The 136694-nt window shown below is 49.9% G+C and overlaps 10 protein-coding genes across 11 annotated transcripts; 2 read left to right on the forward strand and 8 right to left on the reverse strand.

Moving 5' to 3' along the window:
* The first annotated feature begins 7506 nt into the window (after window positions 1-7506).
* Spsb2 (splA/ryanodine receptor domain and SOCS box containing 2) lies at window positions 7507-8997 on the forward strand. The gene is made up of 2 exons (XM_051173280.1): window positions 7507-8365; window positions 8651-8997. Exons 1-2 carry the CDS (start codon window positions 7522-7524, stop codon window positions 8779-8781), a joined length of 975 nt encoding a protein of 324 aa, XP_051029237.1. The 5' UTR covers window positions 7507-7521; the 3' UTR covers window positions 8782-8997.
* A 336-nt stretch (window positions 8998-9333) lies between these two features.
* On the reverse strand, window positions 9334-12475 carry Tpi1 (triosephosphate isomerase 1). Its single transcript, XM_051173284.1, has 7 exons — window positions 12217-12475; window positions 10987-11110; window positions 10820-10904; window positions 10610-10742; window positions 10076-10161; window positions 9780-9867; window positions 9334-9655 (listed from the first exon to the last, which is right to left on the reverse strand). The coding sequence occupies exons 1-7, from the start codon at window positions 12440-12442 to the stop codon at window positions 9537-9539; spliced, it is 861 nt and encodes a 286-aa protein (XP_051029241.1). The 5' UTR covers window positions 12443-12475; the 3' UTR covers window positions 9334-9536.
* A 658-nt stretch (window positions 12476-13133) lies between these two features.
* Usp5 (ubiquitin specific peptidase 5) lies at window positions 13134-27290 on the reverse strand. Of its 2 annotated transcripts, none has more exons than XM_051173287.1 (20): window positions 27121-27290; window positions 24366-24491; window positions 23148-23214; window positions 22888-23021; window positions 22593-22738; window positions 22147-22331; window positions 21415-21509; window positions 20575-20768; window positions 19968-20039; window positions 19581-19668; window positions 19356-19481; window positions 18682-18835; window positions 18269-18443; window positions 17616-17704; window positions 16748-16870; window positions 16078-16221; window positions 15856-16001; window positions 15527-15680; window positions 15193-15277; window positions 13134-13777 (listed from the first exon to the last, which is right to left on the reverse strand). In XM_051173287.1, exons 1-20 carry the CDS (start codon window positions 27229-27231, stop codon window positions 13684-13686), a joined length of 2508 nt encoding a protein of 835 aa, XP_051029244.1. In that variant the 5' UTR covers window positions 27232-27290; the 3' UTR covers window positions 13134-13683. The 2 variants fall into 2 exon arrangements, with proteins under 2 accessions (XP_051029244.1, XP_051029242.1); XM_051173285.1 differs by having other exon boundaries at window positions 16679-16870.
* Window positions 27291-28361: 1071 nt separating this feature from the next.
* Window positions 28362-31630, forward strand: Cdca3 (cell division cycle associated 3). The gene is made up of 5 exons (XM_051173168.1): window positions 28362-28519; window positions 29415-29541; window positions 30393-30686; window positions 30807-30916; window positions 31029-31630. Exons 1-5 carry the CDS (start codon window positions 28400-28402, stop codon window positions 31185-31187), a joined length of 810 nt encoding a protein of 269 aa, XP_051029125.1. The 5' UTR covers window positions 28362-28399; the 3' UTR covers window positions 31188-31630.
* Window positions 31631-32568: 938 nt separating this feature from the next.
* Window positions 32569-38684, reverse strand: Gnb3 (G protein subunit beta 3). The gene is made up of 9 exons (XM_051173169.1): window positions 38615-38684; window positions 38311-38349; window positions 36762-36868; window positions 36621-36684; window positions 36333-36495; window positions 36169-36235; window positions 35870-36071; window positions 33543-33759; window positions 32569-32859 (listed from the first exon to the last, which is right to left on the reverse strand). Exons 1-9 carry the CDS (start codon window positions 38669-38671, stop codon window positions 32753-32755), a joined length of 1023 nt encoding a protein of 340 aa, XP_051029126.1. The 5' UTR covers window positions 38672-38684; the 3' UTR covers window positions 32569-32752.
* A 1381-nt stretch (window positions 38685-40065) lies between these two features.
* Window positions 40066-56165, reverse strand: P3h3 (prolyl 3-hydroxylase 3). The gene is made up of 15 exons (XM_051173036.1): window positions 55622-56165; window positions 54510-54662; window positions 53702-53900; window positions 53486-53617; window positions 52933-53069; window positions 51832-51921; window positions 50509-50561; window positions 50346-50413; window positions 50059-50183; window positions 44461-44562; window positions 44024-44174; window positions 43715-43832; window positions 43549-43624; window positions 40742-40882; window positions 40066-40585 (listed from the first exon to the last, which is right to left on the reverse strand). The coding sequence occupies exons 1-15, from the start codon at window positions 56111-56113 to the stop codon at window positions 40421-40423; spliced, it is 2202 nt and encodes a 733-aa protein (XP_051028993.1). The 5' UTR covers window positions 56114-56165; the 3' UTR covers window positions 40066-40420.
* A 774-nt stretch (window positions 56166-56939) lies between these two features.
* Gpr162 (G protein-coupled receptor 162) lies at window positions 56940-60352 on the reverse strand. Its single transcript, XM_051173156.1, has 4 exons — window positions 59315-60352; window positions 58496-58685; window positions 57825-57982; window positions 56940-57561 (listed from the first exon to the last, which is right to left on the reverse strand). Exons 1-4 carry the CDS (start codon window positions 60179-60181, stop codon window positions 57010-57012), a joined length of 1767 nt encoding a protein of 588 aa, XP_051029113.1. The 5' UTR covers window positions 60182-60352; the 3' UTR covers window positions 56940-57009.
* A 2842-nt stretch (window positions 60353-63194) lies between these two features.
* Window positions 63195-94403, reverse strand: Cd4 (CD4 molecule). The gene is made up of 10 exons (XM_051173237.1): window positions 94356-94403; window positions 84451-84564; window positions 84171-84335; window positions 70524-70682; window positions 70021-70257; window positions 67778-68113; window positions 66124-66324; window positions 65538-65662; window positions 65166-65233; window positions 63195-64822 (listed from the first exon to the last, which is right to left on the reverse strand). The coding sequence occupies exons 2-10, from the start codon at window positions 84497-84499 to the stop codon at window positions 64792-64794; spliced, it is 1371 nt and encodes a 456-aa protein (XP_051029194.1). The 5' UTR covers window positions 84500-84564; window positions 94356-94403; the 3' UTR covers window positions 63195-64791.
* A 17945-nt stretch (window positions 94404-112348) lies between these two features.
* Window positions 112349-119309, reverse strand: Lag3 (lymphocyte activating 3). Its single transcript, XM_051173239.1, has 8 exons — window positions 119078-119309; window positions 118705-118852; window positions 118052-118344; window positions 117191-117454; window positions 116498-116773; window positions 113218-113454; window positions 112823-112953; window positions 112349-112584 (listed from the first exon to the last, which is right to left on the reverse strand). The coding sequence occupies exons 1-8, from the start codon at window positions 119133-119135 to the stop codon at window positions 112402-112404; spliced, it is 1590 nt and encodes a 529-aa protein (XP_051029196.1). The 5' UTR covers window positions 119136-119309; the 3' UTR covers window positions 112349-112401.
* A 1821-nt stretch (window positions 119310-121130) lies between these two features.
* On the reverse strand, window positions 121131-125881 carry Ptms (parathymosin). The gene is made up of 5 exons (XM_051173067.1): window positions 124904-125881; window positions 122298-122369; window positions 122032-122110; window positions 121825-121886; window positions 121131-121673 (listed from the first exon to the last, which is right to left on the reverse strand). The coding sequence occupies exons 1-5, from the start codon at window positions 125879-125881 to the stop codon at window positions 121623-121625; spliced, it is 1242 nt and encodes a 413-aa protein (XP_051029024.1). The 3' UTR covers window positions 121131-121622.
* Between the last annotated feature and the right edge of the window lie 10813 nt (window positions 125882-136694).

Raw genomic sequence — 136694 nt, forward strand, 5'->3', positions numbered from 1 at the left:
TGACCACATGATGGCTCACAACCATCTGTAATGAGATCTGGTGCCCTCTTCTGGCCTGCATGCAGACAGAACACTGTATATAGTAAGCTTTTAAAAAAGTAATCATTGAAAAGCGCCCCCCCCCCGCCCCGCGCCCCAATTTGGATGTGCTCTTGCTAACAAACCACTCCTGCCTCTTCTTGGAGAAACACTGATGAGCAGTGATGAAATGGCAAGTCTGGAAGAAGAAAATGTGAGCATTTCACTCATCGCTGTTTTGAGACAGGCTACCCCAGGCTCGACCTTGGTTCCCTTGCCTATGACTCTTCAGTGCTGAGATTACAAAGCATCTTATTGGATAAATTAAGGTTTTTGGTGACTAATCTTGGTAGAGTTGGCAGAGCTTAAGTGGGTGTGGCTATTGTAATGGGCAATGTTTCTTCATGCTTCACAATGCTTTTCCTTAGGGTCACATATAGGAGTATGTGTGACGGATTCTTAAAGGGTCATTGGCAATTTACCAAGGTCTACACCACACCACAGAAGAACCCTTTCTCCCTTTCCCAGCATTAACTGCCCATAAATTCTCAAGGAAGGTGGGGGTCTCCTGCGACCTTCCCCTGGGGAATCCCCCCCCCCCAGTTCTGGGAATCAAATCCAGAGTCTAGTATATGCTAGGCAAGCCCCCTCCCACTGTTCTACCCCATCCTGCCCCACCCCCCACCCCGCTATACTGAGATTTCTAACACAAACTAAGCTGTTTCCTACTAAAGACCCGTGGACAAAAAAGATGAGTGTCTTCAGAGAGTCCTTACAGCAGGAAGGTCAGCAGATGAAGAGCAAGGAAAACATTTTTATCAAGGCTGCCACAACAGAGTCTTCAAAACAAACTTGGGGAAAAGCAAGCCTCAGTTAAGGCCTTCTCCTAAATCTCCCTCCCTTTTACCACCCTGGGTCCAGGTTTAACTCTCCCTACATCCAACCTTTCGCCAGCTTGCAGGTATAATTCTTCTGTATGATTCTGTTTGTACTTATTTTTGTTTTTTCGAGATAGGGTTTCTCTGTGCAGCCCTGGCTGTCCTGGAACTTGCTCTGTCCTGGAACTCACAGAAATCCACCCGCCTCTCCAGTGCTAGGACTAAAGGTGTGTGCCACCTTGCGCATCTCTGTTTAGTTTTTAGCTAAGATCTTGGTATATATCTCAGGCTGGCTTCAAGCTCTCCATCATCCTTCTGGCCATCCAAATAGCGAAGATTACAGGCGTGTGTCACTACACCAGCTTTATTCTTACCCTTGCTCACCTTTCTGGCTTCCTTTGGTCAGCTTTCCTCCATAATGCCTTCCCTAGCTTTTAATCCCTCCCCACCCAGGTTTCCTCTGGTGGAACATTCCAGACCTGAGTGTTAACGCCCTAAGCATGAGCAGCAGTGCAAGGGAGGGAGCTGGCTCAGACCTCCCGAGACCCCCAAGCCGCCAGAGCGCACACTCAGCGCCCGCGCACATGACCGTCAGCCTGAGTGAGTCAGCTTTCCCACCCCCATCCTGCCCGTGCGTTGCCTTGGTTACCAGACTAGCACGGGTAGGGGGCGGGGCCAGAGCCGGAGGCGGAGCCTGCGGGGGGCCAGTAATCTAGGTCTCTCAGCCTCAGCCCAGTTGCTACTTCATTCTCATTGGTGAATTTGGAAGATAGGCTTCCCTTTCAGGTTTGATCCTTTCTGTTTTGTTTTACATGTTATATAATACTATTTGTTTTTAATTGTTGATACATATAAACATAAAAATACAACCTGCTGAGTTCATTTAGTGTTACTTGTATGTATATTTTTGGAACTGACCACTTGGTGTTGGATAACCCAAGTAGAGATCTCATTCCTGGGGAAGATTCATTCTCTTTCAGCAGCCATTGATTGCCTTTAGCTCTTCATCCAGGGGTGGGGCCCTGGAAGATTTTTTTCCCTTCCTCCTCGGCATGGCAAGTAGTGCTGTCATTGTTCAGGCCTTGCTTAGGCAACCATAGTGTTGAAATTTCATTGGTGCCGATTCCCTGTTCTATATAGAAGACACAGTCTCAGCAGATGTCCTGGTTCCCAAGTTAAACGCATCTAAACCTTCTATATGAGTCTGTGAAAACTGGAATCATTTGTTGTGAGAATAAAAGAAGGTCCAGTTTTATAACAGACATATTGTACGCGAACTCAACAACGGTCTGATTAAATAGAGCAGAACCTGGCCAGCTTGTAAGATGGTGTGTCTTGCTTTGGGTTTTTTGTTTGTTTGGATTTTTCATTTAGGTTAGAGTAATTTAAGGTACCTTGTTTCCATACAACAGGACCCATCTGAAGGCGGTCCATCCATTTCATTTGTCACCAAGCAAAGAAAGTCTTTCCAGCCTGGGAGAAAAGCTGGCATGCTAAACAAGGGCCAGTAGCTCCCACTTCATATGTATATGCATACACATGTGTACACAGGCACATATTTATGTGGGACTTAAATATATCTCATACATATGGTATCTAAATATGACTTCAAGACACCAGCACATGTGCAATCAAGATTCAAGAAGTTTGTAAAAGTGGGTCAGCAAGGTGACTCACCAGGTAAAGGGCTCCTGTGGCTGAGTCTAAATGTCATGAGTATGAATCTTGGTGCCCAGAGGGTTGCCCGTTGGCCTTCACAAGTGTTACCCTAGCCCCAAACAAGAATAAATGCAATTTTAAAAATTTACGGTTCTTTTTTTTTTTTTTTTTTTTTTTTTTTTTGTCTCTAGGTTTTTATTACTTATGCTGCAAAACAGAATCTTTTCAGCCTAATTAGGCCCAAAATTTACGGTTCTAAAGTCACGACAGTTCCACCGCAGTGACTCATAAGGGTTGGCAGCACAGCATGGCGGTGCATGCTCGTAATCCCAGCACTTGGAGGAAGATCAGAGTTAAGTGGCTACATGCTAGCTGGAGCTGGGCTACCTGTGATGCTGTCTCAGATAACCAAACCAAACCAATCAAACAAACAAAAATCCAAGGGCTGAAAAGAGAGCTCAGCGATTAAAAATCCTAGCTGCAGCTGGGTGGTGGTGGCGCAAGCCTTTAGTCCCAGCACTCGGGAGGCAGAGGCAGGCAGATTTCTGTGAGTTCGAGGCTAGCCTGGTCTACAAAGTTACACAAAGAAACCCTGTCTCAAAAAAAAAAAAAAAAAAAAAAAAAGAATCCTAGCTGCTCTTCCTGCAGACCCTTTTTTCAGTTCTATCTACATGGTGGCTCACAACCATCAGCAACCCCAGTCCCAGACAACCAAACACCTCCTTCAGGTCTCCATAGGCACTGTACACACATATGGGGCACAGACATGCATGCAGGCAAAACACCCATATATATTAAAACAACACACACACACACACACACACACACACACACACACACGGGCTGCAGGAGGGCTCACTTGGTAAAGGAACCTGCTGCCAAGCCTGACCACCTGGGTTCACCTTTGGCCTCACATGTGGAAGCAGAGGCGATGCCTGAGAGCCACCCTGTGACCTCCACCACACTGCAAACTGTGTCACACACAGCCATATCCACACAAAAATAAATGCGATTTTAAAAAAAATCAAAAAGTAAATAAAAACAATGAAACTCAAACCAACCAAAATCCAAAGTCAAGTCGTCTAGATTAATGGCATCTATTGGTGGAAGACATGAACCAGAAATGTTCAGTAATGGCAACGCAAGGCTGCATAAAAGGTAAGAACACACTCCGATTCAGGGAGCGTGTAGCTCAGTAATAGAGTATGGGCATGAGGCTCTGGACACATTCCCCAGGACCAACAGAATGAAACAGGCTGGAGAGATGGCTCAAAGGTTAAACCATCTGCAAGAGCCCTTGGCACTTGCAGAGGGCAAGTGTTGGGTTCTAGCACCCACACAGTAGTTCACAACAGTCTGTAACTCCAGTTCCAGAGGCTCATGTGTCCTCCTATGATTTCCTTGAGCAAGGAAGGACACCAAGAAAGTATATGGTACATATACATACATGCATGCATGCACTCAGAAAACGAATTTTTTTTTCCCTCTTAAGGTTCTGTCTTAAGTCATAGTTCAAACCTCCTGCTAGAGGAGATAGTGTAAGGAGTATGGTTTTTCCTCCCGCCGCTGCGCCACCAGCCCCAAATAACACACAGAGACTCTGTATTTGATACAATGCTGTTGGCCAGTTACTTGTTTCTTATAGGCTAGCTCTGTCTTAATTATTAACCCATTTCTATGTATTTCCACGTGGTCTTACCAGCGAGAGACAGCTGGCAGTTCTATTCTCTCCAGATTCTCCATCTTGGCTCCTCCTATCTACTTCCTATTTCTTCCTTGTCTCCTAGTCCCTCCTATCTTCCTTTCCTATTGGCCAACAGTGCTTTATTCATTAACCAGTATGAGAAACATACAGAATGACATCTCCCATCATCTCCTCTTTTCTGTCTAAATAAAAAGAAGGGTTTTAACCTTAACATAGCAAAATATATCACATAACAGTTATCAAATAAGAATCATAGTTAACAATATTTAGTTCATTAACATTTATCAAGATTAAAAAACTGTTCTATCATCTATTCTATATTTGTGAGTCTAAAGTCCTATATGTAACTTATCTTTAAGCCTATCTAAGGAAAACTATAACCATAACTATCTGTCTTCAACTCCTTCAAAGACTACAGAAGGATAATATATAAACTCTAGAAATGACAGACAACTCACTGCCTGGCAAGTCACTGGAAGTTCTGTAATCTTCCATCTTCAGCCCACAGGCTGGCAGACTCTTCAGCAAAGCAGGAAACTTTAAACTGTCTTCTTGTATTGGTAGTTTGTCAGTCACTTTTCTCTGTGTCCTGTATACTGTCTCACAGACTCTTCTATGAAGCAGGATCTCTGTAGCAATGTTCATCTTGAATCAGCAGTCACCTTTCTGTAGGTTCTGCATGGCCAGTTTATACAGCATAAAGTCAAACAGTCCAGACAAGAGCAGTATCTTGTCCAAATGGCTAGTCTTGCCATATTGGAAGTAAACTTCATAACGAGTTTGTTTTTTCAATGTTCATCTTTCTTTCTGATGCAGGTGGTGTTGCCAGGAGCATTTATGTCTCACTGTCAAGAAAAACCCTAAACCATTTTATATGCCATATTCTGTAGGTCTTTGAAAGGTTTGAAGAATTCCTATTTATCTCAAATACATGTCTGTGTATCTTGAAAACCTACCGAACTTAACTCTAAGCTTTGACTATCATAGGTAATTATCTATAATCTGTACTACATTATACATTACGTTTTTAAATGAGCTATATAAACACAATACCTAAACAAAAGGAGAAATATACATATCACAAAATTGACCTTAAATTGTATCAATAAATGAAAATCCATTCCAAAACAAAGTATTCATATCTATACCATAAGATAGCCTTTGGATAGAAGGAGTTCAAAGCTAGCCAAGGATGGACTCACGGTTTTAGAACCTGCAAAACTTCAACCTGCAAAACATGGAGACTATGAGTAAGGCTGTGTCTGGGGGAATAGGCAACAAATGCACCTAGCGTTATTAGAGTCACTGTAAAAGCACTGAGGTATCTGCTAGAGGAAAATGCCCAACTGTGTCTGTTTCCCAACCTTGGTTGAAAAGCAACTAATGACCTTTCATCTTCTTCCAAGCCCATTGGCAGTGTGTTCTACAATTCCCCTTCAGAAAAAGATTAAAAAATTATGTTTATGGGTGTCATATCCTTATGAGTATCATGGAAAGAGTAAAAACAAGCCTTCTGGAATGACAGCAAAGTTTTTGGTGGTAGTCAAGCAAGTGTGTGCACACACATAAAATTCACCAAGTAACACTGTGTGGGGGTATATCTCAACGGTAAAGCAATGTTTGCTTAGTATATGGGACTTCAATTTAATTTCCAGCATCCAAAAGGAAACAGTCACATATAATAGGACAACTTAGGGTAGCATAGATTACATCTAAACTTTAAAGATTATTTTGTTTTGCCCTGGGCACCTTTTAATCCCAGCACTTGGGAAGCAGAGGCAGGCAAATCTCTGAGTTCCAGGCCAGCCTGGTCTACAGAGTAAGTTCCAGGCTACAGAGAAAGCCTTTCTTGAAAAGGAAATATTTTATTTTACATATATATTTGTTTTTCGTGTATGTTTCTGTGCCACATTTGTGTAGAAGTCAGAAGAAAGCATTAACTCCCCTGGAACTGGAATTTATGGATGGCTGTGAGCTGTCATGTGGGTGCCGGATCCTGAACTGGGTCTCGAGCAGCCAGTGCTCTTAACTGCTGAGCCATCTAGGCAGGCCCACATCTGAATTTTAAAAAGTTAAAATTAGCCGTATGTGACTCATACCCCAATAATCCTAGCGCTTGAAGAGGAGCAGGAATTCAAGGCCAGCTCTTGGCTACATAGCCAGTTTTGTCCTAGAATGGACAACAAGACAGCATTTCAAACCCAAACAAACAAACACAAAATGTTAAAAACAGGACGGACACGGTGGTATACACCTTTAATTCCAACATTTAGGAGGTAGAGGCAGGCCAATCGAAGCCTAGGTAGTTCTAGGCCAGTCAAGAGTGAGCCTCTGTCCCGGGTAGGGGTGAGGGTGGGGTAGCGGGGGGGGGGTGGGGAGTTAAAATTACCTGTAGTATTATGGGATATTTGAAGTGTTATCAACAGACATTTGAGGAGGTCAACCTCCCCTATGATAATGCAGCTAGTGATCTAGTTTCACTCAAAACTAACCCTTGAAGCACATTCACTAAGTTGTCTTCGTTACTCAGGAAGCTGAGGCAAAAGGATGAATGGCTACCACTTCAGTAACATAGGAAACTCAAGGAACAAACAGCCGCTACGTCCTACGGAAAGGGAGCAGTAGGAGTTCAGGAAGGGTGCCTCTCCTCCAGGGGAGAACACGCTCCCCAGAGAACCCTGGGCGATGATGTCATCAAAGGGTTAATTCCAGCCGGGGACGCGGGGGAGGATGGGGGCGGGGCACACAGCTGTCAGGTGGCGTCGGAAAGGTTAGCTGCGGTGAGGAGCCTCGCGACGGGGAACAATCGAGTCTTGGGAGGGGACAAGAGGTTACCCGCCCACAGTGGGCTCCGCAAAACATGCGCGCCTGTCCACGACTGGCATCCCCACAGATTCTCCGCCTCGATTTCTTGCAGCCAGTGAGGTTCCCACGGGGCGAGGGGGCGTGGCGTGGCGGGCGTGGTCTGGGCGGTGACGAGAGGGTTAACCACCTACAGAGCCTGGGGTGGGCGGGGCGGGGGCGGGGCGGGGCGGGGCGCGGGCCGGCGTCCTGCGTCCTGTCTGGAGCCGGAAGCTGTCGCGGGTCAGGGGCGCGCCGAGCCTGCCCCTGTTCACCCGCGCTTTTGGCCCAGGTCCCTGCGGACTAGGGAGCCCAGCGAGGTGCGGGGGAGAGGGCGGGCGCCAGGCGCCGTCCGCCGTGGAGTCTAAGGGGCGAACTCGTGAGAAACTTAGGGGGCGCAGACCGGGTGAAAGCGGAGTGATGGCTCGGAAGGGTTGGGGGACCCGGGTGAAGGAAGGGCTGACGGGAGCGCTAGGGAAAGATGCTGCGCCTCACAGGCCTTTCTCCCCTCACCGCTCCAGGGGACGACCCGAAGTTCAGCTTTCAGAAGAGAGACTCCCCAGCAAGCCTGCTTCGAGGATCCCTTCAGCTGCTCACCTCATGGGCCAGACGGCCCTGGCAAGGGGCAGCAGCAGCACCCCCACCTCACAGGCTCTGTACTCTGACTTCTCCCCTCCCGAGGGCTTGGAGGAGCTCCTGTCTGCTCCCCCTCCTGACCTAGGGGCTCAACGGCGCCACGGCTGGAACCCCAAGGATTGCTCCGAGAACATCGACGTCAAGGAAGGGGGGCTGTGCTTTGAGCGGCGCCCTGTGGCCCAAAGCACTGATGGGGTCCGGGGAAAGAGGGGTTACTCGAGGGGCCTGCATGCCTGGGAGATCAGCTGGCCCCTGGAGCAGAGGGGCACACACGCCGTGGTGGGCGTGGCCACCGCCCTAGCCCCGCTCCAGGTTGACCACTATGCGGCGCTTTTGGGCAGCAACAGCGAGTCCTGGGGCTGGGATATTGGGCGGGGAAAATTGTATCATCAGAGTAAGGGCCTTGAGGCCCCCCAGTACCCAGCTGGACCTCAGGGTGAGCAGCTAGTGGTGCCAGAGAGACTGTTGGTGGTTCTCGACATGGAGGAGGGGACTCTGGGCTACTCTATTGGGGGCACCTACCTGGGACCAGCCTTCCGTGGACTGAAGGGCAGGACTCTCTATCCCTGTGTAAGCGCAGTTTGGGGCCAGTGCCAGGTCCGCATCCGCTACATGGGGCAAAGAAGAGGTGAGACCTGAACTAGGTGTGGGGAGAGAATTACTACTCTGGGCAATGGTTTGGGATGGAAACTCATGGTTGGACCACACGAAGGGGGCTTCATATAACTTTAGCTTGTCTCTTAGATGGCTTTGCTCCCAGGCCCTAACTGAATGTGTGATGCAGAAATTCAGAGCCTTAGATGTCCCTGAGCTGTGAGGCAGATAGAGGGATGACTAAGGGGCCCTGAACAGGAGTTTGAGGATGTCTGGCTGGAGTTGCGCCTCTACTGACCTTGCCTTCCTTCTCTCTCAGCCGAGGAGCCACAATCCCTTCTGCACCTGAGCCGCCTGTGTGTGCGCCATGCACTGGGAGATGCCCGGCTTGGCCAAATATCCACTCTGCCTTTGCCTCCTGCCATGAAGCGCTACCTGCTCTACAAATGACCCTATAGCACCAGCTCGTGTTGGCACCTGGCCATCATCAGTGCCGTGGGGACAGGTGGAGAGGCACCATTGGCCTAGACAAACAAAACCAGTGACGCTGAGTGGACAAGAGGCTGTGCCCCTTCACTAACCCGTATAGAGGGGTGAGACATGGGAGTGAAACTGAAGGCTGGCAGCCTGGCACAAAAGATGTTTTTCAAGTAAAAAATGAGTTGTACTGTCACAGCCTGTTTTGTGTCTGTTACACCTCCCCCTCCCCATAGAAGCGTATCACTATCTTAATGAAAGCGTGTAATGAAGATGACAAACTACAAAGTTTAGGGCCAGGTGTTTATTTCCCTTCCATGTAAGATGGTTCACAGACACAGTACTAGGGCTTGGGCACTGTGGGAGTGGGGCGCAGCCCTGGCCTCTTGGAGCAAGAGGGTGTTGGCCTTAACGTACACCGAGAAGGAGAAGGAAGGTGATTTTACTCTCCTGCCCTTGCTGGGTTGGGCCTGAAGGGACAGTCAGTTCCAGTCCTTCCACTCCCCCAGCCAGGAAGCCACTTGGTGAAATAGGTGACATTATTTCATTCATTGTAAGTGGTAAAGGGATCGGCCTGGGCCCAGCCACTATAAGGAGGAAGGTACAGTGTGGATTAGGACACAAGTTGGGGCAGATGGTATCGGAAGCATGTGACTGGTGGGAGCAGTTCTTAAGCTCCTGGGCAACCTAGTCCTGGTCTAGCGGAGGTTAGGGGAGTTGGCTGGTGCTCATTGTTTGGCATTGATGATGTCTACAAACTCAGGCTTGAGGGAGGCACCTCCCACGAGGAAGCCGTCCACATCAGGCTGGCTTGCCAGCTCTTTGCAGGTTGCTCCAGTCACAGAACCTGGAACAGAAACAGGAAGATGGTTTGGTCAGGGATAGGATTCGTCCACTTAAACCCAACCTCTCTGTGGGGCCTCAGTCCATCTTAGCCTACTTCCACCTTGGCCGGAGCCAAACCCACTCACCTCCGTAAATGATTCTGGTGCTTTGAGCCACCGCATCAGAGACATTGGTTTTCAGCCAACCCCGCAGCTTCTCATGTACTTCCTGGGCCTAGGAAGAGGAGGTATGAGGAGGCACACTAAGTAAGCCCTTTCCTGTTCATTTAAAGAGAAAAAACAACCCACTGGTGTTTGTATGGAGAGTTAAGTTTCTGGAAAAGTCCTGGGATCAGCATAGCAAGGTTCCAACCCCAGAAAGGCCTAAAATAAACATTCTTGGTGAGTGTGGGGCGGCACTGGGCTTCTGGGCAGTTAGTTACCTGCTGAGGTGTTGCAGTCTTGCCTGTACCTATGGCCCACACAGGTTCATAGGCCAGGACAACTTTGTCCCAGTCCTTCACATTATCTGCAGGATGGAGAGCAGGAAGAGAAGTGTGAAGAGGAAGAACGGCCCAGCCAAGATCTCCAGGGTGGGGCAGCAATGGCCTGCAGCCCCTGGGGGGCTTTTCCCCCACTCAGTTTTAAAAACAACTGTGAGTGTGTGTGTACACACGCCAAGCCACACATGGAGGCTAGAGAACAACTTCAGGAGTTGGTTCTCTCCTACCATGTGGGTTTGGGGGAATCAAACAGGCCCTCAGGCTTGGCAATACGCACCCTTACACACACACACACAGCCATGTCACTGACCCCTAGTGGCTTTTCCACCTTCTGCAGGAACAGAAGTGATAGACCATGCAAGTGGCCCTTTCTTTTCCTGGCTCAAGGTATCAGGCAGGCTGCAGGGTTTTTGACCTCCCTACCCTACCTCTGAGGCCCTCCCTAGGCTCAAAGGTCCCTTCCTCCTGAGATACCTGCGATGACCTTGGTTTGATCGAAAACAACCTTCTCGGTGATACCAGCTTCCCTTTCGTCCAGCTTCTCCCCAATGCAGGCGATCACTCCGAGGCCCTCGGCTAGGGCATGGGCCACTTTCTGTCCAATCAACTGGTGAAGAACAGATACAGTGAGCCATCCCTCTCGGATGAAAGCATCTCCTAACTCCCCTTCTGCCGCTTACTGACCTCATCCGACTCCCCGAAGACATGCCTTCTCTCGGAATGCCCGAGCACTACCCATTCGGCTCCCAAGTCTTTGATCATGCCAGGGCTAAAACAAACGGAAAAACACCAAGGTTCAGCAAGGGTCGGCAAGGAAGGTTCCCTCTGCACCCTCTCTGCCTCAGCCTCACCTGATCTCCCCAGTGAAGGCCCCATTGGTCACTTTGTAGCAGTTCTGCGCAGCCACGGCAATCTTGGGATCTAGCTTCTGCCTGGCAAAATCGATGTAGGCAGTGGGGGGTGCACAAACCACTTCTGAGAATGAGATCAAAGACAGCCTTCACTCTCCAGGCTTGCTGTCATGCCTTCACTTTCTCGGTTCTATTTTCCTCCGTTTTTCACTCCAGAAAGATGACCTTTGTGCAGTGCACAGCCCAGGCTGGGCCTGTACCAATCCCATCGCCTTCCTAAGGCTCATGACAGGCCATGGCCCTTACCCTGCCCTCTGCTCTTTTTAACAGCCGTGGCTCTAATTTCCTCAGGCTATTCTGGGAATAGGCCCCTCCTAGGCTCAGCATTCTCCGAGGGCCAACCCTTTCTAAAATAGCCCATCCCCACTTCTCCAACCCGGCAAGGATTTTTAGCTTCTGGAGAATGGGCCAGCTACTGGAGTTTGTATTGGGCTCTTTAGGAAAATAAACGACGATACCCTTTGGTTATCCTCCAGGTTCTCTGATTTAGGTGGGTAGGAGCAGGGAGGATGGAGGAGATATTATGGGTGAGCAGCAGGGGGAGTTGTCTAGCTCGCAGAGACCTCATGTTTTCCTATTTCCAGACGGAGGAGAGCAGTTGAATAGCTTTTTATTCCCAAACGGCTCAGCAGGTTTGGCACCTGCTTAGTCTCTAGGGTGGAAGGTAGGAGTGGCCCAGGCTGTGGAGGGGTAGGGATGTAGGAGCCCCCATCTCAGAGGCCGAAGCTAGCTACGGCGCGGGGAGGAGTTTCGGCCTACGTGCAGAGAGGCACGGATCTAGAGACCGAGGGGGCAGGTAATTCTGAGCCCGCGCAAGCTCAGCTCCCTCCCCCACACTCTGAGGGACACGTGCCACTTTTTTTTTCTTGATTATCCACCCGGACACTGGTTCCGCTTCTTAACCGTGGCTCCTGGTGATGCAGCTCGGATCCACTCCTAGGGGCGACCTTCCACCCAGCCCCCACCCCATGAAGCCCTTCCCTGCTCCACAGGCCCAGGGCACCATTTAAATGCCTTTCCATCTTAGCACATCTCTATGCTGCCCGGACACCAAATGGCCCTTGTCCCCAGGCCAGCATCCAGGTCCACTCGGAAAGAGAGTAGGTGCTGCCACGCCCGACCTCCCTCCCCCTGCCTCCGCCGCGGCCGCCGCTCCCAAATGGAGCTCACCGGTGTCTGCCGGCACCTTGGCCGCGTTCAGGATGCAAATGAGTTCTCCCAGGCACTTCTTCCTCCCGTTCATCTTCCAGTTGCCCCCTACGAAGAACTTCCTGGAAGGCGCCATTGCGGTGCGATTGACTGGCTGAAGGTCAGTGTGAGCGCACGGCCCCGGCCACTGGCCACTTATATAAAGTGCTGTGAAACAGAACTCCTCCTCTTCCCCGCCCTCCGCCATGGTTAGCCCGGCCCCTTACTGCTAGGCCTTCCCCCTCAGCCTATTCTGACGTTTCTCCTTTCTAGTAGCAACGTTCTAGTGGGTTCCGGGGGCTCTAACGTCCTGCCTTGTGGCTCAACAGTTGAGATGTTGAGTTCAGAAGATCAAAGGGCATTCCCCATGGTGCTGGCAGTAACTCGGCCCTAAACCAGTCTCATTGGGACTGAGAGCACCTTTCCAATTCTGAAGAGAGTCCCCTTTCCCCACAGCACAAGGCAAAGCAAAGCCATGGCTGAGTCCTTCCAGCAATCACAAGGGAAGGGGCCCAAGTGTTTCACAAACGTCGCTGGTCTCGGCCAAATGGAGCAAAGAGTGGGATACTGGTGTGCAGGAAGGGCAGGGGGACAGTTTGGTTGCTGTCTTGTAAAGCCGGTCATCTAGTTCCACACTGCCCACAGCCTGCTCTGGACCTCTCTATTATCTGCAACACTAGGGATAGACCATGTACATGGTCAGTAGAGGGGGAAGCAGCCACTTCCCCATCTCAGTTTTCTTAACACTTCTAGAACTAAAGACAGAATTGCAGGGGGGGGGGGAGTGGGCAGGGCAAAGGACCCCAAATGGGCCTCTGTGAACCTGTAGTGCCTCCCCCACCGCCACAGTAATTTTCCCCATGGAAAGTAAGTTTGCCCTAAAGAACTAAACAAAACCAGCCAGTCATTGTACTTTTATTCACATCGTGTATTTTGGCATTTTTCCAGAGGACCAAAGACACAGAATGGGAGGCTGAGGCAGAAGAACAAAGGGTGAGGGGTGTCCCTATTTCCCTCATATCCTCCTTCACCCAACCACAAGGGAGCAAACACATAAGGGGAGGGGAGGTACAGTGGCTTCCTCCCCTAGAAGGATGCTTAAAGCCACACCCACACACACAGATAAGACCCCACCCCATTCCAGGGGCTGGGTCATCACAGAGAAGCAGAGCACTGTGGATCCCAGGGGCAGGGAGAGGAGGCAACAAGGTCCCACTGTGGATAGGCAGTCGGCCCCTTCCTGTCCCATCCCTGCGCTATCCCCAAAGTCTACTGAGTACCCCTTCTTTTGCTTGGCCATTCTCCTATGGCCTCCAGCTCCTTCCAGCTGCTAGGGACAAAAAAAACGAAAAAGGGTACAGAGCAGGGGGCTAAGTCCATCCCTCAACCCGTCCCTCATGCCAGATGGTCTGTCCCCTGCCCACAAGTGGTAAGGTTGAGGGCAGGCTCTTAGCTGACCACTCTCTGGTAGAAGTAGATGTAGCCCAGGTCCTTGGGTGGCTTTTCGGAGGCACACACTTTCTGGTCATTGTAGATCACCCATCTGGGAAATGGGGAGGGGACAGAGAAGGATGACAACGTAGGCATTCCAAGTTGTACCATGTTCATCTCTCAGGTGCCCACCTGAGATCCCTGAGGTGTTTCTGGGGGAAGGGTGCCAACTTTCATTCTGTGCTGAGAACCTCAAATCTACAGTCCAGCTAGCAGTCTGCAAGGAACTCCAAAATCCCATAAGGGTCATTTCCCATTGATTGTTATTTAGAGACAGGATCCCAATAGCTCTGGCTGTCCTGCAATACTACGTAGACCAGGCTGGCCACAAACTTAAGGATCTACCTACTTCTGCCTCCATAATGCTGGGATTAAATATATGTACAACTATATCCAGCCAGCTCCCCCCCCACCCCCCAGACAGGGTCTCTGTGTGTAACAGCTCTCGACTGTCCTGGAACTCACTCTGTAGACCAGGCTGGCCTCGAACTCTAGAGATTGAACTGCCTCTGCCTCCTGGGTGGCGGAATTAAAGGTGTGCACCACCATGCACAGCCAGATTGTATTTTCAGTAATGACAATCATTTATTTTGCACTAACATGCACTTGAACCATGGTATACACAGAGGTCAGAGGGCAGTTTTCTGGTTCTCGGAATCTAACTCAGGCTGTCAGGATTGAGGTAGTGTCTTTATTCATTTAAGATCTTGTCAGCCTAAATTATATTTTTTTATAATCATCTTCTGCCCATTCCTGTGAAGTTGGAGGAACCAGAGAGACTGATGTTTTCTATCCTTTCCTTTTTCTTTTTTTAAAAAAGGATTTTTAAAGTGTGTGTGTGTGTGTGTGTGTGTGTGTGTGTGTGTGTGTGTGTCTCTCTCTTTGGGGTATATGCACATGAGTGAAGGTGCTCATGAAGGCCAGAAGAAGGTACCAGATCCCTGGAAGTAGAGTTACAGATATCTGGGTGCGGGGACTGAACCCAGGTCTCCTGCATGAGTAGCAACAGGCTATATATACCAACAGGCATCTGTGTAGCCCAGCCCCACCCACTTTGGGGAGAGTCTCATGTAACCCGGACTCACTTTAAAATCATTCACCATGTAGGTAAGGGCAAGCTTCAACTTCTAGTTCACCTGCCTCCACCTCCAATGCTAGCACTGCGGCCATGAGCCACCATACACAGCTACTGACCAGCATTTTCACTCAATAATTACAGTCTTTGCCACAATTATTTAACTGTACTGCTGCCACGGGTAATCCATAAACAAAGGAGATGACTCTAGACTAGTAGAACTTCATTTACAAAAGCAGACAGCCACATTCAGCCCTGGGATGTGGTGTGTTTATTCCTGCCAGAAGGCATTTTCTCCTGTCTTCTCCCAAAACATTCTAGGGACTTCCTGGTTGCCTTTCCTCATTCCCACCAGCACCCTTCACCCACAGTGCCTATCACTAGCCACTCACCTGCCTTCCTTCTTGATGTGGCAGACATAGTGACCGCACATAGTAGAAGTCCCCATGTGACTAATGAAGGCAAAGAGCTGATACTCTGGGGAGAAGAAAGATAAAGCAGAGAAACATGAGGTTCCCGTGTGAGAGTATTTAACAGCTCAAACTCAGGACAAGACTTTCAGGGAACATGGGGCAAAGGGTTTTTCAGCCCCTAGAATTCTACCCTCACAAGCCCCACCCGGGAGGCAAAGCTTCTGACCCCTCAGACAGGAGGGCACAATGCTAGAAGGAGGGGCCTAGTGCAGCAGATAGCCTCAGGTTTGCCCTGATGTTTGGGGACACTCACTTCCAGGACCATCCCGGACTTTAGGTCCCACCGGCACAGACTCAGAGATGGAGTCAGCAGCTGAGCGTCCCTCTGAGATGTCCATAGCAGCTTCTGCATCTAGGTCATCAATGTGACTGAAGATCCAGTCTACAGCCCGCTCTAAACTATTGTTCTGGGAGAGGAGGGGAGTGTTACTTTTTCTAACAAGGCAGGTAGGCACACCAACACCGTGGCTATCTCAACCACACAAGGGGCAGCCAGCTTCAGCCACACTACACTAAGCTTTGGTACCACTAACCAGCCCTTTTCCCCATGAACTCCAAGTCCTTAGCAGGGGCAGCCCATACCGTGGCCCGCAGAGCTTTCAGGGCCTGGTCCCTTGAGAAGCCCATGGAAACAATGGTGGTCACACAGTCCTCTGGGGGGGGATCAGCTGCTGCACTGGTAGAGCCAGGCCCACTGGAGCCAGGCAGGATGAGAGGATTTGCAAAATCTGTGGATGGGGAAGGAGTGAGTGTTTGGGGACGGAGGTGGAGGCCCTGCCCACCCTGCTACCCACCTCTGCCTACCTGGATCATCCATGTGCGACATGACCCAGTTCATGGCTGCTTCGGCCCCACTGTTCCCTGTATAGTAGACAGCTTTCCGGCAGGCATCCATAGGGAAGCCCATTTCCACCAACTGTATGATAACGGATTCATCCAACATGGGTGCTGTGGTAGAATGGTAGGCACTATGACATACTGCCACTGCTTCTATTTGTTTCTCTGTTCTCCCACGTGGCAAGCCTCTAGCCTTTTCTCAATTACCGATTACATGTTCTCCTCCATAGACAGGTATTTCATACCAGAACTAAAAATAACCATAAGCAAAATGTGGCTCTGGTATCCCAAAGGTGATCAATTTTCTGCCATTTATGGAGCAGGAATGATACCCCTTTCCCTCCCCAACCCAAACTAAGGAAGTAACAAAGACAGAGGTGATTAGTCAAGGCTACTGACATCCATATAAAGAATGCAGCTGGGAGTATTGTAGCCAGTGTTCACATCCAGGAAGGGCACAGAGGAAATCGGAAAGGCAGGACAGGAGAAACAAAGGATGGAGAGGGCCATGCAGAAAAGCCCTCCCCCATTAGTAAGGGAGAGACAGGCAGGAAGAAGAATCACTAACATGTCGGAGAGGAGAAGTGAGGGGAGCAGAAGGAGTCTTCGTCTTCGTTGCCATAGAAACCAAGGCTACCTTTGGGCTCATCCGGAGTGACCAGGGGTGGGGCAATGTCAGGCAGTTCCTCCTCTCCTGGCTGTAACCCTGCGCCCCTCAACTGGGAGATGTCTAGCTCCTCTGGCATCTCAATGGACACATCTGCAATGGGAAGGGTAGGAAAAGGGTCACTTCAGCAGCTCCTAATGCCCTCCTGCACAAGCACAGCAGACCTCAAGCTCCTGCCCCATGTTTTGGGACTGCTCTTACTAGTTCCAACCTTGGGACATATGTGGAAGTCCAGTAGTCAAGGGACCTATACTCTAGTCCTAAATCTACTACCATCTAAGCTACAGACAGGCCAGGGGCCTCTCACAGTCAGAGTGCCTTACACATCTGTAGATCTCAATTTCCTTATCTAGAAAACCAAGGTAAATCAGTAGTGTCAAGTGAGAGCCAAGGACCTGAAAGACCTACTTTAAGATGATCACAATAAAAAGTTATCAATTAGGAAAAAATTGACAATAAAATCAGTTGTAAATCATGACTATCAAAATGGTTTTAGTCAGACATCATGGCACATGCCTTTAACCCCAGCCCTTGAGAGGTGGAGGCAGGCAGATCTTTTATGAGTGTGGGACCAACCTAAATTACATAGCAAATTCCAGGCCAGCCAGAGCTACACAGTGAGACCCTGTCTCAAAAACAATAACAAAAAAAAAAAAAAAAAAAAAAACAAAACTCAAAAGTTTTCATCAGTCTTTTCAAACTAGATACATTTTGAAACATACACAAAATGTTTCCTCTTTTAGAGAATAGTCTGAGGAATGCTAGTTGATATTATGTTAAGACTATCTTTTTCTAGGGCTTTCTAAGTCAGTCACCACCCTCACCCCGACCAGCATACCCAGTTTCTTGGGCACCCAGTCTAAGCCAAAGGTGAACTTCTTGATCTGGATGACCAGGTAGTCAGGGAAGGAGGCAAACCGTGTAGTCCTGGAGAGAGAAAATGTGCTGGTACCCCAGGACGCTCCTTTCTCTACCTGGATTTGGACTCTCTTAGACGCTTCTCTCTTTTCTTGCCTGGGTAGAGGTCAGGGGTCTTCACAGGGGGCTGCAAGAGCCAGGAAGAGGACTATTTTATTGGCTGAAGCAGCAATGGGCTGGGGACTTGGTCCCTAAAAGTGAAGCACCTCTTCAGATCTCAAGGCCACCCCAGTGGCCAACAGCAAGCTATTTGCTAAAAGTCAGACTAAGCCTTCGGCTGACACTAAGTGCCTGTGCTCTGGCGTAATGGAGAGGCGTGCAGAGGCCATTCTGGAAAAAGCCTGCACTATAAAAGAGGAAGTGTCAGGAAAGGAAAAGGGTACAGATGCAGTCATCACCCATGTCTACTCCTGCTGGGGCCTCCTGGTCCCTTCAGCAACAAAACCCCAGGCCCAGAAGATTTAACCTTGTGATCTCAACCAAAAAGGATGAGTGAACAGCCAACAGGCAGGTATGTCTTTGCTGATTACCCCACCAATGGCCTGCTGCTCAAACCCAGGCCAAAGGACATACTTGACAGCTACTGATTTCGCCTGTAGGGCAGTGCTCCAGAAGTCGTCCACCTGCTCAGGGGCCCCATAGGCTTCCAGGCAGGAGCTGAAGGGCACCTGGGCCCGAACCAGTTCTGGCAGTGGTAATTTCTCCTCTTCAGCTTGCCGCTTCTTCTCTTCATACTCTAGAAGCTCCTCTGGTGAAAAGAAGTGGGGGGTGTACTCTTAGAGGATGTCCCTTGTTCTCTGTTCAGCTTTGCCCTTGATTCCTGTTTCTCTGCAGCCAAAGCCCACTGGACACATGTCCCATGTACCTTGCCTCTTATTTCAACAGTGCTAACAAGCTGCATGAAAGATTAACCCCATTCCCGCTGTAGCCCAGCTTCAGACCTCAGCCTCTTTTCACACCAAGGCCTTGATGAGCAAGCAAGCTACCTTTGTTAAGGGCTGCATCCATGGGCACAGGCAACTGCATGATGTAGTCAACTCGCTGAGTGTACTTAACCTTCTCTGTGGCCAGGCATTTGATCTTTTCTTCCACCAAGAAGCGGAACACCTCATTCGGATTTTCAGAGCTCCGGCAATTCCTCTATGGGAAACAGGCAGGATAGGAAGGTCTGGGTAGCCAGAGAACAAACTGAGGCTCAAAAAATTTATTAGGGAGCCAGTAGGGAACAGCAGTGGATGAGGAGATAGCCACTCAGGAGTACAGGGATGCAAAACAGAGTAAAAGCCATGCCTAACTAACCACCCTCAAACCCCACTTCCGGCCCCGGAATACTGTCTGCATTTTTCTTCATCAGTAGTAAGTACTGTTGGGTTGGGGATGAACTCAGCAAGCGCTGAGTCTGTGCCCACCTCCCAGCCCTCATGCTTTTTGTTGTTGTTGCTGTTCTAAGCTCAATTAGGCTTAGCACAAGAAGGACCACAGGTGAAGATACCACTTGTCTTGATTATCATCCTCAGGTGCTACTACTAGTACAGGGCAGGTTAAACAAATAGACTGAACTATAGAACTGGGTTTGAGGAGAGGAAGTGAGAAGGTACGAACTGAAGGCAAACAGGAGAACCAATTCTAGCCTCCCTGCCATCTTCCTTCCCATCTTTACCTCCACCATGTTGATAAGGTGAAGGAAGAATTCCTGGGCATCCTGCTGCCGATTTGTGGAGAACTCCGGATGGCCCTTGCCAATGAGGGCCTTGAACATTCGAGGGGCAATGCCATCTTGAACTTCCTAGGCAGAACCAGGGCAAAGACTCAGTAGCTACCCACTGACCTAATTTGGACACCTCCCACATTCGAAAGTCTGAAAAGGATAAAATCCTAAACTCACCTTTTGTTCTGACACCTGCTCTCCATCACCTGACTCCAATGCTGGCTTGGAATATTCTCCAGAGAGAAGGCCATGGCCTAACTTGGCCCTGTAGTAATAGCCAAGAAAACTATTTAGCTTCAGTCAACTAATGATCCCTGCAGCTGTCTGTATCTTTTCCTCAATCTTGCTCATGACCCAACTTAAACAATTCTTACAAATGTGTGTGTGTGGTGTTGTGGGGACAGAGACACCATAGGCTGCACAGGAACTCGGCTCAAGAGGCAGCCCACAGCTTCCACCTGTTCAGGGGGCTCTACTAATGCCCACCCCAGGTGGTCATGGTGCAGAAAAGTAGAAACTTGTGAAGCTCTCAACAACCTTTGTACAAATGACCTGGCTACGTACACCTGGGTGCTGAAGTCTTGGGTGGGGTCTGTTGGGGCATTCTGGAAGATCTTCTCCAATTTATCCACATACCTAGAGGGAAATAGCAGGAAAAAGGAAGGGACAAATCATCTACTGATCCCGGAGACATGCTCTGCTAGTTACAGTCTGTTCTCTGCAGCAGCCTGTCCATCCTCCCCTCTCAACTAAAGGCAGTGTGCAGGGTGCTCAAGGCAACTAACTCTCCCTGGCTGCTTTCCAAGGCAGAGCCAAGAAAATGAGAAGGCAGCCTGGGGTTAGAACAAACAGAAGTCATGTTCCTTTGTTCCTTTCTGCTCTACTACTGGAGAATGTGTGCCACAGCAGCTTTGTAACGCTCCCTTCACAGCACCCCTGCCGCAGTAGAACAGGGCCTATTCTAAGAATGAGAGCAGGCACACAGACACGAGGGGGACAGCTCAAGGCCAGGCTGAAAAATGGCAACCATGAGAGGTGTTTGGTTTCAGTCAACTAATAATTTTCTCAGCTTCATGGTCCTCCTTAAGCAATTCAACAACGGAAAAACACTAAACTCTACTCAGGTTGCGTGGATACACAGTCACAGATCAGCAGTAAAGAAGATACTCACTTCTTCTGGAAATCAGGGATGCTGAAGAGCACCTGGACCACAGAGTTGAGGTAGCAGCTGTTCCCCAGGTTCCGGATGCCGGTGTAACCAGGCCCAAACAGAGGCTTGAGAGGCACACCTGACTCCTGGATCAGCTCCCACTCACCAATCCGCTGGTTCATATCTATCTCCAGCTCAGTCATTGTCTTGTCCGTCTGCAGGGAAGGGGACTTTAGACTGGGCAAGAAACTCAGCCCTGAAGTCTCCCAGATTCTAGGGCACCAAGACATAGTCCAGGATTTATGGAATTAGGGCCCTGGGCATATTAAACATCATGTCATCTCTAAGCTCCAGTCTGGAAATTATCCTAGATCCATTAGTCATCTGGCCTCTGCTTCAATGAGAGTGAGATGACCAAGATTCCCCCTACCCAAAATATTTTTTCCCATCTGAAGTCATTCCTACTCACTTTCAGATTATCACTCGAAGAGTACTTCCTAAGAGAAATGTCCCTGATCCCCTAGGCAAGCTAGGGCCTCTGCTGTAAACTATGGTAGTCTCAGTATCAACATCTCTCAAAACGCTGGTCAGTAGTTCACAATTACTCATTATTTCATGAATATGACTGAGACCCACCATGCTCCTAGAATACATCTATGAAACCAAGGAGCATTGCTATTTTATTCACAGAGTGACCAGTATGTAACCTGTGTTGGGTAATATTCAGTATATGACCGAATGACTACAGACTTCTCTTAGGGAGAAATCCATACCTCTTGGCGATTGGGCGACCTCAGCTTCAGGCACAGAAGAGCCACAGAGGCGGGGATGAGAATCTGACACTAATATTGAGGGGCCTACCTTCTGCATCTTCAGCATGTCGATGCCGAAGTGGGACAAGTGCTCTGCCAGGCTAGGGTCCAGAACCATGTCATCCTCATCGTATGAATACACGTCTACAGCAAAAGGCAGACACAATGTGGGCAGGGGACATAGTTTGGCACTGGCCTATCCACCAGTTCTACCTCCTGCCCAGAAACATAAAGACAGCCGGTAAGAATCACCCTCTTCTTATGGGCGTTAGTGAGGCACAAGCCCACCTGGGATTGGTTGTCAGAAGGACCAGGGTGAAACAGGACAAGGGGTGGAATTGTGATTTTCTTTTTAAATGCATGTGCGTACATGTCTGTATTTTGTTTTTTTCCCTTTGGTTCTGGATATAGGCCTTATGTAGCCCAGGCTAACCTCAAGTTCATTATTTAGTTGAGGATGACCTTCAACTTTTGACACTCCTGCCTCCACCTCCCAAGCACTGGGAAATCAGCTGTGGACTAGTGTACTACCATATCCAGTTTTAATTCTGATTCTGAGTCTATCTTTACACCATAAACTACTACAGTAAGACAGGTTTGGAAAGACGGTTACTGAACAGACAGTGATGATTGTCTCTAGGAAGGAGAGTAGGCTTGTGAGAGGTAGTAGTGAAATTTCAAGTCTTTTCATTTTTGTATCAAGGGGATTCATTTATGTACTATTCGAGTCATATGAAATGAGTAACTGGAACACATTAAGTGGGGAGGGGCAGGTGAGTACCAGCTCCATCGGGTGTGATGGTGCCCAGCTTAACAGCTAAGGGGTAGCCAGTCTCCCTGTAGTGTTCCACAGCATGGTTGTTGCCCCCACTGCCATCAAAGTAGCGTCGGCCACAGAGGATGGAGCCATCTGTCAGGTTGAGCCACAGGTTCTCTCTCATGTCACACTTGGAGCACTTCCAGCCACTAGCCCAGGGAGAAGAAAATTAGCTGAATTCTGGGTTGAGGACTATGGGAGTGGCAGTGAGGGGGGGCTCTGCAGGCCCCAGCCAGTCCAAGAACCCATACTTCTCTCCTCTGGCTGTCCCGTGCATTGTTCATCTTCCCCCACATCTTCTTTCTGGTCTTGCTCCCTACCCTCTCTTACCAGCTCCAGTACAAGGGTGGCTGCCCACTTTGTCCTTGCTTTAGGGATTGTGCCCAGAGATGGGAGGAGCCAAGCCTCACCAGGGAGGGATCCGCGCAGGGTTGTCCAACTGCTTGAGGTTGAAGGCATGCTTAGACACCTGACGGACTTCCCCATCCCAAGCTTGTACCTCCTGCTTCCGGGAAGCTGAGTCAGCTGAGAGCAGGGCTTCCACCGCGCTGGTCACCTAGAAGGAGCAGAGTCAGCCAGGACCTAACCCCTGCCCCACACATCCTTTCCACCCTGGGTCTCCAGTTTTGTTAGTGCTGTCCAAGACATACCCACAGCAGCCCCTCCTGCCCTAGGATCTCTAGATAGGGTGGTAAGATTTCATACCCGATCTCTGACAATGTCAGGAAGCCCCCCCAACCCATCCCGGGCGATCTCCAGGTAATCTGGCAAAATGACAATCTTCACATCCTCGTCATATTCAAACTTCTCCTCGGTGAGGTCAAACCCACCTTCAACACCTGGGTAGGACAGGGAAGAAGGAAGAAAGGGCAACTACCATTTGTCATCATCTCTCCTCCAATTTGTCCTCTCCAGAGGTCTAAGGCCATTGCTCAGGCTCAGGGTTCTCCCAGCAGGTAGCTCACCAATTGCCAGCCTGGTGGGCTTCTTACGAGGTGGGTCCCCAGTGCCTGCGCTAGTGTCCTCTTCTTTCTGCAATGAAAAGAGGTTCAGAGGGCCGGGTGTGACAGCACATGACTTTGGCCTAGCATCCAGGAGGCAAAGAAAGGATCTCTATGAGTTCCAGGCAAACCAAGGCTACACAGTAAGACCCTGTCTCAAAAAGACAAAACAAAAACAAAACAAAGAAAAAAGGAGGGGCAGGAGCAGCAATGAGCCCCAGGGACAGAACAAATGAGGAAGATGGAGGAAAAAGAACGGTTAATTGTACAACGTAATGAAAACAGGAAAAGACTATGGAGTTTTAGCCCCCAGTGAGAGCAGGGGAAAGGAAAGTGAAGGGCAACGGGGAGTCAGGTGTGCTGGCTGGCTTTACGTCAATTTGACACACGCTAGAGCTATCAAAAGGAGGAGGAGTCTCAGTTGGGAAAATGCCTCCATAAGATCAGGCTGTATGCTGGGCAGTGGTGGTTGGCGCACACCTTTAATCTCAGCACTCAGTACGCAGAGTCAGGCAGATCTCTGTGAGTTCGAGGCCAGCCTGATCTACGAAGAGAGTTCCAGGACAGGCTCCAAAGCTACTGAAAAACCCTGTCTTGAAAAACCAAAATAAAAGATTGGGCTGTAGGCTTTGGTGATGGTGGGGGTCAAATGACCTTTTCACAGCGGTCACATATCAAATAGCCTTCACATCAGATATTTACAATTCATAACTTAGCAACAATACAGTTATGAAGCAGCAATGAAAATAATTTTATGTTTTGGGGTCACCACAGCAGGAGGAACTGTATGAAAGGGTTGCAGTGTTAGGAAGGTTGAGAGCCACTACTGTAGGGTGTTTTGTTAATGGTTGGTATGGCCCCTTGTGGGTGCCACCGCTGGGCTGGTAGTCCTGGATTCTATAAGAAAGCAGATTGAACCAGCTGGTAAGCAGCACCCTCCCTCCATGGCCTCCGCATCAGTTCCTGCCCTGCTTGAGAGCCTGTCCTGACTTCCTTCAATGACAGATTACGGTGTGGAAGAGTATGCCAAATAAAGTGCAAGTCTTTCTTCCCCAATTTGCTTTTGGTCATGGTGTCTCATCATAGCAATAACCCTAACTTAGAAGGGAACAGAGATACAAAACAGGCACCTTGTGGAATGTGCTGGATGTTTCCAGCCCATACCCTAGCCACTGTGCCTACCAGTCGCCGGGTCCTCCGGAGATGAAGGTAGACACGCTGGCCTGTCTTGCTGAAATGTCTCTCCACATACTGCTTCCCAAAGCCCAGGAATGTGTTCATGCAGATGTAGAGGCCACCCTCAGACTCCTGCAAGGCACAAGTGAGGAGATATAAGGAGGACGACGCCTGGACATGGGGGAAACTGCTGGTTCCCCAGCTCCGTGTGGCTCTTGGCAGCTTCCCCAGCCTTCTGGGACAGGGTACATGGCTGAAGTTCTCCCCATATCCTCTCTGAATCTGAAAACAGCCAACAAGCTCATGAGGCAGCTGAACAACAGCCCCCCAGTCCCCAACCCCCTGCTTGCTCATTCTTTCAGTGGGCTTTGATGCTCACCGACCAAGCAGAGGGTCCCTTTGCCTCTTCTTGGCTCAGGAGATCCAGAAAGTAAATAGGGCTGGCAGTGCCAGGGATTACATTTAGAAGAAAAAGAGATCCTTCCTGGGAAAAAGGTCTGCACATTCAGACCGACCACCAACCAGACAGACCTCCCAGACCAGAGGGGTATAGAACACAACACCAAGCAGCACACCTAACCCTGCGTGTGACAAGTCACACTTTTCCTTTGCCACACTCTCTACTAAACCCTGGCTTTAGAGGAAAATACCTTGCTTAGGTCTCACAGCTAACCCTGAATGTAGACTCGTAAGGTCATGAAGTCTCTAGCTACCCCTACCTCATCTCTCTCCCCTGTAAAACCCCACTGAAGCTCCATCAATCTGCAACCTCAAAGCTAGACCTTTTTATTTACTTTTATTTGTTTTTGAAACATGGTCTCCTGTGTAATGCCGGCTGGCCTGGAACTCACCACACAGCCTAGGATGACCCAAACCTTTGTTCTGCTTCAGCCTCCCAGGGTTGCCACCACACTCAGCTAGACTACACAAAACTGAGAGCAGGTAGATAAACGCCCATCCTGAATCCCAGGTAGGGAAACATAGGCTCAGCTAAGCCAGACTTCCAGTGCCTTCGTAAGTGTGGGTGCCTTTGTAAGAGTGATAGAGAGAGTGGGAGAGAAAACTGAAGAATAAAGAGTCTTGTCTCAGATCCAAGGCTTTGAGCAATAGGCATCCTTTTCTTGGAGTAAAAGTCTCAGTGGCCTTGACAAATTCCCACTGTGACAGTAAAATTAGGACACTATCTAAGACAACTGGTGGACCAATACATTGCACTGTACCACTCCTTAGAATAGTGTAGGCTGCAATGTTCATGAATAAAGTATTTCTCACCACAAAGGTCAGCCACATTCTCTTTGTTCCAGAAAAAGAACCAGAAGATGATCTGATGTACTTGAATTTATTACTAAATCAAGTAGGCTACACTGGACATTTCTTGCCTTAGAATGAAAAAAGGGAAGACGTTGGAAAAATTAAAAAACAAACACCCCCCCCCATTTCTGGGTCATTTAAAGTAGTTACTAAGGAGAGACAAGAATACTTTTAAGTTGCTGTAAGTGTAAAGACAGGCCTCCTGGGAAGAAGGTGGGCATTCTCAAGTAACTCCTCAGAGGAAAATAAAATGGTGCTGGTTTCATTCAGCATGGACTGAAAACCCTGGCAATCCAAGCTAGCAGTCTACCAAGGCCAACTTGAGAGAAGCAGAGCATTATCTGGGGCTTAGATCAAAGCCCAGCAAAGCAAGCAAACCACAGATCACAGAACTGGTCCTGAAGTGGGCATCACACCATGTTGCTACACTCAGCACTGGGGATGCATTACTGAAGCCTTTCCACTCTGACTTGCAGTTTTTCAGGCCATGAGCTGGTCTGGCTGAACGCTCTGGGCAGGGCCCAACAGCGGCTTGAGGGAGGGATGATGAGGGGGGCGGATCCCAACCAAACTGCAGCCCTTTTCAGTTAGGGCCAGTTGTCTCCAGCTGAGGATGACACAGGAAGGCAGAACTGCAGGAAGGGAGGTATGAGGTGAAAGCCTGCGAGACGTGAAGCGCGGTGTGGGTGGCGGCTTTGTCTAACTAGACAAGAGTGGGAGCAAGATGGTAAAGGGGCCTTAGCATCCTCCAAAGAAAGAAACACACTCTAGGAATACTTGAAAAGGGGTTGTCTCGGCAACCCGTGAAGGACGGAGGAAAAGGGGGGGCGCGGCCATAATTCACTTAAAAGAAGAAACGACTGGATCTTTGCACTGGGTTTTTCCTCCTCCCTACCAGTGACCCACCTCCCCATCCCCTATCCAAATTAATCACGCGTGGAGGGTGTTTAACTCAGTTTTTCACCAAACTGGACTTCGTCATAGCCCTCTTCCAGACTAGAAGCTGCAGGCCATACCTTCCCAACCTCAACCCCTGCCCAGAACAGTGGGGAATCGCCCCTAGTCCCCCCACACGAAACTACAAAACCCGTAGAGCCCTGCGCAACGTGCAAGGCCACCTCCAGGCTTTTTTCTGGGCGTTGCCTGGGGGATGTAGTCCGCCGATCAGGTTCCAACTCTATCATGGAATGGGAAGAAGGGACGGGTGCAACTACAATGCCCATAATGCTTCACGAGACCAGGAATGGGCAAAACGAGAGCGGCGGCTTCCGGGAGTGGTAGTCACACTACAGCTCCAGATAATGAAAAGCAAAAGCAGAGTGTCGCGGAGAAAACTACAAGTCCCAGGGTGCATCGCAAGGAGGCGGTAGCCCGAGGCTTGCAGGCCCGGCCGAATGACCAGGGCGATGGAAGGAAGTCGTGGTGTCCACGGCATGGGGAATGGGCTTACCGGCGTGTCGAAGGAGAAAGCACACTCGTCTTTGTGGACCCGGTCTCCCGCCTTGGGGACACGGATCGTCGGTAACACTGACAGCAGCGCCTCCTCACTCAGCTCCGCCATGACACCGGCAGCAGCTCCTCCTCACACAGCAGCTCCCACTGTCCCTAGTACCACCCCACTCCTGCTCTGGCAGCCAATGAGAGCGACTCGCTCGGCGCATGCGCTAAAGGCAAGACCCGCGAGAATGGCAGTTAGGCTCAGCCTGCAGCCTGGTGCTCCGCCCTCTGCCCCACTCTCAGCGAACGCCAATGAGAAGCACTCCTGGCATAATTGGTGGTCGAATGGACCAATCCCGCTCCTCCAGGGCGGGCGCGCATGTGGAGGCGCCGGGCGGGCGCGCAGTTGCGGCTCCTCTGACTCAAGGACTCGCGAAGAGTGCTTTGCGTGAAGAGCAGAAACTGTGGGTTGTTTAAACGCACGAATTACTGAAACTTTGTCAGGGACGCGTCCAATCGGAAAGCAGGCGGACACTTGTCTTCTTGGCATTTGAAAAGCAGTAGCCAATGAGGCAGACTTTGAGAGATGTGAGTGATAACTTCGTCAACCAATAAGGATTGCTGTCTCGCCCTAGCAAGCCATTCTAACTCTGTCTCCAGCCATTTTTGTGCATGCAGCGTAGTAACTTGTCCTTTTTTGTTTAATAAAACCGAAACGCTGAGTAGCACTCCAGGGCTCACGCCTACTGCTCACAGGCCGATACTGAACAAAAGTCCTCGGCCCACAGGGCACCACCCTAGGGCAAGTGAATCCTCAGCCTATTGGCCAAGCCCTCATGATTGACATCCTCCAGACCAATGGCTTTCTGGTCTGGAGAGCGCGTTTCCCACAACTGGCCTATGAGAGTCTGTTTCGACCCAGCCAATAGGGTCAGGGCAGGGGGCGTGGCGGGAAGTTTGAAACTCCAGGCTTTGGGAGTTGTTTCTCGAGCTGGAGGCGTCCGCCCTGAGGTCGCACTGGGGCCCGGTAAGTGATGCGAATAAATTAGGGTAAATCCGAGGTTCCCGCAGACCTGAATGCGCCATTAGAAAGCGACACTCACCGTACTCTGAGAGGTCTCTGGGCCAGCGACCCTGAGGTTCCTCTGCTGGAAACTGGGTGGATCGGGTGGGTCTGGGGTCAGAGGTCCCACACACGGTGGCGGTAAGCTCTGAGACCCGACTCGCTCCTAACGGGCGTCCCTTCCTCTCTGCATCTGCACAGTCGGGCCTCGTTCCCACCCCTAGTGGAGATGGGTTCTACTCAGAGCATCTCAGGCACTCCAGTGCCGCCTCTGCCACACAACAAGCATCTGGCTCGAGTGGCAGACCCCCGTTCACCTAGTGCTGGCATCCAGCGCACTCCTATTCAGGTACGCTGGGCTGGTGTGGGGAATGCCTGGGTTTGGGGGGGGGGGCTCTTCCTAGCTTGTTTGTGCGAGTCCTCATCCCCCTGCACTTGAACCTCACTTTCTGCACCTCCCCCCTTTTTTATTTACTTTATGAGGTTCTAATAATATAAGTTCTGTCTTCCCTTTCCTCCTTCCAAACCCTTCCATGTACCCCTTCTTGCTGTCTTTCAAATTCATGGTCTCTTTTTCAGTAACTGACTTTCTGCTTTTTTCTTTTTTGGAGACAGTCTCACTGTGAAGCTCTGGCTAGCCTGGAACTCAACCATGTCGACCAAGCTGGCCTCAAACTCACAGAGACCCATATGCATCTGCCTCCCAAGTACTGGGATAAAAGGCATGGGCCAACACCATGCCTGGCAACTTTCTGCTTTTTGTTTATTTTGTTTTGTTTTTTTGAGACAGGGTCTCTCTGTGTAACAGCTTACTGGCACTCACTCTGTAGACCAGACTGGCCTTGAACTCACAGAGATCTGCCTGCCTCTGCCTTCCAAGTGCTGGGATTAAAAGTGTATGTCACCACCACTGGGCAACTTTTTGCATTTTTTTTTTTTAAGATTTTTATTTTACTTAATATAAATGCAGTGTTCTGTATGTATGTATGCCTGCATGCCAGAAGAGGGCGCCAGATCTCACTACAGATGGTTGTGAACCACCATGTGGGTGCTGTGATTGAACTTGGGACCTCTGGAAGAGTTGCCAATGCTCTTAAATTCCAAGCCATGTGTCCAGCCCCTTTCTTCATTCCTAATCTGCATGTGGCAGACTGCATAGCATGGGCATTAGCAGCTCTGGCTGGGAACATGGGGAGGCGATAAACGTCAGGGCCCAGACTTGTTCTAACTCATGCTACCAACAGGTGGAGAGCTCTCCACAGCCACGCCTGTCAACAGGACAGTGGAATGGTCCTAAACAAGCTGAAGACCCAGATCCCCGCTCTCCTACTCTTGGCATTGCACGGACACCCATGAAGATCAGTGGTACAGGTAAGTGATGGGCTCGGGATGCTGAGGAAGCCAACGCCTATCTAGGGTGGCGTCAAGACCATTTTTGTTTTACTGGTTTTTGTTATTTGCTTCTTTTTGTAACTCTGGGGTTTGAACCAAAGGTCTTGAGCATGCCAGGGGCTCCAGCCTCCTGTTTTGGACCTCTTTCAATTTTACATTTTATGTGACACAGTTCATGTGTGAAGGGCACAGGGCACTTGAGGGAGTCAGGGCTCTTCTACCATGTAGCTTCTGGAGATCCAGTTCAGGTCATCAGACTTGGCAACAGTTCTTTTATCAACTAAGCTGGCCACTGCACGCACGCATGCACACACACCCGCAGGATTTTCTCTGTATAACAGCCCCTGTTGTCCTGGAACTCACTTTGTACACTAAACTAGCCTCAAACCCAGAGATCCATCTGCCTCTGCCTCCCTTACTGGGACCAAAGGTGTGTACAGGTGTGTACCCAGCTTTTTGTTTGCTTGTTTGTTTGGTTGGTTGGTTGGTTGGTTGGTTGGTTGGTTTTACGGCAAGGTCTGACAAGCCCAGGCTAGTCTGGAATTTGAGGCAGTCCTACCTTAGCATTGTAAGTGATAGAATTGCAGGCGTGAACTACCATACTCGGATAGCCCTAGCTCAATTGGGACAAAACCTAGCCCTCCTTGTGTTCACACTCCTCCTTGTGTTCACACTCTACTGTTGAAGCCCAGCCCATAGTTGGTTTCTCCCACCTTGGTTTCGCTCTTCCCACTCCCTTCCCCATCTGAGCATGAGTCTCCATGCTTCTCTATCTTTTCCTCCTTGGTTTCTCTCAGAAGGCCACAGCTTGTTTCCCTTCTTTCCTCTAGACCCTCCCAGTCCTCTGGTGAAAGAGCTGAGTGAAGAATTTGAGACGGAAGCCTCCAAAGCCATTTCCCCCCCAGAGCTCGCTCTGCCCCAGCAAGCACCTTTATCTTCTGAACCGGACCTGCCTTTGGGTACTCAGTTATCCCTTGAGGACCAGTTGCTGCCATGGAGCCAGGCTGAACTCCCCCCCAAACAGGTGTTTACCAAGGAGGAAGCTAAACAATCCACAGAAACCATAATTGCCAGCCAGAATTCAGACAAGCCCTCAAGAGATCCCGAGACTCCCCAGTCTTCAGGTACAAAATTGAAGATTAAGATGGAGGGCAGAGAAGCTGGAAACATGTGGGATAATGTAGGAAGAATAAACTAAGCTCCCAATTCTGATCCTTACTTTCACAAAACCTTTCTTCCCCTAGGTTCTAAGTGCAATAGACGGAAAACAAACAGCAAGGTTCTGGGAAGATCTCCTCTTACCATCCTGCAGGATGACAACTCCCCTGGAGCCTTGACATTACGACAAGAGAGGGTAAAAATTGTCACTAAGAGTACCCATCATTATAGTGGGAGGTTCTTTTCCCCAGCTCTTACCTCTCCCTGATGTCCTTCTGGCCCCTCAGCTCATACGCCACCTTTTGCAGGGTAAGCGGCCTTCTCCTCTTAGTGAAAATGTTAAGGACCTAAAGGAAGGAATCATTCTTGGAACTGGAAGACTTCTGAAAACTGGAGGAGGAGGAGCATGGGAGCAAAGCCAGGACCATGACAAGGAAAATCAGCATTTTGCTTTGATGGAGAGCTAGGTCCATTCTGGATTCACCCACAGCCTGGGGACAGTCTGTGTCCTTCACCTCTTCCCCAAGGCACCATGGGAAAAGGTCCTCTTTTCTGGTTCTTTCCAGGCTGCCAACTCTGGGATTTGGGCATTTTTATTATTGTTTTATTTTGTGTGTTTTTTGTGTATTAAAGGAGATGGTTTTAAATGATGCTGTAGGAAATTAGACAGAGCTGTACTGGGTTCTCTGTAGAATGGCAGCCTGGGGGTCTCTCTCTGCCGCCTCCTCTGAGCCTCTTCTCTATGCCTTAAGTCTTGATGCTCTCCCCAAGGCTCTGCCCTTGGCCCCTCTCTCCTTTCCCCCTTAGCTATTACCTGCTTCTGGTAGTTTTCAGGGCCCACTCACCCCAACTTTTATTCAGCTGCCGCATAAGCACTCAATGTTAGTTCCCTTAAATAAAAGGTATGGTCTTTCCCTAAAGCTCATCCTCGTTGCCTATCCCCTATGCTTGTGGGTAGGGAGGATCATCACCCCCATCTGCCTGAACATTAGTCTTGGCCTTGGTCGTTGTATTGAATTCTTTTGTTTAGAATGACCTGTCTGTGAGTATGGTCACTAGATCTTGGTGAGTCTATGTTTTTAATCTCTTCTGTCTTGTCAGTGTGTGTGTGTGTGTGTGTGTGTGTGTGTGTGTGTATGTATGTGTGCGTATGTGTGTGTCTATCTGTCTGTGTCCCTGGAGATTGACCCAGAGCTTTGTTCATGTGAGGCAAATATTCTATTACTGACTTTCACACTCAGCCCCAATCCTGTCATCCTTCACCTACCTCTTGTGGTGTCTCTAGAGGGCCAGTTTCTCTTCCCACCCCACCACCCTAAACTGTTGGTAGAGCAATTTTCCTGACAAGCTCAATAATCATGGTAATACCCCACTTGAAACTCTTTAATGGCTTCCAAGGCCCTTTGTCATCCAACTCCTATGCAGGCATGCACACATTATTGTAATCTGTAGCAAGCTGTTGTGGGCCTCCTGGCCACATAGCCTCTGACTTGATGCTTCTTCCTGTGCACAGCCTCACCAGTACTTAGCCCTTATCCTTCCACCTGCAGTATCCTACTGCCCTTAACGGGGCCTAGGTCTTCTTGTAGCACAAAGGGGTGGAGGCTAGCAATCCAGGATGCTACGTTTTATTAGGTCATAATAGAGGGGGAAGGGTAGAAAAGGAGAAAGTATGAAGGGGCCAGGAGACCGGTAGTGCCGTCCATAACCACGAGCTAGCACCCTGGCCATCCCAGGTCTGGACAGAGGCTACTGGTGGCTCAAGAGAACTTTAGGGGCTGAGAAGAGTCTGTTCTTGTTTATTAAGGGAGAAGTGTGAGGACAATGGAAAGGGGAGGCCGCGGGAGGAAACGGGACAGCTCTTTGCCCTTGTGTCCCTGATGCTTCCAAAGGCACACTCCCATATCCTACTGCTCTCAAACGGGAGTTTACTGGGAATGGCCCTGGGATATGAAGACTGATCCTAAAGAGATGGGGCACCGGAGGAAGCAGCTGAGACTTCATGGCTCCCGCCTCTCTTTCTCCCGCCTCCTTAGTTCCAGATTTTGAGGAAGCTGTCCCAGGAACCGGTGGCCACAGCCATGCCATCAGCTGTGACCCCAAGACAGCTGACTCTGTTGTCATGGCCAGAGAGTATGCCTGAGAAAGAGAGGAAAAAGTCAGCCTACTTTCCCAGGTGTGTGAGGGCCCCTGATGGGCAGAAGTCCCAGCTTGGGGAGGCTAAACTCTGCCCTGATGGAGACTAAGGAATTGAAGGAGGATGTGGCCTGAGGAGAAGGCCAGGGTCACTTTGATGGGCCTGAGGAAGGGGCCCTTTGTTTCCAGGTAAAAAAAGAAAAGAAAGAAAAGGAAAAGTGACCAACTGAATAGGATTTGGAGCCTGATTCTGGGGCATGTATTATTCTCATTCAGCTCTTGTTCTCTCCTGATAGAAGCCAGACTATCTTTGCACTCTATGCCAATCCCAAACAAGGCCCGAGGCTAGTCAAACAAGCCCCTAGGCTAGTCCCAGAACTATTCTCATTCACGCTGAGGCCGTCCCTTAAGTGTGTGACACTGAAACCTCAGGTACTCAGAGGATTGGGTACTTAAGACACACTCTGCTGGTTTGGGGTGACCAGAAGTAGGCATGGCACTGGGCAGAGGAAGGGCTGCGTAGAATACTTTCTGTTTGGGGAGTACGATCTTAGTTTCAGAAGCAAAGGGTGTTGGTTTCCAAGGCTTGCGTTAGACAACAATTAGGACACAACAGTTAAGAGGGTCCCCATAAAGAAACTGGGAGAGAACGAGGGAGGGCTGGAAAGTCTGGGGCAAGCCCTTACCCACACGCTCACACTTCATAGAGTCCCAGACATTGCAGTTGAAGTCATCGTAGCCTGCGAAGAGCAGGCGACCACTGAGCGAGAAGGCTACCGATGTGATGCCACAGATGATGCTCTCGTGGGAATAGGCAGTCAGTTCCTGATCTGCCCTCAGGTCAAACAGGCGGCAGGAGGCATCGTCTGAGCCAGTGCAGATGGCCTCTCCATTAGGAAAGAACTGAGAATAGAGAGGGCACAGACCTGAGGTGTGAGGTAGCCTTCCTGCCTGCTTCCTGGTTCCCACAGAGAGTGCGAGCCACTCCTCTGGGCCTCCCTGCCTGTCTGTTTCTTGGTAGAGCGGGGCTGTGGCATAGCTGCTGACGGCTGTGTTCTCTCTCGTGGCTCCCTCTGCCCCTGACTCCAGCACTGCAGGCAGGCAGGCATCTGTGCCGCGTGGCAGGCAAGAGTACGGACTTCCCAGGAACACACTAGATCGGGGTGTACGAGGGCAGCACGAGGCCCAAGCATGGAACATGAAGAATAACAGGTGTACTTGGAGGGAAATGACAGAAAACTGCTGTGTCCTTAGCAAAATGATGTAAAATTATAGATCCCAGAAAGGTGGAAAAATGGTTCTAGTTAGAGACAGGGTATGGCAAGGATGCACATGATTCTGGATTGGAGTTATGAGATAACTGGTTAAATTTGAGTATGAGCTGCAGTATTCTGTAAATGTTGTATTTCCTGGTTTTACAAATTATACTAGGGCTGGAAAAAATGGCTCAGGATTTAAGAGCACTGGCTGCTCTTGCGCAGGACCCAGGTTCAGTTCCCAGCATCCACATGATGGCTCACAACCATTTGTAACTCCAGTTCCAGGGGACCCTGACGCCTTAACCTCCACCCGTGTCAGGCATGTATGTGGTGTACAGATATATGTGTAGACAAAACATTCATACACATAAAGTAAAACTTATACTGTAGCTGGGAATGGCCACTTAACACCTGTAATCTTAGTGTTTCAGAGGCTGAGGCAGGAGAATTGCCTCAAGTTCAAGGCTAGCCTGTGTTCCAGGGTAAGACTGTCCAAAAAAAAAGAAAGAAAAAGAAAAAGAAAAAAAAAACCCTTGAGTCCCTAGCACTAGAAGGCTGAGGCAGGAGATTGCAGGCCCGAGGCCTGCCTGAGTTATAAAGTGGGCTCTGGTCAAGCCCAGTCAACTCAGATTTTCTCAAAAGCTGAAAGAAGGGAGGGGAGATGCAGCTCATTAGGCTCAACCCGGCTTATTTAGCATGACAAAAATGAAATGTATGAGCTGGGCGGTGGTGGCGCACACCTTCAATCCCGGGATTCAGGAAAGCAGAGGCAGGAGGATCTCTGTGAGTTCGAGGCCAGTCTGGTCTACAGAGTGAGTTCCAGGACAGCCAGAGCTACACAGGGAAACCTATCTTCAAAAACAAAGCAGAGGAAGTATAGAAAACAAAGTAATAGAGTTATTTGTAACAATTGGGGATGGGCAGATGACTCTGGGTAAGAGGACTTGGGACACAAGCCTGGTGACCTGAGGTTGATCCCCAGAACCCACAGTAGAGAGAGAACAGACTAACCCAGCACATGCATCACATACACTGAAAATTTTTAAAAATACTAAAAATTGGACATGGCATGGTGGCACACACCTTTAATCCCAGCACTTGGGAGGTTGAGGCTGACAGATCTCTTAAGTGTGAGGCCAGCCTGATCTACATAGCAAATTCCAATCCAACTAGAGCTATATAGTGAGACCTTGTTGTAGGTGTTTTTTTTTCCCCCCTGATTTAGGGCTGGAAAGAGGGTTTAGCAGCTAAGAGCATTTGTTGTTGCAGAGGACCCAAGTTCAGTTAGGTCCCAGCACTCAAATCTATGACAGCTCATAACTGTGACTCCAACAGTTCCAGGGAATCCAACTCCCTCTTGTGCCCTCCAAACAGTATTTAAGGGGCACAGAGCCATGATATATATAATCTACTCTCAGGATCCAGGAGTGAGAATCTAGGATGTAGCTTACTGGTAGGGCACTTGTCTTGCATGTGAAAAGCTCTGAGTTGAACCTCCACCAGACACAGAGAACAGAGGTGAGGATCCAAGTGTGAGTGAGTGTGTTCAGTGTGTCTAGACAGTAAACCAAATGTGGCAAAACGTTAACAGTGATGTGTGTGAAGCAGACATGGCATTTCTTGTCATTGGCTTTGAAATTATCCTTTACAGGTAAGATTATTTTTTGAAAATCGTAAGGAAAGGGCTTAGGGGTGGTATGGAAGTGAGACAGAGGTGTATTGGGGTTTAAGGTAGTTCCTGAAGGGACACTCACACAGATAGCATTGATGTCTGATTCATGGCCAGTGAAGGTCTGGCGGCAGGTTCCTTCCCTCACATCCCAGAGCTTTGCGCTGGCATCACAAGCCCCCGAAATGAAGAGTTTGTAGTCTGGAGACACAGCCAGGCTCATGCAGTCACCAGTGTGTCCCACAAACACTGTCTTCTGCTGCCCCGTCTCAATGTCCCACAAGGCACTGCAAGGAGAAAAGGAGCCCATCACAGAGAAATGTCACAGTTGCACAGGACAGAATGACCTTCCAATCCTCAGCACCCATGACATTGAACCCTTACCACGTGGTGTCCCCAGAGCTGGTCACAATGTTGTTGTCATCCAGGAAACGGCAACAGGAGAGATAACCTGAAGGTGGTTAGAAGGACAGTGTCCTGGCTCAGGGTCACGACTGGCCAGGGGCCTGGACTTCATGACCCTTACATAGGAAAGGAGGGCTTCTCACCTGTATGAGCAGAGAGTTCCCGGCTGACCTTAACATTGCCCTCACGGGATTTGAGGCTGTAGATGGAGCACATGTTGTCCAGCCCCCCACATGCCACAAAATTCCCTGATGGTGCATAGGCACAGGTCATGACCCAAGAGGAACGCAGCGGAATAGCATGCACCTGCAGAGAGGGTGGATTTGGGGTGGGACCCGAGCTTCATTTGAACAGGAGAGAGATTCAGCATGACAACCCTAGGAAGGATGAAGGGTCCTTCCTGGAGGATGGTCAGTAGAAAGGGCTGGTACCTTGTTAGTGGTGTAAGTGTCCCAGACGATCAGCTTCCCATCCTGTGAGGCACTTACCAGCAGCCTAGAGAAAGGGCACCTGTGACATCTATACCTCTTTCCCCTGCCTCCCCTCCCTTTGAGACCCCTCTGGATCCTCACTTAGAGTCAGTGGCCCAGTGCATGGCATAGATCTTGGCCAGGTGTCCCCTTAATGTCCTCCGCGTCCGCATCTGGACTCGTCCCACTACCTCTAGGCCAGACACAAGCTGCAGAGAAAAGAGTATTGGGTTTCACATGTCTGCCACAGCTGTTACTCTGCAAGCTCCTGCTGGGGACCAGACATTTGAGCAGGTTCCCCAACACTCGAGAAAGAGTCCCCAGCCTAGAGGGACTGGGCCTCCTGTAATAGACAGGTGCTAGGATAGCTTGTGGCAGGCTGCTAAACAGTAAAGATAAGGGTGTAGCCCAGTGTCTCCAGACTGAGGAGGAGTCGCTACCATGGAGATATTTCTATCTTGGTGGATCTCAAGTTGCTGGTTTGAGGTCACTGAACATTAACTTGGGGAGAAACACACAGGTGGTATCAGACTGGCAGATGCTTGTCCTCACAAACCAGTAGCACACAACTGACCCGTGGGTTCCAAGGCGTTGCCATCACCTAGGACTGCCCCTGCTGAAATCCAGTCCTCCACTCCTTTAGCCACAACCAGCCTCCCAGCTGCTAGGCCTCCAGAGTCCATAGACTTGGTCTGTCATACTTCAGGAAATCACACCTTTCCCTGAGCCTATTACCTTACAGAGTTGTCATGGGAATCATATAGATTTATGTATTTAAGCCTCTAGCTCCATGTCTTTTTCATGCTCTTATGAATGAACATATTTAATACAATCGATTCTATATTATTTTTCCCCTTAGTATGGAGATTGAACCTAGGGCCTCAGGAAGTCTACACTGAAAAATATCCCTGGCCCTTCTAACTTTTTAAATATAAATTTTCTATTAACTATTTTCTAATTTCATAATGCATGCAATGCATTTTGATCATATTCACCCCTACTTCTAGCTCCTCTCAGATCCACCCTTCACTTTCTACCCCCACCCAACTTCATGTCTTCTTTTTAAAATTTTTTCCTAGTTCAACTTTTTACTTTTTATTTTGAGACCGGCTAATCTTAAAACCACTCTGCAGCCCAGGCATGTCTTGTATTTTCAAACCTGCTTAGCCTTCCATGTAGCTGGAGTCCAAGCCTGTGCCACCTGATATGACTTGGTCTATATTGTCAGTTCCAAGAAACAATATTTTGTGTATTGCCAAGAAAGAAACAATAGGCTAACAAGGTATTATGTATTGTCAGATGCATCTTGATTTTAGAGAAATCTGTGAAAAAGCAAGCATTTTAGAATCGATGAAATGCAGCCTTAGACTGTCAACTCACGTCTATGAGAAATCATGCACATTCCCCCCCATCCTTACTGCTAAGGATGAAGGAGACAGGACCAGTGTCTACATTCTCAGCATCCAATATAATGCCTGCTCCAGAGCAGATCTTAATAGATGTTTGTTGAATTAATTCACGAATGTCTTTCCTCGCTTCAAGGACAGGATGTGCTAAAAGCTCAGGCAGCAGTATGTTACTGGTCATGAAATGCCCATTCAGTCCCCTCCCTTCCCCTCATGTCCTGCCTCAGAGGGGTAGAAAGTCTCACCTCAGCCAGGGTGATGTCCGCACAGGCTTTCCTGGCATCCTGCAGGGAAAGCAGGCATCAGGAGGGCTGTGGTAGGGTAGAGGGCACGCACATGCATCTCACACATGGGTGGGTATGGGGTTCTGCAGCTGAGTGGGTGGTCTCAAATGTGAGGTCCAAGTTTAAAGTCTCTGAATCTGTCTAGATCAGAGGTCTAAAGTTGTCACCCAAGAGTGAACCCAATCCCCCAGTCCCTCCCAGGCCATGCTCCCACAGGTCTTGAGTTCTGCTTCCCAGGGTCCCCAGGGTGAGGGCTCTGGGTTACAGCGATCTGCTTCTTGAGCTGCTCCGCTTCCTGCCTCAGCTGCTCCATCTCCCCCATGGTGCACAAGTCAGGGATAGCGGTGGCTCTCCTGCCAGGAACATGGAGTAGGTGTTGGGGAGTCCCCATCAGACCATGCTTCTGTCCTTTACATCCTACCCTATTCCTGAGAAGTGATGGGGGGCTCCCCCTCCTCCTGGTCTAGGTCCTGTGCATCAATCCCTGGACTGCCTGAGCCTTCCCTGTGGGCCCCCAATCCCAGAGGGTAGAGCCGGCCAGCTCCCTCTTACTTGGGCTCTGGCTGGATTTCTCCCAGGTTTCCGCTTCCCAGGCGCCTCTTGACTCTCTCAGCTGCGATGCCTGCCTGTCACCTGCCCCCCTCTGCTGCCAGAGGAGCTGGCCTGGCCTGGCCCCGACTGGGAGGGGGGGAACTGACAGGGAAGGGTAAGGCCAGAGACAACCACGTCAGGCAAATGAAATCAGCTGGCAGGGGTTGGGGAGAGGCCAGGGAGAGGTGTGTGGCTTCCAGAGACTTGGGCCAGCCTAAGGGGTGGGGAGCAGGTCTGTGAGCCAGAGAAGAGCAGAACCCCCCCAACATCCAGCCACAAGAAGGGGGAATAAAGGGGTGCCTCCATGGTCAGTCTGCTGGCAGAGATAAGAGCATCAGGCCCACGGATCAGAGAAAAGCTGTGAGGATTAGTGGTTGGGTTTGGGACGCAGCACAGAGCAAGAGACAAGAGCAGCCACAGTGCCTGTGGCCCCCAGCCCTAGCCCTAACTTGTGCTCATGATCTTGGCAGTGCAGGTCTGTTCAGCAAACAGGCCAGGAGCCCAGACAGATGGGTGATAGATGACCCTGTTGTCAACACCCCAAACTGTGTTCCCTCATGGAGGTCTGTGGGGGAAGAGGGGACAGGCAGACGCTGAGATTAGAAGGGGCTGATCTGGATAATCCTTTTTCTCGACAAGCCCCAACCAGCTGCCCCTGGGCTTGATCCTAGCTGGGGGAGTCAACAGGGGATCCAGGGGAGGCTGGGCGGATGTCCCCCTGCAGCCCTGTGGGCAAAGAAAGGACTACAGAGAGAATGGAGCCCTGTATCCTGCTCCTAGGCTGGGGGTCTGCTTTCACGACTGCTCACATACCCACATGACTCCTGGGGTCTTACTGGACTGTGAAGGTAGGAGCCAGAGGGATCGGGCTACCCTCTCACCCACACTCAGGGAGAGATGACAGGGCTTAGGAGGAGGCCCAAGGGGCAGCTGTGGTGGTGGTGATGGGGCACAAGGGTCTATTTGCATGAGGCAGCAGGTGGCTGAGATTTCCCTGACAAATCACAGGCTCTCATGGCTCCGCCTCTGGGAGGCCCAAAGACACCACCTGTCCCCTCACACACCAGCCCTAGCCACCCCCACCTCCAGCGGTCAGAGAAGCTAGGATATACCAGACCAGGCCCCGGCTGGGGATCTTCATGTTCTTTATTACAAAGGTTAGGAGAGGATGGGATGGTCTCCACTGTGTCTTCCTTATTAGAAGCAATTAGCCTTCAATCCTTGCCATGCCTTTCAGGGAGGCATAATGACCTTTGTCTGTCCTAGGGACCCTGCAGGCCCCTCAGCTGGGGCCAGACCTAGCTTTCAGGCCTGGTGGGCCCTAGGCTAAATCTGTGTAGTAAGCTTGAGTCTAGGGCTTGGTAGCCCTTGTAGGTCCCCAAAATGGGCATGCCATTCTGGTTCTGCTGTCACACAGGGCCTTCTCATTGATTCCTTCACAAGATGAGTGGCCATATCCCTAAGAAGCTGGCTCAGCCAGTCACAGTTCCTCTCGGACCCGGAGTAGCCTCCCAGCTTTGTCTTGGACCCGCTGAAGCTTGTGACTTGGGGGTTCTGGGGAAGGATCTCTGCTGAGGACCTCTTCCTCCTCTTCCTCTTCCTCCTCCTCTTCCTCCTGCAGCAACTCTTTGGCTTCTGCCCACTCCTGGAAGGGGATACAACTATAGTTCAGTCCTTTGCATCTACCTTTCCTGAGCATCTCAGCCACCCAGCTACATCACAGCTACACTGTGAGTCTCACCCCTGCACAAGCTCCCACCCACCCACCCCTTCACATCTTCCTACCCCTACACCTCCTTACCAGCTCCCTGTGCTCAGGTGCCCATGTGTGCCACAGCGCTAAGGCACAGCGCCGTCCCCGCGTCACAGCCCATACGCCATGGGGATTCTCACCACCAGAGCTGAAGGCCACGAGGCGCCCACAGCGAGGACGCACCTGAGCCTGAGGGGTGGGGGACAACGCGGCATCAGACTTCTTGTGTATTACCCCTCTCCCTCATTCAGGGGCTAGCTTGGGGCAATGAGAGACTGGCCTTGACTTAGGAAGGGAGAGTGCAAAACTGAGGCTGGAGGAGATGGAAGCCAAAGAGGGCAGGTGCCTCCTGGGAGTTCCCTGTCCTGCAGCCTGACCTTTTGTGCCTGACCCCAGGAGCTTGGAATGAAGTAATCCGAGGGCCTTAGAGCAGCACCGGATGGGATGGAAGGTGGCAAGGACCTTAGATGCATTTCTACCCTAAGGGAATCCCAGACTGGACATGAGTACATAGAAGGCAATTGCTCCTCTGTTGATGCCTTTAGGGTGAAGAGTAAGGCAGAGTGCCTCTGTGAAACACAGGCCGGCCTGGAACCCCTGCCTCAACTTCCCCAATGGTAGGATTACAGGTGTATATTACCATGCCTGCTCCTCTTCCTGCCCATTTCTAGGCCCAGGTATAGAAGGCTACATGATCAAGGAATAGAAGAATAACAACACCTAACATTCATTCATTGTTTATTAACACGAGGCACTGAACTTTTCTTTCTTTCTTTCTTTCTTTTTAGTTTTTCAAGAGAGGGTTTCTCTGTGTAGCAGCCCTGACTGTCTTGGAACTCATTTCACAGACCAAGCTGGCCTTAAACTCGCTGAGATCCACCTGCCTCTGCTTCCTGAGTGCTGAGATTAAAGTGTATGCCACCACTGCCCGGCTTTCTGTTTTTGTTTGTTTCGGTTTTTTGTTTGCTTTTCGAGACAGGGTTTCTCTGTGTAGCTTTGTAGACCAGGCTGGCCGCAAACTCACAGAGATCCACCTGCCTCTGCCTCCCAAGTGCTGGGTTAAAAGCATGCACCACCACTGCCCATTCTTTTAAGCATATTATATAAATGACTTTTTATAGGGTCAGAGAGATGGCTCAGGGGGTAAAGGTGCTTGCCACCAAGCCCAACAACCTAAATTCAATCCCAGGAGCACATGGTGGAGGGGGAGAAGCAACTCCTACAAGTTGTCCTGTGCTCGCTACATGCAGCTGTGTGCAGCATGCCCCCTCCCCTACCCCCACCCCTTGCACATGCACACACAGATGCATACATGAATAAATATTGTTTTAGAAATGACTTATTGTAGTGCTGGGAACATGGATTAGTGGGTAAAATGCTTGCTATGCAAGTATAACCGAGTTCAGATCCCCCACATCCACATAAAAGCTATATGAAATCGCTTGGGTGTGTCATCCCAACACTCCCATGCCCAGATGTGAGAGACAAGAGGCGAGGATGACACTTGTAGCTGTGCTCTGATCTACACATGTGCAGCACACACAGTATGTGTGTGCAAAGCCAGGCAAGGTGGTACACACCTTTAATCCCAGGACTTGAGAGGTTGAAACAGGCAGATCTCTGTGGTTCAAGACCAGCCTGGTCTACATGTGAGTTCTAGGTCAGCCAGGGCTACATAATGAGACCTTATCTCCAAAAACCAAAGTCAGCCACTTGGGGTAGTGCATGTCTATAATCTCAGCACCCAGAAGGTCACGGCAGGATTGCTGTGTGTTCAAGAACAGCCAGGGATAGCTACATAGTCAATTCAAGGCTAATCTGGGCTATGTAGCAAGACCCTGTCTATAATAATAATACCAAAATAATAGTTACTATTGCTATCACCCTTAGTTAGGAAAGAGTTTCAAAAGTGTTAAGAACCCCATTTGAACTCTAGTCCAGTAGTGTTGTCTGTGCCCATGTTAGCCTGTGCTAACACCATTGCTGCCCAGCCATGGAGGACCCTCAGACCCCTAGAATAGGGACACAGGGCTCTGTGGGACCCCTACAGGCTGTTCTTCACTCATATCCTTGTTTTATTTTTAAATGTATTACTGTACTTTATGTGCATGTTTTGTCTCCATGCATGTCTGTACCACATATGTTCCCGGTGCCTATGGAGACCAGAGAGGGTGTTAGATCCCTAAAACTGGAATCAGAGGTGGTGGTGAGCCACCATGTGGTTGCTGGGAACTGAACTCAGGACCTCTGGAAGAGCAGCCCGGTGCTCTTAACCATTGAGCCAGCTCTGCATCCCCTCTGTTTTTCTTCTAAGTTTCTATTACTTTTATTGGAGGTAGGTGCATGGTGCAGCATGGGGGCGGGGTCAGAGGGCAACTTGTGGAAACTGGTTCTCTCCTTCCACCGTGTCAGTTCCGGAGACCAGACTCAAGTCGTCAGGCTTAGGGGTAAGTACCTTTACCCACTATGAGACCTCACTGGTCCATGTTTTCTTTCAGAAGGTATCTTGATACATTGTCCAGGTTGAGCTTGAACTCCTGGGTTTAAGTGATCATGTTAACTTCCTCAACAGCTGAGGCGACAAGTGTCTATCGTGGACCTAGCTATGTTCAGCCACCCTTAGGAGGTAAGGCAGGCAAACCATGAAGGCAGGGTGGGGACCACTTAGAGATCTCCTATGAGGCCCAATCAACCTCGGCAGAGAGCCTTGAATGCGGTCCAGTGGCCAGCAGGACTAGAGAGGCGGGAGGGGCAGGGTCAAGGCGGCCCCAGCCATTTCCCTGCATTTGACTCTGGAGAGCTTCTGTTTTGAATGAACCTGACCCCACAGCTGGGCCCTATGCCCAGCCCCCTACCGTGACAGTGAGGGCGTTGGGCTGTGTGAAGAACAGGTCACCTCCCTTGAAGTCATCATTGAGGTAGAGGAGCCCACTGGAAAGCAGAGAAGACACAGGGCAGTGAGACCTCCGCCACCTTTGGGCCTTGTGTGCCTGCCTGCCAGTCCCCAGAGAGGCTGCCCACCTGTAGTCTCGATAGGTGTAGGCTGGGGGCTCCCGCCAGCATTCACCAGTGTCAGGGTCCAGGACACAGTTGTCTGCATGTACTGGGTGACTCAGGTCCATGCGTTGCTCTTGCTCACCTAGGACGTAAATGGATCTCGTGAATAAATTGGACATAAATCAGGGTCCCCACCAAGGGCCCCCTGGTGGGCCCATGCCCAGCTCCTGGGGTGACAAATAAGCCGAGAAACTCCCTGTCTCCAGTTAGGGCAGCAGGGGACTTTTTGCAGTGAAGATGGAACCCATAGAGATGGGGTTCCCTCATGGTTACCTTCTATGGCACTTCGACACACCAGGTGGGTGAAGGAAAGATGCAGCGGCCGTTCCGGGGAGAAGTAAGCCTGGGTCAAGGTCCGTACTCGCTCACTCACCTCCAGAAGCAATTTAGCACCTGGCCTGCCCACAGTCCCAGCCCGAGCCAGCTGCAGGCAGGGAGAGCGGCGTGGAAGGTTGGTCTGGCATTAGCCTGTGTCTCTGGCACTGCCCTCCTATGTGGGTCTACCATCTGTCCAGCAGCCTAAATGCCTCCTGGCATCTCCATGACAACAGCAGGGCCCCAGGTCTCAGAATACACCCTTTGTCAATGATGGACCAAGAATGCAGTGATCTAGGTCCTCCACTGAGCCCAGGCCCTGGTACGCAGCCTCCTGACACAGCCCCTCTTCTCAAGTCTTGGGCATCAGACCAGGCCATGGTGCCTCCTCTTACCTGGGCAGCCTTGAGTACTGTGAGGCCCTCAAAGCGTTCATGAGGGCTATGAGGGGATCGGCGACCACGGTAGCCAGACCTGGCTCCAGCCTCAGCTGCATCCTAAATGAGAAGAGCAAACCTCACTGCCACACAGCTACCAGGCTCTCCTTCCGGCCTTCTCAGTCCCTGGGGCTGCCTAGGAACTCCCAGAATTCCCTTGAAAAATCCTTTTTCTCCTGAGCTATGTATGGCCTTTTCCAAGAGGGGGAGAAGGGACCTTAAGATGGTCTGGTGAGAGCTGTTGAAGAAGAGCCAGAGCCAGGGTCTGGGGTGGGAAGTATTGGGTCACCCTTCAACACGGAGACAGGAGTCTTTCTGTAAGCAGGACCCTAACAGGAAGTCTGACATGCCAGTCTGGCGGGAAGTTTGAGGTGTCAACACAACACCGATCTCCTCCCACTGATGTTTTTGGAGAAGCTATGGGCTCCATGATTCTACTGCCTCTGATGGTGGATCCCATTACCCAACTGCCTCCCATGACTCCATGTTTGGATGTCTGTATATGGGATTTTTTTTTTTCTTTTGAGACAGGGTATCATTCTATAGCCAAGCTTGGCCTGGAAAGCAATATGTAGCCTAGTATGCTCTCAAGTTTGCAAGAGTCTTCCTGCCTCAACTTCCCAAGTGCTGGGATCATAGGAGTGAATGGAACACCATGCCCTGTAGACTTTCATTTTCGAGCCAGCTTGTTGAATCTGTGTAAGTGCCATTCCCTAGCGACCCCTACATTTAAACCTCACCCCTGAGAATCCACCTGGTCACACAAGCCATCAGCATCAGCTCCTCCTCCTTGGTGTCCTTTTACAGTGCTGGGATCAAACCTAGGGGGGCTAACCTGTGCTAGGCAGTCTCCACCACAGAGTTGGTTATACACCAACTATCTGTTTATATACACTGACTGTTAGCTTTTTGAGATGTGTCTAGCGTAGCCCAGGTTGGCCTTAAACTTGATATGTACCTGAGGATTAATTTAAATTCCTGATCCTCCTGCCTCAGCCTCCTAAGTGCTGATTACAGACCTGTGCCACCACACCTGGTTCATGAGGTGCTAGAGATCAAACCCAGGGCAGCTACCTCCCCAGCCCCAAGGATTTATGTTTTTTATCATTTATTTTTATCTCATGTGCATTCATGTTTCTGCCTGCATATATGTCTGTATGAAGGTGTTGGATCTCCTGGAATTTGAATTACAGACAGTTGTGAGCTGCCATGTGGGTGCTGAGAATTGAACCCAGGTCCTCTGGAAGAGCAATCAGTGCTCTTAACCACTGAGTCATCTCCCCAGCCCCAGGATTTATGTTTTAAGATAAAAAAGAAATAGAAAAGCCAATTCAGATGGTGATTAAGTGATATGAAGAAAATTAAAACAGGCGGTAGTGGCGCTTGCTTTTAATCCCAGTACTCAGGAGGCAGAGGCAGGAGGATCTCTATGAGTTCAAGGCCAGCCTGGTCTACAGAGCAAGTGCCAGGATAGGCTCCAAAGCCACACAGAGAAACCCTGTTACAAAAAAACCAAAACCAACCAAACAAACAAAACAAAAACGAACAAACAAAAAAGCAGGGTTGTAATTTTATGAATGTTCATCCACAGTTGCTTAAAGGGGTGACATCTAAATTGAAACCAAATGCTGTAGAGATGCCACTTGAATATATGAAATGGAAATCAATGCAAAGACCCTGAGGCCAGACTGAGTGAAGAAACGGAAAGATGTCTTGAGATCATTCTTGGTGTTGTCCTCTCATTATCCTCTGAAGACTTAGTCCTTAGCTTTCCTAACTGTTATTCCTTAGTGTACCTTGTCTCTTTCATCTGTTCCCCTCTTTTCATCCCCTCATCCCCTCAAATACAACCAGAACCTAAGGCCTTAATGCTAATACTCCACAAGCTTCTCTACGATTGTCTTCTAAACTGCCACTAGAGGGGGCTCCTGAGTCTATAGGATGCGGAGCTTGGATTGTCCACCAGCAACTGTCCACCCTCTACCAATAAAGCTGAGGCTCTCTGGGGGAGGGGGGGGGGACACAAAGCCCTCTCGCCATCTCTCTAGGCCCTCTCCTCTCCTATAACATCTCTTTATAATAGACAGCAAAATGGCAGCAACTCCACCTCCTGAGCACTTTCTTCTTTCTCCTAAAGGCTTCACAATGTACTAAACTAAGCCTCAGGACAACACCAAGAAACATGATAAACCCCACTTTAGAGATGGGAAACTCGCTCACAGACATCTACAGAGACAGGTAACCACTGGATCTGGTCCTCCCTTTAAGCCATGTTTTCCTGCAGTTCCTAGAAAGCACTTTCTTCTCCCCCCCCCTTTTCTTTTTAAGTTTTTATTATCCTCTTTTATGTGTATGGGTGTTTTGCCTATATGTAGGTTTGGAAACTGTAGTTACAGATGATTGTGAGCTGCCATGGGGTAGGAATCGAACCCTGGTCCTCTGGAAGAGCTCCTCATCATGTCATATAGCCCTCTCTCTAGCCCCTCCTTCTTCCTCTTTTGTCTTCTCCATTCTCTGCTTTCTCTCTCTCCTATGGGATGGGGTAGGTCTCTCTCTCTCTCTTGGTTTTTTGAGACAGGTTTTCTCTGTATTGTTTTGGAGACTGTCCTGGAAGTCGCTCTGTAGACCAGGCTGGCCTCAAACTCATAGAGATCCACCTGCCTCTGCCTCCCAAGTGCTGGGAGTAAAGGCTTGAACCACCAATGCCTGGCTGCTTCAAACTGTGGAGCCCAAGCAATCCTACTTACTGTCTAACCCTTCCCAGTAGCTAGGACAACAAATGGGTAAGGCTAGCATAAGGAGCTGAGGGTGTGGCAAAGTGCTTGCCTAGTGTGTGCAATACCCTGGGTTTGATGACTCTGCCTCCCCTCCCCCCAGCACAGCAAACCACTGGCATGGGACTGAGCTGGAATATCATCCCTGGTAAACTGCCTAGGACTTGGCATTCATTGTCAGTGTTTCTGTTTAGATAGTACACACTTCATAACAGAACTCACCAGCTGCTCTAATTATGTCTCCATGTTGTTTCTCTCCTTATACATGACTCTAAAGGACAGTCTTTGCTTATTTACATCCCCTAGAATCTAACCATTTCTAGTCCATAGCAGGTAATCCACGAGTACAGAATGAGTGAGTCCTCGTCTGGGGCAGCATGAGATGGCAGCCTCAACATGTGAGCATGGGTCACTCAGCATAAACTAGGAGCGGATGAAAGGGCCAGTCAGGGAAGCCTGGATGCCATCTGAATCCTCAGGTAACCAAGGAAGCTCCTGTGTATATACACCCATGTCTGTGCTCTTCCATTTTGTCTTTTCTTCCTACTCTTTGTAAAGCACATCCACCCTGACCAGATGTGATGGCAAGCATCTGCAAGGCTTGTCGTCCCAGCACTTGAGGTTTAGGAGAGGAACAGATAGGAGGATCCTGAATTTAAGGCCAGCCTGGGCAACATAGCAACACCCTGTGTCAAATGAGAGCGCCCACCCCATCCGTACCAGATAGATTAGGAGGGAAAACAAGTAGAGGAATATGGTGCCTGCACTGCATTTCTGGGGCTGTGAACCCTGGATCATTTTGGGAGCTCTGGAAGCTGCTGCAGTCCTCTGGGAGCATTAGTGATTCAGGGTTCATCCATACTCACAGAACTAATAAGCGATACCCATGGGAATAAAAAGCCCCAGCCTCTTAGATAACCTTTTGCCTGGCAGCTCCCAACAGATGTGGGATTGAAGATAGCAGGTGTAGGAGAAGAGGCCCTACTACCTTACTCAGTTAAAAACAATTTAGACATTTGCCCCGAATGCGGTCACCTGAAGCAGAAACATGTCCTCTGTGGCTATTGCTCTGAGAAAGTGCTCAAGGAGACTACAAATAAGGAATCGAGAAGGGAGGCCAGGTGTGGTAGTGTACACCTTTAATCCAGCCGGGTCTACATAAAGAGACCCTGTCTCAAAATAAGGAAGGGAGGGTACTGTGGAGCAACTGTAGATATTATTACTCTTATTGGTTCATAAAGAGCTGACTGGCCTATAGCTGGGCAGGAAGAGACTGAGAGAGCCAGACTAGGAGGGCTCTGGGAAAAAGGCTGGGAGTCTGTGGACTCTTGATCAGACACAGAAGGAAGCAAGATGAATGTGCCATGTTGAAAAGAGGCACCACCACATGGCAGAGGGTCGATAAGAAATATGGGTTGATTTAAAATGTAAGGGTTGGCTAGTAACAAGCCTGAGCTATCGGCCAAGCATTTATAATCAATAATAACTCTCACTGTAGTTATTTGGGAGCGGCTGCTGGGACACAGAGACACGCCAGCTACAGAAGGGAACTGTGTTTGGTTTGGGCTTTTTGTTTTTGTTTTAATTCGTTTGTTTGTTTGAGACAGGGTTTCTCTGTATAATAGCCCTGGCTGTCCTAGAACTCACTTTGTAGACCAGGCTGGCCTTGAATTTACAGAGATCTGCCTGCCTCTGCCTCCTGTGTTGCTGGGATTAAAGGCGCGCATCACCACTGCCCAGCTAAAGGGGACCATTTTAAAGCCTCTTCTATAGACACTGTACTCAGGAGAGACACCATCAGAACAAAATTGGGGCAAAAGGATTATTGAATGACACCAGAAGAGGACACCTGTTTCACCCAGAAATGACACTAAAAATGTCAAAAGGACAACTCCATAGTAAGACAATATCTAAAATCAGAGGAGTCTTTGTTTCTTGCTATGCCTGTTTCCACATTATCAGTATAGTTTAAAATAGACTTTGTTAGCTATTAATTTCAAATGAGATAATATGAAGAGTGTATCATGAATAAACCCATCATGTTTATGCAAATAAATAATAAAAAGAAAAAAGAGCTTCTCACAGTTGAGATAAAACACAGACATTAAAAGATACTTGATAGGGTTGGAGAGATGGCTCAGTGGTTAACAGCACTGGCTGCCCTTCCAGGGAACCTGGGTTCAAGTCCCAGTACCTACATGGCAGTACAGCTGTCTGTAACCCCAGCCCCAGGGAATCTGACATTCTCACCCAGACATACATGCAGGCAAAACACCAGTGCACAGAACAATAAATAAATCTGTAAAAGAGAGAGAGAGAGAGATGAGGCAGCCAGAACACTGGGTGGTACAGGCCAAGAGGAGGAGCAGGTGGCTGACCCCGAGGGTCCCTAACCAGGCCACTGAACCACACACCGCCATACCTTCTAACCAGGCCACTGAACCACACACCGCCATACCTTCTAACCAGGCCACTGAACCACACACCGCCATACCTTCTAACCAGGCCACTGAACCACACACCGCCATACCTTCTAACCAGGCCACTGAACCACACACCGCCATACCTTCTAACCAGGCCACTGAACCACACACCGCCATACCTTCTAACCAGGCCACTGAACCACACACCGCCATACCTTCTAACCAGGCCACTGAACCACACACCGCCATACCTTCTAACCAGGCCACTGAACCACACACCGCCATACCTTCTAACCAGGCCACTGAACCACACACCGCCATACCTTCTAACCAGGCCACTGAACCACACACTGCCATACCTTGGCCAGCTGTAGTAGAACCCCACACTCAGCTGGAGTTAGCAGTCCATCCAGCACGGCTCGCTCTGATCCATTCAGCTGCTGGGCATCCTGGGTGAGCGTCACACCCTCCAGGAGAAGGACATCTGCAAGGGAAAGAACAGATCAGAGGTCACTGGGGCTCACTTGAAGGCAGCAGCTGGCAGATTCCAGGCCCTCCCTTCTGCCACCTGACCTTCCCCCACCCTGCCTTTCTACCCCCTACTCCCAGCTCTTGCCCCCAGCTCCACATGTACTGAAGAACTCACCCTTCCAGTAGGGCAAGGACTTCGGCTGTGGAGGCTCATGGTCCCAGGGCCTCGCCTCTTGATCCTCTCTCAGGGGTGAGAGACATATTCAGTAGGCAGTGCAGACCCATTCTGTCACCTCCCCGCCTGGGCCAAATGGCCCCCACCACAGGCCACAACCTACCTGAGCTTCTCTCTCAGTGCCTCAGGGATGAGAGCTGATGGGGTCCAAGAGTCCTGTGACCGTCAAGAACAGCACCATCACCCTCTGTGTCTAGCTCCCGGGGTTCCTGACTTTAGAATCTGAAGGTCCATAATAAGGTCCTCCAGCCTCCAGAGATGAAGGCAGAGTGGGAAAGTCTGGACCCAGTTCCAGGACACCTCACATATGGCAGTCTAAAGCCTTGAGTTCTAGACCAGACTGTACACAATGACTTCCATCACACTTTTTGCCAGGTGCTAAAAGCTTTGTATTTGCAGTAAGGTTTTGAGGTTTAAAGTTCATATAGGGGCTGGAGAGATGTCTCGGTCATTAAAGGTAGGCTCACAACCAAAAATATACACTTCATATAATTCATAAATTCTAATGGAACAGGGAGTTGTGATGTGCTCACCTTCCAGCTGAGGGTTCTCAGACACAGGAAGGTTAAATAGTAGGGTGGACTCCACACAGCTTGTAGGTAGCAGAGTAGGACTGAAACTAGCTTTTACAGCCCTTCACTTTTATACAGCAGCTCTCAGGAGAGTGATGTGACCCCCCAGGAACATTAGACAATGTCTGGAAACAATGTCATGATTTAAGGGCTGTCAGTGTACTATTGACCCCTACTAGGAAAAGGTCAGGGCAGCAGCTGCAGCTGAAGACCCATCAATGCTCAGGACAGCCCCATTCCCTCCTCCAATAAAGAACTATTGAACCCAAAACATCTACCTTCCTTCCTTCCTTCTCCTCTCTCTCTCTCTCTCTCTCTCTCTCTCTCTCTCTCTCTCTCTCTCTCTGCAGTGCTGGAGCTAGGACCCTAGGCATTTATGTGTGCTAGGCAAGCAGTCATCACTAAGTCATCCAAGTCCTCAGAAAGTCAATTGAAAACTGCTGGCCTATTTAAGTCCTGGCTTCATAATGCTGGCACTGGACGTTGTCCTCACAGCTAGAGGAGGGCAATGGATTGAGCAGCAATGACAGTTTCTGTACTCTGACCAGATGGCATAGCTCCAACAACAGGACTGTGGAAGAGTGGGCTTTACAATTTACAGGTAAAGAAACTGGGATAAAGGCAGACAGGTAAGCAGAGGATATATGTGGCAGAGAGCCTGGTTCTTAGCCATGCATGATCCCATGGCCGTCTTAACTGTAGGCACACTGTTCAGGTCCCTGGGAGCCTGGGATGCCAGAGTTCTATAAGTCTGCAGGGTTGTGGGCAAGTGGGACAGTCCTGCTGACTGCAGTGGCATGGGAGTGCCCAGCATCACAGTGCCTCACCCTGGAGAGGAGAGCACAATTGCTTACTGGGTCCTTGAAGCTGGTGCCCAGGTGCTCCATGGCATAATAGAGCTGTCTCTTCTCCCCGAGGGATCGAAGGATAAAGCGCTGGATGTCCTGAGAGGGCAGAGACAGAGGACATTGGAGATGTAAGGAGAAGGGAAGGGAAAGCAGGAGGAGAACAGGGCAGGCCTGGGTTCTAGGGGACATTTGCAGGCTCTTGAGATCCATCACCAAGCCTGATGCTGCAATGGCTCACCTTTCTGAGTGTCTGGGCCCGAAATAAGAGGACTTGAGAGATATAAGATTTAAGGAAAAGAATAGTGCTGGGATAGACTCCCAAGCAAATACAGTCTGCTGTGTGGGAGCAGGGAGCTGAGGCAGAGGTCAGAACCTAGACCTGGGTGACCCTTTGGTGGCTAAAGAGCTTGGGCAAGAAGCCAGAATAATCTGTGCGTGGTCTTGTACATTTTAAATCTCAGCACTCGGAACACAGAGGAAGGCAGAGCACTGTGAGCTCCAGGCCAACCTGGTCTATATAGAGCTCCAGGCAAGCCAGAGCTATGCATACATCAAGACCCCATCTCAAAAAATAAATAAATGAATAAATTTGGGTTGGAGAGATGACTCAGTAGTTAAGGGCATTTGTTGATCTTGCATAGGACCCGGGTTTAGTTCTCAGCACCCACACAGTGATTCACAATCATCTTAACTCCATTTCGGGGGGGGGTTCCATTCCAGCCCATCCCATGCCCTCTCTTTTATTGTTGTTTGTGCTTATTTCTTTGTTTAGAGACAGGGTCTCTCTACACAGCCCCGGCTGTCCTGGAACTCACTCTGTAGACCAAGCTGGCCTCAAACTCATAGAGATCTGCCTGCTTCTAACTTCCGAGTTGCTGGGATTAAAGGCATGTGCTGCCAAGCAGGTCTCCAAGCTCCCTTCTGAGCTGTGAGAGCACATAGATGGAGTACACGTGTACAATAAGACAAACAAACAGACAATTATAAACAAATAGAAAAGCAAGCAAACAAACAAAGAAGCCAGAATGGAGTGCAGAATCCAGCCCACTCTTGGGTGTTTGGCTTGCTCCAGGCCCTACCTATCAGTGAGTATGGGCGAGGGGTTACCTCTCGTGGTCCCAGGCCGGGTCTTGGCTCTCCCAACTCAGTTTGGTACTGGTTCAGAGCCTTTTTGGCAGCCTCGTCCTCAGGGTAGAAGAGCAGGACACTCAGGACATTTTCCATGGCCTTAGACAAGTTCCCCACTGGAGATGGAAGAAGGTGGGAAGGGGACAGTAACAAACAAGATAGAACAAAGAAAGCTGAAGGTCACCTGGAAAGGCCACCAACTCCAAGAAGCCCTGGCCCAACTGGGAGACCCACCCACCTAGTGCCTCTGTCAAAGTATCCTCAAACGTACCTTCAACAGCAGAGCTCAAAGGAGAGGAAGAGGGGAGGAAATAAAGGAAGGCGAGAAGCAATGAGGGCTGAAGGAGCCCAGGGACCCATCATCTCCTGAGCTTTGCGCAATGGTGCCCAAAGGACACCATCCCGAAGCGTTGGTCCCCTGAGAGTGAAACTATCAATGCAGAATCAGGTGGGAAGAAGGAGGGACAGATGGGGTTCCGAGTGGCAGCAGAGACACATCTTCACTCCCAGGCTCTGTCCTTCCCAAGCTGACCCTGAGCATAGGCCTCATGCATCCGTCTCAGCTGGCTGGGAATGAAGTCGGGGACAGGGAAGCTACGACCAGGACGGGTGGCTGTATCTGCCACACAGTGCTGCCGGCACTGCAGAACCCGGATCCAGTGTCCTGCGGAAAAGGCAAGTGAGCTGTGGGTCATCTTCCTCCCCTGCTCTCCGTGCTCCGTGGACCGCACACAGTCCGGCTCCTCACCTGCAATGGCTTCATACAGCGCCCCCTGGCTCCCTTCCTCTTCCTCCTCTTCAGCCGGCTGCTGTTCCTCAGGCCCCTCACAGCCAGCTCGACAGCTCTCCACGTGGGCCAGGCTCCCCTGGAGGGCCTCCTCTAGCTTGGCCAATGCCAGTGCTACGTCCTGCTGCTCCAGTAGCTCCAGGCCACTGTCATAGGCTGCCTGAGGGGAAAGGGAGCAAGATTGTTGATGGGGGAGTAGGGGGATCAGACAAGAGTGGGAGGTCAAAGGGCTTTTAATCCTGGCACAAAGGAGGCAGAGACAATTGGGTCTCATTGACTTTGAGCCCAGCCTGGTAGACATAGTGAGTTCCAGGACACCCAGGGCTACATGGTGAGACCCTGTTTCCAAAAGGAAGATGGTCCAGGCAGTGGTAGCACGGCCTTTAATCCCAGCACTCAGGAAGCAGAGGCAGGCAGATCTCTGTGAGTTGGAGGCCAGCCTGGTCTACAGAGTGAGTTTCAACACAGCCAGGGCAACACAGAAACCCTGTCTCAAAAACCAAAACAAAAACAAAAAAGGAAGATGGAAAAGGAATGGGCTTATTTGGAGCATGAAACCCCTGTCTTGCTGCAGGCACCTGGAGGAAGAGCAATGTGGCCTCAGAATCAGAGTGTTGGAACCCTACATACTTTAGTGGCCACAGAGGAAGCGAGGTACTAGGGAAAGACTCTTCACCCAGGGCCACTGGCAAACAGTACCCAGATCTCCTGATGCTCAAACTGCACAAGGCTAGAGTTGGCAGCAGCCAGCCAGCATTGAGGAGCTCACCCAATACGGGGGCGTCACCAGGTCCTGGAAGCTCTGGGGTCGAATCCCAGACATTCTTCTGTACTTAGCCATGTCTTCCCGCATCTGCAAGTGTGTTGGGTTCGCCACAAAGAAGGTGTGTGCTGCAGAAGCTGCCAGGTCCAATTTCTTCAACTGAGGAGCCAAACGGATGAGCTATCAGAGTCCAGAGGTGTGTGGTGGGGACCAGCCTCCCCAGAGTCTTTCAGAAACCTAACCAAGCAGGACTATCCCAACCAGAAACCACCAAATCCCTTGGAAGCCAGAATATTGGAACTCTCGGGACTCTGGTACATGAAGGAAGGAGCCCCGAAAGCTTTGAAGTGGATGAGTCATGGGCAGAGGATCTCAGAGCCTCAGTTTGGGAGACAATAAAGTGAATGGCTGAAATAGACGGGGCTGTAGGGGAGACCTTGAGTAACTAGAATCTGCAGGCCTTAGGACCCTGAGCTGAGGTGTGTGTAAACAGAGCCCCTCCCTCCTCCAGCCACGTAGGCATTAGCTACCGTCCTGGGAGCTGCACACTGACTCTTGCCACCATCCCAGATTTCAACCCCGTCTATGCTTCCTCCTCCAAACCTAGCCTCCCTCATTCAGCCTTTCCGAAGCTCCGTCCTGTCCCAAGACTCCCACTCCTTAACAACACACACACACACACACACACACACACACACACACACACAGAGAGAGAGAGAGAGAGAGAGAGAGAGAGAGAGAGAGAGAGAGAGAGAGAGAGAGAGAGAGAGAGAGAGACTGCTTTGGGTCCCTCACCATCTGCTTTTCATACCTAGGAAGAGGCTGCATTCACTCACTGAGCCCCGCTAAAGTAACACTGCGGAGCCCCCCCTCCACGTTCAACCTACGTCTACTCCTCTTAATTTCAGCTTGACCCCCACTCTTTTTTGGCCCTCCCTCTGCGGCCATCACAAGTCTTGACCAACATTTTGAGGGTACCCACGCAAGTGCAGAAGCCCGTTATACGCCCCCCACGACTCCACCCCTGAATCCGGACGCTGAGCATCCTGCCCTCTCCTGGTCAGCTCCAAGTACGACAGCCACTAGGCTTGGGGTAGCACCCTCGCTGGCTCTCGCACCTGGTAGTAGGCCCTCTGCAGGTAGTTGTAAGGCTCCCGTCGGCGGAAGACATCCCGCAGCGCGCTCCCCATGCGGAATCGCGCTGCGCCCCCCGGGCCCAGCCTTCGTGCTGCGCACTGGGTCAGGCACTCGGCGCGGCGGAGCGTGGCGCGCAGGAGCAGCGGTTCCCAGGCCCGGGGCCCCGAGGCAGGCTGCGGGGCTCCGAGGAGCTGGGCGGGGAGCGCAGCGTCGGGCTCGGCCGCACAGCTTGCCCCGCAGTCCCGCCGCGTGCGGCCCAGCACCTCCCGGCTCCGCAGCGCCTCTCGCAGCAGCGCCACCGCGGGCGCCCATGCCCCAGCGGAGTAGGCTCGCAGCCCGTCCGCGTAGAGCAAGTCCGGGGCCTGGGGAGGCGCCCCCGGCGACAACGAGGCCAGGCCCGGGGGCTGGGAAGGCTCGGGGGACCCTGGGGGAGGCAGCAGCAGTAGCAGCAGCAACCGCAGGAGCCGGAGCATGGTGCCCAGAGCCGCCGGCCCACTGCCGAAGGGAAATGCGAAGCCGGGAGGGAGGGAGAGGGGGAGGGAGGAAGGGGGGTAGGGGGAGGAGAAGGAAGGAAAGATGGAGAGGAGGAGGGAGAGGAAGAGAGAAGGAGTAAATGAAACCAAAGAAGCGTGCCGGGCTTAGGTCTGCCGCAGGGAAAACCAAAGTGAGACCGAGTGAGAATTCGGAGGGACATTTGGGTCTAGTGTGGGTAAGAAAGGGAAATGGAGAAGGGAGGGTGAAATGGGGGGGGGGCTGGGACGCCTGAGGTCCTGGAAAGGATTGTGGACGCCCCTCACACACGTATCTACCCAGGCTTCCAACCCATCGTGTTGGAAGAATCTTTGGAAGGCAGCGTGGGACTCCAATTCTGGCCCTAAAACTTGTCACCCAGAAAGTGAGCGCACGGACGCATTCAGGGGAGGTGAGGATTGAATACTTCTATTAATCTGAACAAAGATCCTTCCCATTTCAAACTAACACACTCACGTGTCCAGTGCCTCACCCCAGCATCATATGCCCAAGGCCCACACCTCCTGTCTGTCGATGATCTTTTTATACCTCTTTCCCCTGTCCTTTTCCATCTTGTCTTCTGTGAGCCACTCTTCCTCCCCCAAGCCACCGACCATACCCTTTGCCACCGCAGACGCTGGAGACCAAGGTTCAATGGCAATACTTCGGCCTTTAATACGTTTTGCTAGGGTGAAGATGGGTGAGTAGGGTGTCTGGACACTTAGATGGGAGAGAGCTGGAGCTCTAGAACTCAGATCTAGCGCCCATCTCCCTGGAGGCAGCTGCCGTAGGCTCGGGGCCCAGAACGAGGAGTGCGCACCCACACCCCCTCCTCTGAGTTAAGCAGGCCCACGTGGCCTCACAGGGTCAGCTGGGGAAAGATGGGGTTGCCTGGGCCCCAGGGTCTTCCCCAAGCCCTTGAGCTTCCCTCGCTGCCTGTCAGAGAACAGCGTCTCCCTGCACTTAGCCCCAGAGGAAGTCCAACAGCTCGGCTATCAGGAGACCCAAGGGAGAGGCGTCTTGGTGAAAAACTCAGTGGCCTGGGCCTACGAGGAGAGGGTCCTGGTGACGCAGTTGGAGAAGGTAAAGGTGTTTCATCGATGAAGGTGGTGATCTCCTCCCGGAAGAAACCTGGACCTCTTGGGGGTCCCCCACCTGACCCCAGAACCCCACTTTCTAGAAACTGGCGAAGGCTGGCTAAGCCCCCGCCTTCAGCCTCCTCCTCCTCCTCTTCGCCCTCCAGCCTGTGTCTCTGTCCCAGGTATTCAGGAGGGCCCCCAAGGGCTCGGCTCTGCGCCGGGAGGATCCGGATATCATCGGATGATGACCATTTGTGCAGGAAGGAGCCTGGTGCCCGAGGAGTAGAAAAGATGTTGGTCTCATCATGGGACAGTCGGCGGGACAAAGGGACCTGGGAAAAGGAGCGGGTGAGACCTGGAGGCGCTGCAGAGACAAAGGCAGAGGGTACAGAAAGCAAGGGGGGGGGGCTGCAAGGTGGCTTCGCTTTCTGTTTCTCCAAAGCATTTACTCTAGGAGGCAAACCTGGTTCTGAGAGACCTGAGAGAACCTCTCTTTCACCTGTCTTCCCTTCATCTGCCTAGGGTGCCCTGTAGTCCAAGCCATGGAGTAGTGGTGCAGTGGGCCAGAATGCAGAGAGACCCTCCTTCACCATACCTGTAAATAGTGTACTCTCTCAAGAGGCGGAAACAGCATATGCCGTCCGGGCAGCAGCTTCACCTGGGTGGGGTCCCGACCCCCGGACCCTGTGGCTCCATTAGCATCAAAACGGATTTTGCACACACGGCCATCTGTGTAGTCATCGCAGGCCCCATCTGTGATAAGAGAAACAGTGGAGTGGTGGGTGATAGGCAGAGACCCCCACCTCGAACTTTTGGTTCCCATTAGTCTGTAAGCCCCAGGAGGACCAAGGGAATGGCTAGCTTTGCTCCAGGCCCAGAGTCCCTGGTCCTATACACAGACTTTTTTGCTTGTTCTCCAAGAACTGTCTCAAGAGCAGGAGCTCTCCTTCAGGAAGCTTAGCTTCCCTTTAGTGCCACTTTGCATTAGGACCGAAGACCCTGTCCCTAGAGCTCTGCTCGGCACAGACCGAGCTGGGCAGTGTAGGCTTCTAGAGAGGGGCCGAGGCCTAGTGCAAAGCTCCCTCAGGGCAGAAGGAAACAAGGCTGACTTGACCGGGGTGCATGGTCAGCCTATGCGGAGCCTGAAGTTGGCTCAGTCCAGCAGAGGGCGCCCCAGGGCAGCACACTCAAGGAGAAGGGCAGTAGAAAGGACAGAAAAGGGAAGGTAGCTGTCCAGGAAATCAAAGTCCCCATCCCTCCTCTGACCGTCATCGCCGTCATCCTCGGACATGATAGCCACACACTGCTCCCACACTGTGCGCACGTCTGCACGGTAGCGCTCACAGGACCAGATGAAGGAGGGCAGGAGCAGCGTCTGTGCCATGGAGCACCACAGCACAGCCAGCACCATCCACGGCGGGGCGGAGTCGGACTTCAAGGAGAAGAAGCTCACCACCTGGCAGGGGGTAGGGAATGGCAGGTCAGGTGGGAGAGCCCGGGGCCCCACCTAAGCCTGATGCCCACTCCCAATGCAAGCCATGAGGAAGGGAGGAGGGAGGAGGAGTAAGGAGGGACTGAATGAGGAAAGTCAGGAAATGCTGTAGACAAAACCCTGGAGTTGTGGGAGAGACAGACAGACGTACAGACAGAGAAAGAAAGTGGCAGCGGGGGTGGGGGGAGGGGGTGGGGATTGAGACCGTAAGAAACTTAAGACTCTGGGAAAGGCAGGAATGGGGCCTGGATGGTGTGATAGGGTGAGCCCAGGGTTTCTACTCAGGAGGGCTCAATGACTGTGATCGCCAAAGGGAATCAGGGACCAGAGAGCGCCTCAGGGCAGCCGGGCGTCAGGTTGAACTTTGGAAGGGCAGGATGAAAGATGGAGCTGGAGAGTAGAAATAGAAATGAAGGCTGGTGGCTGATGGAGCTGGGAGATTTGAGTAGTGAGAACTTGAAGATGGATGACAGAGGTGGGGAGCCACAAACATGGGGGGGACGACAATGAAGAAAACACGATGGAGCTTCTGCGCGGCTGACAGAACTGGAGGGACCTGAGCCTTAAGAACAGATTGAGGGCCTCAGTCTCACCAAGATGGGCACCCCTGTGAGTGAGTCGTAGAGAAAGACGATGGCGCTGACCAAGTTGGTGACCTGCAAAGATGTCTTGGCAGATTCAGAGCCATCCAATGAGGACCGCCGCTTCCCTCGAGTGTCCTCCACCACAATGGCCGGCACCTCAAAAGCTGGCCGGGTACCCAAGCCCCCCAGCCCACCCACTTTGGCTCCCACACTGCCCCCAGCTTTCCGGGCCTGCCGAGCCCTCCGGGGCCGGGCCCACAGTGTCTGATAGAAAGTGATAGCCACACAGACCAACCCCATGACAATGCCCCCAAGAAGCAAGAGGCTGAAGCAAACGCCGAAGCCGAGGCCAATCTTGGAGACTATGAACTGGCAGCCTCGGGCGTAGTAGCGCTCGCCGTTGTTATGCCAGCCTATGGAGGGCAGCGTGGAAAGGATGAAGCTGACCATCCAGATGCCCATGACCGCATGCAGTGCCTGCTTCTTGGCGTTGCTGAGGCGGTAGTTGACGGGCCAGCGCACCATCCACATGCGATGGTAGGACAGCGAGGCAACTGTGAAGCAGGTGGCCAGGGCCAGCGTGTAGTAGGTGGACACGAAGACCTTGCAGATGCTCTCGTTCCAGTCATAGTCAGAGGAAGCCTGGCGCCTTAGCTGCACCACAGCAAACGTGGTCAGGGGCACGGCCGCCATGAGTATATGTGTACCCGCCAGGAAGCAGAGCAGCAACTCCAGTGGCTTGTGCTTCTGCTGTTTGGCTGAAATGCTAAGGATGATCCAGGCATTGGCCAGCAGGGCCAGGAGCCCACAAGCCAGCCAGGACAATGCGTTTGAGCGGAGGGAGGCCTCTTCTGCCCCCAGCCCACCCCGAGCCATCCTATCCTCAGCCCCACCCCCACCCCCTTGAACTCCTGGGGGCGGGGGCTAGGTCTCACCCTGGAGCCCCACTCACACACACCCCCATGATGCCCACAATTCTTGCCCTGTAGCCAGACAAGCTGACCCCAAGTCTTCCTTACTGCTCAGCATTGCATGACCAGCTAAGGCCCAGAGGGCAGGGCAGGGGAGAAGGCAGAGAATCAGTAGGGATGGTGGTCTTCAGCCTCCATATTGGGTGGGGCTTTTTTCTTAATTATCCCTGTAATTGATGAGGAAAGCAAGCGTGCTGCTTCCCCGTCTATGAAGCTGGCTAGAGACCTCTGATTCCCATACTGGGACCTCCAGGCCTCTTTCTCCAGTGAGTCTTGATCAGTCTGTGCAGAGGGGTGGAGCTCAGTCACCTGGACAAGCTGGAGGGAAGATGATATGGAGGGAGCCACAATTAGGCCTGTGCTGTACTCTAGTTCACATGTACCCTTTCTCTTGAAACTATAGAAATGACTTCGACCGGTGTTGGTGGCACACGCCTTTAATCCCAGCACTCTAGAGGCAGAGGCAGGCAGATCTCTGTGAGTTCAAATACAGCCTGGTCTACAGAGTGAGTTCCAGGAGTCTCCAAAGCAATACAGAGAAATCCTGCCTCCAAAACTCAAAAGAGAGAGAGAGAGAGAGAGAGAGAGAGAGAGACTGACTGATTGCTGAGGGTCACTGGGGCCATTCATTCAGAACATTCTCCTGCTGTAAATCAGGTGCCTACTTACCCATACAGATAAGACCTCCTATACGCAAAGACTACATGGGGAAAGTCTCCCTATCCCCATCCTTTTTCGCCCTGTCTCTCTGCTTTGGGATTCCAGAGTTCCTTCCTATAATAGCCTGTACCCAGAGCTACCCACCCTGTCTCACATACCCAGATCTTTCTTCAGTTACCAATGGGAGACGTGTGATGTGTCCCTTCTTCCAGGCTCATGTTAAAGCAGAAATGCTCTCACATTCTCCCGACCCTGCAGTCCAAGCCCGGACTTCCACCCATTCAGCTACCCAAGGAAGGTGGGAGAAAGGAGGCTGAGATTGAAGTGGGGGTAGCTAGGGAACCTGAGGGCCGGGAACCATTGACATCAGACGCATCCAGGAATGGAAAGAGGGGGACCAGGGAGAAGGAGGAGAGTTTGAGCAGAAAAGAAAGAGGGGGAAGCAGTAGTATCTGAAAATAGCAGGGAGGGTTCGGAGCCCCTGGGTAGGAGGCATTGGAGGGAGGGGAGTGGGAAGGAGGGCTGTGGAGGGAGGGGATAGAGGAACCGAGAGCCTGAGGAAAAGCTGGCTGTCCTCACCAGGAGACCTTGGGTCTCCTCCTCTGGGCCAGAGCCTCAGTCTCCCTCTGATGGGAGGGAGGGAGGAGGGTCTTGATCTTAGTGACACAGTTCAGCCAGACCTGGGGAAGACACTAGGAAATCAAGTCAACCGCTGAGCTGAGCGGAGTGAAGGCTGGAAGGACCCGCATAATGGCTTCGGGGCAAACGGGGGAGGGGAGGGGGGAGTAGGGGCGCAGCTGTGCTCCCTCTATTTCCTGAGGAAAAACCTTAGGCCTTAGCTCCCCCCAGGAGGTCTCAGTCCAACCCCCACCTCTGTCTCCCCCAGCCCAGTACATCCTAGTTGCCATGGCAATGGACAGCCAGGGGGAGGTGCAGGGAATCTTTCCGGATGGCCCCCATGCCCTTCCCTACAGTCTTTGGACCCCTTCCTCCCCCCCCCCCAGACCCAGTTGGTGGGAGGGAAAGTCAGAGGGAAAGAGAGGGAGAGTCAGAGAGGGAGGGAAGAAGAAAGACTTGAAGGGCAGGGAGAAGGAGATGAAGGACAGAGAGACACGGGAAGGGGAGGAGGACTATTGGGGGCTTCCTGGCCGACAGGGGTCCCTCGCCCTTCGCCTTGATGGGATAAGGTCGGGTGGCTCCTCCCTCCTGTCACCTAGGGTGTTCTCCAGGGCAGAAACAGCAGGTGGCTGGGGAGGAGGGGGCGGGGGAGGCTGAAGCGGAGGCTGCTGGCTGGGCGGGGTGGGGGGTGAGAGGAGCCGCGGGGGACCGGGCCTGGGTCCTCTTACCTCTGGCTGCGCCCCGCTCGGCGGAGGAGACGCACTCCCGACGAGGCTGGCCCGGGCTCCCGCCGCCTGCCGGCTCCGGCTCTCCAGCCCTCCTCCTCCCTTCGCTCCCTCCCTCCCGGCCTCCTCCCCCAGCCCGGCCTCTCAGGCTCAGCCCGCGGCGCACTAGCTTGCGGCCCCTCGAGACCCCTGTCTCCCGAGGTCATCCGCCTGCGAGGCCGGGGTTAGGGAACCGCTGGCCGGTCTTGGGGTCGGGGTGGTGGCGAGGGTGGGGCGGGGAAACTGGACGGCGGTGACTTAGAGGAGGAGGGGCAAGGAAGGAGCGGAGAGGGAGGGGGCGAGGACGGCGGGGAGCGGGCTTCATTGGTGAAGCGGTTGGTGTCCTGCCCCCACCCCGTCCCGGTTTTTGAACACGAATGGGCCCGAAGAGGCAGCTGGTGTTGTTAGGGACTGAGGAGCTAGCTGTTGGGGAGGAGGAACCGAGTGTCACCGTGTGTCACTGTGAGCATCCTTGTGAAGGCTGCTTGCTCTTTCTTAGTAGAGCTTGGGGGGGGGGGGGCACCTGAAGGCCTGCTGGAAGCTAAGACGCTTGTGAAGTTGGTGCACCTATGTACACCTTCCAGAACACAAGCATATACTTACGATGGGGACACACATCAGTTTCCAGTCTTTCTCCACTCCCATACTCAGACTGCAGGAAAGCACCCATCACCCATAGTCTCTCGGGTAACTGCACAGTGCTTCAGCGACAAGGAGGTGGGAAATCAACCTCCTAGGCATTTTTCCTTCTCTGGGCAACTTCACCTTCTTCTTGGGCTAGACTTGGCAACTACAGCCCAAAGGTTCCTGGGTCCCCAGAAAAGTGCATGTCCCCCATACACACACACACACACACACACACACACACACACACAGTGCATTTTACTTATAGTCTTTATTTTTCTGTCAGCTGAGGAAGCAGGAGTGGGGAGTGAGCACAAATAAAAAGTAAGCAATGAGGAGCCCATCGGCAACTGGGGAGGGGGAGGGGGTCTTTCTGGAAGAGGTCATCTGGAATGGAAAGAGAGGAGGAAGGAACGAGATTGGGAGAGGGGGGGGAGGGAGGGAGGGAGGAGGCGCGGAGGCCGGGGCTTTGAGAGAAACAGATTAAGATGGCAGGGAGAATACTTATAACCAACCCTGCTTTCCCTGGATGTGTGGCAAAGGCCGAAGGGGCAGTCATCTTCCCCAAGGATCTTCTCTAGCTCACTTCCCAGCTGCACACGCAGTGAGTGGCAGGTCTGCATGTGTCTCAGCCTTGCTCTAAGAGAACTGGGGTTTGGTCCTTCGATAAAGGAATCCATAAACAGCAGTGGTCAAGGGGGAATTCGAAACAAGCATCGCCCCTCCATCCTCTGGCTATCTGGACACAGGGTATCCTGCAGGTGCAGGTGCATGCCCCTGCGCTTCCAAGGTGCATCCTGGTGCCTGTGGCTAGCTCTGGAGAGCTGCCTAGCTTTCACTCTGTATCACAGATAGTGGCTCTAGGGATCGGAGGCCTGGGTTAGTCCTGACATCTGCACAGTTAACTGTGCAACCTTGGGTAATCATTCAAACTTAGTTCTGTTTTATTGGAGATTGGTCACTTCTTCCAACTCGTAGGATTTCTCTACCCCCAACCCCCACTCTCTCTCTCTCTCTCTCTCTCTCTCTCTCTCTCTCTCTCTGTGTGTGTGTGTGTGTGTGTGTGTGAGAGAGAGAGAGAGAGAGAGAGAGAGAGAGAGAGAGAGAGTGAGTACATGAAGGCCATGGCACAGGAGTGGAGGACAACTTTTAAGAGTCAGCTCTCTCCTTCCGTCCTCAAGGATTGAACTTGGGTCCTGGGGCTTGGCAGCGAGAATTTTTGCTGCTGAGCCATTTTACTCACCCACATGTAAGGTTTTTGTAAGGGTTCAATACCAAGGACATTAAACTGGCTATAGATTACCCGTGGATAAGTGTGTGGCTATGTGCAGAGGGATTGTGGCCTGGGTGTGTGTTGGTGCGTGCATGAGTCTGGTCTTGCCAACACCAAGTAAGAAGCAGGCAGCATGGGAAGTTCAAGCTGGCTTCAGAAGCTTTGGGGTCTACATCTGTCCCTGAAAGGCCGTGTGATCTGCACAAGTCCCCACTCAGTTCAGTCCCAGGACCCTCTCTTGTAAGTTGTGCTGTGTATTTCCACACACCCACCCCACCATCCATGCCAGGCAGGGCTGGGCTGTGCAGACACTGGAAAGGGGATCTGCACAGCAGTTAGAGAGGGGCTGAGGTTTTGGTGGGAAGGAAGCTGGGGGAATAAGCTGTGTTTGGGTGTCTGAAAAGTAGAGAGCAGGCTCTACTGTGGGCTTGGGCGTAGAGGGAGAGGAACAGTGGCCAGCTATGGAAGAGGGGGGCAGGAGGCTGGAGGGGGCAGAATGTCTGTACTACATTCATCTGGTCCACAGCCTCAGGAGAGGAGACAAGACAGTTGTCAGGCTGCAATGGGGCCTAGGTCTCAAATGAAGTTCCGAGTCTTCTGCATTCGGCTGGAAGAAAGAAGACAGAAGGGAGCTAACCCATTCTCCCAACCCCTCGGTGCTGCGGCTTCCATGGTTCCCAGACCCCACTTTTCTCTTGGAGCAGTGGTACCAACGGACATCGCTGCAGCATCTGTCTGGACACACGTCAGGCCCACTGCCCCCACCTTCACCTCTACCAGCTGTCCCCCTACCGGTCCAGTTTTCATTCTCTCCACCGCCTCTTTCTCCCCTCCTCCCTCCCCCTCCTCCCCCTCCTCCCTCCCCCTCCTCTCTGTCCCTCTCTTCTTTCTCCTTCTCTTCTTTCTCCCCCTCTTCCCTCCCCCTCCTCCCTCTCAGCCCAGATCCTTACTGGGAACACTGGCAGGTCTTCTTCTCACTCAGGAGCCTCTTGATCTGAGACATCCGTTCTGCCTGGCGCTGCCCAGGGACAAGGAGAAGAGTTGTGAGGGTCCCAGTCCTCCAGGAGGGAGGTGCCCCTTGGAGGGGGGAGAGGGGGAAGCTGGCAGAGAAGAAGCATTTACTGTGGCTTAAGCCACCCATGCTGTCATTGACTCAGCTCCTTGTGTCTCCCTTCAGATGGGACCAGAGGCAGAGCCTGGTCTGCAGTAAGGAGCTTCAGGGCTGGGCAGGGAGAGCTAAGTCAGATAGTCCTAGGGTGCTCAGCCTCATGTAAAGGCACTGTGCCTGAGGGCCCAGTGGAGGATGATGGGAGCTCACTCACCTGTTGGTGCCGGCATTTGACACAGCAGAGGATGCAGAACCCCACGGAGGCCAGAAAGCTGAAGGTGCCCCCCAGCACAACAGCCAGGAACATTGGCTGGTTCTGGTTCAACCCTCTGGATGAAACTGAGAGAGAGAGAGAGGAGGCAGGGGAGGTATTTGGCTGGGGATGCAGCTGTGGTAGAGGGAGGCCCTGGGTTCCACCTCAAGCACTGCCAAGAGAGACACCCAATGTCTACATCAAGGGACAGTTTACCTGTGGTCCCAGGTCAGAGAGAAGAGCTGAGGACACAGGTTCTCAAAGGACACCAGGCCTTAGGGGTACAGAACAGTTCTCTAGAGAGCTGCAAGCCAGGGGCCTGATGTCAGGCCCTGTGTGTTTGTTTAGGTTGACAGGGAAGCCGTGAAGGAGGGTAGCTCTTAGCCAGGAGGGCCTTATTCCTAGGCTGTATGGAAATGGGGACCGAGGCCCACTGTACATAATACCCCGTGTCAGAGGAGTTAGCGAGCTGGGGCTAATCCCTGGGAAGATCTCACAGTTGAAGAGGCCAGGGCTACACAAGAGGCCTTAGGGACTGACTCCTTACCCTGGATCTCGGAGTTTATCTTGACCTCTTCCCCTTCATACAGTAGACACTGCCACAGCCCTGCCTCCGGGGCCGGCACTTGAACCACCTTCTCCTGCTTGGAGACCCTGGCCTCCTGATTGTTCGGCTTTAGGATCAGTCTCATCTTGGGGGAGGTGGGTCCCCTTACCTCACACGTCAAAGTGTCCTTTTCCTGAACCACTGCAGAGGAAAGAGACCCAGAGTTCTGGAGCCTTACTTTATAGCATTTCCAAGCTATAAGTAAGGTGACTCAGTGGGATGGGGGAAACAGTCCTATACATAATTGTCCGGGAGAAACAGCCTGGGAGTGAGCTCTCCTTGGATTTGAACCCAAGGTCATGTTGAGCCAGATTTCCTTCTTGCTGCGAGGGATCATTACTGTGCCAGCCCTGGCATTTGCAGCGACACACAGTGTGTCCCTGGACAAACTGCTTAACCACCTGCACCCACAGTGATGGAATGTATGAATGCCTGAAGTGTTTGAATGGGGCCTGGCATGTGCTCAGTATCAGGGTTAGACATGGTGTCATGACGAGGTAAGGGTACAAATAACTCATTGTCAAGGTTGATATTACTATGTGCAGAGACTTTGTTCCATACTAAAAAGATGATGGGGCAGGAGAGATGGCTCAGAGCTTAGGAGTGCTTGCTGCTCTTCCAAGGGACTCACATGGCATCTCACTACCATAATTCTAGCTCCAGGATCTGAAGCTCTCCTGGCCTCCTCTGTCATGACATGAATAGCATACAATCTCTCTGTGTGTGTGTGTGTGTGTGTGTGTGTATGTGTGTGTGCATGTGTGTGATGCACACATGCATGCCCATGCAAACACACACACACACACACACACACACACACACACTCAAATAAAAATAAATCTTAAGGGGGTGGAAGAATGGCTCACTGGTTAAGAGCACTGGCTGCTCTTCCAGACCATCTGGATTCAATTCCCAGCACCCACATGGCAACTTACACCTGTCTGCTATAACTCCAGTTCCAAGGCTTCTGACAACCTTACATAGACATAAAAAAAAAAAAAAAAAAAAAAAAAAGGCAGCAATAGTGCACACCTTTAATCAGAGGATCTGTGAGTTCAAGGCCAGCCTGGTCTACAGAGTGAGTTCCAGGACAGTCAGGGCTACCCAGAGAAAGCCTGTCTCGAAAAGAAAAGATAAGAAAAGAGGGGAAGGGAGGGGAGGGGGGAGGAGAGGAGAGAGGAGAGGAGGAAAGAAAAGGTGAGCAAGCAGGTCCAAGGTGTGGAAGGGACTCAGCCAGGGCTGCAGGGTAGAGGAAGAACTAGGCCCTGATGGTAGTCTAAGCTTCGGTGGAGCCCGTCCCAGGCCAGAGTGTAGATGCTGGGGAAGAACTGTGGGTTTCAGCCTGAATTCAATTCAAAGCCAGCCCAGGACTGGGTGCCCCTCAGGAAGAGTTAGTGCACAGCATGCATAAGGCCCTGGTTTCTATCCCCAGCACAAAAAGGGGGGGGGTGGCAAGACAAACTGGCTCAGAACCTGGAGGGTCCTTCATCATTTAGCTAGACAAGCAGGGTCAGCGCATCCCCCTTTCCCTTGCGGGAGCCCTGGACCACCCCTTTTCCTTTCACTGGCTGTCCTTTTTCAGCCCACCCCTTACATCTCATCACCACCAGGGTGACTTCCTGGTGCAGCGTTCCTTTGGTCAGAGTTAGAGTCAGGTTCCCAGAGCCAGCTGTCTCCAGTGAGACCTGGAGTATCTTGAGGTGGAGTGGGGGCGCTTCGGCCATCTGGACCTTGAGGGTGTCCTTGTTCGTTTGCACAGACACCTTCTTGTTCTCCATGGAAAAGATGACCCAGGGCTTGGGGGAGGGGGCGTCCTCTGCCCTCCACTTCAGCTCCCCCTTCAGGGTTTCGTCTCCAAAGTTAAGGGGGAAGGAAAACTCCACGGACTCCCCCTCCTTCTTATAGGCTGTGGCAGACGTCTTCTGGAAACCTGGAGGTGAGAAGGGGACAGAAACATCCCTGAGTGCAGAGGGAGAAGACAAGGGAGTAAACGGTGGAGCAGGCCTGCAGCACAGGGGGTCAGGACAGGCTGCCCACCGAGGTTGTCATTTCTCTCTCCTGGGGACCCCAGGAGCGACTTGAGCTCTGCTTACCATCCTTCAGCCAACAAGAAAATAAGGCCTGCTGTGTCCAGCCACCGGTCTAGACGCGGTACCTTGTAGTTCTTTCCTTTTTCCTTTTTTTTTTTTTTCTTCTGTTTTTCAAGACAGGGTTTCTCTGTGTAGCTCTGGATGTCCGGGAACTCACTCCCTAGACCCGGCTGGCCTCGAACTCACAGAGATCCACCTGCCTCTGCCTCCCGAGTGCTGGGATTAGTGTGCACACCCCCACCCCAGCACAATTGTAGTTCTTACTGTGGTACCGGGAGGTTGGTGCTGCCACAGTCAGCATCATCTCCATTTTATGGATGCAGAAACCAAAGCATGAATACATAGTTATCCACTCAACAAGAGGGAAATCGTCCCTGGTAGTGCAAACCTAACCAACTACCCAGGGCTGGATATTGGAGTTGAACCTGTGTCTTAGTCAGTGTTTTGTTGCTGTGAGGAGACCATGCCCAAGGATACTCTAATAAAAGAAATTGTCTAATCGGGGCTGTGATTACAGTTTCAGAGGTTTAGTCCATTACCATCATGGATGGAATCATGTCAGCAAATGGAGCTGTGGCTGCAGGTGCTACATCCTGATCCAAATGCAGAGAGGAGAGATGCTCTCAGTGACGCACTTCCTCTAACAAGGCCACACCTCCTAATCCTTCTCAAACAGAGCCACTCCCTGGTGACTAAGCATTCACATACATGAGCCTATGAGGGCCATTCTTATCTTAACTGTCACACCTACTACCATCATAACTAAACCAGCATAATCCCTAATGACATTTTAATTGTTTGTCCTTATTTCCACAGACAAGTGTAGCTCCCTCTCCTCATCAAGGAAATGTCTTTTTGTAACAAATGGAGGCTGTTAATTGTAGAGGTGTGGAACCCGCTCCCACCTGACACATCTACAACACAACTCCTGCACCTTTGGTTCAGAAATCACTTCAGAAGAGGGATGGGAAGATTGGAGGGACCAGAGGACCCGAGAGTTGGCTGTGAGATGTGTCTTCTACAAATGTCGGAAACTACACCCATAAAATCTCACCAACATGGCTCCCTCAACATGACCTGAACTGGGGTAACACCGTGCTAATGTGGAAGGGGGAACTCATGAGGCCTCAGCCTTCAACAAAACAAAAACAAAAACAAAATCTACAGGCAACTTAGGAATGTTGAGAGCAGAGAAGTAATTTTCCCCAGGGAAAAGCACACCAATTATACAATACCAAATGGTCGGCTCTGAAAAAATGTACATACAAGCAACATTATACAGTCATATAGACTGAACAGGTTCTGTGTGTGCGTGTGCATGTGCACATATGTGTAAAACAAAGAAAAAAGACACCATGAATTGGAAAGAAAGTGGGGGTGAGTACATGGGAGGGTTTGGGAAGAGGATGGGAAAGGGACGATGTAAATACTAAGAAGGACTGCATGGTTGTGGCAGGTTTGGGATTTAAATCAGTATTACACAGGATCTGTGTTTGGGGTTCCCTGTCTTCCTGTGGGGCATAGCTCAGGATATAGAGATGCAATGCCTGGTTTGCTGAAGTCAGTATTCCTCAGGAAATGAACTTGTCAACTTAGTAGAAGTGGAATCAAAGACAAGGACAATAGGGGCCTTTGCCACTTCCCTCCCCTGGCCCCTGGAACTTCCCACACCTTCCTTCTTGTATACTCCCTAGGTTGCTGTAATGGTGAGAGCCAAGCCAGGCCTGGGAGTTCCTGGGCTTCTTACCCAGCACTGAGATGTTTATGCTGACTATTTCTTTTTTCTGGTTCTGGGTTACGGTGCAGGTCCAGATGCCACTGTCCTGAATCCTTACGTTGGGCACATGGAAGACTTTGGAACCCTTGACAACTCCATTCCCTGGGCCTTTGCATTGCATCGAGGGGTTAGTAACCTTAGAGCTGATATCCAAGCTCAGGGTCAGACTCTGTCCCTGCAGCAGGCGGGTACCCGGACTGGCAGTCACTGTGGAGGAATCAGACAACCGGCATCACTCACGCCATCCCCGAGGACAAAGGAAGAAGGAAGAGTGTCTCTCCATGTCCCCACCAGCAATGCCTCCCCTCCTAACTCCCAGCTCTCCCAATCTCAGCACAAGTCAGGGTCCCTTTCTCCTCTTCCTTCCTCCTTGTCCCCAATGGTCTGTGAAAGGTCATCAGCTCAGGTCCCTGTTTTGGTACAAGAATAAAAGGGAGGAGGGGCGGTGTCTGTCCCAGAGCTACCCCACTCACCCTTGAACACCCACAAGTCCACCTCCATCTTCCTGTTCTCCACCTCACAGATGTAAGTGTCTGAGTCTTCCACCTTAAGTCTATTGATGACGAGAGGGAACGATCCTTTGTCCCATGCAGCACTTTTCGAGTCAAAACGGCCAAACCGATCAGGCTGAGCTGTAAATAGAAGCCATACCAAGGAAGTTGAGAGCTCTGGTACCCCAGCATCCCTGCCAAGAACAGTGCCCACGACTCTGCTGGTTTGAGTTGCAGAGTTCTCACTTCACCCTTCAAGGACCCCAGACTGATATCGTATCCCACTAGCTCAAAAAAATATGATAAAACAACGTGCTCATTTGGAGAGCGCCTGCTCTTGCACTTCACATGCACGGTCTCCAGTCATCTTCACACTGACTCCAGGAAACACACACCGTTCGTGCAGATATGGACGCCGTCACTCAGAGCTGGGACAACTTCTCAAACTCACACATCTTAGTGACTTGTCATGTCATCCAGAATTATTAATGTACATTCAGAAATAAATGCCTCTCTCAAAGGATGGCTGCTCAGCCATAGTTCAGTCTTGTGTGCTGGTGTATACCTGTAATCCCAACCAGGCCTCAGTAGACTAAGGAAGGAAGATTGAGAATTCAATGCCAAGGCCAGGCAATGGTTTCGCACACCTTTAGTCCCAGCACTCGGGAGGCAGAGGCAGGTGGATCTCTGTGAGTTTGAGACCAGCATGGTCTACAGAGCAGCCTCCAAATCCACAGAGAAACCCTGTCTCGAAAACCCAAAAGAGATAAAGAGAGAGAGAATTCAATGCCAGTGTAGGCTACACTGTGAGACCCTGTCTAAAAAAATAATTACCTGACGATGCTTCAGTTAGTAAAACCTTCAACTTTGATGACCTTAGTTCAATCCCCAGGACCTATGTGGGGAGAGAACAAACCCCCACAAGTTGCCTCCTGAGCACAACCTACCTGCCCTACCAATGATAAAATACTTTAGGGGAGGGTGTTGAGACAGAGTTTTCTCTGTGTAGTCCTGGCTGTCCTGGAACTGGCTTTTATAGACCAGGCTGGCCTTAAACTCAGAGATCCATCTGCCTCTCCATCACCAGCACCCCCCACTCCCACCCCCCGCCCCACCCCCCCAACCCCCATGCCACCATGCACAGCTCTTTTCTACCTTTAAAATTTCAACGCCTCTAAGAGGTGGAGCTTTAAGTACAGGCCTGGCATGTACACTCTGCAATGTTGTCTCTGGAAGGTTCTTTCAGCATGGATGCAGGGTCTATTGTTTTCCTCCCTTCTCCCTCTCTCCTCCCTCGCTTGCTTCTTTCACACTGGGGATGAATCCCAAGGACTCACACCTACTAAGCAGACACTGGTGAGCTACACTGCATCTGTGCCTGCTCTGTCAGTCTATCTTAGTGTCTTTTCCTGTTGCTATGAGGAAACACCCTGACGGACATCTTAAGACAGAAAGGGTTCCTTTGGTTCACGGTTCAAGGGTACGGTCCATCGTGTCGCGAGAATCCAGGCAATGGGAATTTGAAACAGGGGTCCACAAGCAGGAGGCAGAGGAGGATGAGCTAACGCTTCTGCTCAGCCGGTTTTTTCCTTTTTTTTTTTTTTTTTTTTTAATTCCAGCACCCAGCCCATGAAGTGGCACCGCCCACAGTGGGCAGGTCCTCTCACCAGAACCTTATCAAGGCAAGTCCTCACAGGCATGCGCAGAGGCTAACCGGGCTCTCACACTCTCCCTCTGTCTCCTGGGTAGAGCCATCCCATAAAACTGAATATGCTTCTCACAGTACCCAAATTCTCTGTGTAGCTTCCAGGATGCAGGAGCAGTTCGTTGATTCCTTTCTTCTCGCTGCTGAGCACACTTCCTGAAGGAGTAGCTTACTCAGTTCTCTCTCTCTCTCTCTCTCTCTCTCTCTCTCTCTCTGTGTGTGTGTGTGTGTGTGTGTGTGTGTGTGTGCGTGTTTATATGTGATCGCATGTGAGTAGTTCAGAGGGCACCTTGAGGAACTGGCTCTCCCCTTCCACTGTGTGGGGCCCAGGGGTCATCCAATCCCAACTCTCAGGCTTGGTGGCAAGTGCCCTGACCTACTGAACCCTCTCACCAGCCCCTTTCACCTTTCCTGATTCTCTCCTTTATACCTAGGTTCCATTTCCTATTCTTTGTCTTAGACTATTGTTTGCTGTTACCCTAAATTCTTTCTGTTCTCCCCCCCCCCCGCCAGTTTCTACATCCATTCTGAATTCCACTAAATATCGCTATTATCGATGCAGATGAACTTCCAAGTCTGACCTCTCTCCTCTAGGCTCATATTTCTAGTAGCCCAAGGAATATGTAGCTTTATTTGAATAACCTCCTACCACTCCATATTCAACTCTTCAAAACAATATGTATCGCCCTTCTCCTAAAGTACGGCTCCCTTCCTGTCTTCCTTGATTCTGGTGAAGAAAGTCTGCCCATGATGCCCTGTAATTTGAAAAGGCAATTCAGAAGAGTGTAGAGTAACTAAGAGAATGGGCGAATCTGAGACAAATGCATCTAGGAGAGTGATATTCAACCAAGTCTTAAAAGCCCGGCTGGGGGTGTGGCTCAGTGGTAGAGTACTTGACCAGGACACAGGGTCCTGGCTTCAGTCTCCACCCCAGCACCAAGAAAGTGTGGTGTGGTGGGGCAGGGCGCTGAGGTGGCTTAAGATTGCTTGTCACCTGATAATGCAAACCAAAACAGACATAAAGGTGTAAGTAGAGAATTGAGTCTAAAGGTTATTCTCACACACACTCATACACACACAAATATACACACACTCACACACACATACACACACACATACATACACTCACTCACACACACATACATACCCTCACACACACACTCACACACACACTGACACACACATTCACATACACTCACACACACATACACACACATTCACATACACACACTCACACATACACTCACACACATACATACACACATACATACACACAAACTCACACACATACACACATTCACACACATACACACATTCTCACACACACATATACACACATACATACACACACACAGTAATAATAAATAAATAAATAAATAAATAAATAAATAAATAAGTAAATTTGAGACAGGGTTTTTCTGAGTAGCCTAGACTGTCCTGGAACTCACTCTGTAGACCAGGTTGGCCTTGGACTCACAGAGATCCACCTGCCCTTGCCACCCAAGTGCTGGGACTAAAGACATGCACCACCACCACCTGGCTTCCACTTTATTTCCTTAAGACAAGGCTTCTCCCTTTGAGCTAGTCTGATGGTCAGCGAGCCCTGCATAGCAGTGGATGCAGCAGTGACCCTGTTCCAGCTTTTCACATGGGTGGTGGAGTTTCCAACTCACATCCTCATGCTGCAAGTGCTCTCATGCACTAGCCATCTCCCCAGCCACAAGAAAGAAAAAGTTTAAATGCAGAAAAATGAATGCATGCGGGGGGGGGGGGGTCCAGGAAGAGGAGATGGCGTAAGGAAGTATCGCAAGGCAAGCTGTAAAAGATGGCTGAGTGTGGAAGCTCCCAGCTGCGGAGCTGTGGGAGATGGCTGGGTGTGGAGGCTCTCAGATGCAGAGCTGTGGGCAGCCGTGCAAAGAAGGCAGTGTCCAGTGGAGGCTGCTAGCCTCGGTCCTAGGCGGGGGATGACACTTGCCAATCATTGCTTTGGAAGTCAGTACCACAGTAGCAGAAAGAAAAATCCAAGAAGAAACACAAGGCCCAGAATGCTCCCAATGGTGCCTGTGACAGATGAGTGGGCTCCAGGAGGAGGAAGCTGACAAATAGTCAAAGGAAGATGTGACCACAGCTGGACACTGGTGAGGAGTGAGAGGGTGAAGCAGAAAAAGAGTTTGACTTGCTTCACAAGTCAAAGTAATGAGAGGGTGACCCTGGCATTGTTAAAGGTTAAGGGCCTGTGGGGCCAGGTGGCTCAATGGGTAAAGAGTCTGATTTGAGTGCTAGGTAGCGGTGGTGCAGGCCTTTAAACTCAGCACTTGGGAGGCAGTGGCAGGCAGATCTTTGTGAGTTCGAGGCCAGCCTGGTCTACAAAGCAAGTTCTAAGACAGCCAGGGCTACACAGAGAAAGCCTGTCTTCAAAAACAAAAACACAAACAAACAAAAGAATCTCCTGCACAACAAGAGGACCTGAGTTCAAACCCCCTGTAGCTACACAAAGCCGACTGTGGAAGTGTCAGCCCATATGTCCAGCATTAGAGGTGGCGCAGACTGGATCCTGAGCCTGCTACCTGAAACAGTGAACATTAGGTTCAGTGAGGAACCTGGTCTCAAAGATTAAAATGGACAGCAATAGAGGAAGACACACAATGTCAACCTCTGGTCTCCACTCAGATACATAGGGTGAGCACACCTGCGTGCGCGCGCACACACGCACACACACACACACACACACAGAGACACACACACCAGGAAGTTAAAAAGGAAACTGTTGCTACAGGAATCAGATCACAGAAACAGAACAAAAACATTAACACAAAAGACTAGGAATTTTTAGAACGTTTTAATCTCACAGGTGAGGGGATAAATGCAAATTAAAACAATGCCATATTTTTAAACTACCAAATTAGAAGGAGAAAAAAAAAAGAAAAAAAGCAGCCAGCCAAGAAGTTGGCTCAGTGGGGGAAGTGATTACCATGAACTCATGAAGACCTGAGTTCGAATTCCCATGTCTATAAATCCCAGGACTCCTACACCAAGATAGGAAGCAGAGACAGCAAAATGTGTGGGAGCCCACAGGCCAGCAAGCCTGGCATTCACTGACAACCTTAGACCCTGCCTCAAATAAGGGGGGAGGTGAGGACCAACACATGAGGTTGTCCTCTGACCTCCACGTGTTGGTTGTGGTCTGTATGCTCCTGTGCCCACAAACAAATGCACACACAGATTCAAATAAAATGTTCAATGCTGGCCATGATGGTGTGGGCTGAAGACACGATAATGTTGGCTAGCGTTAGTGTGAACAGTCACCTAGAACGTGCTAAGTGCTCACTGGTCTCTTAAGTTAGTGTCCTTGGACCTAGGAATGCAACTCGGTTGACAGAGCGCTTGCCTAGTGTGCACAAAATCTTGACTTTGACCCTAGCACCAGTAAAAGTGGGCATGCCTGCAAATTGGGGACAAAAGAGAATCAGGACTTCCAGATCACCTCTGCTACACAGTGGGTTTGAGGCCAGCCAGCCCAGGCTATAACCTGCTTCAAAAAGGAAGTAAACAGGGCTGGGGATGTAGGATGTAGTGGAGCTCTTTCATAGCATGCTGAACAAGGACCTAAGTTTGATCCTTAGCACCACAAATGGCCACACAGACTAGGCAGTGTGTTGTACATGTCTGTAATTCCAATACTCAGGAGGTATAAGAAGCTGGGTGTTGGTGGCTCATGCCTTTAACCCCAGCACTCAGGAGGCAGAGGCAGGTGGATCCTGTGAGTTCAAGGCCAGCCTGGTCAACAGAGTGAGTTCCAGGACAGGCTCCAAAGTAATACAGAGAAATCCTGTCTCAAGAAAAAAAAAAAGTATAAGAAATTCAAGGTCATACTCAGCTACACAGCTGAATTTGAGACCAGCCTCAGCTACAGGAGACACTGTGTATAAATAAGTAAATAAAATTTATCAGCCTTTAGTTTATAAAACATTATCTTAGAGATAATAATTTTAGCTGGGTGTGGCTTCAATCACTCAGGAGGCAGAGGCAGGCAGATATTTGTGAGTTCAAGCTAGCCTGGTCTATGTAGCAAGTTCCAGAACAACCAGGATTACAAAGGGAAACCCTTTCTCAAAAACAACAACAACAAAAAAAATTTTCAGGACTCAGCAGGTAAAAGTGCTTGCCACACAAACCTCAGTACCAGAGTTCAATCCCTGAAACCTACAGGAGGAGAAGAGAACAGGCTTCCAAAAGTTATCCTCTGACCTCAACGCATGCGCAGTGACTCTCACAATGTCCATATACACAAAAACTCATACACATGCACACTGATAATGACGACGATGATAACAAATGAACACCTAAAAAATAATGCTTTTTAAATGCAAACCAAAATGTAGGTACATAAATCATAGTTAGCCGGGAGTGGTGGTGCAGCCCTGGAATCCCAGCATCTGGAAGGCTATGTAGAAGCATCACAAGTTCAAGGCCAGCCTAGGCTACATTGGGACGTTGGGAGTTAGAGGATAGTAGGGCCATATAGTAAGACCTTATCTTGAGATAAAAATCATAATATAATGTTATTAAATATCATGCTATGTCAGGTAAAACAGTAGTAGCATCAGGAATGGTAGCTCATGCCCATATTTCCAGTGTTTAAGAGCCTGAGGCAGGTGCATTACTGTAGGTTCAAAGGCAGCTTTGGGCTACCAAATAAGACCTTGTCTCAAAAAGCAAAAAATGATAATTAATGGGAAATGTCATTCTGTAAATATGTTTCTCTTATTGGTTAATGAATAAAGCACTTTTGGCCAATAGGAAAGCAAGATATGCGGGACTAGGAGACAAGGAGGATTCGGGAAGGGAGGAGGAGATTCAAAATGTAGGACCAACAAAGCAAAACTGCAGACCCTCTCTCCAGCAAGATAAGACCACGTGGAAATATATAGATTGATAAAAATGGGTTAATATTTAAGACAGAGCTAGCCAATAAGAAACGCTAGTAACAGGCCAACAGTTTTATATCTAATACAACGTCTCTGAGTGATACTTGGGACTGATGTGGCAGTGGGACCAGGCTGGCCGGAAAACTGCTCATAGCAGATAATAGTTAATATCCTAGTTCTATTGCTGTGAAGAGGCACCATGACCACAGCTACTCTTTTGTTTTGTTTTGGTTTTGGTTTTTCAAGACAGGGTTTCTCTGTATTGTTTTGGAGCCTGTCCTGGCACTCACTCTGTAGACCAGGCTGGCCTTGAACTCACAGAGACACGACTGCCTCTGCCTCCCAAGTGCTGGAATTAGAGGCATGTGCTACCACCATCCAGCCAGATCATAGCAACTCTCATAAAAGGAAACATTTAATTAGGGCTTTGCTTACAGTTTCAGAGACTTAGTCTGTTATCACCGTGGCAGGGAGCATGGAGTCCAGCATGGCAGCGTGCAGTAAGCCATAGTGTTGGAGAAGTAGTTCAGAGTTCTACATCCGGATCCACAGTCAGCAAGGAAAGAAAGAAACTGGGCCTGGCTAGCAAGGACTTCTGAAACTTCAAAGCCCACTCTTAGTATCACACTTCTTCCAACAAGACCACACCTCCTGACTCTTCTAACCATCTCAAATCCACTACTTGGTGACTAATCACTCAAACATGTAAGCCTATGGAGACCATTCTCACGCAAACCACAATGGCTATGTATTAGAGGACATTATTTGATTACTAGGGTTGTCACTAAAATGATACTTGTATATAACATTGCATAAAATAGGTAAATATGAATGTATGCTCATAAAATACATATTTTGTTTCCTTGCTTTTGGCTTTTTTGAGACAGGGTTTCTTTGTGGAGCCCTATCCTGGTACTCAGCCTGTAGACCAGGCTGGCCTCAAGCTTAGGAGATCTGCCTGCCTCTGCCTCTGCCTCTGCCTCTGCCTCTGCCTCTGCCTCTGCCTCTGCCTCTGCCTCTGCCTCTGCATCCCAAGTGCCAGGGTTAAAGGCATGTGTCACCACTGCCCAACCATAACACGTATATTAAAAGCTGCTTTAAGATAGTCCTTATTTTTTCAGACTAGTCATTTAAACCACAAAAATTTCTCAGACAACACTTCCACTTTTCTGTCCAAGGTTCTAGTTCTCTCAACAGTTTGGTATAGAGTTTGTGTGCCTTTTTCTTCACTCAAGCAGACATGTTTACATACAATCAATCTTCAATTTAAAATGGGGGAGGCTGGAGCGACGACTCAACAGTTAAAAACACAAACTGATTTTGCAGAGGGTTTGAATTGAACCCATGTCAAGTGGCTTCAACAGTCTGTGACTCCAGCTCCAGGTTATCTGATGCCCTCTCCTGGCATCTTCCAGCAACTGCACTCAGACAGATTCATACATAGTTCAAAGCAATCTTTCCAGTGGAAATTATATTACAAACATATCAATCTATTTTCACTTAGTAGAATATCCTTGACAAAGTCCTTTATGAATAAAAATGTTTCCATCTTTTATTTTGAGTTTATGAAAGCCAATCTTAATCTAGTTTGAGATATAGATTCACATGCAATTGCAAGAAATAAGCATGAAATCCTGTGTTCTCTTTCCCAGTTTATCTCAATAGTCATGTATTACAAAACTGTGGTACACCAGGCAGGGATGGCACATGCCTTTAATCCCAGCACTCAGGAAGCAGAGGCAGGCAGATCTCAGTGAGTTCAAGGCCAGCCTGGCCTACAGAGGTAGTTCCAGAACAGTCAGGGCTACACAGAGAAACTCTGTCTTAAAAAACAAAAAGAAAAAAAAAATAAATGAATAAAAGGAAGAAAGCTAAAAACCCTTTTTTTCTTGTGGGCTCTCATCCCTTTCTCTTGTTATTCCTATAATCTGAAATTTCAAGAATGTTATCCACTGTTCTTTCCTCCCTTTTTGTAAATACTGTGGATTGAACCTAAGGCTTCACTCTACCACTGAGCTACAGCCTGCTCTTGACCTCTCTATTAATAAAAGTTTGAAGGCTGGAAATGAAACTCAATGGTAGGGCACTTGCCCTACATGGGAAACCCTAGATTCAAAGTCTAACACAGCCCCAAATAAGCAAATATATAAATAGAAATAATGGTCAGGTGTGGTGGGACATAGCTTTAATCTCAACACTCAGTAGGCAGAGGCAGGGATGATTTCTGTGAGATCAAGTTCAGACTAGTCTACATGGTGAGTTCCAGGCCAGCTTGGGCCACATAGTGAGACTTTGTCCTAAATAGATAATAATAATGATGATGATGATGATAATGTACTTGAACAACTATGTGGTTTAGACCATTATATCTATAGACTGTTATAATGTATACAGTATACAGACTGTTACAAAGTATGTACACATTTTACAATGTGTATAGATTGTTATAATGTGTATAGATTGTTATGATGTATATAGACTTTTAAAAATGTGTGTACACTGTTACAATGTGTGTAGATTGTTATAATGTATGCAGACTCTTACAATGCATATAGACTATTGTAATGTGTGAAAACCATTTATACCTAATGTCATTGCTAATTTATTAGAGCTGTGCCTGTTACTGTTTTTTGTTTGTTTGTTTGATTTGTTTCGTGATATGGTGTACTGTAGCCCAGGCTGACCCCAGACTCCCTATGCAGCTAAGAATGATCTTGGACTTCTGATCCTTTTGCTCCATATCTCAAGTCCTGGTGTTAAGCCTCTCAGGCCCAGCTTATGGGATGCCAGGGGTCTGTGCCAGGGTTTCCAGTGTGCCAGGAAGGCACTCTTCCAACCAAGCTACATTCATCAGCCCCATGTTTCAGAATTCTTTTTCTTGCCTTCCTAGAGTTTGATTGAATATTTAAAAAAATCAGTGTGTGTGTGTGTGTGTGTGTGTGTGTGTGTGTGTGTGTGTAAGGAGGGGAGGAAAATCAAGGAAGGAAGGAAGGGAGGAGGCAAGGGAGAAAGGCAGTTTGGATATTTAGAGATTTGAGTTCTGTATTGTAAGTACTTTGTTATTGGTTTCTTTAAGAGTTTGTATTGTTCTGGGTGTGCTGCTCACGCCTTTAATCCCAGCACTTGGGAAGCAGAGGCAGGCTCAGCTCTGAGAGTTTGTGGCCAGCCTGATCTTCATAGCAAGTTTCAGGACAGTCAGAGCTACATAGAGAGAACCTGCCTCAAAAAACCAAAACAAAACAATACAAAAAAAGATTTGTAGCTTGTATTAAACTTTTCATTTTGACTGACTTCTTTTGGATGATATTTGTTCAGGGAAGGTGAGGTACCTCCATATTACTGCAGGTGGAAGCAGGAATCCAAATTCCTCCCATCATCTGTTGACCCAGAGGAGCATGCCCCTCATTACCACTGGGCTGAGCAGAAACGCCAGCCTGCGCTCTGGTCTCTGTCCATACTGCAGTGTGGTGGTCTCATTGATGCTGGGTGATGATGGAAATTCCAACTGTCCACCAGGCCCTCGTCTGACATCACTCCTGCAGGAACTGATGTTCCCAACCGAGTACCCAGACTCTTCTAACACTCTCCAATAGTGCCGAAGCCTATGGCAGGCTGGCATGGATGAACAGGGAGCTCTCAACTTCACCTTCTAGGGCACCAGCCCAGTAGAGGTGTTTGAGCACTCCATTCCACTCTCAAAAGGAGGAAGTGTGCCTCCTTGCTCAGTGTTGGCTTGCATTAGGGAACAGGGCAGGATTCCCTGTGATGTTTGGCTGAAGTGCAATAATTATCTAAGAGCCTTTTGCCTTCCTCAATTTTCCCTTCTCTAGTCGTTAGTGAGTGAAGGCTGCCTTTCACTGCGTTCCATTTCTTGTCTGTGTCCACTCCATAAACTGACGGCCTTGGGCTCCAGGTCTACAAAGAAGTGAGGCATGTGATGTTGGAAACTGGATTCTTACTACACAGTGACAAAAGACTTGGCTAAACTGTGCTAATTTTCTACTGTTTTGTATGGGTAGAATTTGCAAATAATGAAATGGAATATTTAGCTGAAGAAATTTCTAAGCAAAAAAGACCCAGTCTTATAGATTTGGAAAATTGTGGTGCACGCTTTTAATCCTAGCACCCGGGAGGCAGGGACAGGGGGATCTCTGTGAGTTCAAGGCCAGTCTGATCTACAGAGTGAATTCCAGGACAGGCTCTAAAGCTACAGAGAAACCCTGTCTCAGAAAACAAAACAAACAAACAACAACAAAAAAAGACTTGGAAAATGATTATTCCACTCATATTCTAAACATGAGGAAATGTGTTCTAGTCAGCAAGTGTTCATGGGATTATATGGGCAGAAACACTGCTGTCTTGAACTAACTGGTAGGAATGAAATAAGGGAAGGCTGTGGACTCATTGATTTGAAGGGCAGGCAGCAGAGCTACTTAGGGATAAACATGGGCTGTTTTCAAGAGGAGGAAACATCGCTACCAGTGAGTGGCTTGGGGTTCCTCAGAGCCATTATCTGTTTCAACAGGCCATCTGGCCTCTGCCATGGGGACAAGACTCCACCCAGCAGAGTCCTGGCTGCAAATCTAACCCAGAAGCAGATTATGCTGACCTTTAAGATCTAATGAGCCCAAGGATGATGGTGCAGGCCTCTCCCAGCACATGACTGTCTGGAGGCAAAGGCATGCAGATCAGTTAGTTTGAGGCCAGTCTGGTCCACATAGTGACTTCCAGGACAGCCAGAAACACAGAGAAACCTGTCTCAAAAATCAAAGGAAAAAAGAAAAGCTCTGATGGATCTTACCTGCCAAGGTCTGGACTTCCTCAATTTCTTCTTTGGGGATAAAGAGGCTAGCCTTTATCTGTCCATCATTCTATTTTAGAAGCACTTAACTTGTCTAGTTTCATGGGCTCATAGCTAAAGAGAACGTTTGTCTCTGAATGAATTCAAACCCACTGAATGAGGTAACACTCATGTCGAACTTGAAAGGCATCTGATGAGGAACGGGGAGGGGGGTTGTTAGTCTTTAGGAATGAGATAAAATTTGTGTGGGGGATGTATTTTCATTTGTTTTCTTTTGAGACAGGGACTCACTATGTAGCCCTGGCTGTCCTATAGCTTGCTATGTAGGCTAGGCTGGCCTCAAACTCAGAGATCTACCAAATGCTAGGATTAAAAGTATGTACCACCATGCCTATAGAAATAAGACTTTTTGAAAGCCAGATTGGTAGGCTATGACTGTAATTCTAGTAGTAGGATTATTGGGAGTTTGGGACCAGTCTGGATTACTGAGTAAGTCTGTCTCTGAGCAAGTACCCTCACACATACATACAAAATAAAATAAGATATTTGGGGTTTGAGAAATGGCTCAGCAGGTAAGACCATTGAACTCTCTATCTGAGGCTTGTGACTATTTGAACTCCGGTTCCAATGAACCTGACATCCTTTTCCACCCTCCTCAGGCAGATGCTGTATCCCTTTAATTCCAGCACTCGGGAGGCATAGACAGGTGGACCTCTGTAAGTTCAAGGCTAGCCTGGCATGCAGAGGGGCAACACAGAGAAACCCTGTTTCAACTCCCCCTCCAACCCCCGCCCAAGAAAAAATTTGCTCAAAAACACAAAATTATTCCCTGAAAAGAGCCTAAATGTCCAACAGTATGGAATTAGTCAAGCAAATCATAGTAAAGTTGAATAAGGAATTAAGGTGATGGAAAAGAAATGAGCTAGAAATACATATCTCCTTGGGTAATTACAGGTATTTTAAATGTTTTTTTATTACATTTACTATTTTATTCAGAGAGTGTATGATAGTGCTTACCCACACATGCCACAGAGCACATGTGGGGGTCAGAAGACATGCCATGGACCAGGTGGGTCATGAAATGAAAGTCAGGTTATCAGATGTGGTAGCAGCACCTTTAACCTGCTGAGCTATCTCGGCAGCCCAAGCACACACATTAATACATAGAGGACTATAGAGCCATCTTTAAAATGCCTGTCTAGATAGCAAGCAGAATCTGATTGCCTAGAATACAGCTTCCTAGAGCACCCTCCCTTCCTCCACCTCAAGCTGCCTATTTAGAGGCTATTTCCCAAACCAGCCATTCAGAGACATCACACATACTTTAGCCAAATCTACTGTAGAATGTGTTCAGTTTTTTGTTATTGGTGGATTTTTTTTATTTGTTTGTTTGTTTGTTTTATTATTTTCAAGACAGGGTTTCCCTACGTAGTCCTAGCTGTCCTGGAACTTACTAAGAGTGTGTTCACTTTTAAGATTGATTAAATAAATTGTTATTTGTTTTTGAAACAGTCTTGGTGTATGACCCCAGAACTTACCATCTTCTTGCCTTAGCCTCCTAATGCTAGGATCACAGGACATGAATTTATTTATTCATTGGTGGCTTTGTTTTTTTTGTTTTGAGAGTGTTTTTTGGTTTGGTTTTTATGAGACAGGGTTTCTCTGTGTAGCTCTGGCTGTCCTCAAGCTAGCTTTATAGACCAGGCTAGCCTTCAACTCACTGAAATCTGTCTGCCTCCACCTCCTGAGTGCTGCAATTAAAGGTGTACACCACCACTACTTGGCTTTGGTTTTGTTTTTTCTTTTGTTGTTTTTGCTGGGGAATCAATCCTAGGCCCTTAGATGTTCTAGGCAAGCACTCTATATCACTAGCTGTTGCTTTTAATGAGAGTAAACAAAGTATCATATCCTCTTCATGGTCTGTAGTAATAGTACTCTTGAAATCATATACTTTATATGGTGATCTTTCCAATGCCCATTAAAGCCATGAATATTAACAGAAAACAATAAAAAGATTCTACCAGAAGCCATTTGTCATCACCTGCTGGAAAAAGGAAATCCCAGAAATAGAGGGCCACTGAGATTTTGTCAACCCTAGCCACCATGAAATATTGGACTTCCTAGGAACAGTTTTCCCACAGCAAGTTCATTCAGCTCACTGTTTTCCTCCCTGGGTGGGGGCCAAGGGATCCTACCTCTAGTCACAAAGTTATTCTGATTTCCCAGAATCATCGTCTGGTCCGAGAGCTTCCAGATGAAAAACATGTTCTTCCTCTGGGAACCTTCGCATGGCAGCTCTATCGAAGCCCCTTCTCTGCTCAGAAACTCACTCTTCCCTTGAGTGACAGCTGGGAGTTGTGCTGGACAGAAAAGGTCAGTGTTACTGCTGGCTCCCTCTGGGCCCCGCCTTTCGAGTTCTCCCATCCACCCACCTCCTGCACCATCTGCTGCTGGTCCTCAAGTCTGAGAACTTACCCAGCTGCAACACTAGGAGCAAATGCCTAACAGAGATTCCTTGGTACATTGTGGCCTTGCTGAAGTTGACCAGCTTGAGTCACTGAGGATCTGAATCTGCAAAAATGGCAGGGGCTGGAGAAGGTAGAAATCATTAGCCTTAAGACATTTCTTGGGCCTGGAGCAAACAAGAGCTCTCTCTTCCTCAGGATGTTTATAACCTACCCCAAGAACCTTATTGACACACATTAAGCAGGTACCCTTCAGTACTGTACCACAAAAGCCTGTGCTAAATTAAGCCTGTGCAATTTTCACATTCTAAACAATAGCAGCATATTACATTCCCACAGGAAAAAAGTATATTCATGGCTGTCAAACACAAACTACAGTTTCGGGCACTCCCATGAAGAGTTCTAATCTCCTATGCTGGCACAGAGACACACATGTGTAGTCTTAGGGGACTGAGGCAAGAGGACCATGAGTTCAAAGTCAGCCAGGACTACATAGTAAGACCACATCTTAAAAGTAAAACTACTGATCAGGTGGTGGTGGTATATACCTTTAATCCCAGCACTCAGGAGACAGAGGCAAGTGGATCTCTGTGAGTTCGAGGCCATCCTGGACTACAGAGCCAGTCCAGGACAGCCAAGGCTGTCCCAAAAAAACAAACAAACAAACAAAGTAAAACTAAAGGGGCTGGAGAGTTGGTTTAGCAGTTGAGGTCACATGTTGCTCCTATGGAGGACCCAGGTTCAATTCCTATCACCCACATGGTGGTTCCATCTGTAACTCAAGTCCCAGGGGATGCAATGGCTTCTTCTGATCCCAGCAGGCTCCAGGCACCCAGGTGGCACACACATACATGCAGGCAAACACCCATACACATAAAATATATTTTTAATAAAAGAGAGAGAGGGAGAGAGAATTCAAGACCACCTCAGCTACATAGCAAATTAAAGCCTAACCTACGTGTATGAGACCCTATCTCAAAGGTGGGAAACCCACTAGTCTTTAAACAAAAGTAATTATAGCCAGGTGATGGTGCACACCTTTAATCCCAACACTCAGGAAGCAGAGAGACAGACTGTGAGTTCAAGGCCAGCCTGATCTACAGAGTGAGTACCAGGTCAGACTCCAGAGAAGTTACACAGAGAAACCTTGTCTCAAAAGAAAAAAAAAAGTAATTATTTCTGTTCTGATCTCTTTGTTAAGAAATACCTCCTTTTGAACTGGTCAGTGGATAAGATGTTTACCATGCAAATGTGAGGTCTGGAGTTTGGACTCCCAGACCTCTCTTAAAACCAGGAAGGCATCTGTAAGCCCAGCACTGGGGATCCCTGGAGTAAGCTGCCCCCACACATGCTAACTCCAACACATACAAATCTAGTCTTGAGAGACAACATTATGAATGGGTTTTGTTGCTTTGATAATTATTTGGAGCTTTGGACAAGTAGCTCATAAAAGAAGATATTGGATTCTGATAGAGAAACATCTTTCTAGTTTAGATCTCTGTCCTGGTTAGACTTGGATTTTAAAGTTATAAACATTGGCTGGAGCCATGGCCCAGTCATTAAGAACACTGGCTGCCCTTTTAGAGTACCTGGGTCCAGTTCCCAGCACTCACTGGTGGCCTGTCTAGAACTCAGTCCAATAATACCAGGTAGACACTGGTGCACAGGCACCATGGAAGCAAAACATTCATGCACAGCTGGGCAGTGGTGGCATGCCTTTAGCCACAGCACTGAGGAGGCAGAGGCAGGCAGAGCTCTGTGAGTTCCAGGACAGGCTCCAAAGCAATACAGAGAAACCCTGTCTTGAAAAACCAAAACAAACAAACAAACAAACCACCCCCCAAAAAAAAACCATTCATATACATAAATTAAATAAATGAAAAAAAAGTAAAAGTAAACAGTCTGACAATTTCATTTATTGTAAATAAAATAATATAGACATATGTACACACACACTTAGGTCCAGGTTCAGAAACTTTGGCAAACTATTTCTAGATAGCTTTATTTCACCTATAAACTGTATCACTTTTATTGATATTTAAAAAAAAAAATGTTCTTGGCCCCTGTAGTGGGCCTTGAACTTAAAGATTCCCACATGCAGGGAAGTGTTCTGTTACTGATTCACTCTCCCAATCCTGACAACTTAAGTTTCAAATACCTAACATGTTTACAGGTGGACCTTGCACCCAGGCTGCATCTGGCTTCCTCATTCATTTTGTGGCACCAGGGATGCAACCCAGCCCCTTGCACCTGCTAGGCAAGAGCTTTGTCACTGAACTGGAGCCTCAGCCCTTTGTATGGGTTTTGTGGCATCTGCTGCCTGTTTGCCAAAAGCAAAGAAGCTCCAACACCAAGAGCGGTAGAAAGCCCAGGCCTCTGTCAACTTTAAACCACTCGGCCTACACAAGTCATGGATGGGCAGGAGCTCAGGAGCCCATGGCCCTGCCTCTCCCTGAGGCATTATGGGTAGTGGATGGCAGAGGGGCAGTCAGTCATCCGCAGTATAGTAGCTATGTGTTGCCCATGCCTTGCATAGCTCCAGACCCGTGCTGCGGCTGCCCTAGTTAAACTCGGTGAGTCAGGAAACAACCAAACACCCGAGAAGGGGACTTGCTGGGGGAGGAGGGTAGTTGACGGGTGGGAGAAAGGTAGTAAGGTAGAGAGGGCAGAGTGCACCGTACTCACTTACAAGACTGTCTAAGAACAACTTTTTAAAGGAAAAATAAAGGATCAAACAAAACACAGTGTTTACAGAAATGGTCGGGGTTGCGGGGAGCTCGTTATTCACTAAAATTGTTTTACTTTATTCACTTATTCATTTACCTATTGTGTATTTCACACTTGTGTGACAGGCAGAAGACAAGCTGTATGAGTCGGTTCTTTCTACCTCGCGGGGCTTAGGGGTCTACAGATGACAGGCTAGGGGCAAGCACCTTTACCCACTAAGACATCCTTCCAGCCTGGTTTGCTCATTTTTGACGATTTTCTTTGTTGAGTTGGAACTCAGGACCACAAACATTGGTCAAGTGCTCTATCATTAAGACCTGGCTGGTGAGAGTAGCAAAGTTTTATGAAAAGTTTCTGTTTCCCATTAAGCCTCCCCGCTGACTGATGCAACAATCCGAATCAACCAACTCAAACCGAATTAGAAAAGCACCAGGCTTAATGGGCAAAATGCTCCCAGATGCCTTTCCAGCACCCCAGAGAGGAGACTGGGAAGAGAGACTGAAAAACCACGTGTCTGTTTTGGGGGGGGGCAGTGGGAGCCGGTCCTGAGCATCTCTGGGGGAGGAGCCGTGTTTGGCGGGCTTTTCTGAGGCAGAGTTTGGGGAGAGAGAGATGGGGGAGGGGGATTGAGGTGGAACTTTCAGCAGAACATTCCAGACTCTGAGTATATGGATTCCAGAGGCTGAGGTGGAGCTTCCACCACAACATTTTAATAAAAAATTTTCAAAAATTAAAAATGGGGACTGTGGCTCAACTAGTAAGTGAGACCCTTGGTTCAGGAGCACTAGGTGTGTTAGTGGTACTAGCTGCGGTGGTACACACCAATAATCCCAGCACAGGAGGTAGAAAGAGGAAGGAAATCAGGAGTTCAAAGTCATCCTCAGCTACATAGACAGTTGGAGGCCAACCTGAACTATATGAGAGCCTGTCAAAAAGTTATTCAGATGTTTTTCCAATGTTGGGCCCTCACCAAGAATGATTTCTTTGTGGATAAAAACAGATAAAGGATTTAAGATGGCAAAGTGATGGGCATTGAGACAATGAAGTCAGGCCAGCATCTGAAAGTCCTGGTGTATAGGCTGGGACCCTTGAACTCAGCCTTGGAAGCTCGGGGACAGAGATGATTTTAGGAGAGAAAGTGATTCTCGTTGCAAAATGGGTCCCTGCAGCTGCAGGATGAAGGGTGAGCCTGGGAGGGCAAAACTGTGATCCTAGGGAGGGGACATGAGCTCTCTAAGACAGCTGGAAGGTTCGAGAGAGCTGAAGGACTGACCAACTACTATCTTTTGTTTGATTTTGTTAAAGAAAAACTTGAACTCTTGACCCTCCTGCCCAGATCACCCAAATTCTGGGATTACAGGCATGTACCACCACCTTGCCTGCTTTAAGATGAAATTCTCAGGACTTAAGATCATATAGCGTAAGGCTGAGAGACAAACAACACAAAACATAAACCCAGAAGCTTCATTTCCTGCTCAGTATCAGGCAAACGGTGTAGATATAAAGCCTACCAAGTCTGGGTCACCAGAAAGACAAGGACTGTAGCCTGTGGGTGAAGTTGAGGCTGAAGGTGGGAAAGAGGGCGATGGGTTTGAGGGAAGGATTGTACAAGAGCAGTTCACTGCCAGACATGACGTGCCTGGAACTCACTATGCACACCAGGCTGGCCTCAAACCCACAGAAATGAGCCTGCCTTTGCCTCACAAGTGCCAAAAGACTGATTCTCTGCTGCAACGTGTCCAGGAAATATGTGAAACTGAATTAGTAAGAAACAGACCCATGGGGCTGGAGAGATGGCTCAGCAGTTAAGAGCACTGATTGCTCTTCCTGCGGGACCTGGGTTCAAATCCCAGCATCCACATGGCAGTTCACAACAGTCTGTAGATCCAGCGGATCGAACACCTTCATACCAATGCACATAAAATAAAGGTTTTAGAACAAAGAAAGAAAAAAAGAAAGAAAGAAGGAAAGAAAGGAACAGACTCATGGGCCCACCCAGACCTAGGATTCCAAAACTGGGGGTGGGGTTAGTAATTTGCATTTCCAGAAACCTCTAGAAGATCCAGGCATGCTCAAGTCCTAAAACATGACTTAGGAGGAGGAGAAAGGAAGGAGCAGTCTCATTCCCTCAGCTCTGAGGTGTGGGGTTTGCTAGATGTGCTGAGAACAAAGGAGCTGTGAGATCAGGTGCTGACAGAGGAAGGCCTTTGGGGCCTGACAATCCTAACAGGCCAGCTAGGAGAGTTGAGACTGGAGGTGACTGGAGCCACTGTTGATCACACACACACACACACACACACACACACATACACACAGAGGAATTGCAGCCCAGGGGCCCAGGCTGTAAGCGGGCTTCAGACAAGTGACTGTTAGGGTGAAACTCCCCGGGATCTGGTCCAGAGCTGATGAGACAGATTAGCGTGAGGACTGTTTTATTATTCCTTCTCCCAAGCCTGACTTCTCTTTGCCCTTGGTTCACCCTTACGCTCACTCTATAGCAATCTGCCCTCTCTGGATTCGCTCAGTTCCCTGTTGTCGCTCACTTGGCCATGTCCCATCTTCCACCTTTAGACGGACAGTTGTGTAATCCCTTCCTAGCCTGGACCGTTAAGCCACAACTAGGTCTGCACAGAGACTGGGTAATGTGCTGTTTGGCTTAAGCCAAGTAGGATGGGAAAGTAACTCACTGACGTGTCTTACTACATGCAGTACATAACTGTGTATCTTAAATGGGCCACTGATGGCTGGGGATGTAGCTCAGTGGTACAGGGTTTGCTCAACATGTCCTGGGCTCCATCCTCCGTTGCTACAAAACAATAGCCATGAGGAAGGGAGGGCGGAGGAGAGAGGGAACCCGAGGAGGAAGGCCAGTCACTGAGTGTGCATGCACACCCAGCCCTGGCCGGGATGGAACCAAGCCCTCCCCATCCATGCAGCTTATTCGTCCCCATTGTCTGTGCCTAACGCCACCAAAGGGTCTGGCTGCCATGACTGTGGCCTAGAGGCTTCCTGGCCCTTAGGGATCACTTGGAGCTGCCAATGGGAAATGCCAAAAGGAGACAGGAGTATGTTTCCCTACTCTCTCTCCATGCTCCATGTGTCCAGCACCAATAGCTGTGTGTGTCCCTCTGCCCTGCAATGATCGGCTGTCTGTAACCCCCTCATCCACAATTCAGGCTCTTTCTGCTTCCAGAAGGGCCGTTCTTGCCCTTTTTAGCACCTTGCTGCTGTTGCAAGTGTCTGTGCCCCTCAGCTAATGGTTGGTCCCCTGATTCTTGTCCCTGACTCTGTAATAACTCCCTTTCTACACAGCTCCTGAACCATCTGAGGTAGGTTTCCTGATGGGCTCTAATAGATAAGTTTTTAAATTATTATTGTGTTAGAGAGAGCAGAAGGAGGAAGAGAGAGCGTCAGAGGACCCTGCTCAGCCAGCTCTTTCCTTCCAACTTCCTATGGTGCTGGGGATTGAACTCGGGTCAGGACACTTGCACGTTTACCCACTGGACCACCCCAACTGCAAACCACAATTCTTGACAGGGCTGTAGCACTCAGAGGAGGTGCTGTAGGCTGAGCCAACAATATGGTTTAGGGGAAGCTAAGAAATAGCCCTGTCCAGTTCCTCTACTGGCTGAAAGAGAAATTTTCCAGAACCTAAAACAATAGATGCTTCAGATGGATAGACAAAAATCTCTCTCTCTATCTCTCTCTCACTCACACACACACACTAAATTTTGTTTAAAACAGGGAGCTAGAGGAGCTGGAGAGATTGCTCAGCGGTTAAGAACAGTAGCTGCTCTTCCAGAGGTCCTGAGATCAATTCCCAGCAACCACAAGGTGGTTCACAACCACCTGTTATGAGATCTGGTGTCTCCTCTGGCCTGCAGGGATACATGCAGACAGAACACTGTGTACATAATAAATAAACAAATCTTAAAACAAAACAAAAAACAGGGAGCTAGAAAGAGAAGTTGTCCAAAGAGGTTTCTGGAAAAGGTGGGTGTGAAACCAGTCACTACAGTCGTGAAGGGTGCTTACAAAGTTGGCTCTGTTAGTCTGGGGAGGGACCTGCAGAGCATCTAAGGGAAGGGTGTGGTGGCAAGAGCTATAGGGGCAGCCTAGCCCTGAAAAGCTTCCTACCCCCACCCCCAACCCAGATGAAAAACCTTTTTGAGCAGATGTTAACAGAGAAACAAAGTCTCTATACCAGCTTTCCCTCTGTGGGATCTGAATTCCACTTGTCCTGGTAAAGATGCTTGAGAAATAAGGGCATCCCTGGCTCTTCCCCAGATGGTAGCCACTTTCTCCCCCTCACTCCAAGATTCTGCAGAGTGCTATCACTGTCTCCAGCTCCTGGCATCACCCCAATGCACCCTGGGCTTTGTGGGTTTCCAGCCACAGCTTACTTTGGTGCTTTAGGCTTCCGCTACCGCCCCAGAGACCTGGCCTTTGATTCCCACATCCTCAGCCTCCCCAGAGGCGCTCTACCTCATACGCATTAGCATCCTGTGTGCATCACCCCTGGGAGAAGCTGCAAGGACTGGCTGGCTGCAACATCCCCCTCCCCCGCGCTCTGCTTACATCTGGGTTTCTGAAGCTTTCCTTTCCATGCTCATGCTTTAGTCCTAGGCTCCTGGGGTGGCTTCCTCTGGGCTGTAGCCACCACTGTTCTCTTCCTCTTGGAGTTCCCCTGTCACTTCTTCCCCCTCTCTAGATGCCACTAAGATCTAGTTCTTTCTGCCCTGCAAACAAGCAACCTGGCTCCCTGCAGGCCGGCAGATCTTCCACAAGCTTTGACCTGATATGAAGTTTCAGAGTATGGGTTGGACCCAAGGGTGGTTTCGAAAGGAATTGGCTGCAGAGGAGGAGAGACACAGTGGACAAAGAACAGTAGACAGATTTTTCTGGAAACAAAACAAAATACAGAGGCCTCCAGGGAAGACAGGAGAGAAGGAGAAAGGGACTCAGAAAGGTCATTAAAGCAACGGCCACCCTTCCCAGGATCCACCAACACACAAAGTGCAGAGGCCCTGTCAGAAATGATGGAGGCGAGGTATAGAAACGAAGGGCTCTGGGGAATGAGATGCATGCAGGGAACACAAAAGAGACAGAGGGGCCACACAAGGGACGTTATCACAACAGCAGTGCACACAACACACCTTTCACGGCGATTGAGGTTCCTGCCACGCTCACAGGTTCCCCAGAGATGGAAGGGCACAGTCCCGGTACAGCTCCACCACAGCGACAGTCTGTGGTCCCACAGACACTTTTATCTTCCCCTCCCGGCCCCCAGTCAGCCCACTCTAGCCCAGTCGTGGGATGTGCCTCCCACCACACACCCTTCAACTCTGACTGGCTTCGTATAAACTTCCTAGAGCTGTGACCCTCTAAGCGACCCTTGTGGTTCAGTGGCTGCAACCTCTGCCACCCTCTCCTTTGCCTCAGATGCCCACATGCTGGAGGGTGGGCGGGGTGGGCGGGGGTTCTGTACCCCCTCTTTCCTGGCCTCTGAAAAGCCGACGCAGAGCTGTAAGCAGCACACTCAGCATTCACCCTAGAGACGCAACCCATCTCCATCCTCCTCACCCTGTCTCCTTCCCCATCTCCTTCCAAATTATTGAATTCAGCCGATGTTTACTGTCTAAAATGTGCCAGCCCTGGGCACCCAACACCAGCCACTGCGCCTCTATGGCCAAGAGCAGCAAGACACAAGGCCACTTCGAGTCTCTGTCTAGAACTCGGTGATGGTGGGGTTGAATTTGTGATTAGAGGCAGGCCTCTTCTGTGAGTGCCAAGATTGAAAAGGGAACATGGTTCCTGAGTGTCTGGCTCTCCCATTAGCTGTATAGGGCCGCCATTTTGTATCAACCTACAGAATCTAAGACAGCACCAGAAGTCATCAGGAGAAATTCCGGTGGTCTCCCTCATCAGGCTCTTCTCCTGGCCTTGTCTGTCAAAACAAACAACAACAGCAGGAACTCCACCGTGCCCTACAAGACTAGGACATTGGGAAAGTGCAATTTCACCCAGTAGAGTCTTTGAATGATCAAAATGGAGCCTTTCTATTTTGAAGGATCAGACTGAACCTCGGGGGGCCTCTCTGTGGGGATCAGTCCATGAACGGAAGGACATTCGGGGGCACAGCATCACTTCAGGACCACGTGACGCTACGAGATGGGGAAGGTTTGAGGGTGCAGAGGCAGAGGCCTAGGATTGGAGAGCTCACCCCGTCTTGAAAAGCAGAGTCCTTCTTCATGCCCAGGTGCCGCCAAGAACACCAGGGCCTATAGCCAAGACCAATTCTCTTAGAATCAATCAACTGTTCTGACTGAGTGTCTACCAAAACATGTATCCATTTACAGCACTCCAGAGGTGGAGTGTTACTTAACACTTTCTGAGGGTCTCACTACCCCATTTCCTAGCTCAGGCTAACTACAACAGAGTTCCCTTCAACATTTCAAAAACAACCCTAAAATCTCAGCCGAGGCATTGTGGCATGTGCCTTGGTCCCAGCTACTGGGGAGGCTGAGACAAAAGAGCCCAGGCTATTAAGGCCAGCCCAGGCACACAGCGAGATCTCAAAAACAAAATTCAAGCCAAGCTCCAAAAACTTCGCAGAAGACAAGAGTTACAGAGCTCGCATGGGCACCAAGGAGTTGAGAGAGTCTACAGAGATCACATGGTTTAAGTTGTTCTTGATGGTATGATCCTTGGTGAAGACTTTGGAAAAACTGTGTGCCCCCCCCCCGTTTTCTCTTTCTCATTTCATTTCTTATGCCTCCTCCGTGCTCAACACCTGTTCATTCTGTCTGGGCTCCCCTCCTCTCTGTAATGGTTCTGCCTCTCCTCTCTGCCCAGCGTCGCTCTCCACCATTGCCCCCTGCCCAGCTGCTCTGCTGCCTCTCTCGGCCATTGCCTCTCTGACGGTGCGTGCGGTGCTTTCGGCTCAGGGTACTTCCCAGCACATCCTCTGCTCTGAGCTCTGTACCAGCTGGGTAGGCAGGCAAAGCTGAGTGTGGCTTACCTTTTGAAGCTATGGTTCCGGTGGGAGATCGCTATTCCCAACCTGTTCTGAGAGAACACAGCTAGGAACACGGAGCCGCGTCCAGGACATTCTGGGGCGCGTGTGCCATGTTAGCTCCCCGGTCCAGCCCCTTGAAAGAATGAAGTCAAGTCGAGCACACCCCTTACCTCTGGCCAGCCCTTCTTTACTCTGCTTCGTGCACAGGTGTGTCTGTGAGAGGGTGCGAGCCTAGTGAGGAAGAGAGCTTTGCTATGTCTTCACAGATCTTTGTGAGTGAAGAAACAGGAAGCCTGGTAGCGAGACTCCTCTACACGCCAGGCGTGGGCCAGCCCTCTGGAGTCCCTCCCTTCCACCTCCAGCTGTTGGGGAAACTGACAAATTAAAACTGCCAGAGTCATTGGAAATAGCTAAGCAGAATCAGGCTAACCTGAATGTCACTGTTGTCTGTTTAGGGGCAAGAAAAAGGCTGGCACAACTAGGTTCAAGGGCATGAGGCCCAGGGGCATAAGGCACATAACTATAACCTCAGCACTTGGGAGACTACAGCAGAAAAATCACAAATTCAAGGCCCTCCCCATCCACACACACACACACACACACACACACAAAGTAATCAGTGGAAAATTTAGATGAGATTACATTGCTCAGCAAACCTACTAAGTTGGCTGTTAAGAGATGGTAAAGAGCCTAGAGGGGGGAAGCGAAAAGCAAGGGCCATTGTGGCTCCATAGCAGCTAACACAGTACTGGTCTGGTTTTACCTCACTCCACAATGAGGATTCTGTGTGTCTCCTCTATGAAATAGGTATGGATAAGCCATTTAGACTGCATGGCCTCTCTTACAGGAAGAGTAGGGTCACTGCATTTGGGCAAACACAGCCCTTATTCCTTCAGTGACAATTTGAGAGTAGCTGTGTCGATCCCACAAAGGGATGGAGTCTTGTTCCACACGACTGAGTATATCTGTGCAGTATGGTTTCTTCTTTGAAAAGTAGTGGCTGTGTATCTGGCCCACTGTGGCAGAGAAGGCCTGGGCTGAAACGTGGATGTCTGGGAGGACAGGAGTGAGCATGGAGCACACTGCGGATGTCTGGGAGGACGGGAGTGAGCATGGAGCACACTGCGGGTCTCTGGGAGGACAAGAGTGAGCATGGAGCACACTGCGGATGTCTGGGAGGACAGGAGTGAGCATGGAGCACACTGCAGATGTCTGGGAGGACAGGAGTGAGCATGGAGCACACTGCAGATGTCTGGGAGGACAGGAGTGAGCATGGAGCACACTGGGGATCTCTGGGAGGACAGGAGTGAGCATGGAGCACACTGCAGATGTCTGGGAGGACAGGAGTGAGCATGGAGCACACTGTAGATCTCTGGGAGGATGAGAGTGAGCATGGAGCACACTGCGGATGTCTGGGAGGACAAGAGTAAGCATGGAGCACACTGCGGATGTCTGGGAGGACAGAAGTGAGCACGGAGCACACTGTTACTAACACCGTTACACCTAACCCATTATGCACAAGAAGGAGGAGTGAGACAACATTTATGGGTTCCAAATATTTTATTAAATTATCCCATAAGAGGGTCACTGTCCATCAGGGCTGCAGGACAAGGACTTGGGAGCCTTGCTTCTCCTGACAGCTCCAGCAGGGGCACAAGCCGGTTTTATAAGCATAAAATCTACAAACATACATTGCCAAGTTACAGTTACAATTTTCACTAATCAGAAAGCAAAGATTAGTACCGTTCCTGTGTGTTCTGTCATTGTCAACTGATGTGCAACCAACCAGATTCATTTATTCCTTCTGTTGTTAAGAACAGCCTTGTTTCTAGAGAACTAAAGATGCATAACGACACACTCATGGTTTAAGGAGGCAGTTGATCAGCCATTGGAAAGTTCTCAGCTCCCCAAGGGCTTGGGAATGTGAACTTTATTTCACCCTGCAGGTGAAATGGAGTCTGAAGCCAATGCTTAGGTCATCGTGCTTGCCTGCCCCCTTCAACATTTCACATATTTGATCTAGCCCAGATCTCTCCTAGTTCTGCAGGTAGACACCCGTCTTCCCTCTGAATATCTCCACGTGCATGTTTGCCGTAACGTGATGGAGTGTGAACGGCACACCTCTTAACCCTTCTAATCCTTTCAAATAGTGCTGCTCCCTGGTGACTAAGCATTCAAATACATGAACCTATGGTGGTGCAGCCTTTGATCCCAGTACTTGGGAGGCAGAGGCAGGGGGATCTCTGTGAGTTTGAGGTCAGCCTGGTCTACAGAGTGAGTTACAAGACAGCCAGGGCTGTTACACAAAGAAACCTTGTCTTGAAAAACCAGAGAGAGAGAGAGAGAGAGAGAGAGAGAAATGGAGAGAGAGAGGGAGAGAGAGGGAGAAAGGGAGAGAGAGAAGGAGAGAGAGGGGGGAGAGAGGGAGAGAGAGGGAGAGAGAGGGAGGGAGAGAGAGAGAGAGGAGAGGGAGGGAGAGAGGGAGAGGGAGGAGAGAGGGGAGGGAGAGAGAGGGGGGAGAGAGGGAGAGAGAGGGAGAGAGAGGGAGGGAGAGAGGGAGACAGAGGGAGGGGAGAGAGGGAGAGGGGGAGGGGGAGAGAGAGAGAGGGAGAGAGAGGGAGAGAGGGAGGAGAGAGGGAGCAGAGGGAGGGAGGGAGAGAGGGAGAGAGAGAGAGAGGGAGGAGAGGGAGAGAGAGGGAGAGGGAGAGAGAGGGAGGGAGAGGGAGAGAGAGAGAGAGAGAGAGAGAGAGAGGGAGAGAGAGAGAGAGAGAGAGAGAGAGAGAGGGAGAGAGGGGGAGAGAGAGGGAGAGGGAGAGAGAGGGAGAGAGAGGGAGGGAGAGAGAGGGAGAGAGAGAGAGAGGGAGAGATTGGGAGAGAGAGGGAGAGAGGGAGAGGGAGAGAGAGGGAGAGAGAGAGAGGGCCTTCCTGGAGGAAGTGTGTCACTGGGGGGGGGGCTTTGAGGCATCAACAGCCCATAAAGCCCATGCCAGGCCCAGTCTCTCTTTCTCTTCCTACAGACCAGGATGTAGATGTCAGCTACTACTCCAGCAACATGCTCCCCACTATGATGATAATGGACTAATCCTCTGAAACTGTAAGCAGGTCCCCTCATAAGAGTTGCCTTGGGCATGGTGTCTCTTCATAGTAATGAAGAGATCTGCCTGCCTCTACCTCCCAAACCCTGGGATTAAAGGCATGCGCCACCATGCCCAGTAAAAATGTTCATTCTTGAAGTGAAACCAGAGTCTTGGGTGTCTGTCTACTTTTCTTTTCTTTCTTTCTTTTGTGTGTGTGTGTGGGGGGGGGTTGAGACAGGATTTCCCTGTGTAGCTTTGGAGCCTGTCCTGGAACTCCCTCTATAGAGCAGGCTGGCCTTGAACTCACATATGTCCACCCGCCTCTGCCTCCCAAGTGCTGGGATTACAGGCGTGCGCCACCACTGCCCAGCTACCATCCCTTTCTTTCCAGGTCTGTTTGATACCCATGACTGGACTGGTGCTGTCTCTTCTGCCTTCCTCCAGGTCATGCTCCGCACAGCAGTCAGAGTGATCACTAAATGCTGCACATGTGATCTGGCCCTTCCCGTGCTCTAAAAAAGCAGCTGATGCCAGGCCTGAAGACATGGCTCTGTGGTTAAGAACACTGGCTGCTCTTCCAGAGGACCCACGTGCAATTCCCAGCACCCACCTGGTGGCTCGCAACTGTACTTCCAGCTTCAGGAGTCTGCCCCATCTTCTAGCCTGCTCAGGTACCAAGTACACACAAGATGCACAGACGCACACATTAAGGGAAAAAAAAACTGGAAAAAAAAAAAAAGTGGCTACTGCAACAAGCCGGGCACAGGGAAGGGGGAAGAATAAGATAAGAACAAAGTATAATGACGTATATGTATGAAAATGCTATAATGAAACTCATCAATTTGCATATTAACTTTAATTACAGTAAGGGACTGGACAGATAGTTCAGCAGTTAAGAGTACTGGCTGCTAAAATAAATTAATTATTAAGAGTAATAATGCCGGGCATTGGTGGTGCAGGCCTTTAATCCCAGCACTTGGAAGGCAGAGGCGGATGGATCTTTGAGGCTTGTAACACCCACAATGGATATAAGTTCAACCATCTCAACTTTACCTACAAATGTTCCCTGCCTCTTCTTGCTTCATAACACGGTGTTCCCAAGGGTTTCATTTTAATAAAATTAAATTTTATTGTTTCATCAAAGACATTCTTCAGTTAAAAAACAGGGCATGGCCTTAAATTACAAGTGTCTGGCAATAGAGGACCGTGGTACATTATTGTGCCAATACTTTGCTTTGTGCTAAGGCAGCAGTTTCCCCGCAGGAAGCTTTTGCAGCCTCGCTGGGATGCAACACAGCATCACTTTTATGAAACTACCTTGCCCTTTAAGACCCTCTGGAGGGTATCAGGGCATGCTGGGGGTCCACGGGCCACACTCACCTGTCGAGAACCATAAATCTAGGGAATTTTTACTCATTCTTTAGACCCTAGCTATCTTTTTAGCTATGTCTCAAATTAGTCTTCTTCTTCTTCTTCTTCTTCTTCTTAGTAATAGGCCCCTCAATTATTTTATCATACGTGCATGTGTGTGTGTGTGTGTGTGTGTAAGAGATGTTATTCAGTGTGAGTACAATGTGTCATTGAGTGAATGTAGAGGTCAAAGGGCAATGTTGAGTGTTGCTTGTTTGATAAAAGGTCTCTTGTTCACTGCTACATATCCTGGACTTCCCGAGGATCCTCATCTCTGCCTCCTGTCTCACCACAGGAGTGCTGAGGTTATAGACTTTCACTCCTGGCTTTATGTGGGGTCTTGGGAATTCACATTCTAATCTTCACACTTGCAAGGCAAGTACTTCATCCACTGAGCCATCTCCCTAGCCCTAGAACTCACAATTTCTGGCTAGCTCAATTTTTTGTTGATTATTTATTTTGAGATGGGATCTTACTGTATTGCCCAGACTGGTCTTCAACTCCAGAGCTCAAACAATCCTCCTGCCTCATCCTCTCCAGTAGCTGGGATTGCAGACCTGCAGCTCTACCTGTGGCTTCATCTATCCAGGTCTAAGACACATTCCCAAACTTTCTCTGCGGTCAACCTGGCCAACTGACTCAGTTTTGTGAATGAATCGAAGTGAAGGTGTCAGACTTCTGAGCTGCTCTCTTTAAAAGCAACTAGGTGTCTATCCCCTTCCCTCGAACTTTCTTTTCTTACAGTCTGGTATGCAAATACCTGCTCTTTAACACATAGCCAGCCTCCCTTTCTCATTTGCATGACCTAGCAGGCTTCAGTAGGCAGTTGAATTTGTGACTCTACTCTAGACTCATCCACCCACCCACCCATCCATCCATCCATCCACCCACCCATCCACCCACCCACCAACCCACCCATCCATCCATCCATCCATCCATTCGCCCACCCACCCACCCATCCATCCACATATCCAATGGTTAAGTATCCACCAGCAGAAGGCACTTTAGTCAATGCTGAAGTATAACAGTAAATATGAATATGTAATAGTGAATATGAAAACAGATAGGGTCCCACAGTCTTTGGCTTGTGACCCATCTACAATGAATGATCCCATTGCAGATGGCATACACTACAAAAGGAAAAGCATAGAGGGCTGAGAGAGCTTGCCACAAAGTAGCCTTATATCAATGACTAGTGTATTATTAAGTATCAGGATCATTTGTCTGCTGCAAATGGAAGAAATCTCAAAACAGTAGCTTGACTTGACCAAGATCTGAGTTTATTCCTCATATGAAAGAGGTCTGGGTGGGAGGGTCTGTGGGAGGAAGCACGGGTATTCCGTGCCAGGGTCTGGGTTGTTGGCATCCTGTTGCTTTCCCATCATGCCTTCTGCCCATAGTCCAAGGCCACTGCAGTTCCTCAGATGAGGAACTTCCCTAATGAAAGGCAGCAGTGATACCTTGTGCCTCTTCTCTGTAGCCATTGTTCAAACAGAATAAAGTATGTATTAGCTGGTGTCCTGGCAAGCAGCCAGGCTACTAATGGGTACTGAACTCATGTCCTCATGCTTATGAGGTAAGTCCTTCAGTGTCTCAGCTATCACCTGTCTGGGTTTTTTTTGGGGGGGGGCTTTTTGTTTTGTTTTGTTTTGAGTTTTTCAAGACAAGGTTTCTCTGTATTGCTTTGGAACATATCCTGGAGATAGCTCTGTAAACCAGGCTGGCCTCAAACTCAAAGAGATCTGCCTGCCCCTGCCCCTGCCCCTGCCTCCTGAGTGCTGGAATTAAAGGCATCATGGGCTTTTTTTAGGGTCTTTTCTTCATAGGAACGGGCTTTTTTTTTTTTCTCCCCCAGAATTAGGAGATACTGTCTTAGTGTCAAATCCAAATGCAATAAATACTTACTGTATTTAGGGTAGATGAGTTTTTGGCCCTGGGTCACCAGGACAAGGAAAGGATTGTTGCAGACTCTGGCCAGAATATGGTTTTGTTTTGATAAGTTTCTTGATTTGGCCTAGAATTGGGAGGTCCACCTGCCTCTGTCTCAGGAATGCTGGGACTAAAGGCGTGCACCACGACTGCCCAGCTCTTTATCAACTTCTTTGTTCTTCTTCTCCTTTTTTTTAAAATGATTTATTTATTTCTATTTTATGTTCACTGATGTTTTGCCTTCATGTATGTCTGTGTGAGAATGTCAGATCCCCTGGAACTGAAGTTACAGACAGTTGTAAGCTGTCATGAGGGAGCTGGGAGTTGAACCCAGGACCTCTGGAAGAGCAGTCCATGCTCTTAGCCTCTGAGGCTTCTCTCCAGACCCTGTTTTACCAATTTCTAAACCATTGTTCTCAGCTAATTATTTCCTAAATCCTGGCCATAACATTTATTGACTATATTTGAATATGCTATGTAACAGGAGAAATGAAAGACCCAGAGACTGATATTAGGGTTCAAGCTTTACGCTACAAACCAGAGAAGCAAAGCAGCTGGCCACTAGCTCTTAGCTCTACCTCTGACTTAAAGGGTTGATCCTGTCTCCATCATCTTTCCTCCAAGCCTCAGACTGCTGCCTCTCCTCAGCGTGGCTGGAGAGAATCTCTCCACATGAAACCCTTTGCATTTTATACCTCCTTAAAGCTAGGATTAAAGGCATGTGATTCCAACTGCTGAAATCATCTTTGTGTAAGCTAGATCAATCTTGTGTAGCTCAGTGTTGCCTTGACCTGTCTACCTCTGCCTCCCAAGTGGTAGGATTAAAGGTGTGCACTACCACCACCTGGCTTCTATAGCTAACTAGTGTGGCTGACTTTGCTTTCTATACCCTCAGGCAAACGTTAATAAATCATAATATATCATCAGAATGCTAAAATTAATTTACATGAAATTGATACTAAACTTCTTGTGGTAAAATACATTTACCATGAAATTTAACATTTTAGCCATTTAATTTTTTTTGCTTGTGGTGGCAATGATATCTTTTGTAGGTAAAATGGTCTCAGGTAGCCCAGGCTGGCCTTGAACTTGATATGTAGCCAAGAATGGCCTTTAACTATTAATCTTCCTTCCTCTACCTCCCAAGTGCTGGGATTACAGGTACGCTCCCATACCCAGCTCTACACCATTTAAATTTGTAAATTAATTTTTGGTCCTGAGGATTGAATACATGCTAAGTATGAGCTCTGCCATCCAGCTATATCTCAGTACACATAGAAACCATTTTAAAATGCACACCTCTGTGGGATTAAGTACCCTCACTATATTAAACTGAAACCTTCTGCCTTTTAAACAGTCTCTCTACATAATCTATACTGCTTTCTAATTCAAAAGTTCCTCCCGTCAAGCCTTGCATGGTGGCACATGCCGACTGTACCAGGACTTGGGAGGTGGAAGCAGGAAGATCAGAAGTTCAAGGTTATCCTATACTTATATAGCAAATTTAAGGCCAGCCTGAACACATGACCCTGCTGAAAAGCAAAGCAAAGCAAAAACAAAAGACCAAATCCCTTCTCTTCAGCCTCCCAAGCTGCTATTACAGGTGTGCTCTACTGACTTAATCTTAAAGCAAAACTCTTGAAGCCAAGAGTTTATTCCCAAGGCTCCCAGAAGAAAATTAAACAGTACTTGAAAATATACTCACTAGGCCTACAAGCCAAGAATTAAAAAAAAAAAAAAAAAATCACGTAGGGCTGGAGAAATGGCTCAGCCATTTAAAGACTAGGCTCCCAACAACAAAAAAATTCATTTTTTGTTTTGTTGAAAGAGGGTCTCATGCAGTCCAGACTGACCTCAGACTCAAATATCAAGGCTGGCCTTAGACCCTGATCCTTCTTCCTCTCCTCCCCGAGCTAATGCTAAGACTACAGATGTGAACAGTCACGCCCCTGACTTTTTATTCTTTAGATTTATCTTGGGGGATGGAAAGATGGCCCAGAGGTTACGAGCACTTACTGCTCTTCCAGAGGGCTTGAGTCTAATTCCCAAAATCCACATCAGATAGTTCACAAATGCCTGTAACTCCAGCTCCAAGGAATCTCATGTTCTCTTCTGGCTTCCTAAAAGCACTTGTATACAAGTGGCATTACACACACACCTAAATAAAAAATTTTTAAAAATTAGTAATAATAAAAAAATATTTATCTTACATGTGTGGGTGTTTTGCTTGCATATATGTTCATGTATGCCCACGGAGGCCAGATGAGGCATCATATCCTCTGGAACTGAAGCTGTTTTTTGCCTGCTGGGAATCAAACCCAGGGTCCTCTGAAAGAACAGCCAGTGCCCTGGTTGGCCTGGAATTCATTATGTAGACTAGGATGACCTCAAATTTATGGCAGTCTTCCTGCCTCTGTTTGCCAAGTTCTGAAAAAAAAAAAAAAGGAAAGGAAAGAAAAAAGAAAGGAAGGAAAGAAAAGGGAAAGGAAGGGAGGGATGGAGGGAGGGAGGGAGGGAGGGAGGGAGGGAGGGAGGGAGACAAACTGACTTTAGGACTGGGAGATGGTCCAATGGGCAAGAGCGCTCGAGCGCTCGCTCACCGTGAAAGATGACTCCGTGCAAATCACCAGACTCACACAGCTGGTCCTGACTGTGTACACCTAAGACCCCAGTGTTGGGGCAGAGATCGCTACCCAAGCTCACTAAACTGAAATGGCATGCTTTAGGTTCACTGAGAGACCTTGTCTCAAAAACGAAGGTGGAATGCCACAGAGGACATCTGTCACTATCTACCTGATCTGTGTACACACCCCCAATTTTCATATACAAAACAATGGGGTTCCACTGAATCAGTGAAGCACACACACACACACACACACACACACACACACACACACACACACACTCCTTTACCCTTTCTTGTCCAAGAACAGGTTTTGTTTTGTTTTATTAATTTTTTTAAACAGGGTCTCTCTGGCTGGCCTTGAACTGGCTATGTAGACCAGGCTGGCCTCAAACTCACAGAGATCAGCTTGTAGTTGCTAGCGGAATAACTTCCCTTGCTGCTTTTCTCCATCTCCCGGCCCTTGTTGTTAAATTTAGGACATCTTGGAAATTTTCCCTAACAATGTTGTGTCATCAACATCACCATCTACCACTGGAATTTCTTCATGTTCCCCACCTAAATTCTGTCCTCATTAAGCACTATAACTTCTCACACACACACACACACACACACACACACACACACACACACTGCAGGGGAGCAGATCGCTTGGTTCTAGCTATTTGATAATGAATGAGTGAGTGAATGAAAAGGGTTGGTCTACAGCAGCAGGCAGGTCTCCAGCCTAAACGCTTAGGAGTATGCCAGGTGAAGTAGATGAGAATGGGCTGGCTGTAATATAACAGGGAGGGGTGGGAACTAAGGGAAGCCAGAAGTTACCCGCCTCATCTGAGAAGAGCAGAAGCCACCTTCATAGGTTCAGCTCAGCCAATGCTAGATGTTGGCTTATTTCAGACAAGATCTCATGCAGCCTGAGCTGGTGTGGAACTTGCTCCCCAGACCAGCACGCTTTTGAACTCCCCATCACCCTGCCTTCTACCTCCCAAGTGCTGGGATCATTGGTTTGCACTGCCATGGCCAGCTCAGTAGGAGAACTTGTATCAAAATGGCAGAATGTCAGCCCAGATTTGCCAGCTCTGCCAAAATTCTGAGAGTATTATGTAAGAACTCCTTGTTTGTTTGTTTGTTTGTTTGTTTTTTATAATGCCACTGAGTAGATCAAATAAGGGGCTCCCTGGCTTGGATCTAGCTTCAGACTCGGGACCTGGTCAACCTGCTGACTCGGTAGTGCAGGGCTGTGGCTGGCTGCGCTGGGGGGGGGGGTCTGTTTCCCCGAGGGGCTTTCCAGAGAAGAAAAGAAAAAGAGGAAGGAAGGTCTGCAGTGAGCAGATGACTTCTCTATGGGCTGTGTATGGTTGACGTTTACTTGATCTTCACAAGAATGGCAGGACCTGGGCACACTTCCCCAGTGGTGGAATCCCAGTCCTTGGGAAGCCAAGGCAGGTGGATCTCTGTGAATCTGAGACCACATGCGTCTAGATGGCAAACTTCAAGTCAGCCAAGACTATACAGTGAGACCCTGTCACAAACAAACAAAACAAAAAACAAAAGCAAGGTGGACAGCTCCTGAGGAAAGATGCCCAAAGCAGCCCTCTGGACTCCACCGGGATTACACATGTATCTGTACTCACACACAAGCAGGCACACATACACAAACACAAAAGACAAATAGGGCTTAGAACAAGATGGGATAGTTCATGCCTATAATCTCAGTATCCAAAAGACTGAAGCAGGAGGGTTAGCCCAAATTCAAGGCTACTCAGTGTGAGAGACTTCCAGAACTGCTTGTGTGGCATACTAAGACCATGCCCCCCAAAAAAGGGGGGTACTGAAGAGATGGCTCAGTGGCTAAGGGCACCAACTGCTCTTCCAGAAGACCTGAGTTCAGTTCCCAGCAACCATATGGTGGCTCACAACCATCTGTAATGAGATCTGGTGCCCTCTTCTGGCCTGCGTGAATACATGCAGGCAGAACACTGTATATGTAGTAAATAAATAAATCTTAAAAAAAAATAAAATAAAGTGGTGAACCAGTACGCACAATGTTAGTTCCAGACTCAGGATCAGAAGGCAGGTGTACAAATGGACAGATCTCTGTGAGTTCAAAGCCAGCCTGATCTACATAGCCAGCTCTACACAGAGAAACACCTCTCTCTCTCTCCCTCTCGTTCTCCCTCTCTCTCTCACACACACACACACACACACACACACACACACGCACGTACGCACAAAGCAAGAAAGCAAAGATGATGTTCTCCCATAGCAGGAGAATGACAGTCTCATCTGCTGCTCCCGGGGCTCTGTCACCTGGGGTCTCACCTCTACAGGCGGTTCTTCCTTTTGGAAAGCATTCTCACTGTGCAACTTCAAAAAGCTGGTCCGAGTAGAGCACTTGCCCAGCACGTTCAAGGCCCTGGGTTCAATCCCCAGCACAAGCGAAGAAGCAAAGGGGAAAGGGAAGGGAAGAAAGGAAAGGAAAGTTGATTTCATAGACGTTGAAGGCAGAATCAAGGTTAGCTAAAGCTGAGGAGGGGGCAGGGGAGGAGAGGAGAGAGGGGGGAGCAGGGAGGAGTAGGGATGGGGAGGAGAGGAGGGAGAAGAGAGAGCAGGGAGGAGTGGGGAAGAGGAGAAGGGGAGTAGGGAGGAGTGGGGAAGGGGAGGGGGATGAGGGAGGGGCAGGGAGGAGTGGGGAAGGGAGTGGGGAGGGGGAGGGGCAGGGAGGAGGAGTGGGGAGGGGGAGGAGTTCTGCAACGGTGACAGCAGGCAATCCTAATGCATTTCACATTTCAGAGGGCTATAGGAAGCTGTGCCCACGCCCCAATCCTGTACTTGAGAGACAGAGTTAGGATTACAAGTTCAAGACCCACAAGAACTTGGGAGAAAAAAGTTTTAAAAGTTCCCTATGGCCATGGCCTTTAATCCTAGCACTTGAGAGGCAGAGACAGGTGGATCTCTGAGTTAGAGGTCAGACTAGTCTTCAGATTGAGTTCCAGGACAGCCAGGGCTACCTAGAGAAACCCTGTTTCAAAAAATAAAAACAAACAAACAAAACTTTCCCTATGAAGAAATGATAAATTTTTTGGAGTACATGTGTAGCACAAATAATAAAAACCTAGAGACAGATATTGAAGTTAAAGCTAAAGGCCAGAGAGCAGAGCAGCAGTCCCCAGAGAGTTCTCACCTCTACCAATGCTCAGACCAAAAGGGCGATCCTTTCCTCAGACAGCACTGCCCTCCACCAAACCTCAGACTCTGTGAGTTCCCGACTCCTCAGCCATATCAACTCCTGTCTCCACCTCCCAGGGTGGTCTTGAACTCACAGAGATCCATCTGCCTCTGTCTCCTGAGTGCTAGGATTAAAGGTGTGTGCCACCACTCCCTGGCCTCTATGGCTGTGGCTAGCTTTGTACTCTGATTTCAGGCAAGCTTTATTTGTTAGAACAGGAACAAAATATCACCACATGGATAGATGTTTACCCTGATCTAGATTTATTATTCTTATTATTCTGTGTATATGAGTGTTTTGCCTGCATGTATGCACCTGGTGCCCTCGAAGGTCAGAAGAGGACATCAGATCCCTGGGACTTGAGCTACAGGTGACTGTGAGCTGGGAACTGAACTCAGGTCTGATGGAAGAGCAGCCAGTGCTCTTAATCACTGAGCCATCTCTATAACCCAACTTACCCTGATTTAAATGTTACATGTGTATATATGTACCAACACATTACACAGGAGGTACTCTCACTAATAAATGAGTTTTTTGTTTTGTTCGTTTGCTTTTCTGGTTTATTGACATGGGGTTACACTTTGTAGCCCAGGCTGTCCTGTATCTCTCTGTAGATCAGGCTAGCCTCAGACTAGATTTTAGTCAACTCTACCTCCTGAGTGCTGGATTAAAGGCCCACAGTACCACACCCAGCTCAATAAATGCATTTTTTGATAGATCAAGAGCAACTAAAAACTAGAAGCTGGATGTGGTGGGTCACATCTATAACCCCAGTCCTTGGGAGGCTTGGGCTAGAGGAATAGGAGTTATAGGCCACCCAGTACTACATAACTAGATACCACCTCAGAGTAAATACAGCTGGGGACAGCTCAGTGGAAGAGCGTTTCCCCAGCATGTATGAGACCCCGGGTCCAATTCTTAGTCCCACAAAAGTTAAACTGTAGAAAGGCCTTCCACATGGTTTTTTGTTTTTCTTTTCATTTTGCTTTATTGAGATACTCTCACTAAGAAGCTTTGCCTGGCCAGGGAGTAGAGTTTCTCCTGCCTCTGCTGCAGCCTCTGCCTGAGTCGGAGGACCAGGCATGAGTCACCAGGGTCAACTTACAGCCCTCATTTTACCAAGTCAGGCTGTCTGCAGCGGTCCATGAAGGTACGCTTGGAGCCTGGTTTCTGCAGATTCCTAGTTCTTGGTTAGAGCTATTTTTGCTGCTTGGATTCTATGCGTCCTAGAAGAGGGGGAGGTAACCAAAGGGAGAGAAGGGGAGCTGGGAAACAGAGCCCACCCCACCCCACCCCTGCATTATGAGAGGCTACCCACAGAGCACTAGAGACCAGCCTACTGGAGCTGAGGCCTAGGGAAGTGGAGTGCCAGGTGCAGCCCTGTGGTGACCTCGTTACAGGAACCATCTGCTGTAGCACGGGCACTATTTTAAGGTAGCTGGGGGGGTGGGCATGGGTGGGTAGCTGGGCGGGGTTACAAGGATTTTCCTTGGAAGTTGTATCTAGGAGGATCAATTCCACCTCCATCCTGGCCACATTTTCCTGAGGCCCCGTGGTCACTTTCTGGGACTCCCAGAGGCGTCCTCCAGCCATGAGAAGATAGGAGTAGCATATCCCAGGGCTCAGCCGAGGCTCAGCCAGCTGACACCTGTGACCCTTCGGAGAAACTGTCAGCCACAGAGTGGAGTTGATAGAACCCACCCCCACCCCAACCTCATTCCCTCATTCTTGCGGTGGGGCTCAGAAGGGTTAGGGCCCTTTGTTGTTTTCTTTGCAGGAGGGTAACAGCAGGGGCTCAAATTTGAACCCCAACACCTTGGCTTGATTGGAGGTGTAGGGTAGAAAACTCTGTTAGGCTCTGACCGGGGGAGCCCAGCAACAAGTTCCGAGGAGGGATGAACAAGGGTCAATGGTTTGAATGTCCGCAGGCTAGCCTCCTGATCCATGGGCTTGCCCTTCATTAGCCTCCAGCACACCTGGACAGACTGCCAGGTCCATGAGAAGGCCAGGGATGGAGGATAATCAGATGCCCCTCCCCTCTTTTGGGCTGTCTGTCACTACCTCGTGACAGCCAGGATATAAGTGGCCCCAGTAATCCACTTCCCTTGGTTCATACCCTTATCTTTCCCTTCCTATACTGTATCACAATTGGCCTGTGTGAGCAATGGACAAGGGCAGAAGTGATGGCCTATCTCTTTCAAGATCACGTGATGAGATGGATTGCTTTGGTCTTACCCATCCTGCCGGTCACAGGGGAGCCAACTGCCATGACACATCCTGCGTGTTAGAGCTCTGAAAGGGGAGAATTGTGGCCTCTGGCTCTCAGCAACCTGAGTGAGCCTTTTAGGAGACAGATCCCTTAGCGTAGGCCAAGCTTGCCTTTGGCCACATCTTAGAGCAGCCACATGACAGACCCTGTACCAGAACTGATTTCTGACCACGAGAGGATTACTAAATTTGGGGGTGATTTTCTTTTTAAATTGCAGCAGTAGATAGCTATAATATACACACTTTGTTTTTCTAAGACGATTCCCCACCCACCCCCTAAATCTCTCCCTCCCCCCACCCCCAGCCTCCAGGCTCTCAGCCCAGAGCACTGACTTATAGATAAACTGGTAGGTTCAATCTCTAATCCCACAAAAACAAACAAACAAGCAAACACTTGGGGACACCTAACTAATTCACCCAGCTCCCAGAGACCTTAAGAGGACACAGAAAGGAGTTGGGCAGTGGTGGCTCAAGCCTTTAATCCCAGCACTCAGGAGGCAGGGGCAGTCAGATCTCTGTGAGTTCAAGACCAGCCTGGTCTACCGAGAAAGTCCCAGGACAGGCTCCAAAGACATACAGAGAAACCCTGTCTCGAACCCCTCCCCCATAAAGAAAGAGGACACAGAAAGGGGTAGAAGCTACCCAGCTGGAGAAGCTACCCTCCACGCTGTCTCTCCCTTCATGAAAGAGCATGGGGAAGTCCCTGCATGAGCCACAATGAACCTATGATAACTCCTCTCATAAACCCAAAGGGCATAGGTTATCATCTAGTACAAAACAAAAATGCCCACCCACAGAACTTTCCAGGAAACCCCAGCCCCATGCAAACATGGCGGCTTCCACTGAGGCTAAGGAAAGAAGGTCTGAGGCAGGGCTGCTAAGAAGCCACCTCAGCAGCTGTCTCTGGGCCTCAATGTCCTTCAGTCTGGGTAGGACCTGAGACTTCACACTGTGATGAGTATGGAGGCCCAGGCAGGTATTTGCCTCAGATAACTTTATTTGTCAGGGACTTTAGCTCTAGGCAGGTGAGCAAATTATTGAACCCAAGAGTGAGGGAGCCTGCGGGAGGCTCGTGGTGACAAATGTACTGCCGTGACAAACACCCTATCAGGTGTTTGTGCACAAACAGGAGGTTGGAGATCTCTGTCTCTGTGGACACACAAGGACCAGAGAGATGTGGAGACAGAATGAAAAATAACACTATTACTTTGTGTTGAGCCATAGGTAAGAGGGAGCCCCTGATGCCTGAACAATGAGCCATTTAAGGCAATGTGAGGTTCCGAGGCTTGGGGTCGTGGTTGGAACGCTTTCGTTGTGACAGGTGGAAACACAGTAGCACAGAAAGGTGGACTAAGGACAAGCATGCTATAAAGTGAAATTCTAAAGGGCCTTTGGAAGTCTCCTTTTATGGAGCTGCCATGTGGCTGCTGGGAATTGAACCTGGGTCCTCTGGAAGAGCAGCCTGTGCTCTTAACCACTGAGCTATCTCTCTAGACCTGACTCCTAACTTTTATATGGGTGTTGGGGATCTGAACTTAGGTTTGCTTGCTTGCTATGCATCTACTGAACCATCTCTTCAGCCCCATCACTTATTTATTTGCTTGTTTGGTTTAATACTATTAGTATTATGTACAATTGCAGGGCGTGTAAAGGGAGTTGGTGCCACACCATGCATGTGGAGTTCAGAGGACAACTCTGTGGAATTGGTTGTTTCTTTCTTCCATCTTTACATGGGCTCCAGGCATTGGCAAATCAGGTCACCAACCTTGTATGGCATTTTCCTTTACCCTCTGCCCCATCTCACTGGGCCTATTAATTAAAATAATGGTTTGTGTTTGTGTATTCTTTGAGACAGGGTCTCTTTGTGTAACCCTGGCTGTCTGGGAACTCACTCTGTAGATCAGCCTCAAACTCACAGAAGTCTCCCTACCTCTAGCTCCCAAGTATTGACACTAAAGGCATGCCCTACTATGGCCAGGATCCTATTAATTAATTTTTTTGGGGGGGGACAGGGTTTCTATGTGTAGACCTGACTGTCCTCTTAGTCTGTAGACAAGGCTGACCTTGGCCTCTGCCTCATAAGTGCTGGGATTAAAGGTGTGCCACCTGTCACAACGAAAGCGTTCCAACCACGACCCCAAGCCTCGGAACCTCACATTGCCTTAAATGGCTCATTGTTCAGGCATCAGGAGCTCCCTCTTACCTATGGCTCAACACAAAGTAATAGTGTTCCTTTTCATTCTGTCTCCACATCTCTCTGGTCCTTGTGTGTCCACAGAGACAGAGATCTCCAACCTCCTGTTTGTGCACAAACACCTGATAGGGTGTTTGTCACGGCAGTACATTTGTCACCACGAGCCTCCCGCAGGCTCCCTCACTCTTGGGTTCCATTAATTTATTTTTTTACTTTGTGGTCTATTAATTTATCTTTGAGTCGTGGTCTAATGTTGCCTACCCTGGCTTCAAACTTAGTAGGTAGCTTTTTCACATGCTGGAATTATAGGCAGACACCTCCATATCGATTTTGTTAAAGATGGGATCTCACTATGTTAACCATGTTCGTCCAACAGTCCTGGACCCAAGGGGATCCTCCTGCCTCAGTCCCCCGTGAAGGTCAGACTTCAGATGTATACCTCTGTACCCGGCCATTGTCCCACTTAATAGTTCAAAAAACAAACGGTTCAAAGAGATTTGCAACATCCTCATCAACAGTAATAGAATGAGAATCCAGGACTTATGACTCCCACAGCTGCAGCAATACTCAGCTGTCTTGTGGGTTGTTTCTCTCCCTGCCTGTGGCCTGTTCACAGCCCTTTTCTTTGTCATACTTGGATTATAACCTTGCCAGGACCAGGGCTGCATTTCCTGAAGCATGTATTATTTAGTCCCTCTTCTGCAGGATACATAAGACATGCGACAGATGCCGGGGCCACACTGCACGCTGCACACCCAGAGTGCACACTGTAAACTAAGCACCTGCTTGCTTGCTCGGTCTTGCCTGTTAAGTGTCAGGCCTGCGGCAGTTGGTCCAGTGACCTCCTCCGGGGTGTGACAAGCAGTGGCCACTAGGTGGCAGTGTGTCGTTATGCCTGGGACCAGAAAAGTCACCCAGGGATGACAAACATGGGGGATGGGGCAGAGGTAGCAACGTCAGCTGGTTACCCAGAAAGATTAGGAGGCCCCATCTCCTGGAGGACTTCACATGGCCGGCTCATGTGTGTGCGTGCGTGCATGCACACACGTGTGTCTGCCTGCCTGTCTGTGCCTCCCTTCACTGTAGCTAGGAGTCTAAGCACAGTTCTTAAGCGCAGCTGGCTTGGTGTGGGCCAAAGGGACAAAAACATAAAGGAAACCAGGACAGCCAGCAAAATGTGGATAGAACACGGGCAAAGGGCTGCGGAGCTAAGAAGTGAGGGGTCTCTGGAGCTTTAGTGGGGGAAAAGGGATTACTTGGGAGTAAGTCAGCAACAGAGAAAGAGAAACAAAGAGGCAAGCAACAGAAAAGGGAATGAGGAGAAAAATTGGCTAGAGAAAGTAGGTTGGGAGGCTGGAGTGGGAAAAGGGAGCCCCCAGTGGCTGGGAGAGACAGGAGCCGTCCCTGGACAAAAAAGAGTCGCACTCCAGCTTGCTGCTGACAGGGAGTTTATTCGGAACGGAGCTTCTGAGCTCCGCTGGCTGGGTCAGAGCTGCCTGGGCTCTGGCTCGGGCACGGCCTCCTGCTCCCGTTTCGGCTCGGGCTCAGGCTCAGGCTCAGGCTCCTGTTCCACCTCTATCTCCAATTCCCGCTCCAGCTCCTCTGTCTTACTGGGAGCCGGAGGTGGGTGAATCCTATTCTCTAAGGCAGAAAACCTTCTCCATAGCCACTGTGGGGAAAGATGGAGGAGGAAAAAATAGATGGACACAGGGTCCTGCTGCTCTCTTTCCAGCCTTCCCCATCTGGCCCAGAGCCTTCTTTTAGCCTCTTTAGACTCCCCAGCTACAAGGCATTCCCAATACAGAGGCTCCGGAGGCATAGTAAGAATTCACTATGGCTATCTTCATCGAGGAAGGGGGTCACAGCACTCTGAGGTCTGAGGAGAGGGAGCCCTGTCCCTGGCTCACCTGTCTTCTCCAGAGGTGAAATCCAAAGGCTCCAGTCACCAAAAGGAACAGTGAGAAGATACCAAAGATGAGGAGGAGAAAGAGACGGCCTCCTTTAAGGTCACCTGAGATGCTACTTGCACTCTGGGCACCTATGAAGACAGCAGGGATTAGACCTGGGGTAAAGGATGAAAAAGGACACCCTGCTACACCCTCCTCCTTTACAGATACAATGAGGTCAGACAGTTTTAGGGACTTGTCCAGGATCATTCAGCTACGGAATGGCAGAAATAGGTCAGGTCTAGAGAGCTTGAGGTCAGGTCCCTGACTGGGGAGAAGAGGTGGGAGTGGGGGCTTGGAAGACAACCGAGGGGACGGCTTTGGAGTTGGACCCAAGGCATTTTAGAGCCCCAGACCTGGGCCAGACTCTGCGATGTGCACTGCTACTCCAAGAAGCTTCTGTCCCTGAAACAGCTGGCATTGCCAAGGCTCAGAAAGGAACCTGGCCTCCTGCACCTCCAACCCAGGGCCTGGAGAACTCCTGGACGGATTGTTCAGGGGGCGCCATACAAATCTTTCTTGTCCAGATGCTGGGGTTACCTCACACATCAGCTTCTCCGGGGAGCCAGGTAACCCCAAGGATTGATGAGTCACTGAAAAATTAGAGGGAAGAGCTCCCATGGGGGTCTTGACCCCTTGAATGTTATCAAAGTTGCAATGGCACATCTCTTCACCTCATTCTCATTGGGGATCTGGCATAAGTCATGAATAAATTTATCTTGGTTTCGTTGTGTGTTTTTGAGAGGCAGGGTCTCTCAAACTGGCCTTGAAATTACGATATAGCCAAAGATAACCTTGAACTCCTGATCCTCCTGCCTCCATCCCATAAGCATTGGGATCACAGGGATGTCCCACGTGGTCATAGGAATCTTAAAACAATGCACCTGCTCAAAATGTTCCCAACCAAATAAACCCCAACTGGTACTGAAGACCACATGAAAATTGTTTTACCCGCCGGGGATACCTCAGTTGGCAGGATGACTCCCTGGGTTCAATCCCCAGCACCACATAAACTGGATGTAGATACAAGGAAATCAATCAAAGGTTAAAGAGCCACTACACATCGAATTCAAAGTCAGCCCGCGCTCGCTACATGAGATCTTATTTTTGGAAGAGAATAAGGCTGGAGAGATGATGCGGTGATTAAGAGTATTTGTGCTTTCAGAAGGCCCGGGTTTGACTCCCAACACCCACTTGGTAGCTCACAATCCTGTCCACTGTAACTCCAGATCTAGGAGACTGATGCCCTCTTCTGTTTCTGTGGGCACTAGCCACAGATGTACAAGCCTGAAAAAAAAAATCCATTCACATATAATAAAATACCTTTTGAGTCTGGGTTCCTCTGTTTCTAAGTAGAGATGGTTCAGCATTTCCTAAGTCATCAGAGGACCCGTGTTCAGTTCCCAGCACCCATGCCTGGCAGCTCACAATCACGGGTAACACCAGCTCCAGGGGATCCAACACACTCACACAGAAACGCATACACACAAGCTTATTCTCTTCGAAAATGCTCAGGCTCTGATCAGCCAGGTGAATTAGCACCCAGCACACCCCACAACGCCCCCCTCCTCCTTCACTTTGCTCACACCAATGTCCCCAGCTGTGTGGTACCTGACTGAACTTCATGCTCCCTTCCTGAATGTTTGCAGAACAAGTAACCGGCTGATTGATCAGCAAGCAGAGCATGCTCAAAGTTGACCAGAAATAGGGTGGTAGTAGACAAACGGTAAAGGGCCTTGACCCCGCTGAGCACAGCATATATGGGGGACTTGGTGACACAGACACCCAAGTTTCGAGTTCAAACCCTGAATTGGGCATTTCCCAGTGGTACGGCCTTGAGACCACTCCTCTGTAAAGCAGAGTTGATCTTTTAGAAGACACTGGAGGGCTGGTGATAGTTTATTTTAGATGATAAGAGTTACCTGGCAGCATGAAGGCTCGGGTTCAATTACCAACACCATGTAAACCGGGTGTGCTGGCTGGCTGTCTATAATCCTAGCACTTGGGCAGTGGTGGCAGGAGAATTAGAAATTCAATACTACCCTCCACTGTGTAAAGAGTTTTAGGCCAACCTGGGATACACGAGACTGTGTCAAAAGAAAAAAGGAAGAGGCGGACATTGGAGGCCAGGTGAGTTGGGTCACACTGTAATCCCAGCACTTGGAGGTAACGATCATGAGTTCAGGAGTTCAAGGTCAACCTCAGAGCCTCAGTATTTAGCCAGTGAGACTCTGGCCATTAACACTGGTCAGGAGAATGGGTGAACTTTGGGAACCAACTGGAGGTGGCAAAGGGGTTAGGGATGTGTGGGATCCCAATGATTTACTAATAAATAGACTGGGTCCCCCCAAAAAAGACTGATATGAAAAGATGGGGTTGCCAGTGAAGCTGAAGGGTAGATTCAACAAAATATCTAGGCAGACTTCTAGAAAAAGCAAGTAGAATTCAAGGCTAACATTCTGGAGACATGTTGTTAGTTCATTTACTTAAGTCATGTAGTCAACATTTGTTTATTTGTTTTGAGACAGGATCTCAAGTAGCCCAGGATGGTCTGGAACTCATGTACTTGAATTCCTGATCCTCCTGCAAAGAGCTGGATGATAGCAGTCCCCCACCACACCTGGCTCCAGTGACCATCACTAAGCATCTCCTGTGCAGTTAGTGGCCACAGGTGAATACTGCAGACACAGCTAACTTCCATGGCTGACAGCTACCAATCCGTGAACACATACTTTCTGATTTTTTTTTTTTTTTTGCCTGTTTTTGTTTTATATTGTCTTGGAAAACCCTTACAAGTATTTACTGACAAGGGACTGATTTATTAACTCCTTCTAAACCTGGTCAACTTCCACAACTTTAACCAAGCCCCAGGCCAAGCAAACAAGGATTTGGGAATATATACTGCCTCCTCTAAACCATTTAAACTTTCATTATCCGTTTCTAACTTCTCAGTTCTTCCACCAAGTCACAGTAGGGGCGTCCCTTAGAGAAGAAGTGGGAATTTTATTTTGTGACTCAAGGGGAGATTTTCAGTTTCAGTTTTGTTTTTTGTTTTATCATTGGGGTGAAGGAAAGAAAAGACAGCCCATAAACCAGGCATGGTGGTGCATGTCTTTAATCCCAGCACTCAGGAGGCAGAAGCTGGATTTCCAAGTATGAGGCCAGCCTGGTCTATAGAGTAAGTTCCAGGACAGCCAGGGCTATAGAGAGAAACCCTGTCTCGAAAAGGAAAAGCAAAACAAAAACAACAACAACCAGCCCATAATGTTATAGGCACAGTAGTACTTGTCTGTCATCCCAGCATTTAGGAAGTGGAAGAGAGATCAGGAGTTGAAGGCCATCTTAAGATACAGCATCCTGGGCCCTATAAGAAAGGCATTTGCTCTGCAAACCTGGAATCCCTACTTCAATCCCTATAATGCAAAGAAAGGTGGGTGGAAAGGAGTGGCCCTGTGATCTCCACATGTGCTGAGGAACATGCACCCATCATATGTGCTCTCTCTCTCTCATAAAAATTAAAAAGAAGTTTCAGCTTGAGTCAACTGGCCTAGCATCATGGAGTACATACATACAGTTCTCTGACCAACCAGCACCCCACCCTGTCTCTCTCCTGAAATGAGGCTGTTCCTTTCCCACCTGTGATGACTGCCAAAGTGACGATGGCGCTGAGCTGCTTCCCCTGCAGATGGATGCTACAGGTGTAGGCCCCAGCCTGCGCCAGACTCACAGCCTCAAGTCGGAGGGTAAAACTGCCATTCTTCCCGGTCACCCTGTGCTCGGGGCCTCCCCGGGGAGGCGTCCACTTGGCAATGAGTGGAGACGAGGTCCCCACACCAGGGGTCAAGTGACAAGGCAGCTCCACCCTAGAACCTGCAGCAGCATACACTGTCCAGGGAGTTAGGGGCTGGAGACCTGGAGGGGAAGGGAAAGGCCAAGATCAATGCTCAGAGGTGGGCGTGCAGTGCGGTGGACGGCAGGATGAGGGGGAAGGAAGGAAGGAAGGAAGGAAGGAAGGAAGGAAGGAAGGAAGGAAGGAGGTACTGTGACTATAACACACTAAGAAACAGAACAAAGCACACAGACAGGGGAAGCTGGAAAACCCGTGCTGTGCTGAGCCAGCAGGAGACCAAAGGCTATCGGGAAGGACAAGCTACAGTGACAGATGGCAGCTGAAAGACTCCCACAGAGGAAAGGGTTTGGACACTGAGACACCCCAATCTGAAGTGACACGGAAGCCGAGAACCTGTTTGGGGGGCACATGAGTCAGGCGAGGTGGGGTGAGGGCAGGAAGGGGTTGTGGTCAAGAGTAAAGGCAGCTGGGGGAGTTACCCAGAACCTCGAGGTTGTATGTGATGGAGACGTTGAAGCCGTCTCTGTAGGTGAGGACACAGCCCCAGATTCCAGAGTCCAGGGGACTGACTTGGGGGAGAAAGAGGAAACTCCCAGCTAAGTGGTGATGGGAGAACTTCTGGACAGGAACTCGGTTCTGGCCCTGGAACCAGTGCACAGAGACTGGGCGGTCAGGACGAGAGAAGGAGCAGTTCAAAATGACCCAATCAGACGGCCTGAGGGGCCCTGGGGGACTGGCGGTCACTGTGGGGAAGTAAAAAAGGACCTATCAGTCGACTAGATGGAAACACTTGTCAGTGCAGCCTGCCAAACCGATCTGAAAACTCATGGAAAAGGGGACGCGCGGTGTTCAGATTCCCCGGACAGCCTCCCATTCCAGCTCAGTACTTGAAACCTGGGGGTGCTTAACGTGGATCTCCAAGAGACCTGGGACCCTTCTGCCTTCTGCCTCCGCTTTACTCGGTCTGTCCTTTGGGGAGACCCTGCCTGAGGATGAGCTACGGATGTGATAAGTGAGTCACTCTAGACCCCCGAAGCAAAGGTGCTCTCCCACCTCAGCCTCCACCTGGGAGGGCACTCCGGCTGTAGGTGGGGGTAAGGGAGCTGGGGTGTGTGATACAATTTCTCCGTAGCCCCCCTCACCCCGCCTAGAGACAGGCATTTCGGGGGGGGAGCACTTTCCACCCTGCCATCAAGCATCCTTCCCTTCTTGAACACTTCTGGGGGCCCACAGGCCGGGTCTAAGGCTCCACCCTTGCCACGGCTCTTCCTGCCTCTTCCTGCCTCGGGGCGACGGGGACCTGCTTCCCAGCCCCTCTCCCTTTGTCCCGCCCCACCTACTCGAGGCCTGGCCGACGCGCAGGCGGAGATGGCAGGAGAGGGTGCGGTCCGGGAAGCGCACCGCGGCGTGGTACTCGCCAGCGTCGGCGCGATGGGCGGGACGCAACCACAGGGAGAAGTCCCCGCGCTGGATGCCGCGCTCCTCCAGCTGCACGCGGGGATGCAGCGGCAACCTCCCGCTGCGCAGGCCTCCAGGAGCCACGCTCAGCACCGTGTAACGACGGGGTGCCGGCCTCCCAGGCGAGGGCATCCCCTTGAGAAGGTCAAGGGCAGGGGTGGCAGCGGGTTGGTCACTGGTGGGGGGCGGGGAGAATAGGATTGAGAAATTCTGGGGCAATTCGAAAAGGCCATAAAGAAGAAGCACTCCAAACATACTTTTAAGGATAAGGCAACCCGCCTAAGAGAGCGCTTGACCATTAGCAGCCTCCCCCCTCCACACCCGCAACCACCCCTGTCTCCACTTCATCTGCTCCTGGAGAGGTGGCCGACTATGGACCTCAGGTTGCAGAGAAGTCACAGGAAGGCTGTGTGAGGAAACTGAGCTACTGGCTTCAGAGGAACTCACAGAGAGGACAAAACTGGCTTGGGTGGCCTTTTATCAGAATGCCATTAAAACTGGACTGGGAGGTTCTTCCCAACTTCGGAGTGCATACCCATCTGGTTGATGTTTCCAAGTGACCCCTCCTCTTCGCAGAAGGCTGGGATTCTGGTGGGGGAGTTGGGGGCTACAAGGAAGATGGACAGGAGCCCCCTCTTGGGCCCACACCACGGAGTCCTCTTTTCCAGGCTCTAAAGCCACGACTAGTGGAGCAAAAGAGAGGCCAAGGGCTGTGAGCCAAAGATTGGAGAACAGAGGAAGGCCTTGGCGGTCCCAAGAGAAAAACATCATTCCTCCCAGACAAGGGGAGACTGAGGCGGCTTTGGGATGGGAAGGACTGCCCCTTAAAAAGGCATTAGAAGACCACCACAGAGCTAGAGAGAGGCCATAGAGGTCCCTGCTGGCTTCTCCTCAACTCCCCACCTTACCTGGGTCTTCCCACAGCAGTCTCAGAAGCAATAGGCCTAGGAGCAGAGCCTCCCTCATCTCCTCTATGGCCTGGGCCTCCCCGGCCCTCCAAGGGAGGTCAGAAAGGGGTCCTGGGAGAAAAAGAGTTCTACAAGGAGGGAGGAGAGAAAGGAATGTAGGGTAAAGAGGACCACCACCACGAGGGGCTGTCTGGGGAGAGAGCAGGGGGACCGGAAGCTGGAGACCAAAGAAAGCAGGCTAGCTGGGGGTGTTGGGGAGACACCCCTGGGGCAGGGCAGGGCAGGGGCAGAGAGCAGAGTGGAGGCAGGCCCCGCAGTGAGCTGGGATGCTCGTCTGCTGCCTCCCTTCCACCTTCCCCACTTCCCCTCCCCACTGCCCGCCCCCCAGCCCAGGGTTCTGGGTTTCGATTCGCAGTGGAAAGAGTGAGGGGCTGATTCCCAGCAGGGCCCTCCGGCTCTGTTGTGGCGCTCCCTTGTTTACTTCCTCAGACTCGGGTCTCCCCACCGCCCCCTCTTCACCTCTTCCCCCTCGGGCCTCCCCCCTCCTCCTGGGTTCTCTGCTAAGCATGTCTGCTGAGAAAGACAGCTGTGCCTCTAAGCTCCCTATGTCCCCACAGTCCCACTTTCTTCCTGCCAGGATCTTTCCCATTAACTCCCCAGGAACTGTGCTGCCATCCAGCACCTCCTGGACAGGTACACAGGAAGTGTCACCATACCACAAGTTAGTAGGTCTGAAGAAGGGCTTGGTGGCAGAGTACAGCGGCTACATGGTGTCAATCTTCACTCTGTGCCACTTCTAGTATGATACATTTTTCCACAAAGCAACTTGTGAAAATAGAGATGAGGACACTGAGCCCGCAGGCACTAAACAACTTGCCAAGGTTAGGGGCCATGAGGTCTCAATCCTTACTTGCATTATGGACTGGCTTTTCATCTTCTAGAAGAGGATGACAATGGGATACTTGTTTTAAAGTTTTATTTCTACTTATGTCTGTGTACATGAACACTGCCTGTGTATGAATGCTCAGAGGCCTGAAGAGGGTGTCAAGTTCCTTGGAACCACAGTTAACAGGTGCCTTGTGAGCTGCCCCATCTGGATGCTGGAAACCAAACTCGGGTCTTCAGAAAGAGCGCCAAGTACTCAGTAACTGATGAGTTCATCAGATAGTCATCTCTCCTGATGGTAGGATACTTTACTGTCTTCAAAGTTCCCCACACACACCCCCAAAGACTCTGTGCCGAAAAATGAAGGCAAGGGTTTATAGAGATGAAATAATGCAGAAATCTTGTAACAGAGCAAACTCAAGAAAACCTGAGGAGTCAGGAATGGCAGCATTTAACTGTAATCTAGATTCTAGAACGCGGAGGTGGGATGAAATGTGCTTCAGGCTCGCCTGGGCTACCTAGTAAATTTAGGGACATTATGGGCTACCTGGTATTCCTTGTGTCAAGGACAAACAACACCACCAACAAAAGACCCCTATCCCAGCACCTGGAGGACAGAGGCAGGCCGTTCTCTGTGAATTTGGAGCCAGCCAGGGCTGCTCAGTGAGGACACAGAACAATTAGAGGGATCTGACTCTTGCTGTCCTGCTCAGGAAGCCAGAGGACATGTGACAAGAAGATAGGCTTGATAAGTAACTCTGGAGTCTTCCCCTGCTTGACTTAAGAGGACCCTGCTCCCCACATGTCAAAACATGTCCATGCTTGGTAGTTCTTTCCAAACCCTTAGCAGAGACTCAAGCCTACCAGTCTCTTCCCCTTCGGGGCGGGACTTCCAGTTTCTATCTGCCTGGTTCAGCACAACCGAGCTGGTAGCTTTCCACTGGGCTCAGCAATGTCTAGATGTTATGTGGGTTAACATGCTAGTGTGCATCGCTGAGGAACATCCTCAGGTGCCCAAAACAGGACCTAAGTCACCTCCCAGAGGCAAGTGGATATGGGTTCCCAGTCCACCCCTGGAGGTCTCCTACGATCTGGTCATGAGATCAGCCACCCTTTCTCTACCTACCCTTTCGGGGACTAACTGGACTCTGGGAAATCAGGAGACAGGTTAAAAACAGAAGCGCGACCATTTCTTTATTAAATTATACAAAAAGGGGAGGGGGGCAGCTTCGGGGCTTGGCCCCACCCCCGGCCCCACCCCGGCCTGGCGCTGTCTGAGAGGAGGGGATCTGAGGGAGACCCAGGGATCAGGCAGGAGAGGGAAGGGCAGGCTGAGAGGTAAGGTGCTGAGGGTAAGGAGAGGCTTTGCAAGGACCAGGACACACGGGATGGTGAGGGAGGCAGTTAAGAACAGGAATGCAAGGAGGCAAAGTGAGGGCCGCTGGGAGCTCAGGCGAGGTGGATCGGGACGATGGCGGTGAGGGCGGAGGAGCAGTGTCTGGAGAGATGGAAATGAGAGACTGGGTCGAAGGGCAAGGGTCACAGCCCTGGGGCAGGGCCAGAGCAGAGAGCCAGGAGAAGGGGGGCTGGATTTTTGTGTGTTCCTGCCCCACCTCCAGGACCTGAGGGGCCTCCCATCCCCAAGCCCACTGGCTGGGGCTCATGCCGACGCCCCATTTTCTGTCTTCTGCCTCTTGGGATCTGCTTCATCCTGTGGAAAGGATAAGAGCTGAGGTAGCTTATGAAGGAGACCAGCCCTGCTCCTGCCCGTGCCTGTGCTACAAGGGCCTGGCTCCAAATCCAAAGGACACCCAGCCCCTACTATATTCTTGACAGCCCCTCAGATCCCACCCCAGTCAAACCTCCTCTTCAGCAGTTCTCTTCCGCACAGGGCCTTCATCCTCCTCCTCCTCCTCTTCCTCATCTGAGGAGCCAGAAACAAGTCGTTGGGGAAGGATGCACAGGCCCGCAGCGACCCCATGGTTACCCTCTGCCTGGCTTCTGGTCTGCAACTGCTCCTTCGCTCGAGCCCCAACCTTTGCAGCCCAGCCTTCCCTGCCCCTCCCTACCTTCCTCATCCCCTTCGTCATCATCCTCTCCATCCTCAGCAGTTTCTTCTTCCTCCTCCTCAGCTCCGTTCTCCTCCTCCTGTGGGGACCAAGACAGGGAGCTTTGTCAGGGTGGCTGTGCTGCCACTCGCTGGGTGACAGAAGGACTCAGGGAAGGAATGAGAGGGAACCAAGAGGCAGGCAGGACCCCACACCCCAGGAAGGGAAGAAAGAGGGGACAGGGTGCTGAGGCACAGTGGGGCCACCTGCTGCCCAGGCCTCCGTACCTCCACCACTTCTTTCTTCCGTTCTTTCCGGCCTGCCTTCTCCTCCACTTTCTCCTTCTTTTCCTTCAGGTCCTGCAAGACAGAAGGTCACCTTCCTCTCAGCACCAATAAGGCACAGCCGTGAGCCCCCCAGCCTGTTCCTCCAACTCTGCAGCTACATCAAAGGTGTGAGTGATGGTGGCCACAGCTTAAGGTACAGCAGATGTCCTTAGGCCCTTAGACTTGGGTCATAACTGATAGCAGGGACTTCCTACCCCAAGACCCAAGGCGAGTGGGCAAGTGATGATAAGAGGAACCATCCAAACCTCTCCGAAGACTTCAGCTCCACAAAGCAAATCCCCCATCTGCTGGCCTCGATGCCCCACCCCCTTCACCCTCTCTGCTTGCCCTGCTCTGCCTTTTGTCTACCTCAGGGGCCTTTGCCTAAGTACTCTCCCCTGGGCACCCTCCTGCTTCCCCTTCAGCTCCTACGGCCTTTGTTTCCCATCTGTGTCTCCCTAATCCTCCTGTTCCTACTTGGCCGAACAGCACAGGGATATGAAGATCACCCTAGCATATTCCCACATCCATTCCTATCCCCAGCGAAACAGTTTCCGTGTCCCCTCCTCTCCCCCTCCACGGGATAAGCACTGGGATAGTGGAAGAGTAGAAGCGGCCATTTTCAGTGGAAAGAAAGGTAAAGTCTGGAAAAAGAAACATTCAGAGGAAGGAGAAAGCACAGGAAATAATGTCTGGGCCTGGATGGGATGTTACCTGTGCAGAGGCCCCTCCCACCAGGCTGTCCTTCCCTTCATTCCAAGATCCCTGTAGGTGCTGGAAGTCCTATTCTATCAGAGGGAGATGCTCCTGTGGGTGAGGCCCTCTGGGCATTCCAGCCTCCCTAGTCCTCGGCAGGTGCACCTTCTCCTACGGTCCTATCTAATGTTAGTGTGCAAGTCTATGTGCAGGGCCCCAAGTGGGTCGGAGTTTTCCCAAGTTGATCACCCCAGAAGGATGTGTCCTTTCTAGAACAAAACCGGGATAGAAGAGGGACTTGGTGCCAAATGACTAGCCTGGGGACACTGGGAGAGCAGAGCCCAGAACACTTGACCCTCTCACTCCAGGCAGGGTTCTTCTTCGTTCTGCTTTGTTGTCATTTCTGTCACATGGTGGGTCTGGGCTTTTTCTATCTGACGAGCCTTTCCTGACATCCTAGGCCAGGCAGGGACTAAGTCAGTTCAGCTGGAGTCAGGCCCTGGCCTGAGTTTCCCATCGGGGTTGATGGAAGGGTGAGGGAGAATACCAGGGACCAAAGTCCACAGGGCTGGCCCCTCTCCTGGGCCCTGTCCTTCTGGTCAGTGTCCTTCCATGATCTCTTTTTCCAGGAGGCTATGTGACCTGCCCAGTGCTAAGCAGCTCTCTGGCCTCTACACGGGTACACAAGCTCACGCAAGCTAACACCAACTCACACATCTACAGGGGAGCGCCCACGCGCTCTGGAGACACATGGCCCAATGTTTGGGCATTCTGGCACACTCTCACAGCACACTGTAGCCACTCAGCACTCACAAAGCGGCAACATGCCTCCGGAACATCTCAGTCTCCACATGCACACATGTAACTGACACGGGCAGTCCCACACACTCGCTGGATCTCAGACATACAAAGACGCCTACTCAGTGAAATCACATGCCACCGCACAACCCACCGGAGGGCCACCCAGGCACACCTTGTCAGATCTCACATGTCCCCTCTCCCTCTGCCTTTCACGCTATTAAATTACCCCTTTCCACTTGAGCCTCCAGAACTACACTGCCCACCCCAAAAAAAAGACTAGGCTCCCAGCCCCCAAGCCTGGCCGCATTAATTTCCCTAAGCGGCACTCCGCAGTTTCCCTGGGGAAATTAGAGGAAGGCTGGAAGAGAGACAAGGGCAAAGGGATGAGGCCGGGAAAGGCAGCTGCTGCGAGCAAAGACAGCTTGACGTATGGTCAAACGGTGCTGAGCTTCGGCTTTTTCGAAGGCTAGTCTCTCCACCTTTCTGGTTTTTAGGAATTCGACATGAGGGCAGGCGACAGAATGAAAACTGAAAGTCGGTGGTGGAGGAAGAACGGATGAGGATGGGCAGAAAGAGGGTGCAGGAGAGGCGCAGCCCTCCGGGAACGCGCACAGACGGTCGGGCCGCGAGGGGAGGGGCCGAGCGAGGAGTAACCTCCCCCGAGTCCTGTTTACACTTGAGGATCCCAAACCGCTTAGCAGAGGAAAGGTGAGGTCACAGTGGAAAGAGGCCTGGAGCCGCGGCACGGACACCGGGGCCGGAAGGCGAGACGCGCCGCTCTCCGACGGGAGGGCGGACCGGGCCGCGGCGGGCGCGGCGGGGCACGAGAGGGGTGGGGATGGCGGGCACCGGCGACGAGGCCCGAGGCACCGCGCGCTGGGCCGCTAGAGGGCGCTGGCGGCGCCGAGCGGGGCAGGCAGCGCCGGGCTCCGAGCGGGGGGAGGGCGCAGCGGGGTCCGCGGGGACCCGGCGCCAGGGCCGCTCGGGGCCGTCGGGGGCGACCGGGCGCGAACGGCCGCGCCGATCCCGGGGCCGCCCGGGTGCCGGGCCTCCGCCGCCCCTGCCCGTACCTTGGCGCTCAGCTCGGCCGCTGCCTCCACGCTCTTCTCCGACATGGTGCCGGGGCCGGGGCTGGCGGGGAGCCGGGGTCCCGGGGCCGAGGCGGAGGGGCCCTGGACGGCGGAGGGTGGCCGCGGCCGGAACTTGGCGCGGTGGCGGCGGCGGCAGCGGCAGCGACGGCCGCTCGGCAAGCTGACTCTCTGCAAGAGGCGGCAGAGGCGCGCGGGGTGGGGCGGGGGTGGGTCCCGAGCCGAGACCCGCAGGGCTGCGGCCGTCCGGAGGGCGGGCGGGCTGGCGGGAGGGTGATGCGGGCGGTGGCCGGCGCGCTCCGGTCGCAGTCGCTCGGTCTTGCTCGCCGCCCCCGCACCAGCAGAGCTGCCGCCGACCAGCCGCTGCCGCCCCCGGGAAGGGAACCCGCTTTTAAGGCGGCGCTGCCCGACGGGAGGGGCTTCCCAGGGGTGGGGCAGGCAGGAGCGGGGAGGAGAGGCGAGGGGAGGGGGATGAAAGAGGAGGTTGGAGAGGTGGGGATAGGAGGATGAAAGCGAAGGGCGGGAGAGCGAGAGGGGCGGGAGGAAGGACGAGACCAGGAGGGGGAAATGGAGAGACTGACGGCTCGGGCGAGAGCCGAGTGGGGCGAGGAGGTGGGAAGGGGTGGGGTTCCAGCAGGGAGACACCGCTCCAAATGCCAGCCTACTGCCTGCGAGCTGGAGTCTGGCTCTTGGGGGCGTCCCTGGAGAGGTGGCCAGACTCCTGCTGACCTCCCCAAAGCCCTGAAATTTTGCTAAAGGAATGGGGGGGGGCGGCTGCGGCGGCGGGGATGGGGGAACGTTAGATGGAGAGGCTGGGTAGGTATTTGAGAAACCAAAAGCTGGAAGAAGAGGAAGGCCGGCGAGCCTTGTCCGCTCTTGTCCGCTTTCTCTAGGTGGCCTTGAGGAGGACAGGGACAGTGCAAAGGACAGCCTGGGCCTTTCATTGGCTGGACCTGACATTCGTGGTCCTTGGCGGGTTCCTTCCCGTCTGTTTCCTTGATCTGAGGTGGTGTCAGAGGCCTCTGGTCTCCTCTGCTGCCTCTTTATTCTATCTTCTTAGCTGTCTCATGTCTCAGCTCACTTTTATTTGCTGGTCCTCCTGTTTTCTCTTCAACTCTCTTCTTTCTTATAGTTCAAGACCTCTCCCTTAGAACCACCTACATCTCATTCTTTCTGCAGTCTGCGTGCGACTCTCTACTTTCCCCAGGCAACACCGTTGTCTTACCTGACTCAGTCACCTGGCCGTATACACTTAGCTGATTTCCAACTCTGTCCTTTTGCATTTTACCTCGATTTGCTTCTCTCTCTGCTGCCATCCTCCCTCCTCGGCCTTTCTGTATTCTCATGGCCTTCTTTGCAAACACCTGGAGTTCCGGCCACACCCTATTGCACCCATCTTCAGCTCCTCACCCCTCAGGTTCAGCATCTGTCGCTCATTTTGAGAACCTGGGATTTCAGAAGGGACAGGGGCTGGGATGTGGATTTGAGGTTAGGAATGTGGTTGCAATAGAGGGCTGGGTTCTGGGAAAGATTGGTATATGTGTGTGTGTACATGTTCGTATTTGTCATTATCATTACTCTTCACATTTTCCAAGTTATTTTTATGTTCTTAATAAAGACATTTTTAACCAGATGACCTATTCCAGCACTTGGGAGGCTGAGGCAGGAGGATTGCCATTAGTTTGAAAGCAACCTGGGCAACACAGTGAGACATCCTGTCATCCTCAAAAAAATAAAATAAAAAATAAAGAAAAGAAAATAGCCATTGTTGATCTCCACCATCATTTAGCATGTGCGCGAGTCAACGCACACACTATCTTCTTTTAGTCCCTTGTACACACCTCCTGATTTCTCTGACTCTTTATTCAGTTTCTCCGTCTTGGTCTCATAAATCGGGGAGCCCCACCCTGGTTTTTCCTGGCAGAATTCGGTCCACCTTTTCCATTTCCCCTTTCCAATGCGCTTCTCAGGCTTCAGTGACTGATGTCTTTAGCGACCTCTCACCATATTCCATCTGTATCCTCTCTGGTTCTGGTTTTTTATTCCCCCCCCCCCCCAAGTCTCGCGTCTCACTCCCTCGGGGTCGGTCTCTTTCCTCTCCCTCCGCCTTTTTTTTTTTTTTTTTTTTTTTTTTTGCCTTCTTACTCCACCTCCCAGCCCCGCCTGCGGTCTCGGACACCCTGCTGGGCTCTTACCCTGTTGCCCTGGTAACCGCCCTCAACTCCGGTCACCTCCACTCCCATCCCCCCCTCCAATCACCGCCACCAACAACCTCCATCCACCTTCCTCCTATTTTCCCTGAGAACCAATAGAAACCCTGTTGCCAGGTGGAATGCTCATTTGAATCAACCAATCCAGGATCCTAACTGCTTGCCCTGCCTTATAAGGGGATGTGAGGAGGGCCACTCCCCCCACTCCAGCCCTACAGGGGGACGAGCCCCTCCACTGTCCTTTCTCTCCCGCTTAGGAAAGACATTGGGACCCTCTATTTCACCCTCTCTTATAGGGCCTAGTTTCCTATTTCTCTAAATGGGGCCACCAGGGTTACTGTGAGGCGTGGGACGGACCGTGGGGAGTGGGCTGGACTGTGGGCTGGGCCTCAAGGCTGGGGGTGGGAATGAGGTGTGATTAGGGAAGGGGAGGCGGAGGGAGCCGGGAATTTTGCCCAGGGAGGGGTGTCTGGGAGCGGAGGCAGCTGCAGTGGAAAATTCCAGGGAGATGGTGAGGCAGAGAATGGGAATCCTGCCCCAAGGCCCAAGGCAGTGCATGGAAGCCTAAAAGAGCATGGATATTAGGGTCAGCATGGACCGGGGGAAGTGGTACAGGGTGATAGGACCAGACCGCATCTAAATCCTCTCCTACACGGAGGAATCGCTTATTATTTTTTCCTATCTGGTGAGACCACAGCTCAGTCGCCTCAAGTTTGGCTTTATGAGGAAACAACTGGAAGACTTAGGGTGAATTTGGAGGGAATGGGTCTTGAGAACCCACCAGGACGGTCCCTTAAGGTCTGTCTCCGCCTCCGGTCAGTGGTGTTAAAGCCAACATTTGCGGCTTTCCGTGGAAGGACTTTCTGAGGTCTCGTGGAGGCCTGGCTATTCCTAGAATTCTGCTACTCTACAGTCCAATTGAGAGATTTCCCACGAGTTGAAGGGGGTGGGGTGGGGATTGTGCTTACACATTTTCTGAAAGTGGGAAAAAGGACAGCCCAGGTGAGGCCCTGGAAGCCATGACATCTGGCTGAGTTCCTAGAAGTTGGTCTTGCTAGGGAATGTGGAAGGTGTTCCCTTCTAATTGCCTCAAACTCATCTTAGTGAAGTCTCCAGCTTCCGTGTGTGTGTGTGTGTGTGTGTGTGTGTGTGTGTGCGCGCGTGCGTGCGTGCGTGTGTGAGTGTGTGTGTGTGTGTGTGTGTGTATCTCAGGTGAGTGCTAAGGAAGACCTTGCTGTCACTGAGACACTGCAAGATAGAAGTAAAAGCTGGGACATCCCACCCCGAAATAAATTATTATTTCACTCCCAGTGACCTCATTGTTTTAGTCCCCATTTTTCCTTTATATTAATTTTTTAACTTGTCAGGAGAGTGGAGAGAGAAATTTAAAAAATGTTTTGTTTATGTGTGTAGCACAAAAGTCAGAACACAACTGTGAGAATGGTTTTCTCCTTCCACCATGTGGATCCTGGGGATCAAACTCAGATCTGCAGGCTTGGTGGTCTTTGCCGGCTCTCTGCCTCCTGACTGCTGGGATTAAAGGCATGTCCTACCACCACCCAGGACTTTCTCCTCTTCTTTCTATTGTTTATTTTTATTTTATGTGTGTGTCTGTTCCCCCAGGAGGCCAAAAGAGGGAGTCTGAAACCCTGTAACAGGAGTGTGGGCCTCCGTGTTGCTAGGAATCAACTCTAGGACCTTAGGAGGAACAGCTGCATCTTTCCGACCTTTTTTTTTTTTATTCTTGAGACAGTGTCTTAATATGCAGCACGGGCTGCCCTGGAATTTGCTATGTAGACCAGGCTAGCCTCAGATAGAGATCTTCCTGCCTCCTCAGTGCTGTGTGTGTACGGTAAATGCATGTTCGGGTGCCCTTGGAGGTCTGAAGAGGACTTGGGTTTCCTGAAGCCTCAGTTACTGGCAGTTGAGAACCTCTGGACCTGGGTGCTGAGAGTTGAACTTGGGCTTCCTGGCTAGAGCTGCAGGAGCTGTCTCTCCAGGCCCCGAGCTTTCTCCTTTCAATTCAGTGCCGTACTCCAGCTCATGGAATGTCTGAGCCCAACCTGTATCGGAGTTAAATATGTATAAATACACATATACATCTTTCACAGTGGGCACGGTGGCACATGGCTGCAATTCCCGTACTTGAGAAGTGGAGGCCCAGGACAGCAGTTAAAGGCGGCTTATCGTGGCTCCATACTGAGTTGGAGGTGAAGCCAGGCTGGCCTGTATGAGACTCTGTGTCAATAGACAAGCAAGCAAACAACAGAAAAGTGACTGTCACAAAGCAAAACATGGTGTGCTTCTCTGCTGTGATCCCAACGTTTGGAGCCAGAGACAGGAGGAGGGCCTCAAATTCAAGGCCTGTTTGAGCTATGTAGTGAATTCCATGCCATCTCTGGCAAGACCCCATCTCAAGAAAATGGTATAAAAGAAATCACCTTCAAAACACAGTCACATCATGTGTAATCAGTCTGTTTACTTGTCTCATTTACTATCAAAATGCTACTCCAATAAAAGTCAATTTTAGCTGAGGAAATTTAAATTTCCATTGTGCCTCCATATCAAGCTTAATTTTTTTTTTAAATTGTTTTGAGACAGGGTCTCTCTACAGAACCCTGGCTGTCATGAAACTCCTTAGACCAAGCTCGCCTCAAATTCAGAGATCCACCTTCCTCTGACTCCCAAGTGCTGGGATTAAAGGCATGCACCACCATTGCTCGGCAATCTCAGCATTCTTAAATGGACTGCTGGGATACGGGTCAATGAATTACCAGATTATAACCCTTTTAAGTTGCACTTAAAAATTTATTTATTTATTTATTTTTTGTATGTGGGTGTTTTTCCTGTACCACTTACTTGCCTGTAGTCCCTCAGAGAGCAGAAGGTTCCGGATTCCTTGGGACTGGAATTACAGGTGGTTATGAGCCATCCTGTGGATGACGGGAATGGAATTCAGGCCCTCTAGAAGAGCAATCACTGCCCCTCATCTCTCCAGCCCCTAGGCTGTACTTTGATGTGACAAGCTCTTGATCTGTAATCCTTCAGGCAGGGATCATGTCTTTTTGTTTTTCTTTTTAATGAGCATTATTGTTTTGCCCCTAGAAGTTTCAGGCCCCCTGAAACTGGAAAACTAGATTTACAGACAGCTGTGAGCTGCCATGTGGGTGCCAGGAATTGAACCCATGTCCTCTGGAAGAGCAGTCAGTGCTCTTACCCACAGGTCTTTTCCATTCAGTTTTGTCCTCCACCAGGTACCACACAGTCCTTAACAGCTTAATTGACTAAGAGGTCAATTATAGTTTATTGAAATATAAAAGTTATGTTTTTGTCTCTGTATTTGCTAATAGAATTTGAGGCCACAAGCTTCTGAAGATGTACCACCCAGGTATATCTCCAGCTGTTTTGTTTATTTATTTATCTTATTTTGTTTTGTTTTGTTTTGAGACTCTTGTATCCCAGGCTGACCCCCAAGTCCACACGTAGCAAGGATGACCTGGAATTTCTGGTGCTCACCCTCCATCTGCTGAGTGCTGGAATTAGTGTGCCACCAAGATCATTTTTATGAAGTACTGGGGACCGAACCCAGGGCTCACGTGTGCTAGCTAGATAAGTGCTGTAGTAGCTGAACTACATCACCAGCCTGCCTTTTTTGTCCTGAAGTAGGGTTTTGACAGGTGGCCTGGGCTGTCCTTAGACTTTTTTATGTAGCAAATTCCCTATATTTAATCTGGCCTTGCACTAGGAGAATTTTAGTGCTTTTCTATTTCTTCCTGAACTTTCTTCCTGGCGAGGTATCAGTTTTACCTTTGTTCTTCAGAACCTTTGACTGGCTTTCATTTTGAGGCAAGGTCTGGCTAAGTAGACCAGGCTGGCCTCAAACTTTAGCGACTGTCCGTCAGCTTCCTGAGTGCTGGTGTTACGGGCTTGTGACTCCCTCAGTGCCGGTGTTACCAAGCCTCCAAGCTTTGCTCTTTGGTTGGTCGGCTTTTCTCACTCTTTTCTCTCCTTGTGCTTCTAGAAGAGCTCACTCTGCCCCAACTGTCTGCTGTCCATTTCATTTTCTCCCTCATATTTACTCTTCAAAACACCTTTTCAGGCTTTCAGAAAAATCCGTAAGAAAGATAGCATTTAGACAGGCGGTGGTGGTGGTTCACACCTTTTATCCCAGTGCTCAGGAGGCAGAGGCAGGAGGATATCTGTAGTTCAAGGCCAGCCTGGTTTATAGAGTAAGTTTCAGGACAGCCAGGGCTGTTACACAGAGATACCCTGTGTCAAAGAGAAAGAAAGAAAGAAAAAAAGCATTTATAGGTGTTTCCCAGTTCTGCATCAAAACTTTCTATGATGACAGATAAAGCAAAACCAAAATCTCTGAAACACGGGGCATTATGTGAACCGGCAAGTGGTCTACCATTGACCTACACTGCCAGCGCTGGAAACAGTCATCTGTTCTCTTTAATACAATAGACACATGTGATTACTTAACACTTGAAAATATGGCTAGCTTGCTAGGCGGTGGTGGCACTTACCTTTAATCCCAGCACTCGGGAGACAGAGGCAGGTGGATCTCTGTGAGTTCGAGGCCAACCTGGTCTATAAAGCTAGTTCCAGGACAGCTAAGACTACTCAGAAAAACCCTGAACCCTGGAGAGAGAGAGAGAGAGAGAGAGAGAGAGAGAGAGAGAGAGAGAGAGAGAGAGAGAGAAAGGAAAAGGAAGAAAAAGAAAATATGGCTACTAGCTCATGGGCCAGGGTGTTACAGAGTGTTTTGCCTCTCATGCGTGAAGTCCTGAGTTGGATGCTCAGTGCTGTATAAACTAAGTGTGGTGGCCCACAGGCCTGATCCTAGCATTTGAGAGGCAGAGTAAAGAGGGTCAGAAACTCAGAGTCTTCTTTAGAGAATTTGAGGCCAGCCTGACATATATGACATCCTATCTCTCAAAAACAAAGTAACAGAGTGTCTACTTTCACTAAGAAATACAGTGAATTATTTATTTAACTTTTGCTATTTGTTTTTGCTCTGCAGAAAGTCAGACAGGGCCTAAGACATGCTAATTAAAGCTCATACCATTGAACTACACCATCAGCCCTATTTAAATAGCCATATGTGGCTAGCAGCTTCCATATTGGATACCACAATCTTAGGTCTCTATCTTAAACTACCTCCTTTAAAAAATATTTATTTTACCTTTAAATTATCTATGTCTCTGTGGAAATATGTGCACATAAATACAGGTGTCACAAGAGGCTGATCTCCTGTAGCTGGAGTGACAGACAGTTGGATCATTTTTTAATTCCGTTCTCTGAAAGCTCACTATGTAGCCTTAACCACTGAGCCATCTATCCAGCCCCCTTCTTTTTTTTAAGGAGCCTGTTGGGGATTGAACCCAGGGCTTTGTACATACTAATCACATGCCTTACTACTGAGCTATTAACCCAGCCTGCAGCCTGCCTGCTTGCCCACATCCAACCCTTGCGATTTGTAATTAGAATGTCAGAGAGCAACTCTGTCTGCTGTGCTAGGAACTTTACCTTAGGTGTGTGTTTAGAGTTACCCAGACCAGTGCAGAGAAAAATGAAAGGCTGGAGAAAAAGGCACAGACTTGCTTGGCCTCACAAGCCGAAGACTAAAGAAAGAACAGTGAGGGCAGGCGACAGTGAGGGCTGATGGACTTGTGTAGGGTCTGTGCAGTCTCCCTAGGCTGCCCCATCGTGGATGTCTGTTCAAGTCCCACCACCAACCACAAAACTCAAATACTGGGGACCTCAAAGTCCCTAGCACTGGCTTTATTCCTGAGGGCCAGACTCACAAATTCAGCTCCTTTCCTTTCTCCCTTGGGCTCTACGGAGCCTCAAAGTAACAGGGTCCAGCAATAGTCTGCCCATGTTTCCTCTCTGGCTGATGGTTCCTCCCCAGGTGCAAGCATGCACCAAAGGGGCCACACTAGACCTTTCCTTTCCTCGATTCTTGAGTGCTACCTCCATACTCCTGACCTGCCCCAGCTCAGAGACTTAATATCAAATGAAGTTAAGCTTAAGTACTTCATGATTGTCAACAGTGAGTTAAGGGGTTTCTATCTTCACACCTACCTCAGTGTCCCTATCCATACCTGCTGTATTGTATAAGCTAAAAAAAAAGAAGAAGAAGAAAAAAAAAAAAGTTCCAGGAATGTGTAAACGGCCTTTTGACTTAAAATACAAACAGGCTGTTGTAATTTCCCTACTTACAATGTTGTTCCAACCTCACCCTGTTCAAATATCCAACTGTCCTGGGTTGGTTCCAGTTCCCAGAGACGTGACCTCACATCCAAGAGGGCCCCTTCTCTGGCCCAGCTCTACCCTCTCAAGGTTTTCCTGACCGACTCCAGCCAGACAACCCGTGCATGTGGGAGGCACGGCCAGTCCTTGTCCACGGCCAGTCCTTGTCCCGTAGTCCCATCGCTTGAAGAAGCTGCTTCCCTTCTGTGTCACCTCAGCTACAGGAAATGCCAGAGGCTGCAAACTCCTGCCCTTCACTGATCGGACAGAGAAGAGAGACAGGAGAGGGAGAAGGGAAAAAAATTAGGAAGGGAGGCAAGGAAAAGAAGGCAGACAGACAGACGTAACTGCTAGCTGCTTGTAAATTATATCCCTTCAATTCCTAGAGAGCTACCTGTGTACGTCACTAGGCATGCTGAAAGAGCTTTCATATCTCCTCCTTTAGTCTCACCTGGGTGTGTGTGTGTGTGTGTGTGTGTGTGTGTGTGTGTGTGTGTGTGTGTTGCTGAGGATCCAAGACATGGCCTTGCGTGTACAAGACACACTCTCTGACACTGGGCTACATCCCAAGTCCAGCTCAAGAACTTTTGGGTCAGGAGAAACAAACAAATCCAGATTTCAAACTATGTCTAATACAAGTTAAGTTGTAATTTGTAAACATTCCTAGGAGAAGAAACACACTCATTTAAAGTCATGTAGAGGGGCTGGAGAGATGGTGTCAAGATCCCTTGGAGAGGGGGCTGAATGGTTGAGAGCACTGGCTGCTCTTGCAGAGGACTCAGGGTTAGTTCCCAGCATCCACATACTGTCCTACACCTACTAAATTCCAAGGGATCTTGACACTTTCTCCTGACTCCTGCACACCCTCAGGCAAGCATTGACACACAGGCAGCAGCACACTCACCACTCATACATTTGAAATAAATAAACCTCGTTTTCCTTTTCTGAGACAAGGTCTCTCAATGGAGTCTCGTCTGTCCTGGAATTCGCTATGTAGATTAGGCTGGCCTGGAACTCAAAGAGATCCTCCTCCCGCTGCTTCCGAAGTGCTGGGATTAAAAAATGTAGGTGCCACCATGCCTAGCCTAAATTAATCTTAAAATAAAATCATGTAGAGCCAGTGAGACAGCTCAGCAGATAAAAAGCAGTTGCCGACTTTGATTTCCTGGATGGTGGAAGAAGAGAACTGACCCCTCCAGGCTGTCCTCTGACCTTCACATGCCTGTCATGATATATGCACCCATACACAAATGAATATAGCAAAAAATAGGAGGATCAGACTTCAATCCAGTAAGTTTCCTATCAGCCTGGGTTACACAATGGACTGTCCCAAATAAAAAATAGTGCTGTGGACTTAGCTCAATAGAAGAGCACTTTCTGCCATATGCAAGGTCCTCGGTTCATTCCAGGTTTCACACACACACACACACACACACACACACACACACAGAAAGGTAAAAGTGAATGGCATGAGATTCTTAGGGTTTCCTGTTTGGTGTTATCTCTTTTGACAACATCATACATAGAGACTTGCTATGTGTAGAGCTGGGATTACAGATGTTTATCAACATTCATAGTGACATTCTTACAATCTGAGAGACAGAAGAGAAAGGGCTCCATACATCTTCAGGCAGGAGACAAAGATGCCAAATAACAGAAAAAGAAACATGGAGATGCTGGGCGGTGGATGGCACATGCCTTCAGTCTTGGGAGGCAGGGGCAGGAAGATCTCTGAGTTTGCATCCAGCCTGATCTACAGAGTGTTTCAGAACATCCAGGACTATTATACAGAGAAACTCTGTCTCAAAACACACAGAAAGGAAGAAAGGAAGGAAGGAAGGAAGCAAGCAAGCATGGAAATATAGCTGACCACGGGACACACAACTGGAATCCTTGCATCCAGGGAGCTAAGGCAGAATTACCATTAGCTCAACTGCTCCCAGCCAGGGCTATATAGCAAAACCCTATCTCAAGTCAAACAAAACTCACAGCAAGGGGGATAAAAGACTATACACCTCAAGTTGGCAGGGACTGTTTTATTTAGCTTTGTCCATTTGTTTAATACACTATACCTAGCACATTAATGCTCATTAAATACCAGTTGGTTGGCAAGCAATGAAGAACTTGCTTTGATGGCCAGGTGTAATGGCACATACCTTTATTCCCAGAGCTACATAGTGAGACCCTGTCCCAGAGGGGGACTTGCTTTGAAAGGAGACAAAAACAAGAACAGAACTTGTATATCATCATCTCTTTATGTAAGTCTAGTGGCAGAACACTCATTGAAGTATCATTTTTTAATGATCAGATTTATTCTGTTTGACTATTTTGCCTATATGTATGTATGTGTATCATGTATGTGCAATACCCACAGAGGCCAGAAGAGGGCACTGAATAGCTTGGAGCTGGATATTGTTTTACTGGTGGTTGTGGGTCATGAAGTGGCTCCTGGTAATTGTACTAAGTTTTTTTAGATTTATTTTATATGCATGTGTGTCAGAAAGCCAGAAACCCTTGGATGCCTGAAGAGGGCGTCAGATCCCCTGGAGCTGGACCTCTAATCATACTGGGCTCTTCTGGAATAGAAACAAGCACTTTTTTTGGTTGTTTTTGAGACAGGGTTTCTCTATATAGCCTTGGCTGTCCTAGAACTCTCTCTGTAGACCAGGCTGGCCTTGAACTCATAGAGATCAGCCTGCCTCCCAAGAGCTGGGACTAAAGATGTATACAACCACTTCCCAGCTTTTCTTTAAAAAAAAAAAATTATGTATTTTATGTATGAGTGCTCAACCTGCATGTGTGCCTGCCTGCATGGAAGAAAGAGGGCATCGAGTCCCATATAGATATTTGTGAGCTGCCATATGGTTGCTGGGAATTGAACTCAGGTCTCTGGAAAAGCAGCCAGTGCTCCTAACTGCTGAGTCATCTCTCCAGCCCAGTGCTTTAAAAGACAAAAGAAATGAGAGCTCTTCCTGTTGAGTGTACTCATGTTTTTGGGGCGGGCATGTCTGCGGAGCGGGTGGAGGCAGTATTTGAGAGAGGTTTCTCTGTGTATCTGTGTAGCCCTGGCTGTCCTGGAACTAACTCTAGACCAGGCTAGCCTGGAACTCTGCCTCTGGAGTTAAAGTGTGGGTCCACCACTGCCCCACCCTGAAGTACTCTTGACAGAATGTCAAACTGCACTCATATATTTGGAGGAAGAAGAAAGGACGATGATCAGGTAGGATATACAGACTTAAGGTTTCATTTATCCCTGGAAATATCAATGAAAAAATTTTTTTTATATTCTTCTGGTTTCATTTTGC

The sequence above is a fragment of the Phodopus roborovskii genome, unplaced genomic scaffold, assembly GCF_943737965.1.
Source record: "Phodopus roborovskii unplaced genomic scaffold, PHOROB, whole genome shotgun sequence".
NCBI classification, from domain to species: Eukaryota; Metazoa; Chordata; class Mammalia; order Rodentia; family Cricetidae; genus Phodopus; species Phodopus roborovskii.

Coding starts and splice junctions, on each gene's coding strand:
- Ptms (XM_051173067.1), bottom strand. CDS start 125,881: ATGTCAGGTCCAGCCAATGAAAGGCCCAGGCTGTCCTTTGCACTGTCC. Junction 122,370..124,903: donor CGGCCGAGCTGAGCGCCAAG/GTACGGGCAGGG, acceptor TCTGTCTTGCAG/GACCTGAAGGAAAAGAAGGA. Junction 121,674..121,824: donor AGAGAACTGCTGAAGAGGAG/GTTTGACTGGGG, acceptor TCCTTTCCACAG/GATGAAGCAGATCCCAAGAG.
- Lag3 (XM_051173239.1), bottom strand. CDS start 119,135: ATGAGGGAGGCTCTGCTCCTAGGCCTATTGCTTCTGAGACTGCTGTGG. Junction 116,774..117,190: donor ATACAACCTCGAGGTTCTGG/GTAACTCCCCCA, acceptor CTTCCCCTCCAG/GTCTCCAGCCCCTAACTCCC. Junction 112,954..113,217: donor CATCGCAGAGTCTGGCCCAG/GTCTGGGGCTCT, acceptor CTGTCTTCATAG/GTGCCCAGAGTGCAAGTAGC.
- Cdca3 (XM_051173168.1), top strand. CDS start 28,400: ATGGGTTCTACTCAGAGCATCTCAGGCACTCCAGTGCCGCCTCTGCCA. Junction 29,542..30,392: donor CATGAAGATCAGTGGTACAG/GTAAGTGATGGG, acceptor TCTTTCCTCTAG/ACCCTCCCAGTCCTCTGGTG. Junction 30,917..31,028: donor TGACATTACGACAAGAGAGG/GTAAAAATTGTC, acceptor CACCTTTTGCAG/GGTAAGCGGCCTTCTCCTCT.
- Gpr162 (XM_051173156.1), bottom strand. CDS start 60,181: ATGGCTCGGGGTGGGCTGGGGGCAGAAGAGGCCTCCCTCCGCTCAAAC. Junction 57,983..58,495: donor CGAGGATGACGGCGATGACG/GTCAGAGGAGGG, acceptor CTCTTATCACAG/ATGGGGCCTGCGATGACTAC. Junction 57,562..57,824: donor AGAGAGTACACTATTTACAG/GTATGGTGAAGG, acceptor TCCTTTTCCCAG/GTCCCTTTGTCCCGCCGACT.
- P3h3 (XM_051173036.1), bottom strand. CDS start 56,113: ATGCTCCGGCTCCTGCGGTTGCTGCTGCTACTGCTGCTGCCTCCCCCA. Junction 54,663..55,621: donor TGCAGAGGGCCTACTACCAG/GTGCGAGAGCCA, acceptor TTGGCTCCTCAG/TTGAAGAAATTGGACCTGGC. Junction 50,184..50,345: donor GTCCTTGCCCTACTGGAAGG/GTGAGTTCTTCA, acceptor TTTCCCTTGCAG/ATGTCCTTCTCCTGGAGGGT.
- Spsb2 (XM_051173280.1), top strand. CDS start 7,522: ATGGCTCGGAAGGGTTGGGGGACCCGGGTGAAGGAAGGGCTGACGGGA. Junction 8,366..8,650: donor CTACATGGGGCAAAGAAGAG/GTGAGACCTGAA, acceptor CTTCTCTCTCAG/CCGAGGAGCCACAATCCCTT.
- Usp5 (XM_051173285.1), bottom strand. CDS start 27,231: ATGGCGGAGCTGAGTGAGGAGGCGCTGCTGTCAGTGTTACCGACGATC. Junction 16,002..16,077: donor GTCGCACATGGATGATCCAG/GTAGGCAGAGGT, acceptor CCCCATCCACAG/ATTTTGCAAATCCTCTCATC. Junction 15,278..15,526: donor AGTCCGGGATGGTCCTGGAA/GTGAGTGTCCCC, acceptor TCTTCTCCCCAG/AGTATCAGCTCTTTGCCTTC.
- Gnb3 (XM_051173169.1), bottom strand. CDS start 38,671: ATGGGGGAGATGGAGCAGCTGAGGCAGGAAGCGGAGCAGCTCAAGAAG. Junction 38,350..38,614: donor AGCTCAAGAAGCAGATCGCT/GTAACCCAGAGC, acceptor CTTTCCCTGCAG/GATGCCAGGAAAGCCTGTGC. Junction 36,685..36,761: donor CACTGGGCCACTGACTCTAA/GTGAGGATCCAG, acceptor CCCTTTCTCTAG/GCTGCTGGTAAGTGCCTCAC.
- Cd4 (XM_051173237.1), bottom strand. CDS start 84,499: ATGTACCAAGGAATCTCTGTTAGGCATTTGCTCCTAGTGTTGCAGCTG. Junction 70,258..70,523: donor GGACTTGTGGGTGTTCAAGG/GTGAGTGGGGTA, acceptor ATTCCTCCACAG/TGACTGCCAGTCCGGGTACC. Junction 68,114..70,020: donor CATAAACATCTCAGTGCTGG/GTAAGAAGCCCA, acceptor TCTCACCTCCAG/GTTTCCAGAAGACGTCTGCC.
- Tpi1 (XM_051173284.1), bottom strand. CDS start 12,442: ATGGCGGAGGGCGGGGAAGAGGAGGAGTTCTGTTTCACAGCACTTTAT. Junction 10,905..10,986: donor GCCTTCACTGGGGAGATCAG/GTGAGGCTGAGG, acceptor CGTTTGTTTTAG/CCCTGGCATGATCAAAGACT. Junction 9,656..9,779: donor CACCAGAATCATTTACGGAG/GTGAGTGGGTTT, acceptor TTTCTGTTCCAG/GTTCTGTGACTGGAGCAACC.